General features: G+C 40.8%; 1 protein-coding gene across 1 annotated transcript; it reads left to right on the forward strand.

The window, feature by feature from the left end:
• Window positions 1–2,317: 2,317 nt before the first annotated feature.
• GUCY1B1 (guanylate cyclase 1 soluble subunit beta 1) lies at window positions 2,318–69,042 on the forward strand. The gene is made up of 14 exons (XM_048847476.2): window positions 2,318–2,467; window positions 3,018–3,091; window positions 30,899–30,999; window positions 32,044–32,162; window positions 39,556–39,753; window positions 51,721–51,951; window positions 53,271–53,387; window positions 54,426–54,559; window positions 55,481–55,678; window positions 59,185–59,422; window positions 59,879–60,019; window positions 62,605–62,759; window positions 63,628–63,754; window positions 67,921–69,042. Exons 1-14 carry the CDS (start codon window positions 2,465–2,467, stop codon window positions 67,942–67,944), a joined length of 1,860 nt encoding a protein of 619 aa, XP_048703433.1. The 5' UTR covers window positions 2,318–2,464; the 3' UTR covers window positions 67,945–69,042.
• Window positions 69,043–100,987: the final 31,945 nt, after the last annotated feature.

Genomic DNA, 100,987 nt, shown 5'->3' on the forward strand with positions numbered 1-100,987 from the left:
GAGATTTTACTCGGTTAGCAATCTTGCTCCCATGACTGGTTGTTTGGATCCTCTCCCAACTGGTATCCTTCTGCCAAGAGGAGAGTCTATTTAACCTTAATTTGACTGTAATCATAAAAGCCTCCAGGGCTTGTGGGTAAGTAGTATAACAAAACAGCAATTATTCCTTTTGCTGAAAAAGCATTCCTTGATTAAGGAGCATCCTGTTTTTCACTGTCCCATTTCTATTTTTTTAACTTCCTTTGGACAGATGGTTTAAAAAGTCTTTTCAAAGCATACATTATTTTATATTTGTATAAATTACATTTATAAGAAGTCTCATTTTGGAATCTGGTCTGGCTATTGTCCCAAAACTTCACAGGTCTTTAAATTATCTTCTTTGTTAGATAGATTCTGGCATTGCATTAATGTCTCTTCTAGTTTGAATAGACCTTTCTGTACTTTTTTGTTTCATGCTGCTGTTTAATTTTGTACATTACAATAAAGGTTAAAGATATAAGAGGTGTTTAAATCTAAGTGAGCCTTTTAACCTAGTTTGAAATATTCTGACTTTTCCAAGTGCTGCATTATTCTGCATTTCCAAGTGCTTTTTTGTTCTTTATTTGTACAGTGCCAACCACAATGGGGTTCTAGTCCATGTCTGGGCTTCTAGGCGCTACAATCAGTCATCACCATCAACTCTGCCTGCATGTTGTCCTCCATCAGGTATCCAAAACTCCAACGTTACTGCTATTCCTTAACTTTTTCTTTCCATGTGCCAATTAAAGGGAAACTGTCAACTTATTAAATCATGTATTGTTGAATCATGTGACTATTAAAAGAGAAAGAATTTTAAAAATGCAACCTGCTATTTATTCACTGATGCTGTTTATCTTTTGCATTTCACTTGGCTTGAAATAGGAAAATCAGTGGAAGCTTATTACTTTGTATTTATAATCAGTTTCTCCTTCAGGTTCTTAGTGCTGCAATATTTGGTTTTCAAACACTGAAGAGTTTTTTAAGGGTTTTCACTGGAATTTAAAACAATTGCAGAAACATTTCTATTGGTCTGTCGTTTTTGAAGACATCAGTTTTTTGAAGACATCAGTTTTACAAAATTTACATTTTTGGCTAAATTTAAGTCAACTTTGCCAAAATTACCTCTTGATCGTTACAAAAGGCATTCAAACTAATGTGCACATTTGTCTCACTTGGTATCTTTTCTTATTATAATGTGTCAGCTGTTAGGACACTAAACACAAATGCAGTGCTATTCTTCTGACTCAGCCAGTCAGGCCAGGTCAGTCCAACTGTCTCCTATCTAGAAACATAAGCAGTTAAAAGATCTTTCTGATACAATCAGAACTATGTGACAGATGATGCCCTGTGGAGAAGAACATTAGGAAACATTTAGGATGAGGGTTCTGTTTCTTGGTGTTTATGTTAACAATATACTTTTTTTCTATAACATGTGGCACACACAGAGTACATCACTGTGTGAGCTGGCATAAAAGATGTATGGGCATTAACTCATACATGGCATTATCACTCCTGCCATGGAAATTTTTAGTAAATTTCACAGCAGAAGTGTGAGGAGAAAAACAGCTCCCTGCTCAAGGTGTCTGCCACTTGGTGCAGCTGCACCCCATGTGCCAGGCTGCAACACCACCTGCTTTGGGGGCCTAATCAAATGTGTTTTTACAGCCCTTTCCAAGACTTCACTGACCTTATTCAAATTCACGATTTCTGTTCCCCCACCTCTGTGGCAAAACTGTAGCCCTACTCCTGAGTAATGCAGCCATCCCAAACACATGTCCTTAAGCTCTTTAAATCCGGTCAGGCCCTTATGCATTCTGTTTCTCATATCTCTCTATTTCTCTCATGCACACGTATGCTGGCATTAATAATGTATTCTGTGGGGAGGACCTAAGCAAGAGAAACTACACTTGTTAAATATTTACCATTCATGAGCTCAAGAAGCCAATCAGTAGAAGGGCCTATTATTAAGACAAGTCAAGCAATCAGGTAACCCCAGCTACCCAGAACAGTAACCAAAAATACCAGCAGGTTGCAGCCATTGCTGCCCACCTTTAGCTGTTTACATTGCAGCAGCATTTGAAACCCGTTGCAAAAGGTTTCGCTGCGGCTGCTGCCCCCCTCCCCCACTCCCACAGCACTGCTCCCCCCTCGCCCCCCCCCCCCCCCCCACCGCCGCGCTTCGCTTCGCTTCCCACTGTCTCCCCCTCGGGGGCTCGAGCCGAGCAGCATCCTCGAGGCATCCGAATTCCCTCCTCTGCCTGTGACTGGAAGCCAGCCCTGGGCCGCGCTGCGGATTGGCTGTCGGGAGGTGGCAGTCAGCGCGCAGCGGGGGTGGCGGTGGCTAGCGCTCCGGCTCTCCTCGGGCTCTGCTGCAGCGGCGGCTACGGTCCCCGAGCGCAGCCGGGGAGGGGGCGTCAGCGAGCGGAGGGGAGCGAGTGGCGGCGCAATGGTGAGCGCGGCGGCGGAGGGTGCGGATGCGGCAGGGGGCACTTTCCTCAGGGTGGCCCTGTGCCGCGGCGCCTGCTCAGATTACGGCCCTTGCTATAGCGCGGGGTGGGGAGGGAGGCTGAACCAAGAGATGGGCTGGGCGCGGGGCAGCGGCGGTGGAGGGGAGGGCAGGGGGCTGACGGGGAGGGCAGGCCAGGGTGATGGCGGCGGCGGGGGGGGGGGGGGGGGAGATGCCCGGGGGGTGCTGCGCTGGGGGAGGCGGCTGGGGCTGGCGCCCCGCTGTGGGGGCGATGCTTAGTAGGGGATTTTCTCCCCCGCGGGATGATCGGCCCCAGGACGCACCAGGGGATGCGGGCCGGGGGAGGGGGGTGCTGGTCTCCTTCCCCGGCCCGCCCGCCCGCAGCAAATGACTGCGCCCTCGCACTGCTCCTATAAGCAACCCCCTCCCCCCGGTCTCTACTGTCCCCTGCTCCCCCCCCCCTTCGCTGCTGGCATCCCCGTGACTGACCCTCCCTCTCCCCCCCACCCCCGCCCCCGCTCCGTGTCCGCAGTACGGATTCGTCAATCACGCCCTGGAGCTGCTGGTGATCCGGAATTACGGCCCGGAGGTTTGGGAGGACATCAAGTAAGTGCCGCCCCCGGCGCGCTGCGAGAGACCCCGGCTCGCTCGCTCGCTCTGTCCCGGAGCCGCCTCTCCTCGGGGCAAGATGCGCCCCCCGCCCCCGCCCCCGCTGTTCGCCCCGCTCCGCCCCTGGCCTGCCCCTCATCGGGTCCCCCCGGGGGCCCCGCGGCAGCAGGAATCTTTCCCCGTGCGGATCGTGGCTCCCTTCCCCCGTCGGGATCCCCCCGCCCGGGCACTCTCCGCGGCAGCCGCGGCTGGTTCCCACGCTCCTGAGCAGGGCGGGAGGGAGCGGAGGCAGCCGCAGCAGCCCGGGGGACACGGGTCAGGGCCGCGGGGCGAGAGGCAGCTCCCGGCTCGCTGGCGCTTCCTGGTCAGCATCGCTCAGGTTCGTGGGAAGGAAGGAGCAAGGTCGGTTCCACAGACTCCGCAGCCTCCTGAATGGGCCGATCCGAGCTCAGTTGCTCGTGGGAATGTTGCAAACGCGCCAGGAGCCTCCAGCGCTGATCCCAGGCTGAGCTCCCGGGTGAGAGTCCAGGGGCTCCAGCGCATCCCCGCTCGCAGCCCGATCCCTCCTTTCACACAGCGCGGCTGCTGAGCTAGGCTACGTGCAGTGAAGGACACGATATATGTACAGTGCAAGGAGAAAGTGTTTGTTTTTGTTCTTTTCAAAATTTAGCGATTTGATTGTAAACAAAGTGTTAAGTGTTTTCAACCACCACCGTGTACTGTACAGTTAACATGGTCCTTAATGCAGCATTACATTTTTCAATGTCAATCCACAAAAGTGTGCAGCAGGAATTGCGTAAACCAAGCACCTGATATGTATGTTCAAGTCGGGGAGTACATGCAAACTTCTCTGATCATGCTCACCCAATAGTACACAAGAATTGGGTGTTTTGCACACACCCTTCTTGCCTGCACACTTTTGCATCTGGACTTATGGATATTGCAGACACAACCTGTTAATTATACAGAGTTGTATACTTCTGCCTGTAGCTATGAGCAGTCTTCAGAAAGTAACTACTTGCTCTGACATGGTTAGCACAGCATTTTCAAATTCATTCAGGGAAGGCTTCATTTTAGCTCAGCTGGGGCTTGACTCATTCTCCCTCCATTGGTTTCAATGGAATTGCCCCAGGGATGAAATTGACCTCTGCTGTTCATGGATCCTGAATGTGGTCCCATTTTGACTCTTGGATAAGAGTAATAGACATTGTGTATGTAGGGGGTTCGGACACCACATGGGAAGACTCCACTAACATTCTGGTGTCTGGTCACTATTTGGTAGACACAACAATTAAATCTCTTGCAAATTCCTGAAGGAATCCAAGTGGAATTTGTAGTTTATACCTTCTTAATTAAACACAAAATACTATATAAAACTGACATTAACAGATTACTTTCACACTGAACTTGAAATAAGAAAAACATTTATACAATAAGAAATAGTGTATAAAATGGCTAGTATTTTCCTGTATATTAATATTATCAAAGATAATATTATAGCTTTCTTGAGCCCAACTCATTCTGTTTGATCCTCCAAGGAAGCCTAAATTTAGTTTGAGTGACATTAGTTTGTTTCCAAGGAAATAATTATTATGTCAAAATATTGAATGATGATTTCACTGCTGGATTGGACAGAAGTATGGCTTGGGTTGTGAGGAACCCAAGTCTGTTTAACTCGAATGTTAACTGTTAAACTCTGTTTAACACAAATACAGTTACTTTGATACTTAACCAAAATCATAGGAAAAACAGGTAAAATGCATGACATTCTGCATTCATAAATGCATGATATAGTTTTAAGTTTGCCCTGTAAGACATTTCTTCTTTAACTCTGGGCTTAGTGATAATGCTGGATCTTAGAAAAGCAGATGAAAACCAGAATTTAATACATGGGCACAATGTGTTATTTTGGATGAGGAGTAGGATTTTTTAGGTTTACCTCAGTTACTTGGGGGAATGGTTCTTTCAACTGGCACTCTAATTTCCTTAGTGTTATTTTAATTTTTGTGTGTGAAGAGTCATTAAGTAGTAAATTGAAAAGATTTGTGTTCATCTCAGAGCATGCAGAACATTGTTTTCGTTAGAATCATCAGGATCAAATGTGCCATTGAATGAAGCTTTGCCTGTAGAAATGGAAGAGAAAATGATTCATGAGTTTTTGATGCTGTTGTAAGACTGACATTTTGCTGACACCATTATCATCAGAACATTGACACAATTACAATTACACTCCTGGCCTTCAAACAGCTCTTCAACATTTCTTTGCAACCACCATCAGCCTCATAATTTGGGTTACTGAAAAAGGAGGCATGCAAATGACACACAGTGGAACTCTCAGGAAGATTAGCTCTGTACTTTTGTATCCACCTATAAAACAGAAGACACTCAAAACATAGCATACTTTTTTATGAAACAAGGGATTCTATAAAGAGAAACTAAACTAAACTTATAAAGCAACTGAAGTAGGTTTTGGTGAGATCTGACAGATTACAAATTGATATTACTGTGGAAATCTGGCTTGATTTTTAATAAAGAACTGGAATTACAAAATAATAATATTAATAATAATAAAAAACAATTTCAGAGAAACACTGGAACCTTGCTTTACTGAACTAACATGGCAGATCCCAAATAAAAAGATCAGAAGTTGAACGCAGAAAAAAGACGAAAAGTCTGAAATCTGTCTGATAGAATGTAATCCCAAATTATAGAGCTTCCATTGGCTTCCCCACCTTAGTATTTATGGGAGCTAATTCTACTTCTGTTTTATAAATGTTCTTTTCCTGGTACTCATAAAATTCAGAATCTGGGGTTTTTCAGTAGTTTCCTGGAACGGGTCATGCCACCTTCCTTGTACGGACTCAGCTGAGTATGTTGAGATAGGAGAGTAATGTCCACATGGGGGAAAGTCTTCATGAAGTCGATGAACATTGGTGCAGCAGATTGTCCTTAAAATGAAGTAAGCATGTTCCTAGATAATATTTTCCTTTGCTCACTAAAAGTTACATGGTCTCTGTCATGTTTGCCATTTTAGTCCACTTTTTCAATTCATTTCTTCTGAAGAAGTTGACTCTGTATATGGAACAAATGATTCACTGTATGCAGACCAACGTTGTATTATTCTGCATACAGGGGTTTTCATGCTAAATAAACTGATATTTAGGGCTCTAGTTCTTTTTTATATTTAGAGGCTTTTGGTGTTTTTCTCCCCTTCTCAGAAGAAGAATAGATTTCAGACTCCTTATTTTTGTCATTGTTACATGTAGAAGACCATTTCAGATCTGGTGTGGCCATTTATACCTTTCTCTAGTTACCCGCTGCTAGAAACAAATGAGCTCATCGGGATTTACCCCTTTGCTGTCATGGGGTAATCTTCACATTCGGGTATGTGTTTTCAGCTTGGTATACAGGAATTTGTACTATGACTTCCATCATGTTGATGAGAATTGCTACTTACTGCACTGAATATTTAACCCATGATGTCTATAGACGGTGCCATCCTGTTGTTTTTGACAGGCTTTCATATGTATGTTTCTTGTTGCACTGCAAGTCTAACTGCCAAACAGACAACCACCAATGCCTATGAGCTCTTTATTGTCCTTTATTGTACATTAAAGAGAGTTTAACGTCAACACATTAAACATATTAAAAAGATAGGCACATGCACATATTAAAAAGACAATTCCAGTAGGGAATATGTAAATTATTGTCCATCCTGAGCTTCCACCACTGTGGTTAGGCTTTGAGCTGGATTATCTTTAAACAAATCAAAGGTGCCTCTGTGGCCTCCTGTATCTGGGTTTTGCTCAGGCTTGACCCCCAATCTGTGATACTTTCAGTGAGTGAGATTTCCAAAAAAAAATATGAGTGAGATTTTAAATGTCTTATTAAAACACACAGCAAAACTCTTCATCACAACAACAAGATCCTTTAGAGTCTCCTTTAAAATTAATGCAGAATAAGTGTTCCTCTTCCCAAATAGCAGGTCTTGAAATACCTGGCTCTGTGAAATTAAGCGAAGTGTATTGCCTGGAGGTGAAGGAAGTTATTCAAATGAAATCTCTGTCTTCTTTTTGATTCTGTGCTAAAGACTACCGTAAAACAAGGTTACATGACCTGGTGAGTACAGAAAAAGTAGACCAGAGGTAGAAGCCTGGCCTGATTGCAAAAGGCTGCTGCTAAACATCTGGTGATACTGTACTAGACCCCCTAGAAAAGAAAATCTAAGAACAAGCGTGTGTCACAATATGTACATAGCAAGTGGTGGTGTGTTACTGTGATCCCAGGATCCCTTCCAGCTCCCCACCTTGATCCGGGGAGTAGGGGTAGTAATTTGCTTCCCCAGTGCTCAGCATTTGCAATGGAGCCAAGGCTCCAGCCATTCCCTGCCCCTCTTTGCCCACCTACTGTGTGGTGGGGAAATAAATGGATGCAAGGGCTCTGCTTGCCCAGACTCAGGGTTTGGGTTGCCTGCTAATTAGTGACAGGTTTCAGAGGAACAGCCGTGTTAGTCTGTATTCGCAAAAAGAAAAGGAGTACTTGTGGCACCTTAGAGACTAACCAATTTATTTGAGCATGAGCTTTCGTGAGCTACAGCTCACAAGTGAGCTGTAGCTCACGAAAGCTCATACTCAAATAAATTGGTTAGTCTCTAAGGTGCCACAAGTACTCCTTTTCTTTTTGCTAATTAGTGGTTTTTCCTCATTTAATAGTCCTTTGTATGGTAGTCCCAAATTACAACTAGCCCCAAATTAAGACTTAAACCAATCTGCTCCTCTCCAGAAATGTTTAAAAACTTCCCAGTGTGAACTGATGTCATCTTACCTGAGGTGTTTTGTGGTGATGTTACCATTCTGCCATTGTCCCATGAGAAAGCCACTGTCTCACATTTTCAGTGCTGTCTCTCAGCCAACTTCTAAAGCCACCATACCACCCAATAGCTAATATTTTTGCCTGAAATTCCATCATAAAAACTGCTATATTATTATTTAACTGGAGTTTGAATTGAAAATTAGATGGACTGTTAATTATTGCAGATTCCACCAAAATGGGTCTAATCTGATGCCAGTCAGAATGGAGAATTCTTAGTAACATTGATAGGAGTCCTATGCACACAGCAGCAAAGAAGAAAAGAAGAACATTCAAAGTGAATTTTTTATTAATATTAGCAGTAATAGTAGCACCTAGGATCCTTAGTTATGGCCCAGGATTCCATTGTGCTAGGTGCTGTACAAACCCAGAACAAAAATCAGTCCCACCCCAAATCGCTTAGTGAGCATTTGAACTATAGATTGATCTTGCAAGTTTTCTCTCTGTTCACTGGAGGGGCTTCAGAGGATCTGTGCTGTCACTGGAGCCCTCGAGAAATTTCATTCCTCCTAGGGTGTGAATACTAGTGAAAAGTGCACTGTACCTGGCTACCACTGATGGATTGTGTGGAGATAGGAGTAGGTTGGCAATAGGGCACCCTCATGTCACAACAGTCAATGCTCACAATTGATGTGATGATTATCTCAAAAACAAACAGTTGTGAACACTTCAGAGAAATGACTTCAGGTAAGGAATAAGCTGCAAAACTCAACAATTTTTTATATATATCAATGCATAAGCAGTAAAGAGTAAGGCAAAATGCAGTATTTATTACACACACAAAGCTATGCTACACGGACAGTATTAAGGTTGCAAAGTCAAGAAGTCAAAAGTTAGGAAATGCCAGTGTTAAGGTTAATTTTTGCCCTAAATTGTCCTAGATGGACACAAATCAGACGTCAAAACTTATAACATTAAAAAACCAGTTAGAGAACACTTAAATCTCTTTGGTCACTCGATTACAAACCTAAAAGTGGCAATTCTTCAACAAAAAACTTCAAAAACAGACTCCAATGAGAGACTGCTGAATTGGAATTAATTTACAAACTGGATACAATTAACTTAGGCTTGAATAAAGACTGGGAGTGGATGGGTCATTACACAAAGTAAAACTATTTCCCCTTGTTTATACCCCCCCACACTGTTCCTCACACGTTCTTGTCAACTGCTGGAAATGGCCCACCTTGATTATCAGTACAAAAGGTTCCCCTCCATACCCCCCTGCTCTCCTGCTGGTAATAGCTCACTTTACCTGATCACTCTTGTTACAGTGTGTATGGCAACACCCATTGTTTCATGTTCTCTGTGTATATAAATCTCCCCACTGTATTTTCCACTGCATGCATCCGATGAAGTGAGCTGCCGCTCACAAAAGCTTATGCTCAAATACATTTGTTAGTCTCTAAGGTGCCACAAGTACTCCTTTTCTTTTTTTTTGCGGATACAGATTAACACGGCTGCTACTCTGAAACCTATATTAACTGAGTGCCTCACAAACGTTAATTAATTTATTTTTATAAAACCTTTGGGAAGTGAGGGAGTGTTATTACCTCCATTTTACAGATAGGGAGTTGAGATAGAGATTGAAGTCTGAAGTTTCCACTAATTTTGGGTGCCAAATTTGAGACCCCGTAGGATCAGATTTTTCAGTGTACTTAACATTATATGTTTCAGAGTAGCAGCCGTGTTAGTCTGTATTCGCAAAAACAAAAAGGAGTACTTGTGGCAGCATCCGATGAAGTGAGCTGTAGCTCACGAAAGCTTATGCTCAAATAAATTGGTTAGTCTCTAAGGTGCCACAAGTACTCCTTAACATTATATGGATTTTTATATGCTCAAACTCAGCTCCCATTGACTTCCATTACAGCTATGAGTGTTCAGCACTTATGCAAATCATATCCCAGTGTCTCAGATTGGGCATCCAGAGCCCGCCTGTGGTTGAAGCCTCGAGTCCTGCCAGTCCCCTGCTAGGCCATGGCATTTTTATAGCATGTTCGGGGGCTTTTGAAAGAAAAAGGTTAAGAACCCTTGCTCCAGTGGATTCATACTCTTCTACCCATTCTCCCTCAGGTTGGACCTCTTTTGCCTCATCCCTTCCAACCTGTTCCTGTTCCAGACCTGTGTCTACCCCACTCTGGCTCCTTGTCACATCCGATTTTTAGCTAGATTGCGCTACTTAGGCTTCTGATCCTATTCCCTGTCTCCTTGCACAGCAAGTCCTAGTCTCATGCCCTCTGGGCCACACCCCTTGCACTCCCATCACCCACTAACTGCTTTTCCCCAATTTCCTTGCCAACACAATCCCCGTTTCCCCCCACTCCCAGATCCTCATCCAGTCTACCCCGTCCTTTCCTCTGACTCCTAGATTCTTACAAAGAGAAGTGTCAGAGTGCCATAACTATTGAGGAACGTTTTCAAAGGCACAACTGGCAGTTAGGTACCTGTCATAAATATAAAGCGAAGGGTAAATGCCTTTAAAATCCCTCCTGGCCAGAGGAAAAACCCTTTCACCTGTAAAGCGTTAAGAAGCTAGGATAACCTCGCTGGCACCTGACCACAATGACCAATGAGGAGACAAGATACTTTCAAAGCTGGAGGGGGGAGAAACAAAGGGTCTGGGTCTGTCTGTGTGATGCTTTTGCCAGGGACAGAACAGGAATGGAGTCTAAAAACTTAGTAAGTAGTCTAGCTAGGTAAGATTCTGTTTGTTTAAATGGCTGAGAAAATAAGCTGTGCTGAATGGAATGGATATTCCTGTCTTTGTGTCTTTTTGTAACTTAAGGTTTTGCCTAGAGGGATTCTCTATGTTTTGAATCTAATTACCCTGTAAGGTATTTACCATCCTGATTTTACAGAGGTGATTCTTTTTTACTTTTTCTTCTATTAAAATTCTTCTTTTAAGAAACTGAATGCTTTTTTCATTATTCTTAAGATCCAAGGGTTTGGGTCTGTGGTCACTTATGCAAATTGGTAAGGATTTTTATAAAACCTTCCCCAGAAAAAAAGGGGTAAGATTTGGAAGGATTTGGGGGGGAAAGATGTTTCCAAAAGAACTCTTTCCTAATAATAATAATGCCGGTGTTAGACGTTTGGTGGTGGCAAAGGGTAAAATAGTTTGTACCTTGGGGAAGTTTTAACCTAAGCTGGTAAAAGTAAGCTTAGGAGGTTTTCATGCAGGTCCCCACATCTGTACCCTAGAGTTCAGAGTGGGGAAGGAACCTTGACAGTACCTAAGTCCCATTAAAAGTTAGGCATTGAAACTCAATGGGAGTTAGGTGCCTAGCTTCCACTTCTGCTTTTGAAAATGTCCTCCATTGCCTTAGGCACTTTTCAAAACCAGAGAATCTGATCTGTTTTCTGTTTGAAGTTGGTGTAGCACAGAGTTGTACAAAATAATTGTTGCAACTTCTAACAAACTTTCTACTTAACAGTATTTTATTGTAATTTTTGTTATTAAATGTGGCACCTATTGGATTTTTGAAAGTCACATCATTTCATGAGAATTTCTAGTGTAGTAAAAAGTGCTTTGTTTTTATGCTCCAATAAGCAGAACAAATCATAAAATAATTCTGCAGTGTTTGAGATGTGACAACCTACAAAATGAATATACTGATCTGGCTTTTTATCGGTGTGGGTGTTCATTTCAGACTATCAATTTATTGACCACAGGTGTATCTGCTAAGCTTTGTGAAAAAAAAGCCCCAAACTTTTCCGTGTTGGTAAATCCTGTGAGAATCAAACCCCAGCCCAACGTTGGGTGGGGGGAGGGGAAGCTGTTTAGTTTAAAGACTTAGGGTATGAGCCTGCACTTTGCTTTCAGTTTGTTTTTTTAACAACCTCGGAAATTGCACACAAAAAGGGTGTTAAAATAAGCAACATTTTTAAGGTTTCAAAGTCAAGGATTCAAAAGTCAGGAAATGTCAGAATTAAGGTTGCCTGTCGGTCTGATTGGCAGAAGTGCTGAGCATTCAGAGCTGCAACTGAAGTCAACAGGAGCTGGGCTTTGAACATATAAAGTGCTACATAATGCCAAGTACTCTGAAAAATCAGGTCCTAGACATCTCAAATCGGGCATGCAAAATTAGTGGAAACTTTTGACCTTAATCTCTTTATGCTTGAGTTCACTATTTGTAAAATGAGGATAATACTACCTACTGCCTTTCTTAAGTGTGGTGTTGTGATGATAAATTCATTAATGTTTGTGAAGCACTCCTATATTATAGTGGTGACCTCATAAAAAGGCCCATGAGGAAATTACTAAGTCTTTATTCAGAGCAGTGTTTGAATACTGTGAAAAAAGTAAGGCCTGAACCACACATTGAACAATGTGGGAAAACAAAATATCAAATAGTTACTCAGTAATTGAGCACCATCAGTCCTGTGCACTGAATGAACCAGGGGCCCTTTGGAAAAAATAGTATGTGATCATGTAATTAAAGACAGTGTCATAATGCATGTGCCGAATTGCACAGGTAACCTTAATTCTAGTATTTCCTAACTTTTTAGTTTTTGGCTTTGCAACTTTATTAATAATCTTATAACATAGGCTTTTATATATATATATATTGTTTCAACAAGGTAGAAGGGTGTGTGTGTGTCTCTCTCTCTCTATATATATATATATATACACACACACAGACACCCTTCTGCCTTGTTGAAACCACACTGCATATAGGTCTGAGTGCAGTATTAGCATCAAGATGGCTCAGGGAGACTTGAAGGAATGTGCTTTGGAGAAGACCTTACTGATGCTCCAGAGAACAGAATGTGTTCTCCTTTAGTGCATGCTTGCAGCCAAAGCTCATCATGCTTGTTAGTGTTTGAAATTAGCCATTTTGTGGCAGTATGGCAAACTGATAAATGTTCCCTTGTAGATGCCTCTTGTCCCCTAGAATCTAAGACTTAATTTAAAAAACTTGTCTCCAAGAGTGAAGAAAACCTTTAAAAATGAACCAGATGTAGAACAATGCAATGATGTTTGCCTGAGGCTGCAAGAAGCAATCTGGAAAGAAAGCTGTAACAAAGTCATGAACAGCCCCAGTTTATTTACAGAGGGTCATCCACTCTGAAGCCTAATGACAACAGTTTATATCATTACATTGTTAACAGTTTCACTGCTGATTAAAGCCCGTAAGAAGAAATGAACAGTCATATTAACTAGACTATAAACCCTTTGGGGCAGGGACCATCCTTTTACAATATGTTTTTATAATGCTTAGCACTATGTAATAATAAATAATAATAAATAAACAATAAATATGAAGCTCTGCACAATCTGCTGTGAGTGGCATCTCATTTAGGAGTTATGAGTGGGTGGAGCTTGGCAGAGTCCCACCACTATTTTTTTGAGTCCGGGCTAATGTCTTATCTTGTCTTCTACTTGGTGTGCTGTTACACTCTACGGAAGAGGTTCTCTACTTCCAGTCTCGTATGTTCATACACCCATGTAGCTAAAGAAAGAATATTTGCTTCTAGAACATAAGAATAGTCATACTGGCTCAGACCAATGGTCCATCTAACCCAGTATCCTGTCTCTGCCAGTCCCAGCTTCTGGCAGTTGGAGGCTTTGGGACACCCAGAGCATGGGGTTGCGTTCCTGACCATCTTGGCTAATAACCATTGATCGACCTATCCTTCATGAACTTATCTAATTCTTTCTGGAACCCATTTATACTTTTGGCCTTCACAACATCTCCTAGTAATGAGTTCCACAGGTTGACTGTGGGTTGTATGAAGAGGTACTTTCTTGTGTTTGTTTTCAAACCTGCTGTCTATAAATTTGATTTGGTGACCCCTGGTTCTTGTATTATGAGAAGGGGTAAATAACACTCCCTTATTCACTTTCTCCACACCAGTCCTGACTATATAGGTCTCCACCATCATATCCCCCCTTAGTTGTCCTTTTTTAAGCTGAACAGTCCCAGTATTTTTTAATTTCTCTTCTTATGGAAGAAGCTCTGCACAATCTTCCACACCCCTCATCATTCTGGCTTTCATGTGCTGTACCTTTTCCAATTCCAATACATCTTTTTTGAGTTGGGGCCACCGGAACTGCACACAGTAGTCAAGATTTGTAAATTGCTTTGTAAAGATCAAAGGCACTGCATACCTACAATGTTAATTATTCTTAATTGTCTGCTATCAGTGCACATTGATGAAAGAATAAACTCTTTCTCTATAGATTAGGCTTAAAGTCCATATTTATTTTGGAATAATATAGGACCTAATTAAAAAAAAAAACAAAATATGTCCAGGCTTAATATAATTAATATAGTTAACTGCAGTGGTCTGCAAAAAGTTGTGGAAAATTGATTTTTCATGGCACCCTTACAATTGTATGGGTTTCCATAGTGCAGAAGGCAGACATAGTAATTATTCAGTCAGGCATGATCATAATGGTTTTGGAAAAGCCATAAGTGTGTAAAAAAGATGATACTGAATTGACTTCATTTGTGTTTGAAAGATAATTCAGGATGAAATCTTCATTACTGAAAGGCCAATAGAGGAATCCATTTTTCCCATTATCCCTTTTAACATTTAATGAGTTATCTTTCAAATAGTGATTTAAGTGGCACTAATGGATAGCCAGTTAAATTCATAAATGAAACTCTTTCATTCATATTATTCCAAAGATTAATTAACAACAACCCCTGAATGTTAAGAGTAAACTGATTCTTTTCATATAACAAACCCGTAACATTAAGGAGTTGACTCTCCATTGAAGGAAACTCCATTAGGGGAATCTTGTGGAGGGCAGATCTGATTTTTAACTGGCACTTCCTGTTCATTTCTGCTAAAAAAAAGAAATGATGGCATAATATGAGCCAGAGATTTTTGCATCATCTCGCTCCATCTCCTGGGTTTCATTGTGTAGGGGGATATTTTAGCCCACAGTTTGTGCAGTGCTTTGAGATCTATTGGGATAAAAAGTGTTAGAAATACATCATTATTACAAATGAAATGCTTACGAAAGCCCTTCCTTTCAGTCAACTTGTGTAAAGGAAGCAAAATAATACGGGCTTTGTATTCTTTATCATATGTTTAGTATTTGGCGTAGTAATATGCAGCTTGTAAATTTGTTACAGTTGACTGTATCTCCTAGGATTATCTTGTTTTGAAAGTCTACATTAAACATTCTCATCTCCAGTCCATAGACCTGGGAAGCAACTCTGAGTTCTGAAATCTATAAAGACACCTATTTACTTTACGCAGAAAGTCAGCTTTCTGGACAGATTCCCATTTTATTTCATCTTGTGGCTCATGGTAATTTATGTTTTTTTCCCAACTGAATGTTTAAAATCTCTTCAGACCATCTAGAATACACAAAGGTCTTTTGGTTTTTCTGTAGATCAATACTTTTGATATGTCTTAACAATGTGCCCCAGTGAACCATCTGAAAGGAAGATGATTAGTGTAAAAAAGATACAGATAATCTCTGAGGTAATACATCAGTCAGTAATTGTATCATTTAAATGTTAAAGAATGCATTTGGTATGAAGCAAAGGTCCTGATGCCACTTATGCTAGTTTTAGTTTTACACTTGTGTAATTCCATTGACTTTACTGCAGTTACTTGTTACTCACTCTCGATTTACTCCATTGTCAGTGAAATCAGAATCATGCCCAATGTCTAAGGGCATTATTACATCATTAAGGTCATTTTGTCTAGTGTAGTCAGTCCGATGAGCATTTTTTCCATCCTTGGAAATTACTTCACAGCATCCATGGAAAACCAGGAATAGTGAAGCACAATGGTGGCAAAAATCCCAATAGAAACAATACCTACTGTGCAAAAACTTCTAGGAGTGATTTTGGAAATGTTGTTCTATGTGAGGTGTTTAAGGTGATATACACAGTGTATGCTCTCAGGACCACAGTCTAGATAGGAAAAGATACAGTTGCGTTTTCAGTTTACGAGATGATCTGTAAAGCGGAGATCAGAGGCTTCTAAACAATAAAATTGTTCAAGGTTGTATAGTACATGTGTGTCACAGAAAAGCCTGCACAGCTTCAGAAAATAAAATATTTATTTCTAGCAGATTTGTACCACCATTTTTCCTAAATATATTGATAATATTTTATAATTATTTAGCTGAAAGCAAAATATAAGTAACTATTCTCTAAATAATTTTTTTGATCAAAGAAAGGTTTTATTTTTATTTTCAGCTTCATGATAGGACACAATTGGATGGCAAGTACAGAAATCAAATGATAAAAGGGTATCCGACAGAAGCAACTGTTCACTTAACTATAATTTATTCTAATTACCTTTGAATTCAGCAGACCCACAGCAAAAAATACATTAAAAGTCCACCTTGTGTATGAAATACCAAATATGTAAGAGACACATATATAAGAAACAATGTAGGATGAGATCTTGGCAGACTAAGCTACTTCTAAGGTCTTTCATGGATGGCAAACTTTTCCTTTCCTCCAGCCAAAAGAAAGCAAATAATACCTTTATGTTTTCAAGATCCTAAAGCTTCATGCTAATAGCAAGTCTCTTGCCATGTGTGCTAATTAAGATCTCTGTACTAAGCAAAAATGAATTTGTTCTAGGTCATGTCTCATTGTGCTTTGCAGTTTAAACCTATTATGTTCTACAAGTGAAATAAAAATACATGAAATCAGTAATTTAATTTTTTTTAAAAATTCAAAGTGGAAATTCTCATTTTTTAAAGACAGTTTTTGTCCAAATGTTAAGTCTTCATCCATCTTTGTAAATTATTAACATTGACAATGAATCTAATAATGGGAATATGTTTTCAAACAGAAAACTGCCCTCACAATGGGACACATTTTCAAAGGACCCATGTTGCAGGTTCAGGGGCACCTGGAGACATTAGTTTTTCTGTGCTGCTAGAAAGGCATGAAAGACCCTTAATTTCCTTCTCTCTTTCCCTTTAGATCAATTTGAAGCAAGGCTCATTTAGGGCTTGATACTGCATCATTCTAATCACTGGAATCTTTTCCATTGACTTGAATGGGATCACAGTCAAGCCTTATATGAGTCCTCTGCCAGCTCTGTTATCTTCTACAGCATAGTAGGCAAGTTATTTTTTTCTCCCTATTGCATACCGGGCTGACCTTTCCCTTTTCAGATTGTCCTGGATGATTTATGGGGGAGGGGGCGAGGGGTTGGTGGGAAAGGCACTAATGAACCTCAGAAGACCATAAGTCTGAGTCTCTGTTTCACCACAATTTGTCTAGCCTTTTACCCGAGTGAAAAATTAGTGTAAAGTAAGTATAAACTGCTGGTTATCTGATCTGGTAACATTTTGTAATGGTGTAAATTGTTATCCAAGTTCAGAGCAATAATAAATGAGGCCTATCTTGGGGGTCAGTTTGGGCAAGAAGTGAGAGCGTCTGTCTACTCTAGTTTTTGAAGTTTAGTACGTTCCCCTAGTTAGGAATGAAGTACACCCTTCTTTTGTTTTTAGAAATGTAAAGGTGACATAAATCGTAAATCATGTTGCTGTTCTTTTTCTGTTTGGCTTGGAAGCTGTTTTCAAAGAAAAGCACAATATAAAAGTTAAAAGTTTGCTACTATAATGCCGCTAACTTGCTAAGAAATCAACCACAGCTGCACTTGTGAGTTCGCCAGATATTGTTGCTACTGGCTGGTTTCCAGCCAGTCTCTTAAGAAATCACCACGTTTACCACTGCTAATACCTCTGTGGTCAGATCCTACAATCTGCGTAAAATTTCCAAGTTATCACTGTTAAATTAACTATTGTTCACAATTAGAGCTGGTCAAAAATGGGGATAAATATTTCAGCAAAATTATTGAAGGAAGGTGCTGCCCAGTTTTAATTAAATGTTGAATATTCCGAATTTTCTATCCAGCTCTTCCCATGATCTTTGCACAGAACTTCAGTAGAGGTCAATTGAAAGCTCATGGGTGGAACTAGGGTACCAAATAGAACCTTAAACGGTTTTGAATTTCCTGGCTGACTATACAACATTCTATGAAGGTGGTCTGATGTGAACATGTCCTTTAACAGAATCATTTTAAGATTATGCTATTTGTCTGCTTAGTTTGAAATCAAATTATTATTGATTATTCCATAGCACCTAGTGGCTTCAGCTGGGATCAGGGCCCCATTGTACTAGGCACTGGACAAACATAGTGAAAGACAGTCCCTGGCCTGAATAGCATGCAATCTAAATAGACAAGATAGACAAAGAGTAAGGTAGTGGTTCCCAACCTATTTACCATCGTGGGCCACATATGCAGAGCTCTCTATGTGTTATGTGGGCCACATCCACACAATGTATATATACCACCTGTATGGCCATGAGGATGTCACATGGAACGCAGCTGTGTGCCGATTGGGCCACAAGTGGGCTGCAGATTGAGAACCACTGGGATAAGAGGAGAACCGGAGACACAGAAAGAGGTAAAGTGACTTGCATAAGGTCACACAGCAGGTCAGTGGCAAAGGTGGAAATAGAACCCAGGCCTCCAGGCTCCTCATCCAGAGGTTTGTACAGTACATCATATTGCCCTAGATCATACTGCCTGACTTCAAGTATTATGTACACTGGTTTCCAAACAATATAGTAAATTTTCTCAATGTTACACTTAAATAAGGTATGACTTTTCAATTGGTAATATTAAAACTGTGGGTGATTTGGTGGCTCAGGGGACTGGTAATTGGATGAAGAGGGTGTGGACTTTCGGTAATGGTTTGTCCTGTTCAATTTTGATAGACAGTCTTTACCATCTTGTTGCTGTTCACTGGTCCATGTGCATATGCTAGTGGTTTCATCCCAATCCTAGTGGACTGAGGTTCATGTGAAAATTGGCAGTGCTTGTACTGTACTTGTTATGCTGGCAGATCCATTAATCTACCCACTTTTACAATAATTCAATTAGTATTGTTTAAAAACAGGTTGATGTACTTACAGGTGAAGGAAAGCTGTAATACTGAGGTCATGCTGTAAAGTGTATTGCATAGTTTTGATTAGTAAAGGGTAAGCTAAAAGTATGCAGTATGTAAATATTGAAATAGTAGCCAAATATGTTGCAGCATTATTGAAACTAGTACCCTCAAGCAAATTTATTATTAGATAGCCTACATTGCTATGAATTTGCCAGGCAAAAAGGTCTCCACAAATATACAAGCGGCACCATTACACTGAGTTTGCCATTTGAAAATAGTTACTAATTCTAGCAGCATTTTCCCGTGACATGTACAGGGAATATCCCTTATAGAATCATAGAATCATAGAATATCAGGGTTGGAAGGGACCCCAGAAGGTCATCTAGTCCAACCCCCTGCTCAAAGCAGGACCAATTCCCAGTTAAATCATCCCAGCCAGGGCTTTGTCAAGCCTGACCTTAAAAACCTCTAAGGAAGGAGATTCTACCACCTCCCTAGGTAACGCATTCCAGTGTTTCACCACCCTCTTAGTGAAAAAGTTTTTCCTAATATCCAATCTAAACCTCCCCCACTGCAACTTGAGACCATTACTCCTCGTTCTGTCATCTGCTACCATTGAGAACAGTCTAGAGCCATCCTCTTTGGAACCCCCTTTCAGGTAGTTGAAAGCAGATATCAGATCCCCCCTCATTCTTCTCTTCTGCAGGCTAAACAATCCCAGCTCCCTCAGCCTCTCCTCATAACTCATGTGTTCCAGTCCCCTAATCATTTTTGTTGCCCTTCGCTGGACTCTCTCCAATTTATCCACATCCTTCTTGAAGTGTGGGGCCCAAAACTGGACACAGTACTCCAGATGAGGCCTCACCAATGTCGAATAGAGGGGAACGATCACGTCCCTCGATCTGCTCGCTATGCCCCTACTTATACATCCCAAAATGCCATTGGCCTTCTTGGCAACAAGGGCACACTGCTGACTCATATCCAGCTTCTCGTCCACTGTCACCCCTAGGTCCTTTTCCGCAGAACTGCTGCCTAGCCATTCGGTCCCTAGTCTGTAGCTGTGCATTGGGTTCTTCCGTCCTAAGTGCAGGACTCTGGACTTATCCTTATTGAACCTCATCAGATTTCTTTTGGCCCAATCCTCCAATTTGTCTAGGTCTTTCTGTATCCTATCCCTGCCCTCCAGCGTATCTACCACTCCTCCCAGTTTAGTATCATCCGCAAATTTGCTGAGAGTGCAATCCACACCATCCTCCAGATCATTTATGAAGATATTGAACAAAACCGGCCCCAGGACCGACCCTTGGGGTACTCCACTTGATACCGGCTGCCAACTAGATATGGAGCCATTGATCACTACCCGTTGAGCCCGACAATCTAGCCAGCTTTCTACCCACCTTGTAGTGCATTCATCCAGCCCATACTTCCTTAACTTGCTGACAAGAATACTGTGGGAGACCGTGTCAAAAGCTTTGCTAAAGTCAAGAAACAATACATCCACTGCTTTCCCTTCATCCACAGAACCAGTAATCTCATCATAAAAGGCGATTAGATTAGTCAGGCATGACCTTCCCTTGGTGAATCCATGCTGGCTGTTCCTGATCACTTTCCTCTCATGCAAGTGCTTCAGGATTGATTCTTTGAGGACCTGCTCCATGATTTTTCTGGGGACTGAAGTGAGGCTGACTGGCCTGTAGTTCCCAGGATCCTCCTTCTTCCCTTTTTTAAAGATTGGCACTACATTAGCCTTTTTCCAGTCATCCGGGACTTCCCCGGTTCGCCACGAGTTTTCAAAGATAATGGCCAATGGCTCTGCAATCACAGCCGCCAATTCCTTCAGCACTCTCGGATGCAACTCGTCCGGCCCCATGGACTTGTGCACGTCCAGCTTTTCTAAATAGTCCCTAACCACCTCTATCTCCACAGAGGGCTGGCCATCTCTTCCCCATTTTGTGATGCCCAGCGTAGCTAATACTAATAAAACATTTCAAAACAGGAATAACTATTAAGCGTTCACACTTTATAATCACTACAAAGAGTAGCTGTAGAATCACCAAAGGAGTCTGGCTATATTATGAAGGGTTTCCAGGGCTTGATCCAATGCCCATTGAAGCTAGTGGAAAGATTCTCACTGACTTCAATGGACTCTGAATTAGGCTCACAGTGATTAAGAGTTCAATCCTCCTCATGTGAATAAGGGCTTTTAAGAATGGCCTTAAGAAAAGTTGCCAACGTTTTATCACAGGTCAGGTGTTATAATGATTCATCATGTGTGTTGCTCCAGGCAAAGAGGTGCTCTGCCTCTTGCAGGGGCAGGTCTTATATTTGGCAGACAAGAATTCTCAGGGAGAAATGGTGGTGTGAAAAATGTCCAGCAAACTAGTTTACCCAATTTGGAGTTACCAGAGCCATATATTAAATACTGTCACAGGGTGGCTGGTGCCTTTAAAGGGAGGTGGGCCCACCCTGCCTGTGACATAGCCAACTCCTCTCCCCAAGTGGGGATAATGAGGAAGGCCAGGTGACCCAGTCAGGCCTGTGTTAGATAAGGAAGAGGCCTGGAGAGAAAGAGAAGGTGCTGCAGGTGGGTGTTGACAGATGGTTGCAGACATTGCAGAATAAGATGGCTCCTGTGGGGCCCTGAGTCAGTAGGGAAGAAAACACCAGTGGGGAAACAGGTCTGTGGAGAAGGCCAAACTTCAAGAAGTGGTGGGACAGCAGAAAGATAGATCCCTAGAAAGGAGGGGCTTTGCCCAACTTGGGACTGCAGTGAAAGAAAAGGACTTTAAAGAAAGGGATAGTCCCTTAGAGAGGAGAGACTGGGTCCAGTTGAAACTAGGGTGAAGACTGTAGGCAGGCCCTCTCAGAGGTCCAGTTTTTGAGGCCCCTAGACAAAATAAAAAATGATGACACATGAAAACAAAATAAGGCACCAAAAAAAGTGAGATATAATTTGAATATTTTTTTATTTAACAAATGCTTTTCTTGCCTTTTTCTGTGTAAATACACTAATTATTGTGGAAAAATCTAGCTTTTGTGCAAAGTCAGAGTTGATATTAAGCATGGTGAGCCCATTCAAATGCTCTTCTCCCATAGTTGAATGGTGGTAGTTCTTTACCTGCTTCAACACGCTGAAGGTGCATTCACCTGAAGCCACTGATGCAGGCAAACCGACAGAAAATACACAATGCAATTGTGACATTAGGAAACACCCCAGAGAGTCCAAGTTTGAGTATTTCTTGAAGCTATTCGTTTGGGTTGCAATCCAGTTTAAAGTTTGTGGAATATATTCATTTGAGGAAGATGACGTTGTCACTGAGATCTTTTGAGATTTCTTTGTTGTACTGTTGCTGAAATTGTTCAGCTGCAGAAAGTAGATGTTCATTACTCAGTCTGTTGAACTGCCAAAGAAACCCCAAAAGGGTACAAATTAGTTGCAGTGACTCAAATTGATGTGTAAGACCTGATTGAATAGCGTCAATGACGACAAGGAAGACACTGACACTATAATGCTGCTCGGCATCACATTCAGTAGGTAAATTGTGATTGGTGGAGAACTCAGATGAAATGCCAGTATTCTGTGCTACTAATTTGGACTCAGTCAGGATCGCATCCCACTGTTCACGAATCTGTTGAATGTCATTGATAAGACTTTCAGTGTTATCCCTCTCAACATCAAGTGTACCATTGCGTGCTTCAATTAGCAGATTACTTTGGTGGATCATTGTAAGTAGCTTCATCCACAAAGATGACATCAGAATGCATTCAAATTTGGACATGTGTTTCTGAATAGACTGAAGTTCAGTTCAAGCCTGTGCAGTGAGATTGAGAGATTCAAGCTCATTTAAAGCCTTTCTCACTGAATTCAAATTCTACACAACTGGTTAAACACCATCAATCCGTGCAGACCATCTAGTTTTGGACATCCCATGCAGTGAAACAGTAAGATATTGCTTCAGAATTTCCCACCTTTGTCGACTGCTACTGAAGAGATTGTACATTTGCTGAACAGTTCTAAAGTAAGTAATTGCCTCTTTGTATGATTCAGCACAGTCAACACCTACAAGGTTTACTGTGTGGTTTCCACAGCTGGAGAAGATACAGTTTGAATTATGCTCAAGCAGAACTGCTTGTACACCTTTGTACTTCCCAGCCATATTAGATCCATTGTCATAGACTTGACCAATGCAGACTTGAAAATCTAATTTAAAACCTTCTAGAATTGCTAGTACTCGAGCAGCAATTTCTTTTCCAGTTTTTCTCATGAAATTATCAAACAAAATAAACCTTTCTTCAACTGAAAATTTTCAGCTGTCTACAATCTTAACATCTCAAATAACCATAGTAGTTTGTTCCTTGTGAGAATAATCTGGAGTGGCATCAACAATGATTGAAAAATACTTGGCATTTTGAATCTCATCAAGAATTGTTGTTTGTATGAATGATCCACATAGCTCAATAAACTCGTTTTGTATGTGTGTAGAGAAATAATGGACTTGCATGCTGTCATAAATATAAAGGGAAGGGTAAACACCTTTAAAATCCCTCCTGGCCAGAGGAAAAAACCCTTTCACCTGTAAAGGGTTAAGAAGCTAGGATAACCTCTCTGGCACCTGACCAAAATGACCAATGAGGAGACAAGATACTTTCAAAAGCTGGAGGGAGGGAGAAACAAAGAGTCTGTCTGTGTGATGCTTTTGCCGGGGACAGAACAGGAATGGAGTCTTAGAATTTAGTAAGTAATCTAGCTAGATATGCGTTAGATTATGATTTCTTTAAATGGCTGAGAAATTAAGCTGTGCTGAATAGAATGGATATTCCTGTCTGTGTGTCTTTTTGTAACTTAAGGTTTTGCCTAGAGGGATTCTCTCTGTTTTGAATCTAATTACCCTGTAAGGTATTTATCATCCTGATTTTACAGAGGTGATTCTTTTTTACTGTTTCTTCTATTAAAGTTCTTCTTTTAAGAACTGAATGCTTTTTTCATTGTTCTTTGGGTTTGGGTCTGTGGTCACCTATGTAAATTGTTGAGGATTTTTACCAAACCTTCTCCAGGAAGTGGGGTGCAAGGGTTGGGAGGATTTGGGGGGGGAAGACGTTTCCAAACAATGTTTTCCTAATAAATAAACCCAGATAAACATCACATTCAGAATGCGCTCAAGAAGTATTTTCCAGCTATTAGTTTCTGTAGAGAGCTCAGTCAAGAGTAAATTCTCAACTGAATTTTCAGCTGATGCTGCCCTACTGACTGATTTCCATGCAACATAGTTTTCTTTGTGTGATGAACTCTTATGTGATGGTGTTCGGTCTTTCAACTTCCTCAAACCTCTGTTGATGCTCCATCCTGACTGAGCAGAGAGAATTGATGCATTTGCAGCACTTTTGTTCAAAATGAAGCAGGGTGCACAGTACAGAGTTTGTTTTTCCGTACTCCAGAATAACCAGTCTCTTGTGCAGATCTCACCATTTGGAACAGTTTTTGTCAGCAGACAAGTAGGGAAAGCGTGATTATCAACATCTCGTGGAATGTAACTTGGAATTTCAAAACAACTAATTTGAAGAAAAGATTGCATTTGGACAGCATTGCTCTTGTCAATAATTCCAGTGTCAATCACAGACAAACCTGTAGTACTCATGGATTGCTCTTTCTGCGTAAAATCTACATCTTCCTCTTGCTATTGATTTCTTGTTTCTTGATTGTACACAGGATCTTCTGCTGCATCTGTTACTGTTGGCACATCTCCTTCTTGACTACTGTCCTCGTGTTCAGATACTGGCATTAAAATATCATCTGTTGCAGCTGCGGAGTTTTCATTATCTGTAGCATTGTTTGTTGGGTAAGGCGTGTTTTCCAGTGGTTTAAGAAATGGAGTTATTGGTTTGGAACTCTTAGCTGCTGCTTCACTCAGTTGTTTTTGCTGTCTCTTGCTTTCACCACTTTCAAATCCCCTCTTCGTAGTGATCTATCTGGTCAATATGTAGCCTATCCACACTTGAAATATTCTGCTGTAAATATGTAGCTTATCTACACTTGAAATCTTCTACTCTAAACGTGTACACGAATGCAGTATGGTACACAAATGCTGAAAAGACTTAAAATGAAGGAATACTAATTAAGAACACAAAATGAAACAGTCAGATAAGTTATTATCCTTATCATTGAATCAAAACTCAAGCACGCAAGGTATAATATAACAGGCTGAGCTGAAGACAAAGGGATGACATTTATATAGTAAATACAGACACGGATACAGACAGAGGGATAATGTCCAAAAATTTCAAATGTGTGTCCTCATGAAACTCTCTGTACAAGATTGTCCTCACAAATTTTCACCTTGAATCTGGGCCTATAGACTACGAAAGCCTATGATGATGGCCAAGCTACCAAGCTAGGGCTCAACCAACCAACCAGTCACCTCTTTTAGCTACCATATGAAGATAATAATGAGGAATTCTGACACATAAATAATTCCTTAGTCAAATAGATGTAAAACTATAAAGACACTAAAATGTAACTATTCTCTACCTTTCAACACGCACTTGATCCAGTATCAGCCACTAATAGTGGTTTGTTTATATAATCAGCTGATCTGAGAGGACAAGTTCATCACGGTCTAATCTTGTGCCATCAGAACCGATATATTTTTAATAATATTTATGAACATTTTTAACTCTTTGATGTGACAAAATCTATATCCGTTAACAAAAAAATTGTCTTTTACCAAATCACATCTCTTCTTTGCTTAAATGTGCAGCTCTAAGCTGAGAGAGTGTGTCACATTTTGGTCTGGTAGGGATGTGCATAAAAACAAGTTGCAAAACTTATCAAATGCCAAAAAATTAACAAGTGTCTAAATTTGAGGCCCCCTTTGAGCTTGAGGCCCAGGCCAAATGGCCCTCCTAGCTGTAGGTTTGAGTTCTATTTTGAAAGACCGTGCAGGATTGAATAACTCTGAGCCCAGAAAGCTCTTCTAGCCCATATTGAATAGTGGTGGTGCCATCACCTTGTCTAATTTCTCTTCACCCCTTTGCAACACCTATCCCTGTGCTCAGAAGTACGCAGGAATGTGACAGTGTCTGGACCTATATATTCCTCCCTTCGTGGTCCAGTAAGGGCACCCACTCTGGGCTCCTGTCTCCTCAGCCATCAACTCACTTGGGTGGAGACCCGTGTCGCTCTTCTTCCTGAATGGGGCTTTTCCAGGCTGCACAGTTCTCTACCGACACTGTTAGTATCCTGGCAAGTCAGACTGCCTAAGCAGGCTAGCGTCTGCATTTTGTATTCTAGGAAACCCACCTCACTTTGGTTGTCCCAGAAGTTCCTTCTTGTCTGGCACATCGTTTGAAATAGTCCTTTGAAGCTCATATTATTTCCCAGGGTTTACACTGTCCACATTATCTCCCTAGAGAAGTTACAGACTATCCCATAATAATACATAAACTTTGTATTTATAATACAGTGGACTCCAAAGCTATTTAATTTAATTCAGTGAGATCTCCCAAAGGTTGCAGGAAATTGCCATATCTGTCACAGGCTCCTTCTACCTCTCCATTTGCTTGAATACACCAGCAACTGTCTGTCTGTAAATGTCTGAGTCCAATTTTCGAAGCCAGGAATTTCAAATATGTAGGAACTACCAGGGCAGCCATTTAACATCCCAGAGTTACTAGAGACTTTTGTGGGGAAAGCTTTGGGAATATATTTATGAAGCAAGGAAATATACAATATCCTAAAATATGTGGAGTGTGGTGGTATCAATCCTTATCAGACACAGATACGAAAATTGTTTATAGATGGCTTTTACCACTTTTCCACAGCACAATGTTCTCCCAGATAACAGTGACATTTGCAATGCATGGAAGAATTCAGTTTTTACCAGCTTGTGTGAGAGTGTAATATTTTTAAGGATGTCTGTTTCGTTTCCAGATGCATGTGTGTTCTACTTTATGCTTTGACACACAAAGGACTAGAGGGCCTGAGGGAAAGCTTCAGAGTGTGTTGGAGATTTCATTTTCTGCTTCTCAGCTCAGATCAGGAGTCATTGAGACTTGCTATCCTGTGGACTGGCTGATCTGGCCTCACCTAGGGAATGAATGAGGGAACTGGGCAGCTGGCACTATTTTGCAGTGCAAGAGGAAGGTGTTAAATGGACACTGCCAATTTAAACGTGATACTTCTATCTGCTTTTTAAAAAAGCCTCCTATTTGTTCAAATAACCCCTAAGGCTAGTACAACTGACAGATGACAGAGAGAATATATTTTTCTTTTTATCACTTTGTTTTGTTTTTTGCATTTGGCAGTCAGTATTCCCTGTTTATGTATGGCTCTTTGTTAGCCCTTATGGGAAAGTCCTGTAGGGCTCAGTAGAAAATGATAACCTTTCAGCAGTTTAACGGAACCATCCTATGGTATCCCTTCCCTATAGAATTTCATATAGGATGGTTTTAACCTCAGGTCTTCCACTGACTTATTGCATTGCTCTGAGCAAACCACTCAACCTGTTGTTTGTGTCATCCACAAAATGGGCATAATAATGTCTATTTATTGCCCATAACAGTTGTGACAAATCAAACATTAATTAAAGTTTGTACATATCCTTGGAAATGTAAAAGCACTGTATACTGTAGCTGTTGCCCTGGGATAGGAAAATAAGGTCAAAGAAGAGCAGAGAAAAGTGAGGATGAAAAAGAGGAAGATGGCTCAAAGACTTCCAGTGAATACTAACTTCAGATTGCCAGAGATTCTTGATGACTAAACAGAGTGTAAATTCAGAGTAACTTCTTTGAAGTCAATAGAAATACACAATTTGAGATTAGAATCAGGCTCCACACATTTAAGCACAATATATGTCGTCTAAGATTTTGTCCCCAAGGTTTTCACAGAAGTTGCAGCTGCTTGTTCCTTAATAGATGAATATTTTAAAAATATTATAGTGTGGTTTCTGAACAAGAATACATACTTCTCAGAGTTTTTTCCCCTTTAATAGAAATATTTCCATTCTCTTATGGCTATCTAATGCAACTGTAATTTGTGATTGCTTGTTTAATTCCTGTCTCTCATGTAAAGAATTAGCATTTTACATAATTTCATTTTTAAATAGATGAATGCCATTTTAAGGAACTTAGAATCTAAGATGCAATCAAACATATTTTGTTTTGATCAGAGGACCATCACTTTATAATGTTTGTTAGAGAGATGCATTATTCTATTGCTTGGAAGGGAATTGGAGGATTTTATACAGTAGATCTATACCATGCTTCATACTTTTTTTCACCTAATGGCCAATGGAAACTAAGGGCACATAAAATAATTGGCTGATAAACAGTAAACTTGTCTCAGCCTTACCTATGGTGGTGCTATTACCCCGCTATAACAAAAACCTTTCATTCTTACTAGGAATACTAGTAATTCATTCTTACTAGTGGCTTCTTTTTGTTTGTGATGGCTCCAAACCTGAGATGATAAATGTCTCTCTCCTTACCTTAATCCACGGGACTCACATGACCTGTGCCTAGGATCTACCTCAGCATTTACTTCCTTATGCTTTCTTCTAATTCTGTGGTTTTTCCTGAACAATTCTTTCCCTGGATTTTTTTTTTTTCATCACTTGAAAAAGTGTAATTCACCAGTTCTCCTCTACACTTGCCTGCCCCTTTTGCTTTCCTTTGTTTTTCTGAAGTGCTATATAACACTTAGATGTGCATAGATAGAAGGATATTTTTTCTTTTTAATAAAGTATGTTTGACCCTCCACACTTTAAGATATTATTTTGATGCCTTGTGAGATCATATTAGTTTCCTGAATTGAAATATAATCTAGTGTACAAATTAAAGCACACAAAGACTTATAAATACCCCTTCTTTTATCACCATTCCTACAAGCGACACTGTGTCTCTCTCAATAATCACCACAGGCAAGCCCACACAAGAATTAATCACTGTAAAAATAACTGTATTCAAAAAAGAAGGAGGGAGGGCATGCAAAACATGAGAAATACAAACCAAAGCCATCTGATGAAACACACTAGAACTTCAATAGCTGAGGACGGTACATGCCCAATTACATGTCTACCGCATAAGAAAGCAGTGCCCAGTAATGATGAGCTAATATGGGGCCAAATTATGTCAGGCCCTTTTCACAGGTTCATAGGGGGGAATGTGCAAGAAGTCCTTTCCATCGCTCCACACCCCATGTCAGAGCCAGAGACTGTAATCGTTCCTGCACTTAGGGAGCACAAGGACTGCTCCTTCTTTGTTCTTATGAAGGTGCTTGTTGCCCAAAGGTGGTGGGACCATGACCATTTCACCCCTCTGCACCAACGTGAGGATAGTGCAGCCAGGCATACTGCTCAGGCATACTGGGGAGCCCAGAACACTGAGAAGCATGGGAGTCCATCATAGCTCTACTGCCCTGAAGACAGGGTTTTGCCTTAAAGGCACAATTGACCCCACAGGGAGAACAACATTTATTGCAGTGAAAAATCCTATTATCTTTCAGCCCAGAGAAAAGAAGCAGTCAGGTTAGACAGCTGACTGCTTATCAGGCAAGCTGCTGACTCAGTGCTCAAATGGAAAGAAATGATTGATGTTATATTTGTGGAGATAAAGTGAGGGTCTATTGTTTTCTCTCCTACTTTCCTTTTCATTTTATTTTCACCTTTTTTAACCTGGCAGCAGTGTGAAATGTGCATCTGGTCTGTGCATCAACAATAGCCCTGCTTGAAAGGTTGGCAATTGCCTAGGGCCTTGTCTTCACTAGGAAAAAAAAAGGTGTGTTTTTACAAAGCTTTAGGTAACACACTTGGTAAAACCCCAGTGAGGACAAGGCAGTTTGTAGTTCTTACACCTGTTAACAGGTTGAAGTAAACCTTAGATTCCCTCCAGTGTTTAGCTTGACCTGCACATATAAAAAGAATAAACTGCCATGTCTTCAATAGATTTGACCATGTGTTAGCTCACAGATGGCAAGCACACGTCTTTTTTTCTTGTCGTGGATACACTGTTAGAGAGGGCAGGGCTTAATGGGGGCTGAGATTTTTGTATAATAGCAGGATGTCTTGATTTATTTATTAGTTAAGAGTGTGTTGCTGGAGATTGTGTGTCTTATTTATTGAAGGTTGTTAGGGATATGCAGACATGCTGGCTTTAATTGCTGGTTTGCTTTGTTTTGGTTGCCTAAAGTTTTCAGATAAATGTTTTTTCCCTTATAAATAGCAATAAATAAATACAGCAAATGTTACCTCAGTTTTTGTGGTACTTTCCCAGGAGCACTCTCAGAAGGAAACAGTGGCACAGATTTGTTTTTATTTCTTTATTATTTGTATTGTGGTAATGCCTAGAAGCCAGTTGTGCTAGGCACTATGCAAACATAGAGCTGGTCCATGCCCTGAAGAGATGTGATGCAAAAGCCCTAGACATCTTCTTTTTTTTAATCAATACAATCTGGCGAGTGCTCAGCACTTTTGAAAATCAGGTTACCTCATTAAGTATCTAAATATGGATTTTAAATGCTTATCTTTGAAAATTTAGACCGATGTCCATTTAAAAAAATAATCTCCTCTACCTCCTGTAAATAAACTGTAATCATGACTGGGAACTATGAAATAATGTGTCTATTAAAAAAAATCTTCAGAGCAACATATATCTATATCTAAGTATATTCTCTTTATCTTATTTCTTGCAGTTTTCAAGTCTATTGGAAATTAAGAATAACGCATTCTAAAATGTTAGACTCTGCCTTTATTATCTGAATAATTCCTTTTGTGGGATTGTTTATTGTTAAAGGAGATTTTTTTCTCCCAGTGATTTATGGGTTTTCAGGATAAGACTGGGAGTAGAAGTTTTGTACTAAGCCTTAATTACAGTGAAATATGGAACAGATCTCTTCTTGGTGTAATTTAAATGTTGAACATTAACTAACTTCTCAAAGGTGGAGCCAACAAATTTATTTCATTTAAAAGACATATTCCAGATTATAAGTAATTGATTTATATATTCAGTACGAAAGTCTTAATTCTTGATTACTGTATTTTTGTTCTGTTTTCCTTTAGGAAAGAGGCACAATTGGATGAAGAAGGACAATTTCTAGTCAGAATAATTTATGATGATTCCAAAACATATGATCTGGTTGCAGCAGCAAGCAAAGTCCTTAGTGAGTAATATGGCTATCTTTTAGAAATTATACTTGCTTTTAATGGGTCAGGCCTCATGTAGTAAGGTCACTACTTTCTCTGTAACTTTAATGCATTAGTTTGCTAGTAAATTGTATATGTAAGATTAATAAAGACACAAATATGTGCAACAGGGGGATTTAACACAGAGGAAGTGAAAGTGTTGTTATGATTAGAAAAAAAGGCTGGCTCAGAAAAAAGGGTTATTGCTCTTCCATGTTTATTTAAAATAATTTAATGCTTGTGATATATGTCAGATTGCTAGCTCATGAAAGTGAAAACCTTTTCTGCACAAGACATATAATATTACATGCAATGGCAGTGCACTACAGTATGCCACCACGTCCCCCCTCCAATGTACAGTACCTCAACCACCTGACGACCTCTAGATAGTATAGTTCAGTCTCCATGCCCATTTAATCATTGGTTCTCTGCTGAGATTACTAACAAGGGTGACCAATGTGGCAATGTTTTTGTGAAGGGCACATCTCATTCCACATCGGTCATCAGTCTGGATAGCATTAACTTTCAGCTACTGCTGCTCTGAGCTGAAATCAGAAAGGTAGCATTATCCCTATCCCTACTATCTTATCTGCACTCTTTCTCTGCAGTGAGAGTGAATCAGCAACCAGCCACTGAACCCATAAGACCCTGGCTTCTGGGGAAGAATGCACTGTTTTTGCATAGATAGATCTGGCTCGCATTGATCTTTGGGGTTCTGTGGGGTTAGAGGTGAAACCACTGCTTATTACTGAGTAGAGGAATAGTTGGTGGGAAGGAGGAAAAGGGGAGGAGAATCTATCCCCCTGATGGAAAAATGACCTAGATTTTTTTTTTCTGTGGTGGGGTTGATCTGGCTTACTGCTTTTGGAGCATGTTTTCTTGACTGAAAATAGAAAATACAATATGCAAAACAACTCATTTTACATTATAATTATAGTATCATAAAATGGAGTCTAAAATTGCTAGCAAAGTACAAACAATGCAGTGCCTTAAATGAATCAAGTTTTCTGTATTTTAAATAGATCTTAATGCTGGGGAAATCCTTCAAATGTTTGGGAAGATGTTTTTTGTGTTCTGTCAAGAATCTGGTTATGACACAATCCTACGTGTCTTGGGCTCAAATGTCAGAGAATTTTTGCAGGTAAGAATTTTGTGCCAAGCAACTTAGGTAGCACTGGACAGGCAAAATAGGGTCTTGTGGGTAGGGCACTGGAGTGGGAGTCAGGAAGCTTGGGTTCTGTTCGGATCTCTATCACTGGCCTGGTGGGTGACCTTATTAAACTGCTTCCTTTCTCTTTCCCTGATGTAGAGTTTCATTCCTCAGGACAATTTTGGCAGTACACTCCCTATTGCATATGCCTTTTGATGCAGTCTTTAATTACATGGTCACATTTTATATTTTGCACTGGACCCCTTGGCTCTGCAGTACACAGAATGGAGAAAGCAGGGGGCAGAACTAAGGTTGCACAGGCAACAATAAATCTGGCATTTCCTAATTTTCAACGGCTTGACTTTGCAACCTAAGTAACAGTCTTTTAACACAGTTTTCCTTTATGTGATGTGATACACTGTTCCTTTCCCCATAGATATGTAATGACATGTTGGACCAAATTTACTTCTGTTGTCAATGGGTGCAGCTTACCAACTGACACTAGCAGAAAATTTGGTCTATTTAGCTCTTTCTCCTCCAGAGGCCTGTCTGACTAAATACTGTAGATACTGATTATTTCTATATGTGCAATATTCGGCTCCTTTGAGAAGTACAAGCCATTACTTCTGTCTCATAGCTCATCTGCAAATCAAGGGAGTCAGTCCTTGTCCACGTGTTGAGGAATGGGGTAGAGCAAAGGTGATTTTGTACTACTTTTATGCTGCCCCAATCTTTAAGGACAGTGTGAATTTATGTTACTGTTTCTGTTGAAAAATGAAAATCCATTTTGCATCATTAGTATGGAGGAAATCTAGTCAGTCCTATAGGAGCTGATCTAAGTGTGGGGTAAAATAGTGATTTTTTTGGTTCCAAGGAAATTGTTCACATGTGAAAACAGTTTGGATTTAGAATTTCAAATTCAGAATGTACAGAGCTCTCAGTGAGGAACATATGCTCTAATAAGTTTAAAGCACATGGACTGATTCAGACATTGGGAAGATTTTCAAATGCATCAATGATTATTACAGTTGACTTTCAATGGCAGTTGGGCACCTAACTGCCATCTGTGCCTTTGGAAATCTCATCCATAATAAAGAAAAGAGAGTAATGCATAGTTTGTTTAAGGGCTCTCTGAATACAGTTATTCAGTTGCTTGTGCATACATCTGGATAACTTCACTGAGACCTAGATCAGGCCAGGACCTCCCCAGACCCTGGCATACCAACCATTACTTGCAATACCTCTTTAACCTGACCACCTGGGAGCCTGACTGGATCTCTGTACATTCCCAACATAGGGCTCCACATACAATTTACACCAAGGAGAGATGCTGTCAAAACTTTTTTTCAAACAGTTCATTATTCTGACTTGCAGAACAACTTCCATCCATAATTTTGTACTCCAGTAGAGTACACAAGCTGCACCCAGCACAAGCCTATAGGAATATGCAGCCTTCAGCTGCATCATATACTGCCAGTCTGCATTCCCTGGGTGAGCAAGATTTGACAGGGTAGAAACAGACCAAATTAAAATCCGTAGCTGACTTGTTCCTTTCTCACCTTGGGAACAAACTAATGGACAAGCTCTCCTTCCCCTTTTCATTCTTCACCAGATGAGAAAATTGAAGGTAAGATTGTAATGCAGGAAAACCTCTGTAGTAATATTACATCTGTATTCTTGTAACTTTAACATTTGAGACTGCCATTTGTTGGAATTCCAGTTTGAATAGATGACATTGGCCATTTGCACTTTTGTAAATATAAACAGGAAGAATATATTAAGTATTTGCACTGACAGCGTGAGGTTGGTTTTTGTAGCTGCAATTATGAAGCTCAGTTCCGTTTAACCATGATTTATTGTTACTGCTCTTAGAAGTCATGCTGGTAGATGATGCTGATTATTATTTACCAAAACAAAAGTGCTCATAAGCCACAATACAGATGGGGGGGTCCATTGTGCCGAGCTCTGGATAAACACATAATAAAAGATAGTCCCAATACTTAGATCTAAATTACAATCTATACTGAGCCCACAATATAACAAACAATTAAAAGTTTTTGTTTTGTAAACCCTGTGAAAATAATCTTGACTATATATTTCATGTTCCTTGGAATCAGTCTTAAAGGAGCTTGTTTATAGGAAAGCCACAGGTAATCTAGACATATAAGGAGAGGCGCATTAAAAGAAACTACAAAAGGATTAAAGATATCTTTACTTAGAGATAAAGTATTTTTCCCTTACTGTACAACATGGTCCTGAAAAAATTGCTAGTCATATTAAATTAAAAGAGAATATGTCACAGAGAGGCAGCATGAAGAGAGATGCAACCTAAGAACTCCCAAATGTGCTTTTATGTTAAAAACTACTTAAAAAAATCAATCAGACTCATAAGTAGAGGTTGATACCAGATCCTTCAGGGAATCGTTTAGTTGTCTATTGAATTAATTGTAAAAGCAGTGCAGTACAGTAAACCTATATTTTATTTCTCTTCACTAAAAGTATGCACATACATAATATAGCACAAAAATACTTGAGCAGCATTACTGTGAGTTTGGAAGCCGATCACACTCAAATAGTTTCTATTAGTTTCCAATCTGGTTTATGATTATTGGTCCAGATTCTCTCCTGCACTGAGATCCATTTGTCAGAGAAGAAAGGCATCATCAGAGATCTGATTTCAGTTCTCTGATCTGAAAGCTGTAGCTCCCCCCACCCCAGCCCTGACATAAATTGCAGCAGCCTCATAGCCAAAAACTGGCCTATTACTGTAAGTGTTTTGGTAGCTTTTAGAGACCCCAGTAGGGATCAAGGCCCTTGTCAAGGTTCCTTCCCCACTCTGAAATCTAGGGTACAGATGTGGGGACCTGCATGAAAACCTCCTAAGCTTACTTTTACCAGCTTAGGTTAAAACTTCCCCAAGGTAAAAACTATTTTCCCTTTTGCCCTTGGACTTCCACTGCCACCACTAAACGTTTATCTGGGTTTATTTATTAGGAAAGCGTTGTTTGGAAACGTCTTTCCCCCCAAAATCCTCCCAACCCTTGCACCCCACTTCCTGGAGAAGGTTTGGTAAAAATCCTCACCAATTTACATAGGTGACCACAGACCCAAACCCAAAGAACAATGAAAAAAGCATTCAGTTCTTAAAAGAACTTTAATAGAAGAAACAGTAAAAAAGAATCACCTCTGTAAAATCAGGATGGTAAATACCTTACAGGGTAATTAGATTCAAAACATAGAGAATCCCTCTAGGCAAAACCTTAAATTACAAAAAGACACACAGACAGGAATATCCATTCTATTCAGCACAGCTTAATTTCTCAGCCATTTAAAGAAATCATAATCTAACACATATCTAGCTAGATTACTTACTAAATTCTAAGACTCCATTCCTGTTCTGTCCCCGGCAAAAGCATCACACAGACAGACTCTTTGTTTCTCCCTCCTTCCAGCTTTTGAAAGTATCTTGTCTCCTCATTGGTCATTTTGGTCAGGTGCCAGCGAGGTTATCCTAGCTTCTTAACCCTTTACAGGTCAAAGGATATTCCTCTGGCCAGGAGGGATTTTAAAGGTGTTTACCCTTCCCTTTATATTTATGACAGCCCTATTGTGCCAAGCACCGTACACACACACACACACAGATGTCCCATCTCCCATTGAATTTACAATCTTAACATATGCTGAGAGACACCACATACATACAGCAAACAAGGCTATGGTGCTGGAGGAGAGGATGACAAGATAATAGTGAAAGTATTGTTTAGCATAATAAGCAATAGTCACAGAATACCCACTGCCTAGCCCATAGGAATTGATCTCCATGCAAACAGTATATTGATATGTGCAAGGCTGACCAAATGTAACATAACTTTACAAAATATATGTGAAATATTCACAAGAAGAACTGCAAAATTTAAATTAAAAATGCAAGACTATCTGCTAAAGATCTCTACGGGCCAGATTCTGATGCTCTTACTCATGTTGTGCAAGAGCATCAGGAAAAGGAATTACATTGATTTCAACAGGACTAGTGGCTGAGTGAATTGTGAGTAAGGGTGTTGGAATTTGGTGCTAATATTTTATAGAAAAGCAGTATTTGGCTTACATCTTATTCCCTTTTCCATAATATTGGACTCAAACTCCCTTTGAGACTGTTCAAATGTGGATGACTCTGTGGATAGGAAGATGACTCTTCTTTTCTGAGTCTCTTCTTAAAAGACATCTTCCAAAAGGTCTACATATCTAAGCTGCTCCTCGGGAGCACATACTGGAACAGCAGCTCAGCACCCTTTCAGGCAGTCCACAGTGTACTTCCCCTCTGTGCACCCGGCTAGCTCTCTAGCTCTGCTCTCACCCACACTCTTTCAAGCCACTACAGACCTAGTCTCCACCTCCCAAGAGGAATGTTCCTGGTCTCTGCAAAGATCTGAAAGGGGTTGGCTTCATGTGTCTTCTTCTCCCTTGTATTTGTGTAAGCAGGGGAACAGTCCCGCTATTGTGGGGAACTTTCCTGGCTTCTGCACTACCCCGGTGAAGTGGGCTAGCGAAAAGATCTGAGTCCTCGCTCCCACTTCCTTTACCCAGTGGCCTCCCTGGCCTTGAGGGCTCCCCTTCCACTCTCCTGTCTGGCAAAGTCCTCATAACCCCAGCAAGGCTGGGCCCAGGATTCCTGGGTGGCTCGACCCCCAACCCTGCTGTGGTCACCTAGGACAGGGGCTAGGGTGACCATTACATACAAGTTAAAGCAAATGCAAGTTATTTAATCAACAATTAATTTGAAAAAGAATAAGGGAAAATGGGAAAGGTTAAAGGAAACACATCAACCTGCTCTGTGGCAGGGAACATCACAAACAGTGTCTCTGGAATGTCCGGGCAGTTCACAGTCTGTTCCTTGTAAGTCCCAGGCCTTCTTCTCAGGCCCTGGCTGTGCTGCAGGGATGCTGTGGGTTGGACACTTGCTCTGGTGGTGGCCACACGCTCTCAGGCTCTAAGTGGTAGGACCCTTCTTCCCAGTGTCGCCCCCGCCGTCGGGGTTACGATCCAAGCCTGGCCTGCAGAGCCTCTTGGCTGAGGCGTCTCCCTGTGCTGGGCCCGCTAGCCAGGGTCCCCCTCGCTCTCCCCAGCTGCTCACCGCACCCAGCTCCGGACTGCTCCAGTCCCAGCTCCACCACTCTATCTCAGCACTGCTGCTGCTGCTCTGCCTCCAGCTCCCTGGGCTGCTTCTTTGGCCCCTCTGCCTCTGGTTGCTACAGCTCTGCTCCCAGGACAGGTCTGCTCTGCAGGTTGCTTCTGTGACTCTGCTCCCAGCACTGACCAGCTTCGTGGACTGCTTTTCTGGCCCCTCTGGCTCTGGTTGCTGCAGCTTTCTTCCCAGAGCAAGTCTGCTCTCTCTGGGCTGTGCCTCTGGCTTTGGGGCTGCAGCTCTGCTCCCAGGACAGGGTCTGCTCTCTCTGGGCTGCTTTTCTGGTCCCTCTGGATCTGGCACAGCTCTGCTCCCCAGCTCAGCTCACACCCCTGCTTTCTCCTTAGCTCGGCCCCACTCTGTCTGACCCAGGCAATTCCAGCTCACACAGAGGATGGGATCTCCCTGGCCTGTCATTCAGGCTGATCTGGAGTATTGGCCTCTCCCCATTGTTCCTGGGGGCTGTCAGTCTCAGGGTCCTGATTTCCCATCCACTCTTCCCTTTAGGTACTGGGAGCTAGCCAACCAAAACACCTCCACTGAATGTTAGTAGGGGGCAACAGTCCCCTTACATTGGCACTAAAGGCTGGGCTCAGTTGAGCTCACAGATTTTTTGCCTCTTAAGTTTTAATTTGATGTAGTGATATATCAATGGAATAAAAATACAAATGTATAACAAACTAAAAAAGTGAAGGAGGATGTTCCAGGATGCATGCATCCCAAGGAATTCATTTATAAGAGACTCATTTCCTTTGGAGGCCTCCCAAGAAAAGTAGCAGCTGTTCACGCCACCTTCACAACTTTGAAGATCTACAGATGTTAAGAAAAGGGAGATGATCCAACCTGCACATTTGAAACATCTTCATTGTACCTCTCCCTGACCTGGCAAAAATCACAAAACAATCCCCAGTGCTAGAAAAGGTTCAGGGGGGGAACAATGCTAAGGACCCGGTAAATGAAGAGGGTGCATAATCTTGACAAATGTATTGGTAGATGATTACGTGGGTTGTGACGCTATTCAGCCAGTCTGATTGTCCTTTCTATCTAAGCCATTACACCGTGAATAGTAAAATGGAGTCATGGTAATGATTCCATAGTTAAGGTTGTAGCTAGCATAGTATTCTAAGTCTGATTCTGATCCCACTTTCCCCTCTAACCTCCTCATAAAATCTGATTTCCAATTTCTCAAGCATGTTTCCTATCCAGAGAAGAATTTGCTTTTGCCAGAGTTTGAGATTAATCAGACAAAATGTCTGGGACATATGGAGAGTTTGAAAAGGTGGAATTGTTTTGTTTTTTTAAAAATCTCACTTTTTAAAAATGCTTTGTTTCAGCTATGACCTGATCTAGAAACTCCATTTTGGGTTCATTCACTTGGTCTCAGTGAGATCATGTGACTGAGCATTTTTAGGAAAGGTGGTAGGTTAATTTTAAAGATGTTAGCTATAAAATTGGAAACTTTGAAAACTCTTGTCAGGTCCTGGCAGAGCTTATACACTTTTGTCAATGCTTGAAACAGCATTACTAGCTTACTGATTCATTTAAAACAGTAAGAAAGGCTGTGGTTGTTGTTTTTTTACATGCAAGTGCCTAAAGTTAGACTCCTAAATCCATATAGAAACACCTGGCTTACCAGCTGTAGGCTATTTGGATACAGCTGCTCTTCAAAAGATAGACTACAAGCAGTGGAATTCTTGGAGGGAGGGAAGAGATAAAGATGGGTGGGTAAGAGAGGGAAAGGGCTAGCTATTCCCACATCCAATTGGAAAATTAACCCTGCGATGGAAATAAAAATGTTTCCATCTATTGTGCACACATAGTACAGTCAAGGAATTCTCTCTTTCTCCTCAAATGACTTTTACTGGTGTTATTTTCAGTGCCAGTCATAGGCCAGTCTCATTGTCAGGTGTGAGGGTCCCCAGTAGTGGTGCCCGGAATGGCAAGACAGGAGAGCAACCTGCCTAGAAGCCCTGCAATGGAGGTCTGGAACTGGCTGACACAAACCACAAGTGATTGTGGCCATTGTGGACAGGGTGCGGCCAGACTACCCAGGAAATGTACTGAATCAATAACTTATATATCCAATATGTAGCTTAGATCTTTAAAACTGCTACTTAAATTACTTGTATTCTCAAATAGACAATTTGCCACATGGATGAACTCTATTCTGATGTGTTTGTGTGTTTTTAATTATCCCTGTAGAACTTGGATGCTCTGCATGACCATCTTGCTACTATTTATCCGGGTATGCGTGCCCCTTCCTTTAGGTGCACTGATGCAGAAAAAGGGAAAGGACTCATTCTGCATTATTATTCAGAGAGAGAAGGACTCCAGGATATTGTTATTGGAATCATCAAAACAGTAGCTCAGCAGATCCATGGTACAGAAATAGACATGAAGGTAATGTTTCCTGGTATGTTCTGATTGAAAGTTGATGTCATTCATAAAATTGAAAGAGCTGTATGATATAATGGAAAACGGTATTTTTTTATCCATTCATACTTTCCACAGAGGTTTTGCATACTGAAAAATCTCTCCATTACCCCCCATGTTAACCCAATACTTTCAAGGTCATATACTGCCCTCACCTGCCTTTGCCCTGGCCACACCCCTGTACTAGCCACAGAGAAGGAGAATGGCATAGCAGCCCCTGTACCAACTCATGTCTCCTTACACTGGTAGGGTCTTCCAATGGCTATATCTGACAATTGTAGGGCTGCTTTGCACCACCAGAACACGACAAACTGATCACAGCACAACCCAGGATCTGGGCCAAGAAATGAAGAAGATTAGCATGTCCAGTTTAAACTGCAGAGATAATTTTGCATTGGTAGAATGTAAATCCAGCTTGCCATTTGGCCAGGATACAAGAGGAAACACACCTATTCTTGCACAAAGTGCCATGGAATCTTTAATGGCAATAGGTGTTCAAGACCTTTCTCTCTCTTTCTTTTTTTTAATCTTCCTTGTGTGAAAGATTGCAACTATAACAGCAGGCGCTCCCTTTATTACCACATTGGAACATTGATTCAGTACTGAAACAGGAGTGCCACCTACTGACTCACTAGCAGCATTCACGTTTTCCCTGGAAATATGCTGATCAGCCCAGTGCTAACTTGGATATAGTCCAGATGGCTAATGGCTCTGGACAACATCCAATAATCCAAAGAAAGAGAAAAAGGGTACAAAGATTATGTTCCGTATTATTTTTCCATTTTCATGTATTTTCTTTTTGCCTAGTTCATGTTATCTGAGCACTTATGCACTTTACCTGCAACATTTTCATATGTATTCTAGATTATGTCACTTCACCAAATTTGGTGTCATACTCTAAGCAGCCTATGAGAAAGGGGAAAAGTTCTTTTACTTCCTGTCTTTGAGTGGACAGGGATAAAATTTTCAGAAGCCTAAGTGACTTAGGAACCTGTCTCAGTTTTAGAAATGACTTAGACACTTAGAAGTCTAAGTCCTATTGACTTTGATGATGAGGCTTAAGCCAGGTCTACATGAAAAAGTTAGGTAAACTCAGCCATGTCACTCAGGGATGTGGAAAATCCACACCCCTAAGCGATGTAATTTAACTGGCCTACCCCCTGGTGGAAACAGCGCTAAGAATCCTTCTGTCAACCTAGCTGTCATCTCTCAGAGAGGTGGGTTACAATGACAGGAGAACCCCTCCCATCTCTGTAGTAAGTAAGTAAGTACAAATAAGAAGCCAATGCAAATAACGTTGCACAGGTGTAATGTGTTCACTGCAAGATGCATTGCTAAGCAAATAAGCATTTACATTCTTTACCAGCTGAGGTTTCTGGGTGTAGCCCACACTGTTACAGTATGTACAGCATGTTACAGTAATTCAATCTTGTGGTGACAAATGCATAGTCAATATATTGTAATCTACATACAAAAGGAAAATTCAGTATTGTCCAAAATGAGTCACAGACAGCCAACTAAGAAAAACCCCAGTCTTCATTGTCCTGCTTCGATGAAATGGAGGCATAGAGTTGAGCTCCATCTGCATACTCATGGCACCAGAGCCTGACCACTAAAAGTCTCAATTACACCTGGAACAGGAAAAGTGATGGAAGAGAGAGCCCAATACAACCCTCTGACTTCTCAGACTGAAAGGATTGGAACTACTATAAGTAACTCCTGTTCACTGGGTTGTCTACAAAACATGGTAGTCAGTGGTATTTAAGGCAACTAATAGATCTAAAACCATCAACATGATGTCTGATCATCTTCCATCATCGGAAGATCATGAACCAATGTCTCTAGTCCCAGTAACTGTTACAGTACTGTAGTGCATGTTTCATTACATACCCTTTAGCAACAGCAGGATTTTAGGGACAGAGTCTGCAGTTCATTTCACAACCAGATAGTCACATCAGAGAACTAAGGAGCATTTTCAGAAGTGTCCTTTATAATAAGTACATATACACCTGAGAATGGTTTAAACTGCCTCACCTAAAATTTTGAGTGAGAGCTGCCACTGTAGAATGACCTCCATGCAGGAATACTATCCCGCTCCAAAAGCGATGCCCCAAATCCTTCAAACAGCACAAAACAACGCAGCCCACAACTCTTATTGTATTCCTTGACTGAGACTACTCCCCAAGGAAGAGCTGCATTGACCACAATGTTAACAAATCTCTGCAGAATAAGATGGGTCTGTTATGTGATTGGGTGGGTGGGGAGGGGAGGTCTTAGATTTTCTTTGCAACCAGAAGGGTTAGAATCTTGAATCTTTTTTTGAATAAGTGACAGTTTAGATTCTCAATCACTATTTGTGGTGAAGGATGGATTCTCCTGCAAATTTCCATAGCTGTGGACCCTCAGAAAACACAGAACTCTGGCCAAAGTAAACCACCAGACAGAATCTTATCACTTAATCAAACAAAAACATTTATATTGAAGATCACCGAAACTTTGCTATGGATTTAATAGAAACTGTTAATGTGTGTGTGAACTGGATGAGCAATATCCTTCTGATATAAGCAGAACTCTCCACATGGAAAATCTCATGGAAAAACAAACTCAATACTATGTATTATCTTTTATTCTTTAAACCAACAGATTTGTTTAAGCATTTACTCTAAAACCCATACAAAGCATGAATGATAAAGTAATTAAATATGAAAAGTGCAGACATCCATTTGGCACTAGGATGGAAACCACCACCACTACGGGATTTGAATGTAATACTATTAAAATATAAGGCAAACACTTCATCTACAGGGCTAAACAGACTTTGGGTTTCAGTCTTGTCCTTGCAAATGAAAGGTAAATACCCGAAAACGCCAGAAACATCAGGCCCAATAATGAAGCTCCTATTGAATTCATATACAGTCCTTACTCAAGCAAAAATCTAACTGAAGTCTATAGGGGAAAGCCGATATGGCATAAGGGATGACAGAATGGGAAAATGACAGCAACACCCTCACTGATCCATTGAAAAGAGAATTTATACAGTAACTCCTCACTTAAAGTCATCCTGGTTAACCTTGCTTCATTGTTACGTTGCTGATCAATTAGAGAACATGCTTGTTTAAAGTTGCTCAATACTTCCTTATAACGTCATTTGGCAGCCTCCTGCTTTGTCCACTGCTTGCAGGGAGAGCAGCCCATTGGAGCTCTAGTGGTGGGGGGCTTGGAACCAGGGTGGACTGGCAGCCCCCCCATCAGCTCCTCATTCCCCTAAGTTCCCTGAGCAGCAGCTGCCCAACAGGCTATCAATTGACTGCAGTTCAGCTGTCCCTCCCCCCACTGCCCTGTGCTGCTCCTGCCGTCTGCCTTGGAGCTGCTCCCATGAGCCTCCTGCTTGCTGTGCAGGGGGAAAGAGGGGAGCTAATGTCAGGATGCCCCCCTTCCCCCTACTCCTGCACCCCGCTTACCCCATTTCCATAGAGCGGGGGGGGGGGGGGGGCACGACAGGGCTTAGGACGGAGGGAGCTTCCTGGCAGTAGCTTCTGTCTCAACTTGCTGATCTACTTAGAAAGGCAGTGTACTTAGAGTGGGGTCAGTGTACTTAAAGGGGCAATGCGCATCTCTCTCTCACACACGGTGTGTGTTCCTGTCTGCCATGCTGTCTCCCCTCCCTCCATTTGTGCTGCCTTGTAGAGTGTGAGGCTACATTAACAACAATGGGTTAACCCTTGAGGGCTCAGCTGATTGCTAGTTCATGATTTAGCAGTAAGGCATTCCCTGGGAAATATCCCACCCTCTGACTTCACCACCTCAACCAAGCTTCACAATCATCATCACTGTGTAACAGTATTAAATTGTTTGTTTAAAACTAAAACTCTGTGTGTGTGTGTGTGTATATATATATATATATATAGCTATATTATAAAGACTATAATATAGTCTTTTGTCTGTTGAAAAAAATTTCCCTGGAACCTAACCCCCACATTTACATTAATTCTTATGGGGAAATTGGATTCGCTTAACATTGTTTCGCTTAAAGTCGCATTTTTCAGGAACATAACTACAACGTTAAGCGAGGAGTTACTGTAGTTATCAAGTAATGCTCAATGTTTTGTCTCTGATCGGTGAAAATCTGCCCAGTATAAGTGGAAACTTGAATGTGGCTTTTCATTTAGCTAAGCAGGGACATATTCTGAAGATACATTTTGTTGCAAAGCTCAGGAGGGAGAGCCAGCTAGATATTCTCTTTGAAACCTGAAGAGTGATTTGTCTTGATTTTAACTGAAGTTACCATAGTGATTGAGCTCTTATACATGTCAGGTTGATGTCACTCACCAACTAAGACCACACAGGGAAACAAGAAGAATTAAACTTGACTCCTGGCTTTGTCACTGCTGATGCTGCTCTTTCATTTACCAAGTTTTGACAGCATCTTCTTTGGAAAGAAGATTTGGCCCAGTTTGTTTTGCCTAAATTTACCTGGGTGAAACTGAATGCAGAATTTACATGAATGTTTAAATATCCAGAAATTTAATTTTAAAAAGGCACACATGTAAGAGGTCATGGTACTCACAGAAAAGGTCAATAGAATTAACTGGTATGAAATCAATAGGGTTGTGTAGAAATTACTATAAATACTTCTACAATTTAACAGAGAATATGATCCCTCCTATAGAATTCTGTTGTGGTAATATAATATTTTATTAAATTCTTTAGGATGGTTTAAAATCAACAGAAAGGATATAATTTTCTATGAAATTGTATAGGGGGATTCCATAACAATACCTAACCTGGTTACCAGTTTTAACAGGCAGCTGATTACACTCTCATCTAGGGTGTGGTCCATACTGCATTGAAATTAGTGGAAAGACTCCCAGTGACTTCACTAGGCTTTGGCTCTGGCATTTCATTGTCTGGTTTGTTTCTCACATTTCTTATGTATTCAGTGATGCAGTTGTTCCCTCTTTCCGTACATGTTTTCTGTATTGGAATTATTTGAAGAGTTGCAGTTGCCTTTCACAGTGCTGTCTGTTAAGTGGTCACATCAAAGTCCATATTCTGCATTGTGTTTCTGACTGCATCTTTTTGCTGCTGTTGACATACTGGCATTCTGTAAAGGTTCGGAGAGTAGCACAGCACTCACATACAATAGCAGGTTGCCTTTATCAAACTGTGAAAGCCTGCTGTGTCTGTGTAGGGTCACATCTCACCCTGGCTAGATGGTTTGTGATATAGGAAATATATAGAAAGAAGAGGAGTACTTGTGGCACCTTAGAGACTAACAAATTTATTTGTGCTTAAGCTTTCATGGGCTAAAACCCACTTCATCAGATGCACATAGTGGAAAATACAGTAGGAAGATATATATATAAACAGAGAACATGAAAAAATGGGGGTTGCCATACCAGCTCTAACGAGACCAAGCGATTAAGGAGGGCTATTATCAGCAGGAGAAAAAAAACTTGTGTTGTGATAATCAGGATGGCCCATTTCAAACAGTTGACAAGAAGGTGTGAGTAACAGTAGGGGGAAAATTAGCATGGGGAAATAGTTTTTAGTTAGTGTAATGACTCGTCCACTTGCAGTCTTTATTCAAGCCTAATTTAATGGTGTCCAGTTTACAGATTAATTCCAGTTCTGCCGTTTCTTGTTGGAGTCTGTTTTTGAAGGTTTTTTGTTGAATAATTGCGACTTTTAGGTTTATAATTGAGTGTCCAGGGAAGTTGAAGTGTTCTCCAACTGGTTTTTGAATGTTATAATTCTTGACGTATGATTTGTGTCCATTTATTCTTTTGCGTAGAGACTGTCTGGTTTGGCCAATGTACATGGCAGAGGGGCATTGCTGGCACATAATAGCATTCCTCTTTCTTTCTGCTGATATAGACTAACACGGCTACCACTCTGAAACATGAGATATATAGTAGTTCTGGCACCTTCTGCTATACGATAGGACTTTGGAAATTAGCATTTGCTGTCACCCACACTCTTTAATTTCTATGCTGATGCAGAGACTGGGGTGGATCGTGAAATTGCCTCATTGAGATGTTTAATGTGAAAAGCTAAAAATAGATTGCCAATTGCTCGTATTTTATAGTTGTTTTTTTATGCTGAACCCTAACCTTTATTGGTTGATTGGTTTTCTGTGGATCTCTTGTTATTAATAAGAAAAGATGAGAAAGAGGTTCATCATTACAGCAGAGAACTACGGAGACTATCATGCGGTGATATTATTAATGGAGTTGGAAAATGTAATGTTTGACATGGAAATTTCCTTAAAAAGCTATTTTTTTTTTCAAATGGAAAAGCTTTTAATCCAAGCTATACAATTTTTTCCAGTTGTGGTAAATGGGATTTCTTAGAAGTGGGATCCAAACTCTAGTCTTTAATCGCACAAAAGTCATTGATGGAAATGATAATCTGGAAGGCCTAATTTAATAATGGTGATACATCCATGGATTTTGGAAAAAGTTAATCTGTTAAATTCTAGAGGCCCAGTTGTCCCTACCAACAAAAAACAAAACAAAGCATTTTGTTGGCAAGAGAGAGAGAGATCTTCCCTTCCCTTCAGAACCACCAGTACTATCTAACTACAGTGTGACTACAGCCTCATTCCTTCTCTCAAATATAGGGTGATGGTCTCTTGGAAAATGAAGGGATGGGGGTCACTTAAGCTTTGTATTCACAAGAAACACAAGTCTAAGCCACACTGGTGCTTGGACAAACCCACAGATTTTTTTTCCCTTTAAGTGGCCACAAGTAATTTCTGACCCCACACATATACTCTTGGCTCTCCAGCTGCAACTACTCGCTGCAACACCTTCCACTGTGGAGTTGGAGTTCCACTTTGATAATGCACCTAGAGAACAGCATCAGGCTTTAGGAAACTAAGGAGATAGAGAAAGGGAGTTAATAACGTATTTTACAAGACTACAAAGAGGAAGGATGGGCCTGTGTTTAATGCACAAGACTGGGAGTCCAAAGGACTCTGCCACACTCTGTCACTGTGACACTCAGCTTTCCTCTGTGTAAAATGGAGACTGTAATTATATCAGTGCTTTCAAAGATATTTTGGGGCTTAATTATTTGATGTCTGTAAAGCATTTTGAGATCCTGACCTCCCGATGCCATAGAAGCACAAAGTATTGTTATATTGTTTCCCCTGGCAAAAATGGGAACCAAATTTTGGTAACATCCCTTCCTGTGTGTATATTACTGCCAACACATGAGTTATGAGCATTCACAGAGGGAAAAAGACCTCTTAATATGCCAAATATTTTAGTGATTGCATTTCTTTGTGCATAATAATTTGTACTAATATATATTTTTGGAAACGTCCAGAAATGTTTTAGAATAACTCTAGGATATATCTCCCCACCTCAGAACTCCTAAAGGCTTGTTTTTCTGTGTTTTGATCTTGTCTGTTGTGGGACTTTTGGTCTGGAATTTAAAAAAAAAAAAAGGATATTCAAGACATTCTTGAATCCATGTTTTTGGATGATTAACCGTATTTTCTGAACGCTTGAATAGGAATGCCTTCTCTGCCCTGATTTACACCCCATTGAAATCTATAGGATTACTCAGCGTATAAGGGCCTGAAACAAAGTTCACTGAAGTCTACGGAAAGTCTCTCTGATGTCAATAAACCTTGGATTAGGCCTGAAGTGAGGACAGAACTGAACCTAATATGTTCCAATATGTTGCTGCTAAACAATACTGCCTAAATAGAATTATTCTGTTCTACCCATTAAATCTGATTAGGTTTGGCAAGAGATAAATTTGTTGACCCTTGATAAATTATATTTCATTAGGCATCAACTTTAATCATACCATGATATATGGCTCTCCTGGTAAACAAAATTAGCCCTATTAATTTCATTATTTCAAGGAACTTGAGTAGGATTGTTAGAGTGAAGTGAGATGATATGTTCAAGATATTAATATGATATTAAACCAATAGAACATATGAATTTATGCTGGTTTTTAAATATTACACATTAACAGCTATGGTTTGGAGAAGATGCTTTTAGTTTTAACTATAGGGCCTGATCCTGTAACCCTTATTGTTTTCATGAGTAATGATTGCAAATTCAGCATCCTTAGTTTGCACACATCATGAAACAGCTAGAAGATTGCGTTATTTTTTTCCTTTGTTGTGATCAGTAACACACCAGATACTTGCCCAGCTCTGAGCAGACATGCAAAAGTTAAAGACTAGTCCTAATAAATGGAGCAACCTGGATGTGTGAAAAATGCCACTCCCCTGCCTCAACAGGTGGGGAACTTCATGTGCTTGGCAGTAAAGGGGCACACTCCCAGCAGCAAAGGAGGGAGACACTCACTAAGCGACAGTATGTAGCTTCTCACCCCAGGAGTCTCTGGGCCAGCCGATTGGGCAGAGAGACGTGCTGATTGGACAGTGTAGCGGGGTGAGCCCTGAAGGGGTTGGAAAAGCCCTGAAGAGGGCTGGGGAAGGGAGTAAAACCTCTGCTGATTGGGAGAAGTGGCAACAGCTGGGGGGCCACATCCCAGTCAGGGCCCAGCTGGCTCTATAAAGGCTGTGAGCCAGAAGCTGGGGAGCACTCTCCCTCTGCCTGTAGAGGGAACAGGGCCTGGCTGCAAGGTGCCGAGCAGGACACCTAGTTTGGAGCAGGGCTGGGGGAAGGACAAGGCAGCTGCAGGCCTGGGAAGGCCTATTAGGTACGGGGGTTGCAGGGGCAGCCATGAGTAGGCAGAGGTAGCAGGTCCAAACCCCCTCGCCTGTGATGAGTGGCTTATACTGCAGTCTGTTCCAGGCAGCGGGGCCTAGTTGGTGACTGGCAGTAGCCTAAGACTGAAGTGAGGTGGGGATAGTGGGTGCCAGGGGGAAGTACTCAAGACAAGGGCACTGGGAGGGACACAGGGCAGGGGCGGCGAGACACACTGGCCTGAAAGAGATGCTCTGGAGGCTGGATGCTAATTCCCTGACGACGACCAGCAGGAGGCGCTGCCGGGTGAGTCTGTGCTCCATGACAGACAGCATTCCCCATCTCCCAGGATTTAACCCAGTATGGAAGCCATGTGGAACCTCTTTTGACTCCATTCCAGCAGTCCCAACCAATTCAGTAGAACTAGGAATGGGAATCCAGCCTGACCAATACTGTGGGTATAGCCAATCACCTGTTTGGGGGTCATGAAGGAATTTTTCTCCCATGGGACAATTGGTAGAGGACCAGGGAGTTTTTTTTGTTTGTTTGTTTGTTTGTTTTTTTGCTTTCCTTGCTGCACCTTCAAACCACAGTGGGTTAAGTAGGAATGCACTTAGTACCTAGCTGAGGTACTGGGGAGGAGTTGTTTATTCGTTGCAACTTGTGGCCACATTTCCAGTGCAGTTAGGAGAACGTACAGTTCCCAGAGGTAAAAGACTTGGCAGTGGGCCTAGGGATCATGGGATAGGGTGAGGCCTTGTAGCTTTCCCAAGCTGAAGTCCCCACCCTGCTGCACCTTCTGTTGCCCTCACTGGGGGGAGAGTACTAGGACTCGGAGAGAGCTGAGTCCCAAGGGTAAGCTAGGGAGAGCCACCCCCTGTTATGGGTTGTATGGTAAGGAGCCCTGGAACCACTGCACTGGAACCAATTAAATGTCTAGTATAAAGAGTATGGATAATGGGCAGGAAACGCCCTTTCCATATGTTAAAGTGTAATAAAAGTTGTGGCCAGCCACTTAATTCCATACATGTGTCTGTCCTCATTTCACTTCTGTGGCTGCATCAATAAACACATTCTAACACGTCATAACAATTTGTTAAAAAAGAAAACTGTGTATAGTTTGTTAAAGGCTCACACTTTGTAGACTTTGTTTTGCTAAAGTCTCACTCTGTAATAACAGAGGTTGAGTTACAAATGGGAATAGCCTCGTGCTTTTCTTTAGTTTATTTCTACAAAGTGAGAAGTAATGGGGAATTATTTCTTTGTTATAAGCCAGCTATTTACTATTGTATTTATGTTCTGCAGACATCATAGACTTGATCCACCTTCATTGGTGCAAGGAGGTGCTAATTGCCCCTCCTTGAGCTAGCAGGGGCTGCTCCAACAAGATGGAATTATTTCACCCTTGGGGAGGGTAGGTGACTGGTTGCATTGCAGCTTTTTCTTGGAAGTTCACCAGGGTAGGGCAGTTTCATACTGTATAAGAGCCCCAGCAGTGCAGTCTCCTGAAGCCAAGTGCTGCATGAGCCCATCCTTAGACTAACAATGCCATGGTCTCTCCCCAGCCAGAACTGCCTATTTTGGGGGATCCATTGATCAGGTGCAGGCTCCCCATAGAAATAAAGTTGCAGGTGCCTTGAACAATGCAAAACCATCCAGGGGCACTTTCCCTCACAAGAGATCCTGTGTTCTGGGCTATACCAACAGAACCAAGCATAATCCAAGGCTGAGTGTAGCTCCTTATTTCCAGGATCAGGAGTTGGTGTAGACATATCCATTTAATTTAGAACAGGTGTGGGGAACCTATGGCATGTGTGCCAAAGGCAGCACGCCAGCTGATTTTCAGTGGCACTAACACTGCCCGGGTCCTGGCCACTGGGTCCTGGCCACCGGTCTCGGGGGCTTCGCTGCTGGCCTGGGGTACTGGCCACTGGTCCCCTGCCAGCTGGGTTTCCGTTCGCTGGCCCCGCTCAGCCTGCTGCTGGTCCCGGCCACCAGTCTGGGGGGCTTTGCTGCTGGCTTGGGGTACCGTCCGCTGGCCCCGCTCAACCTGCTGAGTCCCAGCCACTGGTCCAGGGCCAGCCAGACTGGGGTCCCAAACACTGGCCCAGGGCTCTGCAGCCACCCCCAGCTGTGGCCCACTGGCCCCACCCTGGGGCAGTGAGGGGGGCAAGAGGAGGCATAGCTCAGCACCCCCACCTTAAAAATTGTTCCAGCACCACTGTACTGGGATATTTTTAAGTCCTGATTTACTGCTTACATCACTATCATGCCATGTGGAACAGCACGCTGCATTTGACATTGAGATAAGAATGTACATGGAAGAACTGGAATCAGAATTTTCTGACAGATTTCAAGATTTCCAGCGATTTGGCCCAATGCTTTCTTTTCAAATAAAACCTGAAAAAGTCAAAAAAAGCGACTTGGATCTGTCTGTATTTCAGTTGATGGGTGTTGAAGATTTCAAAATGCAGCTCATTCAGTTAAAAAGCTCAGAATTATGGGCATCTAAGTTTGGAGATCTGTGGAGTGCATTTGAAGCTACCGAGAGAGATCAGGGGGCCTCTATTCTGACCTGCTGGATGTCCCAAAATTTAACTGTTTGAAGAAAAGTTGTGTTTACAATGCTTACAGCATTTGGATCCACATACCTGTGTGAACAGATATTTTCACACATGAAATCTGTCCTCTGTCCCTCTCGGAGCCAGTTAACAACTGATCACTCAGAAGTCTGTGTGCAGCTTAATGTATCCAAATAGATGCCAGACATTGGAAAACTCAGCAAGGAAAAGCAAGGGCAAGGATCACAGTAAACTGATAAGATCTGCATTTTAATTTAATTTTAAATGAAGTTTCTTAAACATTAAGAACATTCTTTAAAAACCTTGTTTACTGTATTACTGACACGCAAAACCTTAAATTAGAGTGAATAAATGAAGACTCGGCACACCACTTCCGAAAGGTTGCCGACCCCTGATTTAGAATTTACAGTTCATATTTGAATGGGCTTCAATTAGTGCCAAGAGCAACTGTGCTTGAATAAAGAAATGCTTTTCCTCCCTTGATTTGTAGAGACTTTTTTTAAAACTGGAGATTTCTATGGGAATACTGTATTTTTGGAAGAACTGGAACTCATTATTTTGATATTTATGTATCTATTTTCTCTAAATGTGTTCTGGTCTTTGCAATAGAATTCTAATTATTAACACATGATAGAGGTTATTGCTACCTGCCATCTTTCTCTTCTTTTGTCCAGGTTATTCAACAGAGAAATGAAGAGTGTGACCACACTCAATTTTTAATTGAAGAGAAAGAGTCTAAGGAAGAGGACTTTTATGAAGACCTTGACAGATTTGAAGAGAATGGGACCCAAGAGTCCCGCATCAGTCCTTACACTTTCTGCAAGGCTTTTCCTTTCCACATAATATTTGACAGAGATCTGGTGGTAACACAGTGTGGCAATGCTATATACAGAGTCCTTCCACAGGTCAGACTATTGTCTTATGTGAACAGCTGTAACAAGTGTTTTAGATATTATTTTAATAACAACACTTAAGTGCTATTATAATTTCTTTATTTAAGGTATATTGTGATACAATATATTCTGCAAGGGTTCATTGTGAAGACATTAAATAGATTTGCGACTGTCTTTCTACATTACAGTGCAGTGTTTAATTCTCACCTTAAAATGCAGTTGCACTTTGAAAATGAACTATGTAAAAATAGCACCTTCTTCTGGAACAGGTCTGCCTTCTATGTATTCAGGGAGTCTTACTTTTGACAACAAAAATATTTTATTATTTTCAGGCTTATTAGCACTGTGTAGCTAACATAGCTGCAGTATGATGGGGTGCTGAATGCTCTTTTACATCAGGAACATCAGTTTTAACTAAGTTCTAATTACCAATTTCTAAGGTCCAATTTCTGACCTCAGTATATGCCTATGAAACCCCGCTGAACACAATTGATATTGTTTTCTGTTATTTATATTACAGTAGTGCTCAAAGTTCTCACTTAGGATTGGGGGCCCTGTTATACTATGTACTGTGTAAACTCATAGGATAATGTGGTCCCTGCCCTGAAAAACGGACAATCTAATTTAAGACAAGATGGAGCTAGGAAGTGTAGTAAACAATATAAGGGAAATGGGAGAGGTATGATGAGGATTATGTCAATTGATCATGCAGTTACATAGGCACTGTGCATATCTTGATGGTTCTGAATCATTTAAATATTTTTACAATATAGTTAATTTTACTGACCTTTCACTTCACCATTGTGATTTGGTGATTTCCTGGACATGGCTCTTGAGGGGGAATTGGAAAGAAGAGAGGTCAGTGGCTTTTCAGATGAATTCAGGGTGGTTCATTGAACACATGTAACCAGTGACCTACTGAATATGGCCAGCAGAATCTTTATTACAGGAGATAATAGGTGAGAGAACACAACTTGACTTTTTGACCCTAACGTGAGTTTGTAGGGAGGACAGTTAGAAAAAACAGCTTTTTACTTGTAAAGTGAAGGAACGCTGAAAGACCTCAAACGTGATATGGTGCAGTGCTATTTTTGCGAAGTCACTTTCCAGAATAGAATTGCACTTTAAAATACACAGGCACCACAGCAACAACTTGAAAACCATATTTTATATAAAGAATGTACACCTGCATTCTCTGTCTCTATTCTCTTCCACCTTGCATTGTATATGAAGTGAAAGAAATACCACCACCATGTGAATATTTTCTGGTTGTAGAAAAATCCTTTTTTTCCTTAGAAAATGAGCTTCTGTTTGTCTTGTTTATGTTTTAGCTTCATCCAGGAAACTGCAATCTATTGTCAGTTTTTTCCTTGGTTCGGCCTCATATTGATATTAGTTTCCATGGGATCCTCTCACATATCAACACTGTCTTTGTATTGAGGAGCAAGGTAACCAAATAACGTTCATCTGGCTTTTGAATAAGTAAGTATATTTTACAGAGATAAGAGGAAACTCAGAGGCCCTCAATAAAAGTCTTTTGCACAGTAGTAAGCCCTGAGCCCATTCTGTGTTTTGGGCCAAGAAAAAGCCAGATGCATGAATTCATATGTGGTTGTTAGGGTGGGCTATAGGCACAGATACAGGGAGGTGCATATTTTTTGCACCTATGATGCCTTCTTTACAAATGACGATCCTGTACAATAAATGACATTACAGAACTGCAGCCTTCTACTAGGAGTAACTGTATAACAGCAGTTGCTCCTGGTTTTGTGGGAGAAGCAACTGCGTAATAGTTTGAAAGGCCAGCATGTAGCATATCACTGCTTGGGCCCTTACACACACACACACACACCCTTCCAACCCCAACATGTTCCCGCGTCCTCTTCTGTAGACGTGGCAAAAGAGCCAGGCAAACTCATGTAAATGAGTGCAGCACGTGAAGTAGCAACTGCTACACCAGGTAACCTGCTTATTTACTGGAAGTAATATCCCAGAAGGCTGAAGGAGAAGTGTTGCACATGCACTCACAGGATTAGACCCTCAGTTTGAGAAATGACATCTAACAGAGGAAAAGGAGGACAAAACCAGCAAAGTGCACATCCCTCATTCCGCACCACTTCCCGCAGCCCCCATTGGCCGGGAGCGGTGAACTGCGGCCAGTGGGAGCTGCGATTGGCGAAACCTGTGGATGCGACAGGTAAACAAACTGGCCTGGCCTGCCAGGGGCTTTCCCTGAACAAGCGGTGGCCCTCATTTGAGAACCACTGCACTAAAGTAATTGAGATAGGAAACCTTAGAAAACTTAATTAGTATAGTTTGGCATGTTCAAGAAACAAATTCATTTGGTCTTCAGTGTAGTCTATGCTTCATGGATCGATTCCAGACATCCTGAGCTTTCCTCTAATGAAGGTTACTTCACATGTGCCTGGTGAAGTAACACAGGAATCATTATTGTTGTTTAATTATTATTACTTTTTCATTACAAGGAAGGACTGTTGGATGTAGAAAAGTTGGAGTGTGAAGATGAACTAACTGGCACGGAAATCAGCTGCTTACGCCTCAAAGGTCAAATGATCTACTTACCTGAAGCAGACAGTATTCTCTTTCTTTGTTCTCCAAGGTAGTTTAAGCAATAAGAGTACTCTACTGACAATGCTGAATAGCCACCAAATTGCAGGAGTGTCTCTAAATGTGTATGACTACAGAAACACACTGGACCAGATTCTGTTCTAAGTTATAGTGGTGCAAGCCCACTGATATAAGGGAGCTGCACGTAGAGAACAGAATGTGGTGCATGCATAAAATCATTCATTACAAACATTGGTACATATTATCCCATCTGTTTTTAAGCAAAACACCTCATTAACTGAGTGTTTTTTAATAAGTCATGACATTTGGTTTATGAATTTCATAACCCTAAGAAGAAGTAGGAATCAGTTTCTCATCTGGCGATATGCTTGCATAGCGTTTCAATGCAGTTTTCACAGTGAGATGCAATGATGTTTAAGAATCAGCTGGAAAATTAGTTCGGAAAATAAATTATGTAATGGACTCATGTCATAGCGTGACAACTGTCATCTTGGTTGTGACGAGGGGTTAAACTGAGGACCTTCAGAGCTAAAAGCATAAAACTCTATAGTTTTGCTAAAGGATCAGTTTTGTAGCAGTGAGATAACACATTCATATCCTTTGTGGAGTGGGCACAGGTGGGAGACTGGTAACACATGCTGAACAGTAGGTTACAGTAGCACTGCTATTATTGAGCAGGGGTGTTATTTTAGACATTTACAAAATGCGTTAGTCAGGGCTCTATATGCACATGTACAATAAAAAGACATGCATTAGTGCGTACAATTACAAGATAGTTGATGGAAGCTACTTGTTTTACTGTACTCCCAATCATTTAATTAAATGTACTACCTCACTATTTACCCCTTTATCCCCAACCCCTGCTACTAATCAATATTTTAAAGGATTCCTTAGGCAAGTTTAGTTTAATGTGCATTTCATTTCCAGTGAAATACATTTCTGTATATAACAGTGTGATGAACTTGGATGATTTAACCAGAAGAGGGTTATATCTGAGTGACATTCCGTTGCATGATGCTACCCGTGACCTAGTCCTTTTGGGAGAGCAGTTCAGAGAGGAATACAAGCTGACTCAAGAACTGGAGATCCTCACAGACAGACTTCAGCACACACTAAGAGCACTGGAAGACGAGAAGAAAAAGACAGACACGTAAGAATTAATTCCCAATTTTAAACTGTAACAAAACAGCTGGTAATTATGGAGCCAAGAGAGCACAAACTTTTTTTGTCTTTCTAATGTTGTATATTCTGAAGGTTCTCAAACATTAGCTGCAATATAGAATACCACATGCATGGAAAACTGAAGGACTCCTTCCCTTCTTTGCTGTAGAGAGCTAAAAACTAAAGCGAAGCAACAGTCCCCAGAGCTTTAGAAATGACCTAAGAGAGCAGTGTTCCAGGAAAGCATCTTACTGAGGCTGCAGAGCTAGTGACAAAGTGCCAGTGATGCAGAAATCACTATAATTTACTATGTGCCCTGTAAATAAAGGAGATAATTCATAGGGATCAGACTAGTTGAAATAACATTGAGAGTTATAATAAAGTATTAAATCATTCTTGATCTACCATATGTAACATTTAATTATGAAAATTTAAATTTGAAAATGACAGAAAACACAACCAGGCTACAAGGAATTTGATTTTCTTATTTGAAAACTGTATTACAGTCTAGAGGCAGACAAAAAATAAAAGACTATTTAAAGTCCTGCTATGGTATGATGCTATGAATTTGGCTTTTCTGTGCCTCATGAGAGGTGAACTAGTGCACAATACATTGAACATGCAAATTATTACTATTACATAATGTTTTCTAGACAGGACTCAGAGAGAAGACTAGTTACTGGTAAATTAAGTAACTGGCTCTGAGACAAGCAGGATTTGACGAGCAGTCAAATGTCCTATTTGAAAAATACTCATCAGTGTTATAGTAGCAAAGTTTCTCCTGGTCTGTCAGTACCTAATAGGGATGTTGACAATGTCCTGCCATCAAGTCTGTTGTCCTGTTGCTTATCCTGTAGAGTAGTGTCTGTCGCTGTAAATGAGTGGCAAGGAAATGATGAGTTGAGGAACTCGAAAACAAAGGAAGCTTTAAAAAAGCTCACTTTTTTTTGTTTTGTTTTGTTTGACTCATAGAAACACTTTTATACCATCAGTGAACAGTAATCTGTTTGGCACCCAATAGGAAAGGCACCATGAATTATTGCTATAACGCACGCCAGAGAATAGTCCAGAACTATATTTAATGCAACGGAAAGGTTGCACAAAAAATCAGAAAATCTAAAAGTTAGGATTCTGGTGACAGTGTTAATTGAGCCATGTTGCAAATCCTATATGTTTTTTGGCATCTATATACAATATTGGATTAAAGACATACCTTGCGGTAATAGTTTCAAGGTGCACATTAAAATAGGAAACTAGGAAGTGAAAATGCTGTACCTGTGTAATGCACAACTTCCACTGTTAGAAGTGTAGCTTTTGCATTTCTAATTTTTAACTTTGCCCAAACCATTTTTGCATGCAATTTGAGTCTTTTGTTAAAAAACAAATAAAACATATCTATATTAGCTTTTAAATTGTCCCAGTTAGGCTTTAAATTTCACACCGCACTGAGGTGAATAGAGTGTGAGAGTGGAATGTTCCTACCTTTGCTGCTTCTCTTGTTTAGCTGGAGACATTTTTCTACAAGACTTGGTTAGCAGGGGCTGCAGCACATCAGTATAAGATCACCTTTTTTAAAATGAAAGTTTAAAATTTCGAGTATATTGTGGAATCCGTTAAAAACTTCAAAATTTTCTTCATGCCAAGGATTGTCTCCTCTATAGTATCGATACAGTTCTTTGTTTTGATGTGGTTTGTTTTTTGGAGGCATATGCTATTTGAGTTTGAGTGAGGCATTTAAAATCTCCCTGACCCAAACTTGGGTAGGATCTTGTGATCAGATCTATATGGGCAACCCCCCATCCTCACACAGTGTCCCATTGTGGTTAATGGAACTTCATGCAGGAAGAGGATGCCACCTGCACAGGGCTGATTGCAGGAGTGGTATCCCTCTGAGCAGCAGTCTGAGAGCATCAGCCCCAATACTCAAAAATGTAATGAGAAAAAACATGGAGCGATGTCAAAAAAGGCTTTAATAATATTTAAATGGATGCATTTTGGACATGCTCAGAGGTGATTTTTCTTTTGCTGTTAACTTGTATTTATAAATTATTCCCTTCCTCACCAAAATCTAGAAAAGCATATACTCTTCAGTCAGGACTTTGGGTCCAATTCTGCCACATTTACTTACTTTTAAACTCACTTAAGTCTGATAGATGTTAGTACCATCAGATTGCAGAACCATTCTGCCCAGGGTTTTCAGAACAGACTTACAGCAAAAATGACAGAAGTTTGAAACTTAGCATAGAAATAGGACTCAGCCATCCAATCTTTACTTATGAAAGTAGCCCTTGCTCATGTAAGTAGTTCCAGTAAAATCTCTCTTTTGGATTTGCTGTCCCTGACACCAAAACTCTACCTCATTCCTTGTACTTGCTGATGGCAAGGACCAAGACACATGATTTCTTGTGTGCCATTGCATAAAGGGAGGAAAAACTCCTCGCACCCTCTTTCCCTCCCTTTTTCCACACATGCAGAAGGCACCACAATCATACCCATAAGCTGCAAGAGAGTTTAGAATTGCATAGGGAGATCAAGAATGTGTTAAACCAGTTTAAATAATTCCAGTAATTGAGACTGAACACTTTGATGTGTTTAAAATAAAGTAATCTTAGAAAATTCTATCTATTATTCTTTAGGGAAATACATCTATCCATTATTCTTATCTCTCTTCCTCATCTTTCTCATCCTGTTTATTCCTTTCTTCTTAGCTTTCATGTCTGTCTTAGCCTGTAATGTTTATTGCAGGCTGAACAACCGATGAGATCTGCCAGAACTTTAAAATGGATAATTTTAGATTGAAAATTAGTATCATTTTATCTGAGTTACCATCAGATTTTTTTTGCTAAGCCCTGAATTGTTCCTGCTTTGCCAAATTGCTGAGTTTGAGTTCTGTACAGAGGCAGATGAAAAGCTGAAAAGGGGTGAACATGAGGGTAGAATATGGGCCTATGTGTATGATTTAGTTTTTAATTTGCATTGTGATTTACAATATACACTGTTTTTCTTTTTGTCATATGAACTGTTCGATTTGTTGAAAAAATGTAATAAACCCTAAGGATGAGATACGACACTTGTGTAAATTGGTATAGATCCATTGAAATCAGTGGAGCAAAACCAAGTTACACCAGCTGAGGATCTGGCCCACATACTTTAGGAGTAAGAAAAAGTAGTACCAGGTATCTTAACAGATTATGTCCAAGGAATTTTGAATATATTTTTTCATAGTTAAGTGGTGGCTTTGACCTATTAGCACGTGTGTTTGGAATGTAATTGCTTTAACCATATGAACCACACAGATGTATATCAGAGCCTGGTGTTCAAGGAATAGACTCCTTTATAAGCCTCGTACATCACTTAACTATTGGAAATCATTAATGTATAATAACCCCTTATGGAAATATCAGGGTCATACTTAAATAATACATTTATTCATTTTCTTTCTTTCTTTCTCTCTCTCTCTCCCTCTCATACCCCTTACTTATTTTACCTGTCTAGATTGCTGTATTCTGTCCTTCCACCATCTGTTGCAAATGAACTGAGACACAAGCGTCCTGTGCCAGCTAAGCGGTATGATAATGTGACCATTCTCTTCAGTGGCATAGTTGGATTCAATGCATTCTGCAGTAAACATGCCTCTGGAGAGGGAGCCATGAAAATAGTTAATCTTTTAAATGACCTTTACACAAGATTTGATATTCTGACTGATTCACGAAGGAATCCGTTCGTTTATAAGGTAAACATGAGATTTTAGGGCATTGCTATTGTGTTGCTATAAGGTAGTGTCATAAAATAAATATAATCTCAGTTCAGTCCATTGACTTTAGATGTTTTTACAACTTTGGTGTTGATTTAGTCCACAGCGAAGAAAAGAATATGTCCACTGCTAGTTTTACCAACATATACAGTGAAGAACTCTTATTTGGAACGCTGCACATTGAAATAAATGCATGGAATTATTAAAATAAGTACTTTTAGGTAAATAAAGGTAGAATAAGCTGCTAATCAATGGGTAGTGAGCTCTCCCAACTAATTTTAAGAAGTTGTATACATGAATCTCCAAGGATGTGTTAGGAATATAGAAAAAGATGGGGAAAGAAGGGGAAAGTATTTGAAGTGTCTAGCAATCTTAAAAGAAACACCACAGTAGCTCTAGCTTTTTGAAGCATAATTCCCAAACATGTTTTGATAGGTGGAGACAGTTGGAGACAAGTATATGACTGTGAGTGGTCTACCAGAGCCATGCATTCATCATGCACGATCTATCTGCCACCTGGCATTGGATATGATGGAAATAGCAGGACAGGTTCAAGTAGATGGAGAGCCTGTACAGGTTAGTATTTGTCTAGGATTCAGTAAAGACTTGTTGAATTTTTAAAAAACCCACCACTGAAATACAATAAAACTCAAGGTCCAGCCTTCACAAATTTTATTATTGCTAGAAGATGAGTGATCTTTTCAGTGATATGAAGAAACAGATATATGTGTGATATAACTCATCTCCCACAAAATCCCAAAACATAGTTATTGTGTTTACCAATCTTAAGGACCAAATTCTGCCCATGGCCATGTATGTTTGGCTGCCATTGATTTCAGTGCGAGCTGCGACTGCCCATCTGAGTGCAGTATATATTTGCTTGAAGCACAGAGTATAGAACGATAGTATTCTCTCAACAACCCATTTTGATTCTGGTTCAGAGCCACCAGCCGACATGGGAAAATATTTCATTCTAGAGCAATGTGTGTTTCCATAGGGATTCGTTGAAGTGGAGAATGGCAGTACTGTGATTACTAGAAGTTACATTTTGAATTAACACCAAATTAGAGGTCTTGCAATAATCTCTCATTTTCAGAAAAATAATCACAGGATAAACAGGCACACTCCTGTGTACATGAATGGAATTGCCCCTGCATCTGACAGCAGTGTATTAGCTCCTGGATGTTTCCCTGGATTTGTGAGCATAGAAGTGGAGAAGGCCTGATCTGATGCTCTGCAATAACTGAAGTCTGTTAAAGGACTTAGCCCATTCTTCATAGTGAGAAGCATCTTTGCCAATAAGCATCATGTCTGTATGAAACTGAGCCACAAAAACCCCGCTGAACAAATACTATCTTTGTAGGGTTCTTTGAGTGTATGTAACACATGATTCACTTGTGACCTTTTTATCACTGTATAAAATCATTATATATTAAATGGTTGGGATCCTCCATAAGTAAGAAATCCTGCTGGCTCATGTTCTTGTATAATTATAAATTTGGAGCCAATTGTTACAGGAGATGAATTGGGCTTTGTTAAAAATGTAGTGAAATAATTGCAAGATTTTTCCCAATTAGTTTGTATATGTACAGGGTTTAATGGAAAGGGACAAGTTCTTAATTCTGAGTCACAATGTACCTCATAATCTTTATGGAAAAAATGTAGGATGGTGCCTTGTACTTCATTCAATAACTGCTTAATTTAATCAAAACAGGAACCAAACTATTTGTTTTTAAAATAATATTACTCCCACCCATTCTTTTGATTACTTTAGGCATGATTATGAATAATTCAATCATCATTTATAGAAAGAGGCCATTTGTCAAGGCTCCATTGGAGGTACTCATTATTTACACCAGTTTTCCTCAGAGTGGAATCATGCCCCTCGTTAGCAAAAATAGAGACTATTCTGAATGCAGGAGAAATAAAACAATCTCACAGAAGAACTATTTCAACAAGAGGTGGGCTCTCACTCTGGAGAAGCTCCATTGGATATATGCTCTTGTAACAGAGACTTTGGCCTGATGATTTTACCAAAAAGCTGTGTAATTCAGACATTATTACTAACATAAGTACTGTCCTGTGCTATCCAAGATGTGCTGTGTACCTTGGTGATCATATATATATCATATAACCTTGGAGTTAGTCATTAATTTCAGGCAATGGACTTGGTGAAAGGAAAAGGAAGACACACTATCACCCTTGCAGATGTGTTCACACTGTGAGATTTTTGAGTTATGTATCTGTGTGCTCAGTTCAGATTAGAAGTTAGCATTTATAAAGACAGTATGCAATATGTTAGACGTAAAAGTTGCTCATTACTCTTAAATTTTAACTTCCAAATCCTTATGTTCCTTTTTTAAAACAAGAACATAGGTAGGTAGGTAGACAGATAGATATAAAAGTCACCTTATGTCCTGTGCACCTAATATGTAAACCTCTGTGTTTGAAGTCTCCAGCTGGCTTAGGTAGCATGCACATAGCCAAATTCTGCTCTGAGTTACACTCACAACTCATTAAAATCAATGAGTGTATTCTTATGCTCTTCCTTTGGGGGGTGCAACACAACTCACAGCCTGGGCAAGGGACTATGGTGATGTGAAGCCACCTTTGTGTCCTTTCAGTTGTGGACTGCTACAGAGGTTGAAATGGCACCTGATGTAACTTAGATAGCCCTGGAGGCCACATAGAATCTTAGATAGTACCACACAGAATCATCCTAACAGCTTCCACTGGGGCCCTTAGTCTCCATTCCCCACCACCAGCACACTTCTGCACCAGGATTTGTGGAGAGAGCCTCATAAGAGAGCCTGCAGTGATCAGTATCCTGTGCCAAGATAATTCTTCAGCGAATCTGTCCTTATGCTTTGAAAAAGTGGGCCTGATTTTTCCACTGCCTTGCACCTTGTATAGTCATGTACAGCTGTGCAAAATGGGTGTAGAATTCTACCATTCTGAATGAATAGCATTTTACACTCAGTCTGCACAGCAGTAAATGGCTACACATGGTGTAAGGTGAAAAAGAATCAAGACTGGTGTCTTATAAAAGATAAACTCCAGCATTTAGAAAATGCATATTATATGTATTTAGTTGGAAACATCAAGTTAGTAAAAATGATCATGAACTATAAAATATTCAAACTTGCTTTTTCTTGTTAAAGATAACAATAGGTATCCACACTGGGGAGGTGGTTACAGGTGTCATAGGCCAAAGGATGCCCCGCTACTGTCTCTTTGGAAACACTGTTAATCTAACAAGCAGAACAGAAACCACTGGAGCAAAAGGAAAAATCAATGTTTCTGAGTACACCTACAGGTGAGAAATGCAGAACCCCTTCTTGATAAGAATTTCAAAAGAAACAACTTTATCAATGTACCTTTAAAGTAACTTTAGAGGTGATAGTGACAATCCCACTCAGTACATTACAGCACATGTATTTTCATGAAATGTTGTGTCAAGTTACATTACCATGAATCACTATTTCCATAGGAAACAATTATATTCAGCCACAGGAATTTGTAGTGAGACATGATAATTGCCTTAAGATATTTGTTGGGGTTCCCCTGAGACATCTTCCACTCAGGTTACCCAAGAATTCAGTCGGACTTCAGGCTTGTCACTCAGGTTCCTTTATTTGGCATAAAGCAAAAGTACACTGAGTTGACCAGACTCAAGTGTAGGGGGTTGGTACATGGGGTACCACACATCCAAAGTTACCCAGCAAACTTCTTCCTTTATATACATTTACACATTTCATTGCATTCACTATACTTTTCATTACATGTTTTGGGATTGGCTTGGTTACTTTGTAGGAACCAACCCCTGTAAAGAATGCTCTGTGTACTCACTGTCCATGAATGACTCACTCTTTGCCTCAACTTATGTTCCAGGCTTATTTTATCCATTGTTACCTTGTCCATTGTAAATGGTTCCCTGGGTGTTTCCCACCCCCTCCCCTTATCTTAGCTAATACAAATATTCTTTTTCCAAACTACTGATCAATTTATCTCCCTAATCCAGTGTCCCAGGATATGAGTCCTCACCCATGTCCAATTATTCATGTTAAGCCCAGCCTACAGTATTGCCTGACAATGTAATTAATATGCCCTCAGATGTAGCATGTTTAATGTTTTCTCTGTATGTTTGTGTGTGTGGAGGGGTAATCTAATGTTTTTAATTTCAGGTGTCTTATGTCACCAGAAAATTCAGATCCTCAATTTCACCTGGAACACAGAGGCCCTGTTTCCATGAAGGGTAAAAAAGAACCAATGCAAGTTTGGTTTTTGTCCAGAAAGAGTACAGAGACAGAGGTATGACTAACCAAAAAGTAATTCTTTTTTAAAACAAGGCATAAATACAACAAGTTTAATCTAAATCACTGAGAACCATTTTCACTTGCAAAACTAAATGTTCCCTACAAGAAATGAACCATTTTGTAAAATGTTGTTCCATTAATGTGTTTACTGTCTTGACAGCAGATGAAAGGTCTTGATTATTTATCTTTGCTGTTTATGCATTCTCTAAAAAAATACTTCTGTATTTTAAAAAGTCCTTGAGGGAATGCCAAGTGTTTAAATATTTATCTGTCCTTACAGATTTTTCTATTATATTAGACTTTGTAATATGCAGTACATCTCTGTTTAGCTGACATGTATAGTTAGTTCCATTTGAAAACTCTCCATTTGCCTGCCTGCAGTGAGTGAAATACTGCAGTCTCTTCTATTTTTAGATGCCAGTCCAGCAACTACCGCTGTATGGGCTCCCTATTGCAGTCAGTGGGGCTCTGTACAGGTACAGGGTTCCCGCCTGGACAGAGGCTGTTGCATGTTTAGTTTAGGAAGATACAGGGCAGAACTTTGGAAAAGCACTGAAGTAACTTCAGAGCCTGAATCCCATTTTCAGAAGTGACTTAAGGAGCAACATCTCAATACCTTTAAAAATCTGGCCTTAGCACCCTAAGTCTCATTCAGAGTCCCAAGTGCCTAAATCTCTTTTGAAAATGGGATTTAGGCTGCTAAGCCACTTAGTCACTTTTGCAAATTTTACCCACAGTTCTTACTGCAAGTATTTGAGCAAGCAAATGCTGACTTTTTAATGGTACCTACTAAATGTTGATATTTCTTATTCCAGGACAATGTACTTCAGAGAACAGTCTGTATTTTCTCTAGAAAACTTATCTATAGTCTTTAGCACAGACTCGTAACTTTCATGAATATTCTCTGTGTCGCCTTTTGATGATACTTTGCTAGTTGTGTTTTATACCCATTGCAGAATATACCATAGTTTCATATGACTGACATTTCCCTTTGAGATCCATAGTCAGCGGTAAAAGAGGTTTTATCAAAACACTTTTCACTTTTCCCTACATTATTAGCAATAGAGATCCTATTTAACCAAGCATGTGTTATTTTTAAATGTAACGTTAGAGAGAAATGCACAGCCAGGTGGGTACTACCCACTTTAGCCTAGACATGTATTTAAAATAGATTTTGAAAGGGTACATATATCAAGGCTGCTTCTGGTATTAATAATATTTAGTATTTTCATTATGTAGCAATTATCTAAAAAGCTTTTTATTAACACTAACTTATTTATTCTCTCAACCCCCTTAGGAGGTAGGTAGGTAAAGATAACATTGTTAATCCTCTTTTACAGAGGAGGAAACTGAGGCAAAGGAACCCAGCTAAAGACACCTTGGGCTTGATTTCCAAAAGCAGTAAGTACCTGCAGCTCCCATTGATTTCATATGGAGTTACAGGTGCTCAGAACTTCTGAAAACCAAGTCTAAGGTGTTTCAAATTGAACTCCTAAAAATTGAGGAACCCATGATTAATGGCAACTTTTGACAATTTGACTGTAAGTAACTTGCTTATAGCCACAGTCAGAGATGTCATTAGAACTCAGGAGTTGATGGTTCTCAGGTTTTTGCTCAGAAGGCTAGATGCTACTGTAAGATAAATGATTAACAATAGACAACTGACTAAAATGTCCATATAAATGAGCTGCTCTGCTGACTCATTTTCATTTACCCTTTCACAAATCATTAGCTATTTCTAAAACACTAATAGAAAGTAGAGCACAGTACCTTTAGAATACCATTAGGTATATTTTCACTAAAAGATGTTGTGTAATTTTGTGATGAGGAAAAGAAACGAAGTACTTGTGGCACCTTAGAGATGAACAAATTTATTTGAGCATCCGATGAAGTGAGCTGTAGCTCACGAAAGCTTATGCTCAAACAAATGTTAGTCTCTAAGGTGCCACAAGTACTCCTTGTCGTTTTGCAGATACAGACTAACACGGCTGCTACTCTGAAATTTGTGATGGGGCTGTCCATTGTATGAGTTACACACAGGATTATTTCACTCTAGTGTTAAGAGTTATAACGAAATTATTTGTTTTACAAAGCATTATAGCCCTCCTTATCACAGGACAACAGCTCAAGCTTTTTGGTTCTGCTCAATCTCTTTCTGGATAGCTGACCTAAGAGTTTCTGTAGATGTGGCCTAAACAGAGACCTTCCCCAAAGGAATAAGTCCCTGATGTGCGCTGGAGAATAGACCTTTACGCCTTTCTCCCAGAAGTAGGGAAGCTCAGTTTTGTTCTGGATAAAGCAATGCCTCTAGCTCTACCTCAGACCAGGTGCTACATAAAGGCCTTCTGCCTCTTAGGGCAGATTTCCCTAGAATTCCCAGACATGCCTCACTCCAATTACAGGGCAGTTTCCTTCAGACTGTGGTGGACTAATAGAATTATTTCCTTGTCTGATAAAAGCCAGGAATTTCTTTTGTTTTAGCTTCTTCCTAAATTCAGATGCACACACAAATATGATGTTCCTGTACAGTAGGACTCCTCCCATCACAGAAGAAGAGCTCAGTGTAAGCTCAAAAGCATGCCTCTCTCACCAATAGAAATTGGTCCAGTAAAGGATATTACCTCACCCACTTTGTCTCTCCAGTAGGGGCATTCCTGCGTATTGCAAGGAGTGAATCATAGAATCAGTTAGAGATTAAAAAGATTTCTTAAATTAACCAGATCATCTTCCTGCTAATTGTTCTCTCCAATACACCAGTGAACTTCTTTTTTATCTCCATTACCAACATGAATCAATCAATCAGAATCAGAGATAATGTGCCACTTCCATCCCCTTCACCCCAGAGGGCAGTCATGAAATCATCTTCTGCTAATTAGATCACAATAATTAACATAGATAAATGTTTTCAGCAAGTGGATAGAGATGTTATGACAAACCTTAAAAGGCCCTGAGCCTTTGCAGTGTCAATAGATAGCAATGGAAGTTGTAGTGGCTCAGCACCTCTTAGCTAAAAGAAAAGGAGGACTTGCGGCACCTTAGAGACTAACCAGTTTATTTGAGCATGAGCTTTCGTGAGCTAAAGCTCACTTCATCGGATGCATACCGTGGAAACTGCAGAAGACATTATATACACACAGAGACCATGAAACAATACCTCCTCCCACCCCACTGTCCTGCTGGTAATAGCTTATCTATAAGGTGCCATAAGTACTCCTTTTCTTTTTGCGAATACACGGCTGTTACTCTGCCACCTCTTAGCTGTGTCATCCAGTCACATAGTGCAACCTAATTACCTCCTAGGAGGCTCTGCTTTCTAAGCACCCATATTTGCTTGCATTTTGGGTTCTTTTTCTGTTCTCCACTTAAGCACTCAGCAACTTTAGGACTGGGTCTGAACTGAGCATTGGCCACAGTAGCGCTGGCTCTATCTCTTGTTTTGCAGTTCCTGATGCCCTTGTTTACATGTTTTTAGAACACAGTACAGCTGCAGCTTCACTCCTGACAGGCAGGTTTGTTTTAAAAACACAGAACTAGGACGGCACAGTTAGTAGACAAGCTCAGGTGTTGTTGTTTTGTTTTACCTTTTTATGGTTTGCAACCTTCCAAAAGGTGAAAATTGCAGCCAAAATAAAGGGAACAGGGAATAAAAATATTGGCTACTTAATATAGCATCCACGATATTGGAGACAGCTGATGTAAGTATTGCTAAGATCCCTACGGGTGCCTCATACCCCGTATTTCCCATTTTCAGAGACTCTTCACTTACTCCTCACACTGCTGGTTCCCCAATCTTATCCCAAACCTATCCCCTCCTGCAACAGCAATCTCTCTGACGTCACATGCTGCAGCATAAATGGCTGGAGGGGCTCTGTGACTGGGGTAGTCCTGTGCCTTCACTGTTACAAGGCTCACAGGAGCCTTGGACAGTCAGGGATAAATTAGGGTAACTTGTCACCTAACTGGTGGAATTATCATAATCCGACTAATAAGGCACCCGAAGCCTGTGATCCTGGCACAACAATATTCCTGCTTCACTATGCACTGTCTTCTTTATTTATAATAAAGCCGCAATGAAAAGTATCAAACTTATTTTGTCACTGCATGTCACGTTGTTTCAAAGAAACTCTCTTATTTCTCAAACTTCCCTTACATGCACTCAAGGAAATAAAGCAAGATGTTTACTGAGCTGGGGGAAGAGGAACAGGACGCTGGATAGGGTGCGATGCTGTGTCCCAAACAATTTACTGGTCTGGCAGTAACGATGATTTGTGGGTATTACTTCATTTTGCATGTCTCATTTGCCTATCTACCCCACCCTGAAAGTATCATATTCACTGCTGGATCTCTTGCTGTTATTTGGCTCAGCTTTTGATATTGTTTTATTTTTGCTATGGGTGTGTATTCCAAGCCCATTTTGTTTCTCATGTAACCTTTCTTATGTCCTGATAGTACTTACTGAATAACATTATGCAATGTGTGTGCCATAACTAACCCTTTTAATCTGGTGCTTCTCGTATGTGCTCTTTGTCTTCATCATCGTTATAAAAACTATTCTATTAATGCTGTCCATTTTCCTTCAATATGTCATCATGTGGTATTCCAGTTCCTTCAGGGAATAACGCTTGACATACTGTGCTAATTAGTGATGAGGAAACAACAGCTCTTTTGATGTTATTGTACAATTTCCACCTGTATATACTACATGTACATTTTTTATATTGAAAAGAGGGGGTTGGTTGTCTAATACTGCAATTTGAATCATGTGTAAATGTAATTCTATCCAAATGCTGGTCTCTTGCCATGTAGTTTTCATTGATTTATATTAACTGACTGCAACTGACTTGTGCATAATAGATTGCTGGACAATTTTGTGTCACTCACAGTGCTTTTGTTCGTTTCCAATGGACCATAAACACTGAAAGGCACACTGGTGGGACCAGGTTGTCAGGCAAAGCCTTTTGTTTTAGTCTCTTTAGTTTTCAGAAGTGATTTTGTTTCAGCCCTTGAAAGAATATGATAATATTCTGGACAACAAGTCAGGAATAATTAAATTAGTTTTAATGTATAGGGCATTCCTCTTGGAATAATACATTCATTCTTAGCTCAATGATATTTTCTGAATATCTGCTTTATACAATTATATGTTAGTACAGTGCAATTACTTTTGTGCACAAAATAAAAGTTTGTCTATAGTATATCTATCTTATCAGCACAAAAATATATGTATAAATGTTTCATGCTAATGTGTAAAAGGAACTGCAATAAATTATTTTTTCCATTGGTCTTTGGAAAGTTTATTTCTTCAATAAAAATATCTGAATATTACACTTGCTATAACATATGTATCTTCTTCTTAATTCTATTATATGAAGTCTGAATCTGAATCTTTCCCATCCTGTCAAATGTCAGTTAGGGCATTAACAAGGCTCTGCCATCCTTGTCTATCATGCTGTTTGCTGGAATGGCTCCCCATTGTGTTTCTAAAGCTTAACTTTTTTATGAGAATAGGTTATTGGTCTATCATTCAACCCCCAATTTTGAGGATCAGAGGACTGCTTTTCATCTGGTCCCTTTCTGTCTCTTGACATGTCCAGCTGAAGTGCCCTTAGCAGGAGTTAAAACTCCTGCCAGCATAGCTCACAGGGTCACTGGAGCACACAAGCCTCCCCACCAGGTCAAGGGAAGGATTATGCAGAGTGCATTCTTCAGCTATTTGCCAAACTATGGCTCCAATCCTGTAGTCAGTGATCATATGGGCGCAGGAGCCTGCCCCTGTGGAACTGGTTACAGGATCAGGGTTTTAGATTAAAGTAGTGCTCAAAATGTGCAGATTCTCTCCTCACCAAAGTAAACGAGGACATAAAATTGCATGTACAATCATTACTTTTGATACATTTAAACAATAATTAGCAACATAACATTACATCTAATGATAGTGAAGGTTGTGGGAGGACTCAGCTCATTCACCCAAAAGTTTAAAAGCAAGGACATTAGAAGTTAAGTGGCAATACTTGTACATTCTTTTCCACCTTCAGATTGTCTGCAATTGTTGATAACTTACTCCATAAGGCTGTCACTTCCATCCCCCACAGATACTCAAAAGCAATGTGCACCCTGACTTCATCAAACCTGCACTCTAACACAAAGCCTTAACATTGACCTCAGCAGTGTTCAGATAGAATAATTTCCCAAATGCATGTTGTGAGATGTGCTGAGCTGTTGATAAACAGATATACAAGCACAAGAGGTCACTGTTAAATTTTTGCATTACACTGCAAGTTCAGTGAACTATGAAAAATTCAAATAGTGCTCAGAGTTTATGTTCTCTGGTTTTTTTGGCCATTTGAATGAGCGAAATATATATATATACACACCAATCTACTAATAATAGCTCACATGTAGAGAATGCTTTTTATCCCAAAGGAACGTGTGCAATTTAGATACTGAACCACTTTGGTTACTAAAATTGGTCTTGAGTTAAATGTTCCGCTCAGATTCCTCTAAAAACTTTTACAGTTATTTGATTTCTTTACCTATATTTCGTTGCCTCTTTTATTTAATTGGTTTAATGTTGTTGTTTTTCCAATTTAAAATGATACAGTGGCATCCAATCTAAATGATATGAGGCAAGACTACCAATGTTTGTGTCACAGTGCCTGGAGTGGTTCACAGCCAAGAGTGCCAAACTCAGGTCAGACTGTCAGAAACAGACTCCCCAGACTAGTAGTATATTCTATCATTAGATTTCACCAAGCCAGTAACAAAAGTTACTAGATCACTGTATTATACTCCTGGATCACTGTATTAGTTTTGCCATGGAGTCACAGACAATCCCTTTACTCTCTTTAGCTACTCTTTACCACCCAGGCAAACAGGACTTTGTGATAAAAGGTTATTAAAACTAAAAATTACGTATCTTCGGTTCTTCCAACCCCAAAGGATCAGTCACTCACCCCAGGTCACTGGACGCATCTTGACTCGATCTCACACTAAAGATACATGGTAGCCAATTTCTTTAGTAAACTAAACTAAAGATTTATTAGCTAAGAAAAGAAATGAGAGTTATTAATAGGTTAAAGTCAGTAAAATACATTACAGTTGGATCAGAGTTTGTAGTCCAAATGATTGCAGAGGTGTAGTAGTCTTCCAGTCTCTTAGAGTCTTTTCATAAGTTCCTCAGGTCTTCCCAAAAAAATGTTTTTGGAGCCCTCTCTCTGTTGTCTGTAATGCCCCCAATAGCATTCAGATAAATCAGAGAGGCAGAATCTCTCCCAGTGTGCCTTTTTATAGATGAAAACAATCTAGTAAGCATTCTTATCATCCCAGGGGTCTTGCTTTGTTGACAAAAAGCAAAGTCTGTGGGTTTTCCATTGTCTTTCACATAATGACCCATGCTTAGAAGTCAACAACCTTCTCATTCAAAGTTCTAAGGTTTCAATTGCAGTTGGGTCATTTAGCAATAATGTAAACAAAATGTGATGGGCAGGAACAATTCTTCATTAGATTTTATACATTGAGTAACTTCACTTCTAAATCTTTAAATACAGGCCTTTTGACATAATGTTAATTAAGCAGAATTGCATATAATATAAAGATAATTACAGAGTTACAGGGCATGAAAAAGAATATACTTTGCAACAACAGGTTAATTGAGTTACACTAATATACATTAAACAGGATGTAGGTAGATGAAGACAAATACAATTAACATCTATTCTAACAAATGAATTGTGTAGATATACAATAGTATCTTTTAACACGTCTTTGAAGTTCACCCATCCATGAATTTGGTACACTTAACACTTCTTTAAGGTCTTGACCAGAACTAGCTAGTTGCCAGCACTCGAGTTTGTTTCATAGACATTTTTCATAGATCATTTTATCTCAGGATGCTAAAAAAGTCAAAGTAGAGGAAAGTTCCAGGGGAAAGCTGTGCCTGAAACAAGGAACGTAATTGATCTAGTGTTGGACCTAATTGTGTTGTAATCTACATAGGATAAATGCTGCAGTTCTTACTCAGGAAAAACATGGAAATCAACTCAGTTTGGTGTGATTTTTCTTAAATAAGGCTGACTCTGCAAAGGATGTGGTCTACTCTCTTAAAGCTGGCACCACAGCTGGCTTCCACTGTGGGAATCTGATTCCTTTGGCTGCCTTTGATGTCTTTTCTGTCTCTGTCATATGATAAAGCAGGCAGCAGATTGCAGAAAGGGAGAGGGGAAGAGTTAAAATTAAATCAATGTTTTTCAATATTTCTTTTCCAAAATGGATGCTTTTTTGATACTGCTCCACCTGGGTACACAGCAAATAAGAGAGATCAGATTATGCAGAAAAATACAATATATTCAGTGGAGCAGCTGATCCTCAGAACCTCTGAAATTTAGGCTCCAGTAATCTCAGTTAGGGCTCCCACAAAACCAGCAGGTTTTTGGAAAATTTTGAGCTGGCTTTTACTTTCATTGAGCTCCCCATTTCCATTGACCCAAGATTTCTTGAATAATATACAGACATCATTTACAGTACAGGGTCTGATACAAGGTAATGGAAGACATCAATAAAGATTCCCATTGGCTTCAATGGGTTTTAGATCAGGCCTACCTAGCCCAAACTGGCAGACCTTAAAGGTTATTTTATGAAGATTTCCAAGTCTTCTGTGACAAGTCTGATTATTTGGCACATTTGTGTTAAAAGTTTCAGGCTCTTCATTGACCTTTTTCCCATGCAACTCTGTCAAAGTCTGAATTTGGTGTAGGTGTAGTATATATCAATAATATCTTTTAGCTAAAACATAATTAATTCTTCTCTTCCTTCAGTGATATGTTACCACTATGTTCACTTTATTTAATGCATGCATATATTCCCCAAACTTGATTGAGCTGTTGCAGGTCTTAAGACTTGAGCAGCAGGGATTTGTGTGTGTTTACACTCAGTGTGATATGCATAGTACACGAAAGTTTCCACAGAAATAAGCTCTGGGAACGTAACTTAAAGTTTAATAAACTGGGCTCTTTGATGGGTGAAAAAAACAAAGATAGAATAACACAAATGAGTGTTTGAGTCACAGTTTGTGTTCATAATATTATTGTAGTGGGGGTTTGTCTTAACAAGTTATTCTGTTTTGTGAAGTACAAAGACTTTGTAAATAGGCATAAAAAAGAAAAATTGTTTGAAACTTTAAAAAAATAGAGGCTGAGATTTATTTTTTTAAATAACCCCTCAAATTATTTTCTGTTAGACAAAGTAATAAATATCATCTGGTAAAATTATACATAAGAATAGGTAAACTAATAACAAAATACATTGGCAGTAGAATTCTAGCTTCTTTTAGGGAAGCATGGATTCTCAAATTTGTCTAAGTGGTAATTATTAACTAATTATTAAGTAATATCTAATTATTTAGATAAGTTAGATGTATTCAAGGCAGTAGGATCTGATGAAATTCACCCTGGGGTACTTAAGGAACTAGCTGAAGAAATCTTGGAACCATTAGCAATTATTGTCAAGAACTCATGGTGAACGGATGAGGTCCCAGAGGTCTGGAGAAGGGCAAATGTAGTATCCATCTTTAAAGGAAGAACAAATAGGACCTGGGGAGTTCTAGACCAGTCAGATTAACTTCAATACTTGGAAAGATATTGGAACAAAATATTAAATCATCTGTCTGTAAGCATAGAGGATAAGAGAGTTATAAATGATAGCCAGCATGGGTTAGTCAGCGACAAATCATGCTAAACCAACCTAATTTCTTTCCTTGACTGGGTTAGTGGACTATTGGATGGGGGGAAGATGTAGATATGATCTATCTTGATTTTAGTAAGGTTTTTGATACAGTCCCACCAGACATTCTCATAAGTAAACTAGGGACGTGTCATCTAGATGAAATTACTATAAGGTGGTGCACCACTGATTGAATGACCATACTCAAAGAGGAGTTGTTAATGGTTCAAACTGGGTGGACATATCTAGTGGGATCCTGCAGGGGGTCTATCCTGGTCCCAGTACTGTTCAACATTTTCATTAATGACTTGGTGTAGAAGGGGGATCTGTCCCCTTAAGTGCCTGTGGAAGCAGCAAGCCCCAGTCTAATGCGAAGTCCAGTAGGCAGGTTTTGCTAGCCAGCTGATCCAGCTAACCAGTGGCTAATGATTGGCTTTGATTCCCAGCTGAAAGATGTAAATGAAGAGCCAGTTCCATAAAGGGAGGGACTAGACAAGACACACTACACTAAGAGCAATGGAAGACTAAAACAGGGTGGGTAGGCCCTGTGAGGTGAAGGGAGGGCTGTAACCCTTGAGCTACTGGAGGGTAGATGACTGTGCAGTATCAATGCAGGCAGGACTATAACTTTTATTACTTTCCCATATCAGTTTGTGTGTCAAAATAATAAAAGAGCTTCTGTAGAAGGCTAAAAGAGTTGGGCATGGCTGACTGTTTTTTCCCCAAGCTGGTGGCTAGACCCACCAGACCACTTACGTTAGAAAGCATGGGCAGACTTGCCATTCCCCAGGAAAAGCATGGATCCCGAAGCCTTGTTGAAATGAATGGGAGAATAACAGCAACTACAAAATCAGCAGCAGATTCTGGGAATGGGCCACTCTCTGACAGGAGAGGCCTAAGCAGCATGTGATGCATTGTGCATATAGTCAGCAAAGGACTATGGAACATTAACGCCACCATACCAGACCTCCTAGGACTTACCGAAGAGGGCTATCATCAGTTATTCTGACATGAACCATTTGCACTAAATTCCTGATTGGGGGCTGTATCCAATTATTCTAATTTTTGTTCGCGCTCGCTGAAACCAGAGACTCGTTCTCTGTGGAAATTGTGGAATTGATGATGATAGTCTCCTTCACTCAGTCTTAGATGGTCTAGTATGGTGGTTTTGAGTGTCTCTTAATGCTTTGCTGCCTCTACCTCCAAGGCAAGATATGCTGCCTGGGCTTTTCCTGTCAGGCAAGGTGCAGTCTTAGTGGCCCATTACTCCTAGCCACCCACATAAAAGTCAGTGGGAATGCCTCAGAGTCAGTGTCTAGCCCCATTTTAATGAGGGCTCTTCCCTCCCACATAGGGAACTGCAGCCCTGCACACAGATGTGGGGGTCCAATTTTCTGGGGTTAATAGGCCAATCATTAGCTGCTACTTAGCTGGATCAGCTGGTTCCCAGTGCTTGCCTGCTGGGCTTCTCCTCAAGCCAGGGCCCTTAAAGTGGAAGACCACCTTGGATAATGGAGTGAAGAGTATACTTATAATATTTGTGGATGACATCAAGCTGGGGGTGGGAGCAGCTAGCACTCTCAGGAGGACAGGATTAGAATTGAAAATGACCTTGACAAATTGGTGAATGGTCTGAAATCAACCAGTAGACATTCAGTAAAGACAAGTGCAAAATACTGCTCTCAGGTAGGAAAAATTAAATGCACAACTACAAAACGGGGACTAACTGGCTTGGCAGTAGTACTGCTGAAAAAGATCTGGGGGATATACTGAAATCACAGATTGAATATGAGTCAACAAAGTGATGCAGTTGTGAAAAAGGCTAATATTTTGGAGTGTATTAACAGGAATATTGTACATAAAACACAGGAGGTAATTGCCTCGTTCTACTTGGCACTGGTGAGGCCTCAGCTGGAGTATTGTGTTCAGTTCCAGGAGCCACACTTTAGGAAAGACATGGACAAATCAGAGAGAGTCCAGAGGAGAGCAATATAAAATGATAAAAGGTTTAGAAAACCTGCCCTATGAGGAAAGTTTAAAAAAATGGGTATGTTTAGTTTTGAGAAAAGAAGACTGAAGGGAACCTGAACACAGTCTTCAAATGTAAGGGCTGATTTAAGGAGGATATGGATCAATCGTTCTGCATGTCTACTGAAGTTAGGACAAGAAGTAATGGGCTTAATCTGCAGTAAGGAAGATTTAGGTTAGATATTAGAAAAAATCTTTCTAACTGTAAGGATAGTTAAGCACTGGAATAGGCTTCCAAGGGAGGTTGTGGAATCTCCATCACTGGAGGTTTTTAAGAACAAGTTGGACAAACACTTGTCGAGGATGATCTAGGTTAAGTTGGTCCTGCCTCAGTGCAGGGGCATGGACTAGATGATCTCTCAAAGTCCCTTCTAGCCCTACATTACTATTATTAACAGCTCTGAAGTGGAGATTTCATGATTGGGGTATATCCAGAAAGCGATAGAGAGGCATCGTTTAAAGCAGGGAACAAGAAGTCAGGCAGCCAGGTTAACTCTCCCTCTGTACCAAAAACTAATGACCAGTTCATTGTTAATCCTAAGTGATTTGGAGGGGGAGGAAGAAGAGAGTAAAACCATAGGAGAGGTATGGATTAGACCTCGTTAAAAATATACACATTTGACATTTTCTGATGAAAATAGGGACATATTTTTCATACACTTTTTTTTGCCATTTGGGCCCTGATCCCACACGTTTGGTTCCATTGAAATCACAGTAGTAAAGCTAATCACAGCAGTAATGTTAAGCATGTGCTTCAGTGTCTGGAGGATCAGGGCCTTCTTGTGTAGCTCTCATACAGACATGTTAGTGGGGCTGCCTTAGAACTGTGTGTAATAATGTAAGTAAATATAGGGTCCACGAGAAACTTTTTTGAATCCACCTGTTATTGGGTGCATTCTAAATGGTGGGAAATCCTCAGCTCATGAAGGCATCCTTGGCAGGGGGGACTTAGTAGGACACCGAGTTCTATAAAAACAGGAAATCTTTTAATTTGAAGGATGGGCCAGCTAGAAGAGCAAGAGTGTAAAACTAATTAGGTCATATGATGTTGTTTCAGACAGTTGGATTTTGTTTTGTAACCCAGCATGTAATACACAGACATTTTCCTCACAATTTGATTGGTTAGAAACTCACACTCAAAGGGCAATAATATATATACATAAGGGAAAAGTCCATATTAGATATGATGGCATCTTGTAGGGAGAACTCTTGGGCAAGAGAAACTAGTTCTCATGCCCTGGAACTCTGAGCCTCATAGTTACGACCCTACCAAATTCACAGCAATTAAAAACACGTCACGAACTGTGAAATCTGGTCTCCTCCCATGAAATCTGGTCTTTTCTATTCTTTTACCCTATACTATACTGATTTCATGGGGGAGACCAGCCTTTCTCAGTTGGGAGTCCTGATCCCAAAGGCAGTTGCACGGGGGTCACAAGGTTATTTTAGGGGACTTGTAGTATTGCCACCCTTACTTCTGTGCTGCCTTCAGGGCTGGGCAGCTGGAGAGCAGTGGCTGTTGGCTGAGTGCCCAGTTCTGAAGACTGCACCCCACAGGTCCCAAGAGGAGATTTGACCAATCCGGGGGGAGTTACAAGGTGGGGTGATCCATCCAGAAGTGGGTCATGTGACTCCTCTAATAATTTCTACCACTGCCCTCTAATAATCAGAATAGATTTCAGCCTCACAGGACCTTCCTGAGAGCGTATTTGACTAATGAGGGGCAGTTCTGGGGCAGGGTGACCCACCCAGAAGAGGGTTGTGTGACCCCTCTAAGAACTTCCCCTACCAACCTCTACCAATCAGAGTGTAGCACCACCCCCGGATGTCCCAGCCCCACATGGAGGAGGCCATTTCATTCCAAGAACATGTGTTTTAGAAATTGTTGAAATGCTGAGAGGAAACATGGACTCCTTCACCCCAATGAGAACTTCGGACTTTGTTTTAGCTCCGAGGGCCTTCAACCACCCGCGGAGGAGGTGCTACATCAGCGACAGTGCCGAGGAGGAGGAGGAGGGAGTGGCCACGGGGAGCCCTTTGGCTCCCTTCATTCAAAAAATACGCCAGTGGATTGTCTTAAATGGCACTGCATGCTGAAGAAGGGATGCCACATTGAGATCAGGCATAGAGAATCAATAAACTTGACTGACAAGCTTCTCTCTTGCACAGCTGCCATTCCTCAGATCCTAATGTCCCTACTGCAGTGGATGTAGACTCCCAATTCAATGGGTGCACTATACTAAACTGATGATGGAGCACTGACCACCTGCAGCAGCACCCTCTTCCCAAGCACTACAGTCCTGATCCTGGCCTGCTGCAGATAGGAGGCCCCATGGTATGTTCGGGATGGGGAGTGTTAGAGAGTGAACCCACCCACATTCACCCCACACAAGTGGCTCCTGTCCCACGGGCTGGGTCGGCCTTTCTGCTCTGGGCATTGCAACCTGGTGCTTGGGGTCACAGTGCCACTCAGGATTGGCCTGCATAGCTCTTCATGGCACAGCATGTCAGTCTAGAAGAAAAATAAACACAATTTCGTATTAGATTGTGGTGCTCAATTCTGCTAGCTCTAATGTCTGCTCATAACCAAGAGCTAGCGGTAGTGCCCCACTTATGATTTTGTCTGTGCCTTTCAGTGCATGGTCAGATTCTGATCTCACATAGCCCTGTGAAAATCAAGAGTAACACCACTGAAATTAGTGAAACTGCACTGATTTATCACCAGTGTGAACTCAGACTTGGATAAGATATATGTCCATTGATGTCCTTTACTGTAAAACAGAGGAATTCTTTCTTAAAATCCTGTGGTTGATGGCAATGTGTTTTGTCCATACCATTTGAAATAGAAAGAAAAGACATCTCCCAGAGCCCTTATGTAATACTGCATGTTTAAAACATCCTCCATTTGGAAAGAATCTCAATTTGCTTTGCAAAGTTTTATGTATAAACTACATAGAGGGGTAAGTTCATTCACTAGGGAAATGCAGCCGCCTTTGACATGAAACATGGATTAATACTATACACCTAGTTTGGGGCAAGAAATGAGGCATAAGTTTTCCAGTCGAAACCTCAGGGAGGAAATTAGGTTGCACAGGAATTTGGACAGCTCACTGAGTTTGCTGGGGTGAAGAATGCCATGGTTTTATTGTCTCCTTCAATAAAGCCTGCTCCCCAACAACATGATGTTCCTAATGCTATGGTGGCTGTTGGCTCAATGTTGAGGCAGAGCAAAGTGTACCATCTCCTAGATCCCCACAGTATTGTTATGTAGCTGTTAATAAGAAAGGAATTTGAATAGTTCAGCCTTGTGTATATAAAACTGTAAAATCGGGCTGGTAAGAGTGATTTAAGAACAACTAAAAGAGCAGGCCTATAGGTCTGTAGTGTGTGAGAGAGCCCTCTTGACTGAGGGAACCATCCTAGTAGACCGAGTCCTAGACTGGTATTTGGGCAACATGGGTTCTAGTGCTGGGTGACGTTGCACAAGTTACATCACAGCTCTGTGCCTCAGTTTTGCTATCTATAAAATGGGGTTATTAATACTGACTTCTCTTGTAAAGTGCTTTGAGATCTGTTGGTGAAAAGCACTATATAAGAGCTAGGTATTATTATTTAAGAGCTATTTATCACAAAAGAGAATGTTTATGCTCTAATGTAAAAGGAGTTCAGAGGGTCTATTAGTGCTACTCAGCAGGTTTTTGCCTCAGCTGCTGTGTTGCTTTTATTGGTGTCATGGCATGAGTGGGACTGAATGATTATTGTAGGGGTGGAAGGTTCAGTAGGTGGGGGGAGATGAAGAAGACAAGTGCTGGGAGTGGATATTATTGGTGAAAAAGAATGAGCAGGAGGATATAATATTGGCACCTTAAAATGTCCCAAAATTGTGAATCAGGTTCCAAAAAATACGATTGATTGCCTTAAAAATATGAGATTTTTAAAAATAATAAATGTTGGGTTCTTTTATTTGCCTTCTTGGTTTTGAGTCTTAAGGATGCACTCACTTCACCTGTTCAAGCTTTTCTCCACAACCAGAAGGGCTAGAGACTTACCTTTTTTTAACTTGAAAGCTCAGCTCCTCATACAATCGCCTGACTCCAAGGCTTTAAGAAAACACTAGATATCATGAAATTCCTGATGAAATTGCAAGACTTGGCAATACTGTGCCTGGCAAGTTTGTCATAGGTGTAGGATGGCCAAAAGATTTTACCAAGCCACTTCATATATGCCAGTCTGTCGTGGTGCATGAGTCCCCAGAGCAGTATCAGCAAGGAATGGGTAGAACAACATTTTGGTTAGAATTAGTAAATGTTTGGGGTAGTGGTCCCCAAACTTTTTACCTCTTGCTCCCCTTACCCCTTTCCATACCCTCCCCCCGAGCCAGGGCCAGGAGAGGGGCTGTGGCTCCCGGAGGGGGAGACATGGACAGGGGTAAGGGGGCTGAGGCTGGGGCCACAGCTGGGGCAGGGGCTGGGAGCAGAGATAAGGCCAGCAGCTAAGGCCAGGGCCAGCAGTGGAGCTGGGTAGCGCTCCCTCCCCTGTGTGGGCTGGCTTGGGATTTAGAGGTGCCCCCCTGAATGTTCCTCTGTGCCCCCCAGGGGGGCCCACCCCACAGTTTGGGGACCTCTGGTTTGGGGGAATACAGCAGAGTCATGGGCTAAAGAAATTTGTGAGCTATTGGAATAAGCCCTGATTGTGATGCTAAATTTTATCAGTTTTGTTTACACTTAACTGCCCAGCCCCCTAGGAAACAAAGAGTTAAATAGCAATTAAGGCTCATGCAGGTGCTCTAGGGAAGGGTTCTGGGGTCAGCTGCTTCAGGAAAGGAAGGGGAGATATGGGACAAAGCTGTTCTCTGAGTTCTCATCTGTGGGTAAGAAATGCTGATCTAAAGGCAATTTTCATGTTTTCAACCTGTCTGTGTATATTAGGAGATAAAGCTCTCCCTGGAAAGGGGGTTAACTGATAGGGCCTGTGGGTTTTTTGTGCTGAACTACTTCACCATTTTTACAGTATTACACCCAAATGTTACTCTATGCTCCACTTATGAGCAAGGAAGAAAAGAGGCAGAATTTGGTGTATGCATGTGTGGCTTGCTCACTCTTCATACAAAGTGTATAAAATATGTGTGGCTTTACATGTAAGCAATGTGATATGAGTCAACTTCTACATTCAATATACTCCTTTCCAAAAGTAAAGGAGAAGTGAGCAAACAGATTCAAATCACACCAGTTTCTCATAACATGTGAGAATATAGGTATTATTGGTACCGACATGAAGTCACTGCTGTAGTCTGGACTTGCAGGATGGGCCACTGACAAACTAAAAATAAGTCACTGGTGTCCTGTATCTTATACTGATGTTATACTAACAGTGTGCCTTTATTGGAACCTGTGTGTAGTATGTATTGGCTTATGTTACTCGCCCTTGTCCCTTACAGACTAATTACTGAAGGAGTGAAACATCTATTGTTCTCTTTTCCAGTCAATGTGTTTCTGACTGCATTGATGAGATACATCCATTCACTGCATTTCCAACAGTATGTATACCAATGAGAGCACTAATTTTGAGTTGACAGACATGTGTGAGTCCAACAGAGTTGACATAGGAAGAGCTATTGGCAATAGTAAATTGTGGCAATTTCTTATATCTAGGTTAGGTATGTCTATCTCTCTGTACCCTTCTGAGTGACCTCGCTTGTGTTAGATTATTGTCTCTACTGCGGTGCCATTAGCCATTCACATGTATTCTTTCTGTGTGTGTGACCTCACTGATAATATTTCCTGTCTTCAATAAGAGTTTTGCCTCAGAAAACCCTGGAACTAAATGTTCAGTTGACCCCTCCACAGAAAAACATATGGGGTGTGCATGTGTAGGGGGGCAAAATGAAAGAAATCTCTCTGAAAGGTCCAGCTCATAAACCTACAGATTTCCTCCTCCCCACCCTAGGAAGCAAGGTTCCAAGATTCTGGGCTTCTGCCCCAGCTCTGGGTCCTGGCACCTCACTACATAGCAATACAGCTGTAATGGGGTCCAGGTGTGAAGGACTACTATTTGATTCCCCCTGTCCAAAGGGAGATCCCCACAAAGAAGGGGTTTTTGTAGGAAAAACAACATACCCAAAGTTTATGTTACTTCTAGTTGCTGATCTCTGTGAGGTTGCTGATGGAAAGATATTCATGGTCTGGGAGAAGGATGGCATACAGTAGTGGGCACCTTGCCTCCATTTCTGCTTGAGGATAGGGACTCTTTGCTTGTGGACTGGGGGCTCAGTTGGGCCCTGAGTAAGGCCCTGGAGAGGTAAACCGATATCCTGAAAAGAGAAAGCTAACTGAGACCATTTCTGTTCTTCTAAAGATAGATATTTATTCAGGGTCTGCAGAGATGTGAAACTCTAGTTTGCAACCCAGGGGCAAAATCCTGAAGTCCTCAGACAAAATTCTTGGTAAATTCAGTGTGAGTTTTGACTAAGAAAGGGCTCAGGGATTTTATCCAAAAACATAAACCCATTGATCATACATGGGAGACTGTTAAGCTCTAGGGCCCAATAAAATCAACAGCTAGACTTTAATTGACTTGGCTGGGAGATGGCTAGACCTTATATGAGGATTTAGTTTGTTTGTTTTCAGGATCCACCATAGCACACGACTAGTATATAAGTCTATTACTAGTATCAAATTCTGTATTTGGATGTGCTAGTATAAATGAGAGCACAGCTTGGCCCTTGGAGTTTAAATGGAGTGTTGTTCATCTTAATTGTAGTAGTCTCTGTGGGGTTGCCTTCTGCGAGAACAGTGTTAAGAAACAGGGTAAAAACACTTGCAGTCAAACACCTGAGGCCGTGTCTATGCTTACGCACTTTACAATGGCTTGGCTATGCCGCTGCAGCCGCGCTGCTGTAAGGTGCTCTGTGTAGCTGGTGTTTATCGCCGGGAGAGAGCTCTCCTGGGGACAGATTAAAACCACCTCCAATGAGGTGCGATAGCTTCATCACCAGGAGAGCAGCTCCTGCCGACGAAGGGCTGTCCACACTGGCGCTTTTTGTTGTTGGGGGGGGGGGGGGGTGTTTTTCACACCCCGAGTGACAAAAGTGTTAAACAACGAAAGTGCCAGTGTAGACATAGCCTAATACCAAGATATCATCCCAGCTAGGCTTTAAAGGTAATGGGGCTGCACAACTGATGGGATGATTGTGCCTGATCTGTTCTGTTCTCACCATACGTCAACCTCCCTTCAGTAGCAGTACTTTGTGTTTTAACAAATTTCTTTTTAATGTGTAGATTTTCCTTACTCTTTCCTCTCCTTTTTTCAAAGGAAAACTATTTTAAAAACCCAAAAATAATACCCTCCCCCAATCCAACTATACCGTGATGTAACACTGTACCACATTAGTCTGATTGCCTCTTTTTAGAATCATATCCCGGTCGTGTTAAACAGCCCTCTCCTGAATTCCCTCCTCGGGCAAAATTACTACTTAAATCCATGGGATATGCCGTTTCTCAACACTTCTCAGAATTTGGCTCCCGAGAGTGAAATTAACAGAGTGTGGAAGGCTCCTAGGAGCAGACTGGTTGAGTCCAAGTTAAAACTATGTGAACAAATTAACTTACATCAGAAATCACTGCCACCCCTGAGGGGCAGTGTTCATCACAATGGGCTGCCAGTCCCAGGCTCCCACCGGTGTAGAGCGAGAGGTAAAGGAGCAGCCTGTTACTTCTGTCATTAATCCCACTTATTATAGCATGAAAATGTAGCTCCTTGGGACACATGCAGTCTCAGTCACATCAAACCCCATTATTGAAACACACTACCAGGAATCAAGCATGCTAAAAAATGTTAAGACTTCTTCCCCAACACATATCATCTTCTATCTGCCACGGATATGGTGTTTTTATTTATAATAAAAGAAATTACTTATTTTAGTAAGACTATACTGCCAAATAAGCACCTGCTGCTACACCATACATTATAAAATATGTTCTGGAGAACTGTGTTGGGAGTCTCTCTGTGCATTGTTGCTCCTGTGGGTGGGGAGAACAGTTCTACAGTTTGTAGGTGGAACACAAGTGTCTTTCAAATGCCTGGCGGTAGCCTAGATGGGCACTGGAACAATTTCTATAGCGGGGTTGCTGAGAGCTGTTGAACCGAACTGTGAACCCTGGATATGATGGAAACCACTTCAAGCCAGGGAGTGCAGCACCACCCCTAGTTCCAGCACCTGTGAGCAAAGATGTGTTACACTAGTGCAGGAGGCTTAGTTGCAGTGTTTGTCCCAGCAATAGTGCCCGTGCTTAATGTAAATGAGGAAATTTTAGATGTGCCGTTATTTGGACAGAAAGCTAAACTGAACTCCAGTAAGAACTCTAGGACCTCTCCACCCAGGGATTGTGTGAGCTGGACTGCTCTTGGTATAAAAGAGAGGGAGCATTCTCGGCGAGGACACCTTTCCTTTGGAATCCCCTCTCCCGTGTAGTCTGAAATTAGCCAAAATCTGCTGACCTTGTATATGAAAATCTATGATCAAAATTATGGTGGGCAGGGTTTGAAGGTGATAGCAGCAGCTACACAAGAGCCAGCAGATGTAGTGCGAGTATTTTGTCATTATTTTTGTCATTATGAATGAATAGGTGAATGGTTGAGATGCCACTCATGTGTGGAAAGAGAAAAGGAGCACTAGTGGCACCTTAGCTGTAGCTCACGGCAGCTTATGCTCAAATAAATGGGTTAGTCTCTAAGGTGCCACAAGTCCTCCTTTTCTTTTTGCGAATACAGACTAACACGGCTGTACCACTGAAACCACTCATGTGTGGGAAAATCTAAATTGAGTAGCTGTTTGGATGGCATGCTTTCAAGAAACTTGGAACACTCCTCCTAACCCCGCTTTGGTATGTGCAATCCCCACTGTCCAGCCATGTGACTGTTTCAGTTGATATTTGGAAAAGTTCATCTTACTGCATGGCACTAATGGTCCTGCTCTTTGAGAAATGTATCATATGGTTCATTTAGGAGTACCTGAAACCGCTGCCATCTTTTTGGTAGAAGTATTGGTGGTTTGTGTCATAACCACTGTCTCAGGGCAAAGGATGTAATTTAAAATGAACATAAAGTATTTGAGGATCTGAATCAAAACAGTTAAAATATCTTCATTTATTAAAGGACTTTTTGTATGGATTATATAACACCCTTATGATTTCCAATTCAATTTAAATCATGAAGCTTTTTTCCAGAACTAGACAGAGTATTCCCATAAATACCATTAAAGGAAACTTGAACGTACAGTTCCTAAAATAGAAGGTTACTTATGTACATATATCACTTGTTAGAAGTCAGCTCCTATTTTAATTTTAAAATGAGTGGGGGGGGGGGGAAGAGGAGGCTTATAAACCAAAGATTATATGCTACCTCAGAGATTTCTAAACATTTAATAGCATAGATCACATCTTAATAGACTGTTGTAAAGAGCTGCACAAAGGAAGTGGTTTGCACTTGTACAACAAGTTTTATTCCTCCTACAAAACCCAAGACTATTCTTGAGTGCTATCTACTGTCACTTTATCTTAGGGACTACTACGCTGCAAAGAAAATCCTGTGGAGCCAAGTCTCAGTAGCTGGGTCAGTTGGGCTTGGACTGTGGCACTCAAAATAGCAGTATAGACATTCCTGCTTGGGCCGGAGTCCAGGCTCCAAGACCCTTCCCCTTCCATGGGTTTCAGAGCCTGGGCTCCAGCCTGAGCAGGGATGTCTACACTGCTGTTTTCTAGTGCCACACGCCGAGCCCTGCAAACTCGAGTCAATTGACCTGAGCTCTGAGACTTGGTGCTATGGGTCTCTCTTTGCAGTGTAGACATATTATACTACAGTGGTTTACAAACTTTTTTTCCTGGGGACCCAGTTGAAGAAAATTGTTGATGCCCATGACACAACAGAGCTTGGGATAAGGGGCTTGGGGTGTGGGAGGGGCTCAGGGCTGGGATGTGGGGGTGATGGCTGCGGCCAGGAATGGGGGATTCAGGGTGTAGGAGGGGGCTCTGGGCTGAGGCAGGAGGTTGGGGTATGGGAGGGGGTCAGGGCTCTGGGCTGGGGATACAGGCTCTGGGGTGGGGCTGGGGATGAGGGGTTTGGGGTACAGGAGGGGGCTCCAGGTTTGGAGGGGCTCTGGGCTGAGGCAGGAGGTTGGGATTCAGGAGGGGGTCAGGGCTCTGGGCTGGGGGTGCAGGCTCTGGGTGGGGCCAGGGACGAGGAGTTTAGGTGCAAGAAGGAGTCCCAGGTTTGGGGGGGGGGCTCAGGGCTGGGGCAAGGGATTGGGGCATGAGGTTGGGACGTGGACTTACCTCATGCAGCTCCCAGTCAGTGGCAGTGCTAAGGCAAGCTTCCTGCCTGTCCTGGCACTGTGGACCACACTGCGCCCCGGAAGCGGCCAGCAGCAGGTCCGGCTCCTAAGTGCAGGTGCATAAGCTGTTCTGTGTGGCTCTTGCCCACAGGCACTGCCCTCCCCCTCCCCACAGCTCCCATTGCCTGGCCAATGGGAGTGCAGAGCTGGTGCTCGGGGTTGGGGGGCAGCACGCAGAGCCCCGTAACCTCCCGCCTAGGAGCTGGACCTGCTGCTGGCCGTTTCCAGGGCACAGCCCGGTGTCTGAACAGGAAGGGACTTTTAATGGCCAGGTCAACAGTGCTAACCAGAGCTGCCACGATCCATTGACTTACATTCCCTGAGCCAGTACTGGGTTGTGACCCGCAGTTTGAAAACCACTCTACCATACTATATATAGGTGTGTGTGTGTATGTGTGTGGCGTGGTTTATCTCCATGCCCAGTCACAATCATGCAGACTACTTCCCCTCCCATTGGTGATCAAATAATGTCACTCAGGTAGCCACAGCAATTGTTGCAAGCCAAAGTAATACTAGGAAAGTAATGTATTTTTAGCCAACTGTTAAAGCAATAAGAAGGCTGAACCAGGAAGAGCCAGCACCATAGCCAATGCTTTCAGAAGTGGCCTCTGATTTCTGAGAGCTTCAGTTTCCGTGTTCCTGTACAGAAACATCGAAGACCTGATGAGCAGTTCTATTCCCCATTGACTTTAAATGGGGTTGTGGGTTTGGGAGATCATGCCCAATTTGTTTCAAGTTGAGCACCCAAAAACTGAGGCACGTAAAATTAGAGGCTGCTCTTGAAAACTGGCCCCAGGCATCCACACAATTCTCCTTGGATCACCAGCAAGCGCTCTGACCACTGGCAGTCCATGACTGCATTTTGGGAGCCTCTGTATTTTTTTCATTTAGAAACCTGATCAGTTTTTCTCTGTAACAGCTTATCTTGCCACAATCCATTTTTCTAGGGCTAGATTCTGACTTTTCAAGCTGGGGAGGGACCCAAGCAGAATTCCTCCTGGGGATTCCTGTGGAGCACATAGGTGAGAGTAAATTCTGCCATCCTTGGAGAGGGTGCAGAGTGCACTCCACATTAGACCCAGTTAGCGCTGCTCTGTCTATCCCTCCTCTTTCAGGCAGATAGCACCTTCAGGGGCACAGGCAGAGTCTGTGCTGGCTAGTCATGCTGATGTTCTGGCTACAGGGCATGTTACGTTATGCATTACCAGTTGCAGCTTGCAATTTAGAAGCTGAAACAGTCATTCCAAGCAATGAATTTTGAACAGTGAAGACAGGTTGAAGATGTCTCTGAAATAAGGGTGGAGGCAGAAATTCTTACAAACAATAAGAAACACATCAACTTTATTACTGTTAGTTCCAGGTTATTGTAATCCTGGGGAATATGCCAAAGGCCTCTGATTCTAATGTGCTGTAATTTTCAAAGAACTGTCCAAACTTAATTACGAAACTTTAGATGAAACAGATGGGCTTGGATTCATGTTAGAGAGAGTGTTTACTGCAATTCCTTGTCTGTTTCTATTGCAATTCCCTGCCCCCTCCCTTTATATATCCTGAATAAATGAGCTGCAGTGTTTTGGCAGCATGCACAAGAATTGTTTTGCTTGCTCGTAGCATTTGGAAACATCAATAAGTCATCTGTGTTACTAACCACAGTAGCAGGGCCAGAGTTTGGAACATCTTTTGTTCCTAAATTAAGAGTCTGTGTTGATGCAAAGTTTGCTTCAGAAAAACAGAAAGCTTGACTTTGGCCAAACAGCTTAGGGTTTGTTAAAATGCTGCAGCTCTATCAGTGTGCAACTTGGTATAATGCAACAGCAGTCAGGGTGATAAAGAATTGAGCAAGGGAATAGGTGATGAAAGGAATAACCCCTCCGGCACACAGATGAATAAAAAAGATTTAAAGGATATTTTGGGAAACTCAACACCCACAGTCCAGTCCAAAGAAGAAAGGCAAACAAATAACAGTATTTGGTTGTGGTAGCAAAAGAGTAAAATGCAAAGCAAACAATTAGATATGTTACTTTATGAGCATTAAATCTCATCAGCAATAGCCAGTGTAATACTGGTACCTGGTCATCAAAAAAGACGTTGCCATGGGACCAGATTGTCCCCTGTGCTTCTGCAAGCAGCAAGGGCCATGCAGGGAAGAAGTACTGACTCTGTAGAATTATTCCTTCCTCCCTGGAACCTGGCTACTCCTCAGAGATTTCAGTATGCAGAGATAGGGATGGGATAGGTGAATTTATGAGGCAGCATGCAGGAGGAGCTGCTCCCTGCTGTACTCTTCCCTCTTTACATAATGGTTATGCAAAGCTCAATATCTAAGTGAATGCAGCCTGAAGCACATTGACTCGGGGTTTGTGCCTGCAACATGAGTCCACAGGCAGGCATTTTGTGCAGAAACAGGATGCCTAACCAATGCTATAAAAGGAGCCAGAGGGACCAACCTATAGTGGGTTTGGAAGAGCCCAGAAAGCCATACAGTTAAAATCTTGAAAACCACAACCTCTTCTCATGCTCCTTACAATTTAAGGTTATGTTCTAGTGGTTGGAGTGGGTGAGGATTGAGCTTTGGAGTGGCAAGCCTGGAAAAGACAGATCTGATGACCTGAACCCAGCTAGCTGAGAAGGGGAAGTTGTTCAAATGGTCAACTATTCCTTCTGTTGCTGAAAGTAAAATGGTATTTTGTAAAAAATTGCATACAGAAATAAGTACGTCTCATTGCTACTTATGTAAATTAATAATTAGTGGAATAATAATACAAATCCTAACTGAACCGATGCATCTGTGTTGTAGAATGCGTGTTTCAAAGTTCCTCAACCTTACATTTCTGATCACAGTATGGTTTTCATTCAAACTTTCAGTCATATGGTTCATTGCTGAAAAGTTAGATAATGTAACCCTTGATTTTTTTCTTAGCTGGCTCTTTGAAGGTTAAAACTCTTTAAATAAATGATTTCTGCTGTTTGTCCCTCTGGCAGGGTTTTAGATCAGTGGGATAAATTTATCTCTGGTGTAATTCCATTTCATTTGGCCCATTGTGTCCCTGAAAAAATTGAGGAATAAATAATTCAGATCAAACTAGTGGAAGTAACAGACACAGAGGTTTGAGGGTTTGCTTTTTTTGCCTTCCTCTGCAGGAGGTGGGTGGAGGTCACTTGCCAGGATTGTCTGGGTATTGGTGATCTGTTGTATTAATTTAGGTGGATATGTGGGCCAAAGGTGTTAATATAACTCAGGCACTGCTGAATATTAAACAGTGTTTTAGATAAGGTTTGGGCTTGATATATAGCGACTTTACCCTATTTAATACCATGACACTCAAACTAATAATTTAATAAAGATAAAGAAAAGAAGGAAAGCAGTTAAAGCATTTGAAATGTAAAGTATTAAATAGGGCTTTCATTTTAACAACATCCCTTTTCCCCCTCTCCTTTTAGTTTGACAGAGTTTTTAGAAAGAAAATCCTACTCACATGAGAGTCTTTTAGATGATATCAAAGATGCTAATAACTGTCTTTTTTGCGGGGTGGGAAAGAAGTAGGTAGCTGAGATGGGCTGGAGCTGTCATGATTGAAGTCTGATCTTGTTTCATCCATATGCTGTCTGGGATTCAGTTGGACTTGGTAGAGGTGGCAGTGTCATCTGGGACCCTCTCTCTGGCCTGGTCTAGTCAGGATAGCTGTAAGGATCAGAAGGACTAGGGCCTGGGGTCCCAGGAGATGGTGGTGATGGCAGCCATAATGGTGAAATTCTCCAGCAGCCAATTTTTCTCCCAAAGTTTCTTTCTTTAAGGACCCAAAATGGGGAATGATGGCGTGGAATCGCCTATGCCCTCATCATTTTGTCCACCAGTTGCGCCTAGTTTCTGACATACGAATTTTGGATCACTGATTTCTAGTGCCACACTTTTCTTGTTTACCAAGCACGGTCTTAACACAGTCCTTGTGTTATATCAGTAGATCTTTTTGTTTGGACTAATTCCATCTTTCAGTCTCCCTTTCATATCTTTTTTTCCATTTGTTATTATAGGTTATTGTGACAACTTATGTACTTTCACATAGTACTTACCCTAAATGTGAGCTCAGCTGTAAGTTTGTAGGCCCAATTATTACAACAGTTCTCTGGTAATGGTGCACCTCAGTCCCCTCCCATTCTCTGCCCATGGCACATAATACTTTAGTCTTCTCTGGGCTGTAATACTTTGGTCTAATTTGGGTTGTTGGGTTTGGTGATGTTGATGATCTGTGGTGTGCAGGAGGTTAGACTTGGATGATCTGGTGGTTCCTTCTGGCCCTAAACTCTATGACTCCCTCCTACATCCTATACCCCTTTTGGGGTCCAATTCTGAAAATGATTGATTTCACACTTTTGTGCACAATTTAACTGTAACCACTCTGTGTGAAAAATAATGGCAGAAAACTGCCCAAGTTTAAACAATGTTAACAGATCTCTTGTAACCCACAACTGAACTCTCAACTATATTGACTGTTAAAACTGTGGAGACCGGTGAAGAAAACTCTCCTGAGGCATGAATCAGGATGTGTTTATTGCTGGATACAAATTCACTAAGAACTTCAGCCCTCAGAAGGTGCATTTCAAATTGTTTATCCTAGGGGAAGGAGAGGTGAAATAAGAGGGCAAAGATTTGAGGCAGTCCCCCAGATGAGGTCTCCTATCTGTTAAACATCAAGGGTCTGATCCAGTCAGGTGTGGAGTGCACTCTGGTTCCATTGACTTCCACCTCATTGTTGGAAAGAGGCTCCAGTCTCTTAAGATATTAATGTGACTAGATACTAAACATAAATGTCAAACAGCTGATGAAAACATTGGTCTGTGTTTGCTGTAAACATGTGGTAAAAGACACCTATAAGAGTCGACGAAAATGCCTTTGTATTTGAGTTGCTCTGGCTTGTGAAATCCCTCTGAGCTAAGAAGATCTGGCATTGAGAAAGGCCTTCACATTCTCAGGGAATCTATATAAATCTGTCCAAGAAACTGAACCTTGGCTTGGCAAGGTAGATTAAATGTTATGTTAGTGATTTCTTAACTTCCCAGGAACATTTACATCTTTTCACAAAAGTGGGTGTATAGTTAGGGGTGGAGAGGAATACAGGAAATTGAGTTGCTCCATTTTCTGAGCTCTTCTGACTTCTTTGTGCACAGTATTTCCCATCAAAGAGTTTCAAAAGTTACAAGGATCATTCTGGTGGCTAAGTTTGGTGCTGGAAGCCTTTTTTTGTTCCAACAGATTGAGTCTTCCCTTGCTCACCTTTGGAGGTGCATTAATTAGGCAGTTTGTAAAGTCTGATGTCCCCAGTTTGCCTATTTTTGGAACCTCAAGTGAATGAATGTTCCAGATCTCAGCCTTGAAACTGCCCTTCTTCCCCAGCTCACCTTCTGTGAAAATCTCAGGCTGGACATCCAGAAACTGGGGCACTCACAGTCAGTGAACATGCCAGAAAATATGGTCCTATGTTGGAAACAGAGACCTCCAAATCTTGAACCTTAATAGAATAGAATATTCTCATAGATTAATGACCCAATCCTTCAAGTTGCCCCATTGAAGTCAATGAGACAGCTCTCATGAGTTAAGGATTGCATGATTGGGCTTTGACTATACTCTAAGAAGTGGTCGGAATAGTGGAGCCAGCACATTGCGGTGTACGCTCATTACCTTGGTAGAACAAGCACTATCATTAGCTGTTGACTATTTTGCGCTGAAGGCAAGTTGACTGTGAAGTAGTGGTAGTAACTGGGCCTGCTGTAGGGGATGGACAAGGGAAGTGGAATAACTAGAAATGGTTTAAATTATCATAATAAAATTGAATCAAGTAAGGGTGCTGAATACCTCTCAAGATCAGTGTGCAAGTAATTAATGAAAACAGATGTATTTTACATTTTTCTCAGGTCTTTGGAGCAGGGACCATATCTTTGTATGTGCTTATACAGAATGTAGCACAATGGATCCCCTGTCCTGATTGGGGTCTTTGGCGCTACTACAAAATAAATAAATAACAATTTGTAATCTAGTCCTCATTTAAAATGAGGGTAAAGCTCTGAAATACAATGATGTAGTGCAAGGTGACCTGCTCTCTAATACTCCTTAGTTATCTTATATTGACTCAGAGGTAGAACTGGGTGAATAATTGACTTTTCAGTTTGCTGACAGTTCCAAAATATTGAAAGGGGGGGGAAACAGTTTAGGCCAAACTGAATCTGAAAAATACTAAAAAATTTTCCAAATTGAGAAAATCAATTTTTGGTGAAACAAAACATGTTGTTCAGCTCAAAATGTTTTGTTTCTGGGTATTTTTAGAGGGCTAAGTTCATGGAAGAGGAGATGTAGTGGTCTCCTTATAGCTTTTAATTCAATGATTAGGGTACTCACCTGGGAGACCCAGGTTTAATTCTCCCACTTTGCAGGAAAGTGTCCTAGCCGCTGTACCTATGGGATATTGTGGTGTGGGTCTTTCTCAATCTCCTCTGTTGAAGCTGTTCTACTTTGTATAAATAATTAGTCTTTGGAACAAGGACTTGAACTTGGATCTTCCCCAACCTAGGTGAATGCCCTGACCATCAGACTATAAAGTCATTTCATGCTTTCCCTGGCCCAGTGACTATTCATCGTCATTGTAAATAATCTATGAATGACGATTTCAACCACAAGTCTCTTTAGCTATTTTTATTGTTAGCTGAATTTTCTTATTTCAACAGTAAACAAAATCTCTTAAGAGTTAGTCTTCAGACATGTTATAAAGTTACACTAGTTAAACGAAGTCTCCTTATATGTCTGGTTTGTATCATGCTGGGCATTATTTGCCATTTGTATTCATATACTTCCTTCTAACAGGCTGCTTGGGTTGTTACAGTTCAAATCCCATTTATTAAAACTACAATAAGGGTCAAGATATGGTGTAATATTTACAGACTAATTATAAGAACTTTCAAACTACATAAGAGGGATAATCTTGGTTTATGAAGAGCTTGATCCAAAGCTTGTTAAAGGAAATGGAACGACTCCCATTTAGTTTGAGGTTTGAATCAGCCCCTAATGAATATATTTGACCCTGTAAATTGGGACTAGAGATGTCAAGGGTATTTCCAATTCAGGGGTGGGGGCGCTATACCCCATGTAACAATCTGTCTGGTCAGGTCATCTAGACTCTCTGGATCTAAAATGAACCAGTACTGCCTGAGAAAGGGCCAGCTTCGTTAAGTTAGAGGTAGTACAGGTATATAAACTTCTTTCCATGCTGTAGTCGCTAATGGGGGACAGAGACCCACTGTGTTAGAGTGGATTACCCCAGGAATAAGGCAAGTACCAGCAAGGACACATCTATGCACTTAACAGAAATGACTGCAGGTACCAGCTATGAAAACTGCTACTGGAATGAAGTCATTTTGCAATGGCTATATGGCTTAAGACGTAGGGATGCTCAAAAATGATGAAAACTTTTTTAATAAAAAAAAACAATTTTTACTTTGCATATACTATGAGACCTCATTACTTTGTGTCCTACATAATTTTGAGGACCCCAAAACTCTTTCATCACTTGACATGTAAAATTCATATTCAGTTTGAAATTTTGTGGCTTTTCACATGCAATAAATGGTGCAGAGTTATCACGGCAGCTATATCTGTCATGTTTTGGGTTAGGGAGAGAACATGGGGTGGATATAGCAACACAGAGGATGTCATATATTCATTTGTAAAACACCCACACCTGGAAATGGACAAGGATGTAGGTACTCTGGCTGCACTAACATAGGGTTCTATACTGGGTACCTCATGTTAGTTAAGGAGACAGTGACAGAATATTGATTAGTTAAAATGAGAGATGCTGAAGTTATAATTGTTGGTATTCCTGTTCGTGTTGTGACAGCACATATTATAAGCCCCCTTTTCCATTAGAATCCTGTGTTGTCCTGAAAGCATTACTGACTCTTATGGCAAGGCTAATTAGTTAGAAAGGAGAAAGCAAGCCTGTCATAAATATAAAGGGAAGGGTAAACCCCTTTGAAATCCCTCCTGGCCAGGGGAAAGCTCCTCTCACCTGTAAAGGGTTAAGAAGCTAAAGGTAACCTCGCTGGCACCTGACCAAAATGACCAATGAGGAGACAAGATACTTTCAAAAGCTGGGAGGAGGGAGAGAAACAAAGGGTCTGTGTGTCTGTCTATATGCTGGTTTCTGCCGGGGATAGACCAGGAATGGAGTCTTAGAACTTTTAGTAAGTAATCTAGCTAGGTATGTGTTAGATTATGATTTCTTTAAATAGCTGAGAAAAGAATTGTGCTGAATAGAATAACTATTTCTGTCTGTGTATCTTTTTTGTAACTTAAGGTTTTGCCTAGAGGGGTTCTCTATGTTTTTTTAATCTAATTACCCTGTAAGATATCTACCATCCTGATTTTACAGGGGGGATTTCTTTATTTCTATTTACTTCTATTTTTATTAAAAGTCTTCTTGTAAGAAACTGAATGCTTTTTCATTGTTCTCAGATCCAAGGGTTTGGGTCTGTGGTCATCTATGCAAATTGGTGAGGCTTTTTATCCAACATTTCCTAGGAAAGGGGGGGTGCAAGTGTTGGGAGGATTGTTCATTGTTCTTAAGATCCAAGGGTCTGGGTCTGTAGTCACCTAGGCAAATTGGTGAGGCTTTTTACCAAACCTTGTCCAGGAAGTGGGGTGCAAGGTTTTGGGAAGTATTTTGGGGGGAAAGACGCGTCCAAACAGCTCTTCCCCAGTAACCAGTATTAGTTTGGTGGTGGTAGCAGCCAATCCAAGGATAACGGGTGGAATATTTTGTACCTTGGGGAAGTTTTGACCTAAGCTGGTAAAGATAAGCTTAGGAGGTTTATCATGCAGGTCCCCACATCTGTACCCTAGAGTTCAGAGTGGGGGAGGAACCTTGACAAAGCCCTAGTACTAACACAGCTAAACTACCCAACCTCAGCATAGCCAAATGACGTATTTCTCTAGTTATAGGAAAGCCTCAAAGGACTCGGCATTTGGATGCTTATCTGAGCTCTCACTGGCACAACTGTTCGAAAGTATCACAGTTCTACCATGCACTGTTGCTCAACCGCTCCTGATCTCTGGTAACACCAAGATTAGAAAACCCTACCCCAGTCCCTTCCTTACTGCCTTCCTTCGTGTTCCCAAGCTTGAGCAGTTATCAAGAGTGTCTGACCCCAAATTCTTTTAAAACAAAACAATCCCCCCCTCCAAACATTAATTTTAACTCTTAAAAACTGAATTAAAGAAAATCTTCTTCCCACAGTCTTGCCAGCCTGCAGGTTTTTTGGAAGGAATGGCTTGTGAGGGTGGGGGCTGTGCCTGTACTCTTACCAGTTTGGGTGGGGGAATTTCTCCCCCTGGATGGAGTAAATTTTTTTGGGGGGGAGGGGGGAAATAATGGGAAATGGGAATCAGTTTTGAGGGGATATCTCCCCTCAGAAGAAGCTGCCACAAGTGTTTTAGAGACCCATGGTACCTCTCCTGTTAGAGCAGTGTGGAGAGCTTTTCATGGACATACTCTCTAATTGCCCGGTTAACAATGTTCAGGGCCAGGATAGTCATGTAAGGTGCATATACAGCAGGACTCAAAGACTTTAAAGTCAGAAGTGACCACCATGATCATCTAGGGGAGGGCTCTGAGTTACTACAGAGAATTCTTTCCCAGCTGTCTGGCTGGTGGGTCTAACTGATTGCCATATTTGGGGTCAGGAAGGAATTTCTCCCTTGTCAGATTGGCAGAGACCCTGGGTTTTTTTCGCCTTCCTCTGCAGCAAGGAGCAAGGATCACTTGCAGGTTTAAATTAGTGTAAATGGTGAATTCTCTGTAACTTGAAGTCTTTATAAACCATGATTTGAGGACTTCAGTAACTTAGTCAGAGGTTAGGGGTCTATTACAGGAGTGGGTGAGGTTCTGTGGCATGCAATGGGACTGTGATTCTGGTACTGAAATCTACAGTAACATCATGCTCCTATTACATACACAAACCATTTATAATTACATTTGACAGAATTTGGGGGTTTTATAGTTCTGATAATATCAATATTTATTTTAAAGCAGTTTTTCTTTTAAATTTTCACTGTTGTGGAAAATTATGGGGAAGGCAGACAATAATTAAATGACAATAGACATTGAGATTCAAAAAGTTAAAGGTTTATAATGGTTAAAATACATCGTCAACATCACATATACGAAGTAAATATCCTTAAATCAAACTCTAATAAGTTCTCAAGTAGGCAAAGGTAAGAAAAATGCTATCTGTAAATTTTAATGATCAGAAATATTTTTTCATTTTGTATCTGTACTGTGAAATTGATGTTGACAGACATTTACTGATAAAAATCTAATCCTTCCAAGCCTATTTATAACCCTGTCATGTCTCAACAGTGAAAAAATCTAATCATGATAATACTAACTTTAAGATACTTCCTGTATCCTGAGTTTAATAGCTGTATCTGCTGGTCAGCCTGAGCATGTATTTAACTTGGGATACAGTTATATTAACTTGGTACATTATAAACATTAGTGCATCATCTACATAATTTTAAAACTGTATACTTTTGCTCTAACAGCTGGAATGAATGCACTGCTATAACCTAACATGCTCTAGGATTTCAAATGCACACACGCTTTCTGGGCAGGGCCCTGAGACTTACTGAGCTGCAAAAGAACCATAGCAGAGACCAAAGGAGTCTGCTGGGTCCTGCCACTGAACTACTGGTGCCAGTGAAGTGGAACAAGTCACCTTGCTGTCCCTAAAGTTTACCTGCATGGAAGCTAAGTGTGGTAGCATATGTTGCAGGAGAGCAAGAGGGCAAGTGTATGAAACTTTCCCCAAAACTTGAGAGCCTATGTATGCAAACTGCTCTGATCATTGACAAAATTCAATGGGCTGGTTCTTGTTTTATCTTAATCAATTTTACTGATCCCAGTGATTCAGTTTGGAGTAGTTTTGCATTCTCCCCACCTCCCTACCGTCGGAGTTTAGCTAGGACTAGTATAATTTTGGAAGTAGTATATGGTGTTGTAAACACACTTCTTGTTCCATAATAGTAAGTGAAAATGTAAAAGAAAGGAATAAAGAAATCTGACTGGGCTTGAAGTTAAAAAATATGAACAGTGCAAGCCATACTGGGTTTACAAGCAATTCTTTAGAGGCATTTCCAAAGCTCATGAAGGATCGAAGTATTTTTAAATACCTCAAGAGTTTGATAGTACAATGCTGAGAACATTGGCTCTGAATATGAAATCTGCACTTACAGACTGGGCAACAGAACAAGTCAAGAGTAAGTAGGACATCTGCTGGCGATTAACAGCAATTAGTGATGAGTGAAATTTAAGTAGAAATCTGCTGGTACATCTGTGTAAATTTGGAGGAACTTCAGTGGAATTTAATTGGATTTAAGTGAGAGCCAAATTTCACTCATAATCTGGTAGAACATTATCCCAAGCCCTTCATTTTTAGAATATATTTCATTTCTCCTTGTCCCCAGCTGGGTAAGCTACTTCCTGACCCACATTCAGATTCCTCTTTGGCCAACATTATCTCCTTTTAACCTATCCATGCATGAAAAGCCCTCAGCCACTGATACTCAACCTTCACAGATGCCCAGCTATTCACCGTATAGAATTTGTCTTGCTTTATAGTAGACCTCGTTAGAAAAAGAGAGGTGGGGGGAAAGCTAGCAAAACTTTTCAAAGGATGCAACCTGTGTTTTTTGTCAATCTCGTTTTTCATCTAAACTTTCTGATTCTGAAATGGAGTTGGAGACTCCACTGATTGGATTATAATGTTTTTGTCTTTGTTTTTTAGGAGCTATTCTACTCTGATCTTTGCTTGATCTATTTGTTACTCAGTAGTGTGAAGGGAGCTGTAAGAAAACTATCTCCCCATCAGCTGAATATTCTTTGTAATGGAACATAATGTTCTAGAATAACAGAACCTGTGTAGAAAAAGACACACAAACCCTCATTGTTGATCAATGTTATATTAAAACAAAACACATTCTTAATGGCTTTTAAATCTTAGAGTTTGCATCTTCTTTTCAGTGTGTGTTACATCAGGTAGTTAACTGTGGAACAACCACAACTTCTAGGCAGCTGGAAATGCCACCTCCTGGCTGACAAATCTCCATCTACTGCCACCCGCCTTAAAATTCAGATGAGTCATGCTGCCCAATACATGGCAGATTTTTAAGAATTGTGGGCAGCCCAAAGAAACCCCACTTTTCTCATTACAATAATTTTATTGTTAGGATTAAAACAAGTTGTTTTTTTAATGGTAAAACCCATAGATTGGAGAAAGCTTGTTGAAAGGAACCTTTGAACCTGGACCTTTGGAGAAGCACTGGAAAATGGTCAGATACGTAAGTAGCAAAGTTCTGTTTGCTGAAGAATGGTTAGATTGTCCTTCAGTAAAAAATCTTTCTGTTTCTCATTATTTGGACTTCCTGTTCCTACCCATCCAACAAATCCATTTTATTTTTTCATTTCAATATCTTCTCCTTTAAACTTCACAAGTCATTCCTGTGCATTTATCAGACATATGTCACAAAGCAGAAGAAAGCATTTTAAGCTTCCACTGTGTTGCACAGCACATCTGCTATATCTAGCTGTACTGAAGAATCGATTGCATTTCATAACCTCATCATGAGCCATTGCTGCAAATAAACAAAAACTGATTCTGTTATTTGACTTTGGACAAAACTCTGACCCCGTACTTTCTTTAAAGCTCTTTCTGGCTTTCATTTTAAAATAATTGATAGCCAGTTAATTGAGAGGTTCTGGCCCAAATTCAATGCAATTGCATTAAGGTAAATTTGGTCCAGTGCTTCCGGTTGTTTTCATTTTAACCTCCATGTCAGGCTTGTTTCCTTTTTAATCTTTACATATCATTTGTCCTGTCTTTCACTCACTCGAAAAGGAGCTACCTGATAACTTTCCACACAGCAAAACTATACTAATTGTTTAGTCCGGTGCTTATTAGGAGCATCAAAGCAAAATCATTGCACCACTTACAAAACACCTTGTTCTATTTAGTATTATATTGTGCTGGATTATTATGTTCAATCACTCTTTCCTTTCTGTTTGGATTTGAGGCATTAAGTCCCATTATAAGTATCAGAAGCAAGACTGAGTGGGCACATAACTGGAGTTGGGGTTAAGTTCTCTAATATCATGATTTCACAAAGTAAAGGTCTAGTCTTACAGCAATTATACGTCTTCCCTTAGAAAATAATGTGGGATCTTGCTGGCTTTTTTGCTCCACTGTATGACAGGACAGGCTCTTTTTTCCCCTCCTCCTCCTCAGGACAGCAATTTCTTCTTCTTACTGTTTCTCTGGTATTAACAGATTTGATATTACCAGGAAAAAAAGGTTTCCCAGCAAGCAATGGCCTTAGCTGTTTTATGCACCAATCTATATGCTGACCTTAAGTTCACTCAAACTCCTACTTACTGACAAGTAAAATTGAGGCCTTTTCTCTTTTTTTTGAGTGCAGAAATGGTCATTATCTCAGGGCTTAAAGTAGAGTCACAGAAAGAAATGCTAGCTCTGTCATTGCCTACTGATGGAATTTTATTAATTCAAAACTTAATTTTATCTGACAGCTTGCATAAATACATTTATTACTCCCTTGGGGAAAGATCGTATCTGCTTTGCTTCTGCAATGTAGAAATTATCTGAATTTGCCAGTCATGCAGTATTGTGTGGCTGCTCAGAGAGGCACAGTGTAAATGGGACTATATACACCATATTGACATGCCACGTGAATAGAGGAGTATGCTTTGTGGACTATTCATATGGTCTTATAATTTTTGTAGTGATCAGAAATCATGCAGATCAGTGCCTTAAAGGTTATAATTTCTCCGTGTTATTATCAGGTTTAATTATAAGCCCAATTTAACTAGTGGAACTATGGAACTATTGGCTAGCAAAGCTGGTTAGGCCTGAAAAGTGCCAGAATTCACTCTGAAAGCTAAGGAGAATTGTCTGTAAGGTTTCAAGAAAATAGGTCAAACTAATTTTGAATAACAAGATGCTTAAAAAGAAATGACTCTGATTTTGCAATGTTGACTACAAATTTCAGTTTGTCTCTACTTTAAAAATGGCTCATTACTATCCTGTCCAAATTCCACATTTTCATTTGTACTAGGAGACTAAATTCACTGACTTCAGTGGGGTAATTGAGAGTTTAAATCAGGGTAAAATATGGTCCTCCGCCTTCAAAAATGTCTGAAGCTCTGGTTATTATAAATACAGGCCTTCCCTATTCATTTCCATAATTTTTAAATAGTTATTTTTTTTTAAACTGTAACACACCTTAGTAAACACAACTTTAAGATTTCTGCTATCAAAGTTTTTATTTTGTCCATTTACATTTTGCTTCCATCGTAAATTTCTCTGGTAGCTTATTCCATCTTGACTACTTTATGCATGAAGTAGTTCTGGCTGAGAACTCTTATTTGCACTTAATTCTTTAACTCTGGTAACAAGATTTTGAACGTTTCACAAGTATGTACAGTTAGGGTCTGATCTAAGTCCAAAACAATTGGGCTCTTTCTGTTAACTTCCACAGGACTTGGACCTTAATCCTCCTCAATCTGTTTAATAATTTTGGAAACTTTGTTAAGTCGCCCTGAAGTCTCTTCATTTACTGTATTTATTGAGTCTGTTATTAGTGGAAATAAGTATGTGAGATAAGGTAATTAAGTTACTGTGAGTAACCTTTACAGCAGTTTAATTATAACCTTTTAATACTTTTTTCAATACAAAAAGTCACATGCTTACCACAAGCTGTGTTTAAGGAGACCAAGAATGTCAAGTTTTGGTTATCCTTTCCCAGCTCTCACTCTCATTAAGGGCAAATGCCAAGGGTATTCTTGCCTTTCTAAGCACTGTGGTAGGCTGACTCATAGGTTTTTATTTATTTATCTAATCTGGGACTGACACACCCTAATTTAAATGTTGTTATGCATTAGGGGCCAACTCCTAATTCCATTGAGTTAGTTTCATGGCAAAACTTCCATAGACTTTTTAATGGGACATTTAACCATAATTGCAGGTGGACTGTGGCAA

Source organism: Caretta caretta, chromosome 4, assembly GCF_965140235.1.
Source record: "Caretta caretta isolate rCarCar2 chromosome 4, rCarCar1.hap1, whole genome shotgun sequence".
NCBI classification, from domain to species: domain Eukaryota; kingdom Metazoa; phylum Chordata; order Testudines; family Cheloniidae; genus Caretta; species Caretta caretta.

What these genes read in the sequence shown, in the direction of transcription:
- GUCY1B1 (XM_048847476.2), top strand. An exon ending in GTACAGAAATAGACATGAAG is followed by an intron (nt 39,754 to 51,720) that starts GTAATGTTTCCT and finishes TCTTTTGTCCAG; the next exon opens with GTTATTCAACAGAGAAATGA. An exon ending in GAGAAGAAAAAGACAGACAC is followed by an intron (nt 55,679 to 59,184) that starts GTAAGAATTAAT and finishes TTACCTGTCTAG; the next exon opens with ATTGCTGTATTCTGTCCTTC.